Here is a 144,179-nt window from a genome sequence, read left to right on the forward strand (position 1 = left end):
TTTATCAAGGTCTGACTTTTACAGAGATTGAGACATGGGACCCTCTTTAATAAAGGGAACTGTACAAAAACATATCTTGCAGACATGAAAGAATTGTTTGGGTTTAAACATTGTCCTTAAAAGGATTCTCCCCATGTCTATGACTTTGTAACTTTGTAACCACAGTCCCCGCCAGCTGACATCAGTGCTGCAGAGCAGGATGTGTGTTGTGCAATAGTACTTTAAGGTGTGTTACTTCGGCTTATGTTGCATTTAACTCTGTGAGGCTGTGTTACTGTGCCTAAAACACCTGATGGTCCAATAAAGAACTGGCCCATAGCAAGGCAGGAGAAGGGATAGGCAGGGCTGGCAGGCAGAGAGAATATAGAGAGGGAGAAATGGGGGGGGGGGAGAGAGAAAGAGGTGGAGGAGTGAGGAGATCTAGGAGCCAGAGAAGGAGGAATACTCCAGGGGCCAGCCACCCAGCTACACAGCAAGCCATGAAATAAGAGTAAGATTTACAGAAATAAGAGAATGGGAAAAGCCCAGAGGCAAAAGGTAGTCAAGATAATTTAAGTTAAGGAAAGCTGGCATTTATAATTAAGAATAAGCCCTCATGTGTTGTATTTATTTGGGAGCTGGGTGGCGGGCCCCCAAAAAAGACCAAAGACCAACTAACAACAGATGTGTCTGGCTTGATAATTAGTTAAGGCTGCAAAAATGTATTACATGTCTAGAAGAAGGTTATGTAGGGGGTGGGAAGGTATATTTGGGGAAGCATAAGGGGAAACAGTGGAGGCTTTCATAATGATCATAATATATTCCTTAAATTATGATGTATTTCTTAAAGTCAACAATAGAAGCCAATAATAAAGCTGTTCATGTAACTTTGGTAAAGAAAAACTCTGTTTAAGTATAAATAAAGATGGCCTAAGCTCTTCAGGGCCATTTTGAGTGCAATCCACTTGGTTAGAATTTTTCCTTGCACCGATGCCCCTTGCCCGCCTTAGGACCTGAACCCGAGCCAAGGCTGCACCCCAGCACACATAGGAATTCATTGGAATAACCTACAGGCTGCAGTCCAACAATCACTAGTTATGAATGGAAAGTCCAAGATCTAGGAGCCACTCAGTCCCACGAGGCTGGGTGTCTCAGCTGGTCTGCTGGGATCTTGAAGGAGAGATGATGGGCTGACGGAGGTGAGGGCAAGCAGGCAAAGAACACCCTTCCTTCTTCCATCGTCCTTATATAATAGTCCAACAGAAGGTGTGGACCAGATTAAAGGTGTGCTTTCCAGCCTCGGTCTGGATTAAAGGCGTGTGTCACTCAGCCTCAAGATCCGGATCACAAGTGTGCCCTCCATTTCTTGGATTATAGTTCATTCCAGATATAGTCAAGTTGACAACCAGGAATAGACACCACACTCATCCTATCAGTTCATCTGTGGAACACACGTGGTGGACTTCCACACCACAGCTCTTTGTCAGAGGAAGTCAGGAACCTGGAGGCAGGAGCTGATGCAGAGGCCATGGAGGGGAATTGCTTACTGGCTTGCTCCTTATGGCTTGCTCAGCCTGTTATAGAACCCAGGACTACCAGCCCAAGGATGGCACCACCCACCAAGGGCTGGGCCCTCCCCCATCAATCACTAATTAAGAAAATGCCCTACAGGCTTGCTAGCAGCCTGATCTTAGGGAGACATCTCAATTGAGTTTCCCATCTCTCAAACGCCTCTAGTTTGTGTCAAGTTAACATAAAATTAGCCAGCCAGCACATACACACATTCTCTCTCTCTCTCTCTCTCTCCTCTCTCTCTCTCTCTCTCTCTCTCTCTCTTTTACATATGCACACACAATTTAAAAGAAGTAAAAATAAATGTTAAATTAATAATGAACAAAAAATTCTAGCAACTGAGGTCTAAAACTAGGATTTTAATTCAATCCCTTTCAAACAAAGAGAGATGAATAACAGCAGCTGGTGTTAGTAACTGAGTCAGACCCTATTATAGTTTCTAGTGTCTGTAAAGGAGGTACTATGTAAAAAATGAAACTACAATCTCCTCCCTTGCTCTGAGTGGGAAAAAGAAAAGAAGCACACTTTTTTTTTTTTTTAATGCCGAATGCTGTTTATTGAAGGGGGTAGGAGGTCTTAAATACAGGCTTACAGCACAATGGGAGAACCCCGGAGGGCAGAAGTTCGCTACTGATGTTTTACAATCTTGCATCTAAGCTGTTGACACCCATTATGCAGGATACACAGACAAGGAACTTCCCTTAAGCATTCAGGAGGGTGGAACCTGGCAGGGAATTAGCATAGGGAGAATATCAAGGTCAAGGTCAGCAAGCAAGGCAACAGTTACCCAAAACAGGGACCAGGGTCCTACAGGTCCCCCTTTTACTAAAAAGTGAGAAGAAGCACACTTCTTTACAATGTTCACTATGTGCAAGGACTTGGCAACTATACCTAATGCCAAATATGTGCAGCCAATTTGTGAAAGAAAAGTAGTTTTCTCAGAGTCTATTCCTGTCACTTTAGGGGACAAGTAATATACACATACACACCACTTCATATAAATAAATTTTCTAATACGTTTTTAATCTTTAATTATGTTCTTTTGTCTTTATTGTTCGCTTGCTTGTTGAAGTCAGGGTCTCACTATGCAGCTCAGGCTAGCCTCAAACTCACAATCCTCCTGTCTCAGCCCGGAAAGTGCTGAGACAGCAGGCATAGACCATCAATGCCAGCTCCAAATTGTTTAACTTTTCTTTGAACTGTTATCGGACTATTTCTTCACTGTTGCCTTGGAGACGGATGCATTTAGCCCATTTATTTAGATCCCAGAAGTACACTGTACTGTACTGAAATAGTGTTGATAAGGAGGACACTTATCTAATGGCCTCTGAATCCCAGTGTATAAATACTAAACAAAACGCTAATGAAAACCACTGAATGTAGGGCCAGCAAGATAGCTTCATGGGTAAAATTACTTGTGGCCAAGCCTGGTGATCTGAGTTCAATCCCCAGGATCCACGTGGTGGAAGGAGAGAAATGGCTTCTGCAAGCCACCATGGCACATGCATGCCCACACAGGCATAGATGGATACATGTAATAGTAATAAAGAAAACACTGGCCGGGTGGCGGCGGCGGCGGTGGCGGCGCACACCTTTAATCCCAGCACTCGGGAGGCAGAGCCAGGCGAATCTCTGTGAGTTCCAGGCCAGCCTGGATTACCAAGTGAGTTCTAGGAAAAAGGCACAAAGCTACACAGAGAAACCCTGTCTCGAAAAACCAACCAACCAACCAACCAAACAAACAAAAAAAAAAAAAAAAAAAAAAAAAAAAGAAAGAAAGAAAAGAAAACACTGAAGGTAACAACTTCAGGAGACATATTTTTCCTTATACTACATTGGTGGTCACTGGTGGTGACCATAAAATTAATATGAAAATTCTGCCTGACTCTGTTTCCTAAGCACTGGCATTAAAGGCATGGTAACGCACATTACATTGTTATATTTATATCCTTATATTGTGTGCAAAACACACACATACTCACCCCAGATAAGGATCCCTCAACAGCACGACGTACGGGTACCAGCAAAGCCCAGCTTGGTGAACCAGTGAGCTTTGTTGGAAGGCTTACTTACAGGAGAAGAAATGACTCAAAGTCAGCTGCATCGCAAAGCCCACCAAGCACAGGTGACAGCTCACAAGAGCTGGGAACCTGGAGCACACTGCACAGCCTGCAGGCAGCTCAGCAGGTCGGAGTGTGTCCTTTCCAGGTGCCTCAGTTGGTCTAAACCTCCTCCAGGCAGCTCGAGAGGTTTCTGCTTCTTTCAGGCAGCTGGGCCGGTCTCAGTCTTTGTAGTTTGGCTCTACTCAGTTTGAGAAAAACTCTTGGGTTTGTATTCTTTTCTCTGGCAGGGAGGGGCTAGAGAGTCTGCTTGGTTTCAGGCACTTCCTGGGGATACTTTGAGTTGTTACCTTCCTGCTTGATATTGCTCATAGATAAAATTTTCATGGGCTAAAAAATTCAGATAATTTGGGCATTAGATGTAGCTCAACTACCTTGTGAGCATGTGTTTACATCCACAGCCAAATGCCTCGGTCAGAGAAGCCTCTCTCTGTGGCGAACAGAGATGTTTGGCTGCTCAAGGTGCTGAGGATAACTGAGAGCTGCATGCTCACCAGGAGAGGTAGACCGTGCCCTCTAAGGCTCAGTGAACATTACAGGACAGAGGCAAAGGAACATAAGTAGACAACAGGAAGGGCTATAAAGTGCCATCTTCTGGGCACAACACAGCCGTTGCCACCATGAACTCACAGCAGCTATGGTCACCTTTACTGAGCCTGCCCAAGACTGGCCGTGTCCATAGTCAATCTTGAATGGGGGTGGGGTGCCTACCTGCTGAACCATTGGCTGCTGATGGATTCTGGGAGATCAGGAGTCATTGTCTTTAGTTATGTGCACACTGTGAAGCCCGCCAGCCTCTAACAGAGAGCTCCAAATCCATCGTCACACAGACAGCCTTGGTTAAATCCAGTGGTTCTCAAAGCAAAACATGGCATGAACGTGGGAAATGGATCTGTAGGGAGGAGGAGCCTTAGCAGGGGGAGGAGGGAGATGAGGGTGCAGTGAGACTAATCGGAAAGCATTAGAGACATTTATGAAATCCTCAAAGAACAAGTTTAATTTTTAAAAAAATTAAAAGGAAGAAAAAGGTGTCAATAAAAGGTTGAAGGATATTTGAAACACAGGCAAACTAACTCTCTAGTTTTATTACCTGTATCAATTTTACAAATCTTCATCTGCCGAGTCCTCTCTCCAGTCCCAGCCTTGAACTCTTGATCCTTCTGCCCCAGACTCCAGAGTGCTAGGATTGCAGATGTGCACGGCCACACTCAGTTTCATGTGGTGCTGGGGGTCAAGCCCAGGACTTGATGCATGCCAGCCAAGCTCAAGTTACAGCTCCTGCCCACATTTTCTGATTTTCAACTGTTAAAATGATTAAGTGTGGACAGTGGCTATGGCTCAGTGGTAGAGAGCTCTGCCTTGCACGCATGAGGCCTGGGGTTCAACCTCCAGGGCTACAAGCATTCTCCACAGGCAGAAAGCAAATGCTGCACCCGCCCTGACAACTCAGAACCAAATTCTTGGCCATCTCCCCCACCCTGCTTCACTACATCTCCTTGGTTTCCTCTTTCTAAAATGACCTCTGAGTTGTATGGGGTGGCTCACTCCTGTAAACCTTGCTAGCTCTTGTTGAGTCCAGATGAGCATCACCTCCAGACACAGACTGTCTCAAACAAAACAAAAAAATTATCTCAAGAATGAATCAGTAATTACAACCACTCAACTCAAAATTCTAGCAGCTCACCAACCAAGGTTTCGCTTTGGAGGTGTTACTGTACAGGCAAGTTCCACCAGCGCCTCTGCACTGTGATTATAAACTTTTCTGGATAAAATCTGCAGGAGTGTCTCTCCTTCTCCTTCCCCATCCCTCACACATTTCACATGGCATCTCTCACCTTCAAAATGGTTCACTGTTTTATGTCCTGTGTTGGGGTGTGTGGGTGCCACAGCTTCAGTGTGGGAGTCAGAAGACAACTGTCAGGAGCTGTCTCCTTCTACATAGGTTCTAGAGATCAGCTCAGCCCATAAGGCTTGGCACAAAGTGCTGTCACCTGCTGGATCTCACAGACCCTTCTAAAATCGTAATTTGTATAGTTTAATAAAGGTTTGGATACAACCTTAGAGTATTTTGAAAACAACACTGGAGCACATTTTATATATCAAGTTCCAGGCCAGCCTGAGCTACACACTGAGGTCTTACAGCAGAAAAAGTGTAAAGGGTTGAAATATTTATATTTATGAATTTATATTCTCATATTTTGAACTATTTAAAATATAAGATGCACTTTCCTATATTTCTCCATAAAGGGAAATCTCCCTCTCTCCTCCTCCTCCTCTCCTCTCTCTCTCTCTCTCTCTCTCTCTCTCTCTCTCTCTCTCTCTCTCTCTCACACACACACACACACACACACACACACACACACACACAATCTGTGAAGATAGATAGCCATACTGCATTATATATTACTGAGTAAAAATCATGTTTGCTTTGACTCCATGAGACAGGGGAGACCATTCCTGAAATAGAAGTAGTCCCATCAAGGCCATTTACTGAGTCCAATCATTTATACTAATTTTGTTTTATCCATCACAACTATTCCAATGACAGCTTCCTAAAAACAAGAGGGAGCTTGTTCAACCCCTTGCTTCCAAGACAGACTAATAATGGCCCGGGGGATGAGCTAATGTGGACGTCAGAGCCCTGATGATTTCAAGGCCACAGGTGCTAAGGAGGGGAAAGGTGAAGCACAAGAGTGTGTATCTCGCTTAGAAACATCCTAAGAAGACTGTTCTCAAACTGTTGAGCTGACCAGACTAAACACTTGCACTAGAAAGCCATAAGTATCCTTGGATATGTGTGTTTTTTTTAACATACCAAACTCATGCTTTCTTTTTGTAGAAAGGATGAACATCTTTAATAAGTAGCTTTCCTGGATTTGTTATACTGTAAAATGATTTTAGCTATACAAGGACCAGTAAATTAAACATTTCTTAAAGATTTTTAACAAAGTTGTGTGTGTTTTGCCTGCATGTATGTTGATGCACCACTTGAGTGCCTGGTTCCCAGAGACCAGAAGAGGGTGTCCCCAGAACTGGAGTTACAGATGACTGTGAGTCACCATGTGAATGCTGGGAACTGAGCAAGGTCCCCTTGCAAAGAGCATCAAGTGCTCTTAACCTCAGAGCCCTCTTTCTAGCCCCTAAAAGGAACATTTTTAAAATCAAAAGTACTCTCATAATTTAAATCAGAAAAATTTAACACTTTACTTACTATTACTATTAATTCAACATTTCACAAACAGAAATTGGGCACTTGTTGCACTCTGAAGCATTGTGTCTCCTCTAAATTTATATAGCTTTGTGATTTATTCTACCATTGATCACACCCCAGCCCCAATAGCTAGCTATGCACATTATTTTACTACTGGAATAATTGTCTACTAAAAAACATTTGCCTAAAAGATGGCTCATGTTTATAAACTGTTTGCCTTGGAGAAACGTTTACTCAGTAAGACTGTAATAACTGTTGGTTCAAGGCAGATGTGTGAGCAGTGCATGCCTGTCATCCCGGCACTCTGTGAGGCAGGAAGAAAGACTGCCATAAACTTTACACCAGCCTGAGCCTCACAGGAGCACCACTTCAGTCAGGGCTAAACAGCAAGAGTCTACCTCAAAACAGACAAAATAAACACAGTCAACCCAATGGTTACATGCCGTGGGTTTAAAATGTGAACTACAACACCATTACCCCAAGACATGAGCTCTTTACATTTGTAAGAATTTCCATGATGTTCATTCAAAGAGACACTGATTACCTCAACTCTCTGGCATTTTTTAATTTTCCATTTGCAACTAATGTATGTAGCTATTTTCAACAACTGCACTCTCAAGTATATACCCCAGAGAATGTAGTCAGTTCTGCCTACACAAAAATTTGCTCACAGATGTTCATAGAATCATTATTCATACAAGCCACCGAGTAGATATAACCCAAATGCCTAAAACACCAATGGAGAGGTAAACAAATGGTATTCCACCCAAGTACATGATCTGCCACAAAAGGGGACGCAGTGACTGATAGAGGCCAGAGTGGACCTTGAAAACAATGCTGTGCTAGGCCAATGAAGTCACATGAAAGAGCCATATGTTGATTGATTCTGCTTATACGGCATACTTAGGACAGAAAAATCCATCACGGAAAGCAGATTAGTGTTTCAGGACTGAGAGGGGAGAACCGGGAGGGTCACCAGCTTTTCATGGGAATCAGACAGTGGTGACGACTGCATGATTGTATGAATATACTAATCCATTCACCGTACACCAGAGGCAGGGCACAGTGCCATGGCAGAGGCACTTCGTGCAGGAGGCTCTGCATGTGGTCACCAGCACCAACAAAACTGGGAGGACGGTTAGCATGAATTTTATCTTATGAGAACTCCATTTCAATAACACCGCAAGGGGTCAAGGTATATACTTCTTATGCTTACACCAAATTTCTAAATCACTTTACATTCTACTAAAAAGATTACAGGGCCCAGTATGCCATATTTGTTTATGTATGAATATGTAACATTCTGAAAGTTGTTTTACAAAAAGAACCCCTATCTCATAACATCACTTTTGATAAACATAAAACAGAAGACAGAATAATTTTTAAATGTAAATATATTTAAAAAATTAAAACACCTAAGAAACACAATCTATATACATGAAAAAAGTAAGATATTTATATGCATAATAACTAGTAGCAACATGACCCATGAGGAGCAGCAGCGTCTATTCTGTCTATATTCTGTTTAATACCACAGTGGTAGCTCACTGTTCTTAGGGAAATTATGTAAGGTACATAGAGCAGAGACTGTAAATAGAAAATTAATGCCAAGTAACAGTGTTTTCTCTAAAAACAAATGTTATTAAACAAATCATCGTAATCTAATTAACAACAAAATGAGCTTACTGTATTCAGTTCAAGATATTTAGTCAAACTTGCATAAAAGTACAGGTGGCCATTTAAAAACGGTCTGTTGCTAAACTATCAGTAACTCAGGCTATTGGGATTTCCACAGGAGATGAACTGTCATTCATTTTCTTTTTATGAAAAGGGCTGCTTTAAGAACACTACAACCATGCTCTTAAGAAATGCAACGGCATACTTGGGAAGTTACAATGGCAAAGCATATGCATCGGTACATTCTTTCACTGGTACCAGCCCCAAAGAGCATTTCTGAAGGTGACCTAGATGGCATTTCCACGTACTTTGACTTTTATTCTCCTCCACATAGTACATGTCCAGGTAAGGATTGTAATTTCTACTAAGGGAGTCTATCACATTGGTCATAAAGACACACACAATAAAGTACTTGGATGATCTAGTACTTTACTAGAAGTATATCTACTGACCACAAAACCAGCTTTCACTTATAAATGAAATACTAAGTTTCTGATTTGAGAGAAATGAAATACAATACAGTGAGTGAGGTTTTTTTCTTCATCTCTGCTATAAAAATCCACTTTGCCTATTTGACCCGTCTCTATCCATGCAATTTAATGAATCCTCAGAAGAGTTTACACATCTTTATACAGAAGTCACATCTGTTCACTGCCATTCCTTTTATATTTTCAGTGTCTTATCAAAACACGGGTAGCAAGGTTCTTCCTATTCTATGAGGCAGGGAGATGCTTCCTAAGGATCTCTTTGGATGATGAAGATATGGAATCTGGGAAGGACACATCAAACTCTATTAGCAGGTCACCACGTTGTTCAGGGTTTTTTGGAAACGGCAGCCCATATCCAATAATTCTTCTCCTCATCCCAGGCTTCACAATATCACTGATTGACATAGGTATGTTTCTTCCATCCATTGTTGGCACATTAATTGAGCAGCCACACAATGCCTAAAGTGGACCAAATAAAACAAAGTTAATAAACTCCCAAACTGAACAATATAAGATCTTGCTAGGTGGTAAAGAATAATACCATGACAGTGATATTTTAACATCCAAAAGGATTACAATAGTTTTAAAATCTTTTTCCTGTTCCAGAAAATCTGTTCAAGAGAAGCATAATCAGATGTTACTAGAGACAGAAGAGAGAGGAAGGAAAAGAAAGAAAAGAGAAGCCAAGGATGTCTTTCAGAGTGCCTTAGGAAGTAAACAGTTTGAGGCTGTCAACACTCAAAGTGCAGGAATTTGAAGGGAGAAAAGGAAGAGCTCAGAACTGAACTGAACAAAAGGAGGAGCAAGACCTCCTTCTCTAGAAGACCTGGGAGTGTCTACTATATGCCACATAGTTCTTGGTGAACCACTGAGGGATCATGAACCAAGACTTCCCCTCCAGAAATGCACAAGGAACTCCGAAACGTACACATGAATTAGTGACTTCAACAGAGCAGAGCACGAACAGAAAGGTATGGCAGAGGTCTCTCTGACAGACAGGGCATACGGATCATCCCCTCATTGACTGGAATTACCAAGAACCTAAACTAAACTAAACAAGGTCTGCTCCAGTGAAGGCTGAGAGATCACAGAGGGTAGCTCTGACACACAGAACTATACAAAGTAATAACAGCAAATTCAGGAAAAGGAAAATATATTTGGGGGTGGGAGCCAGATTTCTACCTTTTAAGCCAGTTTGAAATATATGGTAGGGATATATTGAGCTATTTAAGATTTTTTTTTTCCCCCGAGACAGGGTTTCTCTGTGTAGCTTTGCATCTTTCCTGGAACTCACTTGGTAGCCCAGGTTGGCCTCTAACTCACAGAGATCCACCTGGCTCTGCCTCCCGAGTGCTGGGATTAAAGGCGTGCGCCACCACCGCCCGCTATTTAAGAATTTAAACAGGGACATGACCTCACATCATGGGTTACAACTGAATTTGCGAAGTAGTACAAATAAGGACTTGAGGGCTATAGTAAAGTGGTGGTATTATACATCATGTATACACTTGTTATATTTTTATACTTGTTATATAAATCTTACTCCAAACTAATCATATCAAAACTATATAAACAATTGGTTCTCAACCTGTGGGTCACAACCCCTTATGGGGGGGGCGGGCAGAAGGACCTTTCACAGGGATCTCCTGAGACCACTAAAAAAACACAGAGATTTACATTAAGATTCATAACAGTATCAAAGTTAGTTATAATGTAGCAACAAAAATAATTTTATGGTTGGGAATCACAACAACACGAGGAACTGTATTAAAAGGTTGCAGCAACCTATTACAAAGGTTGAAAACCACTGGTATAAACGGATTTAAGAGATGGGATTTCCAATGCAGATCTCACAGAGCACAACCGAAAACCAGAGCAGAGCTAATCCAACACGGGCCGTGGAGTGGCTAATCAAGCCTGCACTTCAAACTGACAGTTAAGTTTAGAAACTATGATGTCATCCAGAAGAGATGCAATAGTAGCACTTCCAGAGAACTGTTATGAGAAAGAGAACAGAGAGCAGAGCGCTGGAGAAAGGCGGGCTCCTGCTCAGACAGTTCCCTACCAGTAACCCACAGCACACATCTCTACTTACCTCCCGTAAACTGATTTTAGCGGTATAGACTATATTTGATCCATCTCTTTTAAATTTGGGATGCTCTTTGTCTTTAATAATAAAAACAATGTCTGCTGGGATACTATTTGGTGTTTCGTCACCTTCCCTCGGGAAAGTAATTTTGGTGCCTTCTTTCCACCCTTTTTTAATCTCAATGGTGAGAATTTTGTCCTCAGATCTGTAGCTCCTTCCATCAGGGTTTAATCTTTTCCGAGAAATCTTCATCCGTTTGGTGCAGCCACTATAGATTTCTTCAAGCGACACTCTAAGTTCATGAATAACAGGAGGGTCTTGTTTGAGACGGGAGGGTCCCACAGAATTCCTGTCTCTTGGATAACCATTCATGCTGAATCCAAAGGCACTGAAGGGATCTCCATCTATTTCCATTTCTTCAGAATCTCGACCTCCACCCATCCGTCTTCCAAAGAAAATTTCAAAGGGATTGGAACCCCCAAAAAAGGCTGCAAACGTGGCATGAGGGTCACCGTGGAAGGTGTACCTGAAGGTGCCTCCCTGTCCATCAGTGCCTCCTGCTCCTCCTTTCAACCCTGGTGAAGAGATAACATGATCAGAAAAAGGGCTATGACTCTAGACAGTTGACCATTTGCTAGCTGTACCACTAATAACCTTTGACTATGCCTCACGGTCAGAAACATTATAATTAAACAGCATGGTTACACAGCTTCTGAAGAGCTACCCTAAGTTAAAGGTTTAGCTTGCAAATCACTCCTGCAAATTCTTAGCTTTAATAATTTCTTCTTGAATCTGTTTCATAATAAATATGAAAAATAAAAGGAAACTGAGATTCTTTACCTCAAAAGCTACTATTCCAGAATACTGTATTTAAACTGAAGAGTTTTAAAGACACCTATTGAAAGTAATTGAATAGTTAAACAAAGAATCTAGATCCTTAGGTGCCATTATAACTAATTAATGTGATCAATAGTAAGTAATATATCCATACTAAGTAGCTTTATTTTTTCTTTTGCTGTCTTCTAAAGATTTTTATTACTTTTAACTCTGTGTAGGCATGTGTGTTTGCACACGAGTGTAGGTGCCCATGAAGGCCAGAGGCATCAAATCCCCTGCAGCTCGAGCTAGAGCTGGTTGTGAGCCTCCTGACATGGGTGCTGGGAGATGAGCTCAGGTCCTCGGACAGCACAGCAAGGCTCTTAACTGCTCGGCCATCTTTCTAGCCCCCACCAGGTCTTTCACTGTTCAAGAACTAAACAGAACTATTTCTTAGCAGCAAGGGAAAAAGCTCTAATAAAGAGAGCAGTATGGAAAATGTTTCTGTGGACACTAGATTATTATCATCTTCGATAGTGAGACTTCTTAGGTCTACCTTTTCACATCCTGATGCAAAGCATTAAAACCAGACCTGAAATCGAGAGCCTCGGGTCTTTTTAGCATGTAACCCGGACCAGTTGTTTCTGTCTGACGGCAGTACTGTGACCTTTTGCCCAAAGGTTCAACAGAGTAACATGTGGCTGACAAAGATTATATATATTTGACATAGCATGTTCTACCACATCCCAAAGGAAGATCCAACCAAAATCCACACAACAATATCATGATGTTTTAGGAGGCCAATCTTGGCAAAGATTTCTATCATTATAAGGAAGCTTCTGGAGGAGCCTTAGAGGAATTCCTGACCAAAAAGTAAGGTGGGAAATGAAGATTACAGAACTAGGAAAAACTAGTTTAAACTGGAAGATTCTTATATCCAAAATTGAGTAATTTGAGGGCAGGGAAAGTATGTTACTAATTTTTGCATTGCTCATGCATATGAGTTAAAAATGACAGGCACTCCAGTCTACTGAATGAAGAAAATCAACTAACTCTTAAAGTCCTCCTAAGCTGAAACTAAAGAAGGTGTTTTAAGGGTCAGCCTAAAAACAAAGCAAAAAAAACAAAACAAAACAAAACAAAAAAAAAAACCACAACAACAACATGAGACTTAATCCCTGTAAACTCCAAGGAGACTCCACTTCCATATCTTGCTATATAGTTGGTTCCTATTATTAAAGGACGGACACGGGGACACACACACACACACACGGTTAGGGGCAGAGGGGATGGATATGCACGGTGAATCCAAACAGTAGGTGGGTTTCCTTGCAGAAGGGGAGAGCGACAAAGCTGGGCAGGGTGAGCACGGTCAACAGGCAGCTCCTTCGGTTCTTCCTGACAACTTTCATTAGTGCAACTGTAACTCCAAACGTGAAATTGTTAATGACAGACTTTCTCAGATGACAGAGGAAGTCTAGAACTCAAAGTCATGACGAGGTAACTAAACGAGTACTTAAGTTACTTCAATAATTGTATCCTTCTTCCCACGGATTTCATAAAATAGAAGAATCTACCAGTTGGGTAAATGAGCTTGCCCACCCTTAGCTCTCGAAAAGGCAAAAATCTAAATGCTTTGGGCACAGAACAGAACAGAAAGAATAACATTTTCAGGATTACATCATAGGTTTGGCTTTTCCCTAAAACCTCTTCCTTTGCTCCCAAAAATGGTAATTCAGCCAGTATTATAGTCTGTGAGAAAATTTACACACAGCTCAAGTGACTTACTCATCAGAGCCGACAAAAATTCAGCCTTGAGATTTTCCTAGACATAGAACGGTCAGCTATGTAGGTCAGATAAAGAATGAAGCTACTTTAATAATGAGAAAATCCTACCAAAATGCCGCTGTAATATGACATGAACTTCTTCCTGTCTAACAAGCACATCATTTGCTAGATAGTCAGCCTTAATCCTGTACACTGCAACTCCCAATAAAAACAACCAACATCCAGCTGGATTCTCTCTGCTTTGAAATGTTTTCTAGACACCGTCTAGTCAGGGGATGGACTCTAATTCCACTTCTGCCTGAGCTTTAAATCAACTAGCCAATTTAACATGCAAAGCAAACACATTTTGGGGACACTATTCACAGCAATGACGTCTATTCATTATCTGACAAAAAAAATTATGAAAAGAAGAAACATAAGAGAAGAATTAGATTTGCAAGGAAAAATGATAAGACTTGCTAATTCTTACTTTAAGGAAATGGAGGGTGTAAATGTTTTGATTTGTAGCAAGAGTTCAGAGTTGTAGAAAAAGAACCTTCAACAGTTCAACTCACAAGAAGCTGAATATCATATGTTTTTAGAACACAGAAAACAAAGAGGTGTGGCTGACTAACTGCATTAAAGAGAACAGCAAACCACATGAATGTTAATATACCAAATACTTAAGTCTGAAGACATAAAACTGCTTTTAGCATCCAAAAAAAATTAGTGAGTAAGCAGTAATCAACAGGCAAAGTAAATAAAGGAGAAAAAAATGTTAGAAAACCAGAACCTTCTAAGGTGTGTTTTGAGGGAAATTTTTATTTATTTATTTTATATTTTAAAGTTGCATTTACTGGTGGTCAGTCGGTCTGTCTGATGCCATGGTAAGCATGTAGAGGTCAGAGGGCGACTTTCAAAAGTCAGTTCCCTCTTTCCACCACAGGGGTCCCAGGGACTGAACTCAGGTCACAAGCACCTTTACCCACTAAGTCATCTCTGTGGCCCAATAGAGAAAAAGAGTTGTTTAATACAAACTTCTCTTCACGTCCACTTAGCCAAGCCTAAAACTTCAGGGCAGAGAATATGTCAGAATCCAGTCTTAAATTTCTGTAGTTGCATGGTTATTTTCAAATGTTTCAGTTGTGGAGAAAACTGACCTATTATTTCACATGTGATTACATTACAAAGCTGACTTCTAGGCAGTTCAACTGGAATGACTTACAAAGGTTTACAGTTTGTCACCACCCTCGTCCATCTGTGGAACATGCCACCGATCTGAAGTCCTCTGCTCCTCACAATGTGCCTATCTCTCCCTCCAGCCCCAGGAAAGCTGGCTCCGCTATCTATCTCTCCAAAGCTGTCTTGTCCAGACATCTCACAGAAACTGCATTACATAATTCTGCCTTTAGATCTGGGTTTCCACCCAGCATATTTTCCAGGTTCATCCAGTTGTGATATAGTCCATTAAATGGGTACTTTTAACTGCTGGAAGGTGCCCACTGGGACATATACTTTCGTTTCCCCACTTACTAAAGCATGTCACTCTGGCCTGTCTTGACGCAGGGCCCTCACTGGTGCTGCCTCAACAGTCAGGCACATGTCTCTGCATGAGCAAATGTTTTGTTTTGTTTTTCCATTTATAGATTCCTAGGAATAGAACTACTAGATAACATAGTAACTTTAAAACATGGCTATTTAATTCATTAAAAAAAAAACCAAACCAAAAGCATTCTAAATTTCAAGTGTTAAAAGAATTTCACAGCATGAACAAACAAGATTAACAGGTCTCTTAATTCCTAAACACAGACATTCAGCATTGTCTCATAGTTCTTACTTCTGCTCCCCTAGCTCCAGGGGTAACAATGGGACAGGGAGGGCGCTCTATCTAGTGCCTTAGTAGTTCCACCATCTCAGAGTTCAGTGTTTTCTTACTACTGGAGAGGCCTGTGCACCCAGGACTGTAAGCACAGACAATGAGAAGAGTGAAAGAAAAAAGAGCCTTCCTCATATCCTCCCACAGTGTACCTACTGGAGATTTTTGGGGGAAGGTGCTGAGGATCGAGAGCAGGGCTCCCACACTTCACAAATGCTATGACTCTGAGCTACACTCCCGCCCCTAGAGGGTTTTAAAACAACTGTGTGCTGTTCTACCAAAAGGTAAATAAATGAACCACTTTTCTGTGAAGGAAGAATTCTAAAAGCTTAATAATGTTCCTTCTCCTGTATTTTCAAATAGCTTATAAATGCACAGTACCTCTGAATAATGGACTGCAATGCTGTAAGAAAAGAATCCTGCCTCACGCTCCTTCTCTTGCTCACAGCACTTATCTGGGCTAAGAACACCAAGAATAAAAAATAAAAAATAAAGATTCAGGGCATACAGACAATCATGATTTAGTTTTTGGAAAGTTTAAGTCATTGGTAATGATTATTAAAAAAACTATCAAAGTAATGTGACTGGGGGAATTAGTCAAGAAAACACTGTCAAAAAAACTTAAAGAATTAAGTGTACCATTTGGTGACTTGAAAACTCTATAAAGTCAAACACGTTTAATAAACCTGACTCCTATGGCTTAGTCACAACAGAGATGCACCTGGGCCGTCCATAAGATGGAAGGAACCAAATCACCTGCCTTTACTGAAGCAGCTTTTACGGCAATTTAGGGAACCTCCCACTTCTCAGGTGAGGCCAGAGTCTGGCGATGTCTGAAGATGCTGCTGGCTCCTGAGACAGCCCCATCATGGCATCAGTGCGACCACGGGGAGCAGAGAGGGGGCTGTCCACTACTTGCTGTTTTCAGTTACTCCATTTGTAAGAACCTGGCTGGCAATGCAGGTCCACCCCACCACTACCAAAGGCGGCAGCACAAACCTGAGTTCTTGGTGCTCTGTCCAAGAAAATAAAGAAAAGAGCCTCCCCACGACTGCACTGAACTGCCAGTTTAGTCTGCTGACTGCAAAGCGAGCGGGCACTTCGAATAGGAAATCTGATGTTTAAATGCGATAAACAAAGGGGAAACAAAACTGTTTCCATAGCCACAGTGACTCGGAAGACATTTGGGGAAAGTAATGAAAGAGTACGTTAGTCCCAATTTTAAGATTTGAAAACCCCAAACTCACATGAATTAAAACACTGCTGTCGCTGCTAATCAACAATGTAAAAGTCCTACTGTACGTCCACATTTCATGGAGATGCTGGACAAACCTGGGTTAAGGTCCATAACGATAAAGGAGACTCTCAAAGGTCTCCCATTTACTGAGCTCACTAAGTTCTGGTCTCAGGAGGCAAGGAAAAAAAGTATGGCTGAGGGAAAAGGGAGGCTGTCACCTCTTCACGTATATAGTAAAATTTCTGAAAGGAATAGTTAACTAAAAGAAAATCAGTCATTGTTCTAACTAGGTGGCCATTTTAGGTTAAAAAAAATTCCGAGATTTTTCTGCTGGCACACAATCGCTATTTACAATTAAGCTGAGAAACTTGCTCTGGTATTTCATGACATCAGGAAAACTCGCTCTTCTCTAGGCAGATTGCCAAAAACAACTAGAAGCTGAACGCCTATGCCTTCTGCGGCTAAGACACACGTCTAACTCCGTCTTGTTCAGTCTCAATTAGCGTTGCTCTAAAAAGGCAAAAAACTTCTTGTTTTTCTGAATAAAATATAAATGACCCAGAATTTGAACTGCCAGTCTTAAGATTTTAAATGATTGAAGATTCTATTAATTTTGGCCAAAAAAATCCATTAAAAAAAAAAACAGGTTGCATAAGACTTTTAAACAATTCATTCCTTGGCACAGGAATTTAATGTTTCTTTTAAAATATGAGATGCTAAAACTGTAAGTATAACAGTAGAATATGTATAATACAGTATTATTTTTTTAAAAACCCAAAAGACAAACATGAACATTTCATTCATAGCTCACTCAAATGATCAAGAATTAGCCCTTGTTTTTATCTGTTATTTTTCTTTTTATTTTAGGTTTGTCTGACAATCTAATGTAATGATAATCAGAAGACTGAGAGAGGAAAAAAAGGAAAGATTCAGAGCCAAAGGAACAGAAACGTGCAGCTTACCTTCTTCCCCAAACTGATCATATATCTCTCTCTTTTTAGGATCACTCAATACTTCATAAGCTTCTGCGACCTCTTTAAATTTTTCCTCTGCTTGAGGGGATTTGTTCTTGTCCGGATGAAATTTGAGGGCTTGTTTTCGGTAAGCCTTTTTAATATCTTCATCTGTAGCTCCTTTTTCAATTCCCAAAATGCAATAATAGTCTTTCCCCATTTCGAATGCCTTGAAATGAACTTAGCTTTCCCTTTGTAAAAGAAAAGAGTGTCCCCAGTCTTAGCAAGACAATGATTCTGGGAAAATAAAGCAAGCTGGCTATCTTAGAAGTTAAAGCAATCAGCGAGCCGGCTCAGCTGTCTGGAGGCAGCAGGCAGCGTCTCTATTTAATTCCTTCCCCAGCAGCTCACTTACGGATAAATAGACACCACAGAGCCGGCCTCCCTCTAGACCCTCCCATTTCACTACGTGTCTCCGTACTTTCTAGAACAGCAAATGCTACAGGACGTCACTTTCCCAGCGGCCTCTAGGCAAAGGACTGAGCTGCGTCCTTCCTCCTCCATGATTAACTCTTCCCTTTCCTCTGGCTCTACCATTTTATTTCCTGTGGATTTAGCAAAGCAGTATTTCAGTTTTGTCTTAACTACAAACGTATTTATCCATTAGAGGTAAAAAGGCAACAGAAATAATTATAGCCATTAGGTAACCCATCTTAAAGTAATTATACAGATAGAAAAGGCTTGAGCTTTCTGTAGGTATTCCAATTTTAATTTCAAGCTACCTAGTTGTAAAATATGCAGAACTAAAATATTAGGTGTTTAAATTTAAAGTCTTCAAATAATTTGGGTCATTTTCAAAATTCCAAGGTCTACAATTTGAAAGGTGAGGAGGTCACTATATGAAGTTTCACATGGTACAAAGGCTACAATAATACAATAAAATTGAAAAGCAATATTTTAACATAAATGACTTGAGAGTGATTTTTAACTAGTTTTTGGTAATATTTAAAAATTCATTATCTGTAAAAGCTCACTACCTGTGTTCATTACCAGGAGTGAACCAGAAGATCCCATTCGGAGGGTCTGTTTTCCTACTCTGGGAAGGTTGGGAAAGGATCAGATTTCAGCGTGCTCAGTTCAGAGCCAAACACCTGGATCAACTTAAAATCTGGATATGTATGTACAAGGGGCAGCAAGGTAACTACTACTTTAAAACACATTTTCCCTCATTTTAAATATGTACTTACTTACAAAGATTTTTGAAAACATGGGGGAAAAAAATCTCCCTCTTTTTGTATTCCCTGTTACTATTAGTATATTTTCTTTTAATTCTTTTAAAAAACATTTGTTGCTATTTGCTGTAATTTTTTTAATTAATAAAGTTTAAATCACCTTTACATTTATATGCCATGTGATGCTTTCTCCTACAATGTATCTTGAATAAATGTGAGAGTATTTTGAATGTATGTAACTCATCTTTTCTCTCTTATACGGATTTTCAATCTGTTCTCAGCTGTTCCTGTTTCCAGGTGAGTCCTGACACTCAAGGCCTTGGATACAGTTACGAGGCCAGCCCTCCACCACTGAGCTGTGCTCCAGCCGCCACTTCTGATAGGATATTGAAAAGATAGATTACTAAGACAATGTCCAAAGAAATGCACTCACTTCATACTGTATTTAAAACCCCTGGGTGTCTGGAAACTTGAGGGGTGTTCAGGTAGGAGGAGAAAATGGACACACACGCTAAGAACATACTGGGAACCTGATGGGACAGAACTGCCCCCCTCTGCCTGCCAACACTTGGGTGACTCGGCACTTGGGAAGGCTTCCTTTTGCTCATGGCCATGACTTCCTAGCTCTCAAGGTCCCTCCCACAGCACCTTGCTGCGGGAATCTCCCACACTTGGCTTCCTACAGACAGAGCTTAGTGAACTGGCTCATTTTTTTAGTCTATCAACAAACATCAATACCAAAAGACTTTTTTCAAATCCAAAGAATCTGGGAGAAGTCAGTATCAAAAGTCACTTGCTTCTAGAAGTGTGTAGCTATGTGAGAGAATACAAAAAGAAGAGAAACCACAATTGGAATTGACATACTTTTCCCCTTCAAATGAAAGGTTAACATATTTTTGTCCATGTATTAAATAAGGGCTTGCACTTAAGATTTTTATTTTACTATTAACTAGTAAGATGCCACGAAGCTATAATTCTCTTTTTATTAAAAGTAGTAAGGCCAGATGTCCCACACCAGTAATTTCCATACTCAGAGCATGAATTGATTTTCCAAGTCTATCAAAAAGCTTAAATGTGATTATTTTATCAAGGTTAACAGCAACCAAGTTTTTGTGCACAACAGCATGTTAAAGGGAAATGTCACTTTGTCTCTTATCAAGCTTCCTTGCTTGGGATATTATGTTTTAATAACTATAGAAAAAGTATTTGTACACAGAAGATAGCAAACCCCCAAAACATAGAAGTATAACCATCAGCCCACTGACCCCATCTTCTTCTAATGTGGTATTTCTACAAAACAGAAACAAGCCTCAGCTGTTGTGATGGTTCATGCCAAAATCCTAGCACTCGAGAGACGGAGGCAGCTGAAGGTCAGCCTAGGTACGTACACAATGAGCTGGAGGCCAGCCTGAGCTACAGAAGAAAACACTTTTTTTTTTTTTTCTAAGTCACAAATCAGTCTCAGTTTGTGGTAGATTACAGAGACTAGCAGGACTGGGCTGACTTCTAGGATTACTCAGAAGAAATTAATTTCAAATTAGGTCACTAAGAAGGCAGAAGGAGGAGGGTAGCAAGTTTGAGGCCAACCTGGGCTACAGAGAGAAACCCTGTCTCAATAAATTATTAAATTCAGATAATCTCAAATACTTTTGAACAAATTCTAGTATTTTACTGATGCACCTGTTAAAAACTTTTTCTCTCAGTATTTAATTTTTGACCAGGTCATGTTCAGTTCTGATGTTTCTCAATTCAGAATTTTTTTTTTGTTGTTTTTTTTTTTTTGTTTTTGTTTTTGTTTTTCGAGACAGGGTTTCTCTGTGTAGCTTTGCGCCTCTCCTGGAACTCACTTGGTAGCCCGGGCTGGCCTCGAACTCACAGAAATCTGCCTGGCTCTGCCTCCCAAGCGCTGGGATTAAAGGCATGTGCAACCACTGACCCTGATGTTTCTCATAATGAATTTGTATCAGAAAATCATGACCTCCAGTCCCCCACACTTCCTACTCAAGATTAAGCAATTTTGGGCTCTTTTATACTGTGTTCCTAGTGCTTCTGATAGCTGAATACCTAACCTCAAATCTAAGTGTGTCCAATAGTCATTGAATTTGCTGAGGTAGCCAGGTATGGCTGTGTACTGTAATTTCAGAACTTGGCAGGCTAAGGGCAGGACAATTACTATTGAGCTTTAGAATAGCCTGGGATATAGAATGAGTTGCAAGCCATCCTGGGCTACATGGCAAAACTAAACTTAAGGAAAAAAAAAAAAAAAAGGAAAGGAAAGAAGAATGGTGTAGTTCTCAGTGAGTGGTAAAATACTTGTCTCCCATTCATGAAAAAATCCTGGGGTTAAAACCCCAGGGGATGGAAGGAAGGAAGGAAGGAAGAAGGAAGGAAGGAAGGAAGGAAGGAAGGGAGAAAGGAAGGAGGAAGGAAATACAAGGTGGCACTAAGGACTATCTACAATGGTTTAAAATAGTTGTTTAAAGCACAGATTCTGGAGTCAAGACTTTCTGGATTCAAATTCTGATAATCCCACTTACCAGCTGTGTGGCCTGGGATCTAAACTCTGTGTCTCAGTTTCCTTATCTGTCAATTGGGGTTAATATCAATATTAACTTTGTAGAGCTACCATAAGGATTAAATATGATGTGCAGTGTATTTAAATATCGACACTGTGAAGATTAAAGGTGTTAGCTACTTTTATGATTTTATTATATGAAGACCAACAACTTTCTTTCAGAAAACAATCATGCCATGTGTAACACTCTTACTTATAAAATTACACACACATAAATGCAAACAAGGTTGTTTCGCTCTTTCCAAACATTCCTGTTAAAATATGCTTACACACCTTGAATTTGTTAAAAATAAAACCATGCTGGTGATGGTGATGGTGCACGCCTTTGATCCCAACACTCCAAGGAATGAGGCAGGCAGATTTCTAAGTTTGAGGTGAGCCTGATCTACATAGCTAGATTCTAAGCTAGTCAAGGCTACAGTAGTGAGACCCTGTCTAAAAAGTCAAAATCATTAAACACTTCACACAGGTAGTCTTCGTCATACTTCAAATCTGATTTATTGATTTATAAGGAGAGGTTGCATTGTGTTACCCAGTCTGGTCTCAGGGTCCTAGAGTCAGTCAGATGCAGTACACACCTGTACTCCCAGCACTTGGCAGAGGGAGGCAGGACAATCAGGAGTTCAAGGCCAGTTTTGGGTTACACAGCACGTTTGAAACCAGCGTAGGCTACATGAAACCCTGCCTCAAAACAACAAAAGCCCACAAATCAAACTCCTTTCTCCTCAACCTCCTGAGGAGGTGAGGTGATGGAAATACATATTCTCAAAATTCTGGAGACAGGATCTTCCCAGCCTTGATTTCTGTCTATACTCCACACATATCAGTCATGATGGATCCCTTCACAGCTGTCCTTTCTGGTTAGAAGACAAGCAGAAAGAAGCTCCAGATAAAGCTGGTGTGGTGGCGCAGACTTTAATCCCAGGCCCGGGAGGCAGAGGCAGAGGCAGAGGCAGAGGCAGAGGCAGAGGATCTCTGTGAGCTGGAGGCCAGCCTGGTCTACAGAGCAAGTTCCAGGGCATCCAGGGACCCCCCCCCCAAAAAAAAAACCCCCAAACTCCCCAAAATAAAAACACTCTTGAAAACACTGAAATTTATGACATATATATTAAAACTTTACACTATTTCAAGCTGTACAAACTACTCTACAACAGTAGAAGTCTGCCTTTACTCTGGACTGTAGTTTGCAAAAACATTAAGCTACCGAAACAAAGAACTGCCAGACTGACCCTCAAAGGAGTCAGACATTCCCCATGCTATCATGCAGCAAGCCAAGGATCCTTTTCAGACTTTTATATCTGAATTCCATTCTCTTACACAGAGGAGCTCTTCCGAGCCTTTCTGCTAACAGCAATTATATAATGGCAGTTTAGAACAAAAACGCTTTCGAATGCTCTCTGCTGTCTATGCTCTTTGTGTGCACACGTCTGGTACTTAAACAAGAGAGAAATTTTCATAAAGCTTTTCTATAACTATGGTCTAACAACAAGCTAAGATATTCTTTCAAAAGTTTTTGTTTTGTTTTTAAGACAGTTTCCCTCCGTAATGTAAGTGGGCTCTGAACTCAATGACCTGCTGCCTCAGCCTCCTGAAGGTTGGAATTTCAGGCAGGAGCCATGATGCCCAGCTGCTAATGATAACAATCCTTAAATAGACATTGCTTCAATATTAGCATAAAAAAGAACATTGGGCTGTGTCTTCTGCTATTTCACGCATTTTGGGGGGTATCTAAAGTCTTCTATAAAATCAAAACTACTAGCCATCTAATAATGACTATATCTTACGTGTACATTTTATACTTTCCTTAAAAGCCTATAAACACTAGAGAACTGTTAAGTTTGAAACTCAGACTCCAAATTTTCAACCTTATGGAAAGGCTTCAGACTTTCATAATGGCTAAAATATCAATAACTTCTGCCATGGTTATACTTACAGCTTTATTTTAAAGGAAAAAAAATTTTAAATTATTTGGTTTTTCAAGACAAGGTTGCTCTGTTTAACAGCCTCGGCTGTCCTGGAACTCCCTCTGTAGAGCAGGCTGACCTCAAACTCAGAGATTCACCTGCCTCTGCCTCTCAAGTGCTGGGATTAAAGGTGTGTGCTACCACTTCCCAGCTGGAAAAAATCAAATTTTAAAGATATTCACCAATACACGCTGCAGGTTAGGCAAGTGCTCTACTACTAAAGGCCGCATCTCCAGACCTTACCTCATTTAGGTCACAAGGCAGAAGACAAACTTAAAGCCAGCGCCATTAGGACACTAACCCCATTTACTTAAGATTAAACTCTTTCTAGCAGGTGGTGGAGGCCAACTTTGGCTACATAATAAGAGCACCCATCTAAAAAATGTAAACTGTTCTGGAAATCCTACCTTCTCCTTATCTACAAATGCCCTTCTTTAGGTTATTGAAGTAGTTTGGAGTCCTTGTTAGCAACATCTAATCAACATTTCTTTATAGAATTTGGCAGGTACTCCAATTTTCTTTAAACATGTGATTGCTGTTAGGTTCAATTCCCAGCACCAGCAGAAAGAAGTAATTGGCCAGGTGGTGGTGGTGGTGGTGCACGCCTTTAATCCCAGCACTTGGAAGGCAGAGGCAGGCAGATCTTTGTGAGTTTGAGGTCAGCCTGGTCTACAAAGTGAGTTCTAGGACAGCCAGGGCTATTACAAGAAAACTTTGCCTTGAAAAACAAAAACAAAAGAGAATAATTGTTAAAAGTCAACATTCCCCATAAGATATGAGCTGCTTAGCAGATACTTCAAATGCTCATTCTGTGTTCCACATTGTCCCAGTGCTGCAGAACATACACCACCTTGCTCTCGTTCAGTGCACACTCCCATGGGGAAGACAGACAGTACACAGAAAAGAAACGGGCCAGTGTCAGAGGAAACAATGTTACTGAGATACTAGGGAGAGGGTTACACTCCATCCAATAAAGGCTCTCCTTGGTTCTCTGGCCTAGCACACGACTGTACTAAGATGGGCTGGCATTTTTAACTGAAGATTGGGTATCCCACTTTTTGAGGGGCCCAGGCTCATTGTGACACTTTTGGAAAGAGAGACAGCCTGGTAAGCAGTGCTGACTCCTTCCTTGCATTCTGTTGTCTGTGTGTCATGCATCAAGGATGCTTCAGTCAACAGACTGAATCACACAGACCACAGCAACTGCATAAGATTCTATCACCTAGTAATATCACAGCCATTTTGTGTTGACACATTGACATTCACACAATGAAAAATCACCCATGTCAAGAAGAAATGTGTAATTCTGTTAAGAACTGTATTTAATTCTCATCTTTCCATCCTTTACTCTGCACAAATATAAACATATTTCAAGTCTATAGTTGACAATTAAGTTCAATAAAGTGTGGTACAGAACAAGTAAACAATTCAATTAATCACAGATAAATACTACTCAGTTGGGCTGGAGAAGTGGCTCAGTGGTTAGGAGTCTTTGCTCTTTCCAAGGACCCAAGTTTGGTTTCCAGAACCCACATGGTGATTCACAATCATCCACATCTCTAGTTCCAGGGTATCCAATGCCTTCCTCTTGACTTCCATGGGCACCAGACATGAATGTGGTGCATTTACATACATGCAGGCAAAATACTCATGAACATAAATTTTTAAAAAATACTGTTGTTATATGGGTTGAGACAACTGCAATATAAAAGAAAGAGCACACAATTTGAAATGAGGAGCTGGAGAGATGGCTCTGTGGTTAAGAGCACTTGTTGCTCTTGCAGAGGACCTAGGTTCAGTTTCCAGTGCCCACATGATGGCTTACAACCACTTGTAACTCCAGGTCCAGGGGACTCAACACCTTCCTCTGACCTTGGTGTGTGTTGCACACATGTGGTGCACATACATACATTTAGGCAAAGCACTCATATGCATAGAAATAACAATTAAGCTGGGCATGGTGGCACATGCCTTTAACCCTAACACTTAGGAGACAGAGGCAACCTTGAACTCTGTGAGTTCAAGGCCAGCCTGGTCTACAAATCAAGTTCCAGGACAGACAGGGCTGTTACACAGAGAAACCCTGTGTCAAAAAACAACAACAAAATAGAAATAAAGTAAAATAAAAATAAAAAAATCTTTAAAAAAAAAAACTTGGAAAGGAGTTGGTTCTATATACTTAGCTTTGCCACTTAGTTTCCAGTATGAGTTCTAGAAAAACCATGTATCGTTCTAGGTTCTGAATCCCTCATTTATACAGTGGCTAACATTTTCTGCCTCATAAGAATGACCTAAGAATTAGAAAATAGGGGCTGGAGAAATGGCTCCATAGTGAAGAGCATAAACTACTCTCTCGCAGAGGGCCTGAGGTCAATGATTCCTTGCACCAATGCTGGGTGACTTATAGCTGACCATAACACCAGGGAGATCTGATGTCTCTGGTATCTACAGGCAGGTGCACTCATGTGTCACATACCTACACACAGATTCACATATATGATTAAAAAAAAATAAATCTTAAATGGTTGTGAGCCACCATGTGGTTGTCAGATAATAAATAAATCTTTTTTAAAAAACCTTTAAAAGAATGAGAAAACCCACGGAAGTGAAGTGCTGCACAGATAGTAACTTATCCTCCCTTTGGGCTGACTGGTTAGTCTCAAAAAGGCTTCAGAATGCAAGGGCTGGGGATGCAGCTCCGTGGTAGAAGGCCCTGGGCTCAATCTTTTGGAAAAAAAAAATAGGAGTAGGAAGAGAATGTGAGCAATGACTTGAAATTCTGATAAATTCTGAAAGAGAGGGAAGGGAGAAGGTTTAAAACTTGTATCAGGAACAAAAATCCAGGCGAAAAGATCACAATGTTACTCCACAGAGAAAGGTTGGTCAGGTAAAAATATAGGGATGAAAAAGAATGGTCAGACTCTTCCAAGTTTCAATGTTATTTTGACAACTGGACACTCATGCTCTTCAAAAGGTACTACTTCAGGGGCTGGAGAGGTGGCTTTGTGGCTAAGAGGACTTCTGTCTTCTAGAAGACCTGAGTTCCTTTCCTACCACCTACATCAGTCAGCTTACAACCAGCTAGAACTACAGCATCAAGGGGTCTGACATCCTCTTCTGGCCTCTTCAGGAACCGGCGCATGCATGCACACACTCGCACACACCACAAATAAGTAATTAAATAAAAACATCAATCTTGTTTTAAAAATGCTACTTTAAGGCCAGCTAAATGGCTTTTTGGTAAAAGCACTTGCTGCTGAACCTGAAAACCTGTCTCAATCCCCAGGACCCACACTACAGAGAACTAACTCCTGCAAGCTGTTCTCTGACTTCCACAAGCACGTGGTGGCACACACCCACACGTGTACACAAACACAGATGTGCTTTTTAAGTGGTAGGTCAAGTAGCTTGCATAGCATAGAAGAGGCTCTAGCTTCTATCACAAGCTGAAAAAAGAAAAAGAAATCGAATTCTGTTCAATTGTTGGGTCATTCAAATATTAAATGACAATTTATTTTGAAGCCTGTGAAATTATTTTTTTGTTTTCTTAACATTGATTTTTATAAAAGTTTTATTAATATTTTTTAGCCACCCAAAAAGCACTTATAAAACAAACCCATAATGGTTAACAGGAGACAGAATTTTATCAGGAGCAGTTCTCCAGGGACTACTGTCTCTTTTGTCTAAAATTTCCAGTCATCTACCACCATAGCTATGTAACTCCCAAAATTTTTAATTTTTGATACTATGTTATTGCTCAATTTTATAATCTTTTCCTTATAAGAGTAGTTCTCAATCTTCCTAATGCTGAAACCCTTTAATACAGTTCCTCATCTTGTGGTGACTCCCAACCATGATTATTTTCATTGCTATTTCATTAACTGTAATTTTGATACTGCTAAGAATCATAATGTAAATCAAAATGTAAATCTGTGTTTTCCATTGGTCTTAGGTGACCCCTGTAAAAGGGTTGGTCAACTCTCAAAGGGGTCATGACCCACAGGTTGACAAATACTGCCCTATACAAAGAGTAATAGAATATATACATTTACAATGATTGAATTATCTTCAAAAAAGATACAAAGTAAAATTTAAAAAATTTTAAAGAACAAGCCTTTTAAAAATAAGGTAAAAATAAAATTGTTTTAAAAAGCTTACTAAATATTAGAGTACTCAGGAGTGGTGGCACACACCTTTAATCCCAGCACTCAGGGTGGGGAGGCAGGCGGATCTCTGTTTGAAATAGTTAAGTTCCAGGACAGCCAGGGCTATGTAGAGACACAAACAAAATCTACTAGTTATTAGGGAACAGTAATCAGAAGTATTTCCTGCTTCAAAAAGTTCTTTAATGGGAATAAATTTATTTTATTTTTATTATATGTGCATTGGTGTTTCACTTGCATGTATGTCTCTGTGTGAGGGTGTCAGAAGGCCTGGAACTGGAGTTACAGTTTTGAGCTGCCATGTGGATGCTGGGAATTGAACCAGGGTCCTCTGGAAGAGCAGTCAGTGCTCTCAACCACTGAGCCCTCTCTCCAGCCCCAAATTTATTTTTCTTTTGGGGAGTACAGACTGTATTCAAACTGTGACATTTAAATGTTTCCTAATACAATTTCCAAGTAACAATTAGCCCTTCTTTATTTCTCTCTTTTATAGGAAGTCCCCAAAAGTTTACTAGGAACTTCAAAACAAAAGGAGTTCTAGCATCTTGTGATCCAAATTACAAATCAAGTTCCTGGGGCCAGGGGGCGGGACTCAGTGGGTAAAGTGCTGTGCAGATAGATCCCCAGCACCCACATAAAAGCCAGTGGCATGTACCTGTAAGCTGGGGAGTGTGGGAGGGGTTGCAGAGAGCAGATTCTGGGTGCTTGCTTGCCAGTCAGCCTACCTAAAACAGCTAGCGCCTAGCTCCAGGTTCAGTGAGATTCTCTGTCTTACAATATAAGGGAGTGACAGAGGAAGACATGGGCATTCACCGCTGGTGCTGTCTTTAAGGTAGTGGCAATGGCCTATTTACACATGCTCGGGCTGAGGGTTTAGCTCAGTGGCAGAGTGCTTGTCTAGCAAGAACAAGGTCCTGGGTTCGGTCAGTTCAAGGCAAAGGGGAATGGGGGTAAGAGAGAAGACAAAACTACAAACAAAATCCAACGAAGAATCAAGCAAACTCCATATGCTTAACTAGACATACTTGCATAAGTTCAGAGTAAATTAACACTAGGAAACAAACTGGTGTGGTTTTTACTGTCTTCAGTTCTAGAATTTTTCCCCCTCTCAAACAGGTAGAGAAGGAATTAAGTGGTTGTGCACAAAGTAAGAACTGTAGCTTCACAGAGCAGTGGTGGCGCACGCCTTTAATCCCAGCGCTCAGGAGGCAGAGCCAGGGGGGTCTCTGAGTTCAAGGCCAGCCTGGGCTACAGAGCGAGATCCAGGACAGCCAGGGCTACACAAAGAAACCCTGTCCTGAAAAACCAAGAGAGAGACAACTGTAGCTTCTAAGACAGTAGTACAAGGACAGGAACGTCTAAGGCAGGAAGAGAGGCAGATGGAGATGGGTAGCGCATGGGAATATAGAGGTCTCAGCCAACACTGTGACCAAACGACTGACCCGAAGGATGGTTAGCTTGCTATGTATTTACTGTACATAAATACTTTAAAACTGTAAAATACTTTAATTTAAATCAGTACCAAATTTTACTACAAGTCACATTGCATCCATGCAGGCATAATCAAACTGATGCCACTAGGAGACTTCAAAGATTTATTGACAGCTACCAAAAATAAGCATTATGATATTCATAAAAATAAGCAAGCCTACGCTATGGTATTCACCAGCTACTATAAAACTGGATAACTAATTGCTTAATTCCAAATACAATGAGCTCAAACTTCTGGTTTTTGTCTAAAAGATGGCTCAGTAGGTAAAGGTGCTTGCTACCAAGGCTGACGTCCTGAGTTCAATCACTGACGGCCTGAGTTCAATCACCAGAACTCACACGATGAGAGAAGAAAGAAACAGCACTCCCCCAAAACCCTTCTCTGACCTCCGACATTCATGCCATGGGCCCCATGCATATAAACATACACCACATAAATTAATGTAATAAAAAATAAACTGTCTTTTCGGTCCCTGGACTAAGTCAGCATATCAAGACATACTTGGGAGACCCCACTGGATGAAACGGTTGTCTGTGGACGACAGTGTAGAGGGCACAGTCACTGGCCCACAAGAGGCTTCTACTGGAAATATGTAAGGTACTTACTATCCTCGCTTTCACCAAGTAGGTAGAGGTGAGCAGTTAACGCCAGGACAAGATGGCTGATAATGCCTAAAATATTTACTGGCTGGCCACTAACAGGAAAATGTTTGCTGTCTCTCACTATGTACAAGTTATTTCTCATGAAGGGACAGACAGGGCAGTCTTTTAAAAAGCACTAAACAAAACTAAAAACAAACAAAAACCCTTAATTCTGCAAAAATTTTTAAAAATATACTTTATATTATAAACTATCAGCCTGGGCATGTCTGCCAGAGGGGAGACATATATACTTATGTGTGTGAGTGTGTATGTATGTAGGTATTTGGGGTGTAAGCTGGGCTATTCTCAAAAGGTAGTGTATGTGTTATAAAAGGCTGAGAGGGACTGCTTCACAGGCAAACATGACTAGCCATTTCCCCCAAACCAAATCTGCTTTCTGTAACACTGCAGCAGATGCTGAGTTAGCCAATTCTGAGTCATTATCCCTAAAGGAAATACAGGTTCCTGCTAGCCTCTGGTCGTATTTTCATAACCACCCTAATACACAGCCTCTTTTTTATACATACTCCTACTTAAAGATCCCTATTTTATATTGTTGATTTACTGACACTCACTCATGGCCAACAGCAGTATAAGTCATGCTGGAATGAACTTACCTAACACATTTTCTCCATTAGGTATATCATAACCTCGTACTTAGAGATAAACCAAGAATGCACAGGACCTTGGGCTGGATAGCTGGCTCAAGTGCTGTGTAACATGAGGACCTGAGCTCGGATCCCCAGCACTCACAAGGCTGCAAGGCTGTGTGCATCTTTAATCTCTGTGCTAGCTGCCACAGCTGATGCTCACCAGCCAGCTAGTCTGGCTTCAACAGCAAGCTCCAGGTTCAGTAAGAGGTCCCAGCTCAAAAAAGAAAAAGAAAAAAAAGTACAGAGTAAGAGAGGGAAGGACCCCATTTTAACCTCTGGCACATGTGCACACATGCACTCACACAAATTAAGTAAATTTTTTTGTTTTGTTTTTCGAGACAGGGTTTCTATGTGTAGTTTTGGTGCCTGTCCTGGATCTCACTCTGTAGACCAGGCTAGCCTCGAACTCACGGAGATCTGCCTGGCTCTGCCTCCCCAGTGCTGGGATTAAAGGCGTGCGCCACCACGCCTGGCTAATTTTTTTTTAAAGAATGTAAAGCCCTACTTGTTCAACTTTAGCTGGTTCATTAGATTCACATTGCTACTCTGTATATGTGCATCTTCAAATGACCCAAAATCATCTTGAGTATTGATCTGGGGCTAAAAATAAATTTTGTGAAGAAGGCAGATTCATAAATACAGAATTGGCAAGAAATGAGGCTTAAATGTATAATGATGTGTCACTACCAATGACCCATGACCAGCTTTAAAAAGAAAAATTCTGAGCAACAGCAATATTACAAACCCTGCACCAAACGGTATGCTTTTGACACGGTATTTGTTATATATAAAGCAAGTGTGTTATCCTTTCCTCCAGAAACTCTCCACATAGCTTAATTTCTGCTTTGAGGGCAGCTTCTGAGGACTGTGCTGTTGTGGACACCAAATGAGGGTAGGCACCTAATCCACATTTGTCTCCAGAAATCAGCTATCACTTATTACTGTATAAATGAATGCCTTTCCCACTAGGCTGCAATCTCCCAGACGGATTTCCCTCCTCCCTCGACCTTCCTTTTTTCATCCATCCCACTTTCTATACCGGAACAAAACCATTGCATAACACACTGATGAACTTTTGCTGAATGAACAGAAATGGTTAACTATAGGACCTAAAGTAGGATGTTTATGATATCAAGAGACAAGTGGGAAATTTTAAATAGATTCTGAACAATTTTCCAAGCTAAACATGCAGATTAGAAAGGGTATCGGATGCTGGTTTCTGGGCTCAACAAAGGTGGGTACAACTGATACTCATCAAAGATAATAAAATGGGGCTGGAGAGATGGCTCAGCGGTTAAGAGCACTGACTGCTTTTCCAGAGGTCCTGAGTTCAATTCCCAGCAACCACATGGTGGCTCACAGCCATCTGTAATGAGATCTAGTGCCCTCTTCTGGCCTGCAGTCATACATGCTGTATACACAATAAATAAATAAATCTTTAAAAAAAAAAAAGATAATAAAATGTTTGAAGGGAAAGCCAAGTTCATTACATACATGCTATGGTTCTGTTAATAACCCCAACTAACTAAATCAAAAACAATGCCCAAAGAAGTTCAGACTGGAGACAAAAGGATCATAACTGAAGTACTAGAGCTTCAGCATGTAGAGTTTGGGACCAAAATGACCTGACAGGAAGTCCCCACTTGTGACTTGGACTGAGCTCTTTACTCAGGGTTAAAAACAGAGCCTAAGAATTGAGATGACAACAATGAGCAGTCACGAAGTTATTTTAAATACTGTAACTAGGAGATTAAGTGTTTGCTAGATGAATGACCTATCTGATCATTAGGCTTTTCCGATCCCAATCTTTCAATCCACTGTCTACTGAACTACAGACTCTTACTACTTAGACTGATGGAAATACCTGTATGAAAGGAAATGGAGAATCAACAAAATGACTCATGATTTCACTGACATTGTGGATTAAGAGTATCTTCATGAAGACGGCATTTTTACTGTTTACTCTGCATGCCCAGACTCCAGCACAATGCCCAGCTCTTTTATGAATAAATTAAAAGTATTACTGAGTACCTACTAGATGTCAATCTTATCAATCTCAAGTTCAAGGTCAGCCTGGACTACACAAGATCCTGTCCTGAAAAGGAAAAATGAAAACAAAGACTACCATTCTATTCTGAAGGAAAGTATTTATATCTAGTTGCTACAAGTAGGCAAAATGGCATAAGAAATGACTATGATAAAATCACAGGAAAACAGTAACTTAGATGCTTTGTGTAAAAAGTTTAATTCCATTTTCCTCTCAAGTATGTCTCTATACATTTTCAAAATGAAATGAGATTATCTATTAATATAAAACAATATAAAATCATAAGAGAATCAGAAGGCAAATTCCAGAATGATCATAGCTATAAATAGAAATGGAAATGTCATCAGAGAAATAAAACTAAAAACAAAACTGCTGTCCCAAGTGAGTTTTAAACTGCATACACACCCATCTTTTCTTAAGGGTTTCTCTGGTTAAGATCTTCAGTTTTCTAAATCTATTTCCAGGAGGAAATGTTATAAAGTAAAAATAGAGATCCTGATTACAAAACCAAGCCTTTGTGAACCCATAGTTACCTAAATATTAAGGCATGAACCTTTGGGAAAGTAATCCTTTTTTAAAATTAAAGTTTTATAATTATTTCAAAATCTTCTCTTAAATTGCCTAACTGTTCTTTCTAGGACTCAAATATTATGGCATTCAAAAAAATATTTTCGTATAAAGTTCAGATTAAAAAAAACGGATTTAATTACATGCTGCCTCCTTAAGCAGTACAGCTAGAACTCATCAAGAACCAAATGTTCAAATCCTAGATGTTGAATAAATATGTATAACTCTGAGCAATATGATCAAAATACATGTATGAAAATGTTAAAAAAGATATTTTTTTAACAGTTTGAACATAATGTATTAGGAATGTGACTTTATAACTGTACTTACTGTATTAAAATATTTCTGCAATAAAGAAAAACAACATTACTTTACCTTAAATTAGAAAGCTGGTAAGAGTTCTGATTGACTATAAACTTAGGCACATTATATGGATATAGCTCAGTGAGAAAAGTAGATATTTGCACAGGAGGCCCTGCTTTTGATCTTCAACATGGATAGAAGAAAAGCTCTCTGGCACTTTTTATTTAAGCAGATAGTGATTCATGAACTAGGCAGCTTTACCTCAAAAGTGGTTCAGAACTAAAGGGGCAAGGAACTCAATTGGCAGCTTTCATAGGATGAATTCCCAAGTTCAGGCTAGCCTGGTCTACATATTGAGTTCCTGACTAGCCAGAGCTACCTACGATAGTGAAACCGTGTCTCAAACAAACAAAAACAAATTACCCCAGAACAAAACTTCTCTGTATATAAAAGGTCTTATTGAATCTAGATTCATTATATTAGGACCAAGATCAGATTCTTTTCCACTACACTGGGCTACCTCCAGTTTCAGACACTGGTTATTAAAGTGCTTGCTCTTTTTCTGGCCTGTTGTATTTAACTTTTCTTAATTTAAAATTGTGCATGCATGCACATGTGTATATATGCACATGTGCAGAGGTCAGAAGAGGGCATCTGGTATTGTGCTCCTCTGCTCTCTGCCTTACTCTCTTGAGACAAGCAATCTAGAACTAGGCTGGGTAGCCAACAAGCCCTCGTGATCCTGTCTCTCCCACCCCCAGGATATGGTTTTAGGGGCCTGTGAGTGACTATGCCCAACTTTTTATGTGGGTTCTATGGATTTGAATTCATCTTCAGACCAATGCAGCAAGAGCTCTTATCTGATGAGCCAATCTATATGGATCCTGAATTTTACCAAGATTATTTGAACATAGCTATTTAAAGTGTACTATAATCCATGGAATTCCTTCTTGATCTTGAGAATACCAGATGAATTAACATATTTTATAGTACCAACTCCCATTTACATAGTACGATATGATTACTGAAGAGTTCAGAAATTCTTCTGAGGGTGATTACTAAGTAGATGAGAAATCTGAGACACAGATACCCCAAGATCAAAAAATGAACTAAAAATGTAGTTTTGGGTCAACATTTATTTACTCAACAAATAACCAGACTGTCAACATAGTGCTAGGAACTGATAATGATGGAGACAAAGTCACTGCTCTCCAGTTTACATTCTAATTTAAGAGAAGAAGTAAACAAAGAACACAGACAAATGCTGTAAGGCACAGTAATAAGTTAGTGGTTGCAGAACGGCATGACCAGCCATCAGTGGTCCAAGACAGGTGAGGCCTGAATGAGGCAGTCAAATTCTGCATGCCAAGGGCTACAGAACATCCAGCAGAGGAAAAAGCAAGACTAAGACTGAGGCAGGAAACGCTTGGATAGCAAAGTGGACAAAAAGCTAGAGGAAGACTAGCAGGAGGAAGAGGAAGAAATGTATAGAGAAACTAATTACATGGAGCTTTTCTAGGGAAAAGGGTTTAAAGTGTAATTGGAAAGATATAGGTGAGAACTGTTTTCAAGAAATCATGAAATGATGGACTACAATACAGTCAGGAAGAAGAGACACTTGAGCTATAAAAAGGCAGATATAGTATAGTTCTTGGATGGTATTCCTCTACACTCTGTACATTACTTTTGAATCCTTTTTTTATATTCTATACATCTGTACGAACGTTCCTAATTTTTTAAAAGATTATTTTTTTATACATGTTCAAGTGTTTTGTCTGTATGTGTATGTATCATGTGTGTGCCTGGTGCTCACTGAGGTTAGAAGAGGGTGTTGGTTCCCCTGGGTCTGGAATTACAGATGTTGTAATTACCATATGGGTGGGAGGAACTAAACCCTGGTCCTCCAGAAGAGCAGCCAGTGATCTTAACTGTTGATCCATGGCTCCAGCCCCACAAATTCCTTACTTTTTTAAAAAAGTGAATCACAGAAATAAACAGGAAGGACCAAAACTAAAGTGTCGCCCTTTTAGTCTGGAATACAGTGATGTTAACTTGGGCCAAGGCTGGAAGCAGCAGAGGTAAAAAAGTAACTGACCTTAGAACATACATTGGCAATATAGTCAATAAGGTCTTCCTGGTGGCCAGAGAAAAGGCAGGGACACAAATCAAAGAAACCAACGGCTCTCAGTGACTAAGTAACTTTGCTTTTCAAGATGTTAAGCTCAATGTCTGAAGATATTTTCAGTTATCACAATTGGTGGTGCATGGGAGGGATGTGATTAGCATTAAGGGCAAGTATAGGCCAACGATGCTGCTAAGTAGTATAGCATGCAAAGTATACAGCAAGGGATTAAAATCTCAATAGCAGAGGTTAAGAAATCTTAGTCTACACTGATTCCAACATATTTGATTCTTGAACACCCACATTTCCAGTATATGTTTTTAAAAATTAGAAATGGAGGCCCTTTCAATATTTAGAAAAAAACTAAACGATGGTATATATGGATTAAGTTGGAGAGTAAATAATACTCTTAATTATCTTAATCAGAACATCTAATTGATATAAACCTAATTAATGAAATAAAAAATAATTACTGGTGAATAAATGCTATTTGCCGGGCAAACTTTCTTAAAAATACGACTGAATTTTTTTTTTTTTTTTTAGCAACTCTTCAAGAGTTTTTACACCCTGGTATGATTAAATCTGTAGCCCAATACCTTTACTGTTTTTCCAAATCCACGAACATTCTGAGATAACTATGAACACACGTAAAAAGGATGAGCTAGCTATAAAATGGCTGAGACAGAGCTGGTTAAAAGAAAATCACTGGTTTTATCGGTAAGCACGTGACTTAACTGATCTATAACCGGTCTTGGAAGTAATGGGCACATTAGCTTCCGGCTATCAGGAAGGTGGAAGCATGTATTTCTCTCATTCTAAAACTGGTGATAAGAAAAATGCTTCTTAGACAGAGGGGAGGGGGAATGCCATACAAAATGTCATTCTTTCTTAGCTAAAGTGGGGACGGGGGTCATCGTGGGAAACCTGAGTATAAACAGAACAGGACTTAAGAACGCCCATCGACCCCAGTAATTGTTAGCCTTAGGCAGACTGTCTCAGGCATGCTCAGGAACGGTCTGGAGAAATGTGCAGTTATGGGCACAAAAAGCAAATATTAGGAACTGCTACCCCAAATCATAATCCAGAAAACTACATTTAGCTGAGTGCCCGCAGGGGGTGGGGAGAACCAAGTCAAGCCAATTTGGGTCAAGAACACGGCTCTGTTCACTCTAAGGGACACAGTAAGCTTGGCCCCGAACACACACCACGCGGCGTCCAACACCGAATCTCACAACACTCACGTTTTCAAAGGACAAAGGGCGGTCATAGTTTCACCATCCGCTCACCCTCATTATTTTACACAGACACCCGGTAGGTAGAAATCAGCTCGAGAACTAAGGGCCCGCGCGCGGCCTGAGCTCATGCCCACGTGTGACCCGACAGCCTGCAAGGTGCCAGGCGGCGGCAGCTCAGCACCCCGAGGGATGCCGGGCTCCCGCCGGGCCGCAGACGGTTCCGCAGCGTCGCCGCGGAGCCCCGCGCGCGCGGCCCGCCCTCGCCCTCGGGCTCTGCGGCGGGGCCGCGCGCGCGGACACTGTTGCGTGACGCCCACGCCCGGCGGCGTCAGGCCCCTCTCACTACGGACCCAGGAAGGGACGCCAGCCGCGAGGCCGTGGGCCAGCCACGCGTCTCGGTTACGGCGCGGCCCTCACGGCAGCCCCAACCCCGGGGTGGGGGGTGGGGAAAGCAGCGGGGACGGCCAGCGCCGGGAAACAATAACAGGCCAACGCGCGGGCCCGGGCGCCAAGGCGAGCCCCACCCTCGCAGGGCCGTAGTCAAGTCTCGCGAGACAGTCTCGACCCGGGGCCCCAGTCTCCGCACACGCCCCGCCTCCCCTCCCCCGCCGCCCCCGTGCGCCCCCCCCGCGGCGCGTCAGCTCCGAAACATCGCGGGACTTCCGCCTCCGAGTCCCCGCCCCTTTACGGCACGATGGTCGCACAAGAATGTGATCGCGCCTCGACGGCCGCCATTTTCTCCCTTTCTTAGCAGTTAGCGGAGAGGGGACCTCCGCGAGGGCACGGCCGCGGCTGCTGGAGCGCGGGCATGGCCGACTACTCGACAGTGCCTCCGCCCTCGTCGGGCGCAGCGGGCGGCGGCGGCGGCGGCGTGAACGACGCCTTCAAGGATGCCCTGCAGAGAGCCCGGCAGGTAGGCGTGCGGCGCGCGGCTGCCCGAGAGCCTCCGGTAGACTAGGCCCTGCTCGCCCCCCCGGGCGGCTGCCGTCGGCCCCGGGCTCGCCGCCACTCGAGCCGGCCTCACGGGCCGGCCTGAGCGTCCCTCCTCCCCGCTCCCTCCCCACGCGGCCTCCGCGAGGCGCGCGGGCTCCGTCCCCCTCGAGTCGCCCGCCGCGTGTTTCCGTTTCGCCAAGTGCGCGCCGCCGTGGTAGGCGGCAGCGTGGCGGGGTCGCCTTCCCGGCGGTGCTCGCCGCGGCCCGCGCGGCCGAGCTCTCCCGCACCGCCGGGTAGCGTTCACCGTCCCGTTGACCGGGGAGACCTCCCCGGCGTCCTTCCTCGGGGCGGGATCGGTGTCTCCTTCCACCAATCCTTTCTTCCTCCTCAAAATGGCCTCAGGCCCCTGCGACCTGAGCCTTCCGTTCGAATCTGCCTCTCCCGAGTCGAAGCCCACGACCTTTTTGTGTTACGCAGGAACGTGCTGTTGCCCCGAAGGCACCGCTTACCCAGATGGAAGGGGGTGAAAAACAAAAGTGCTTCTCTTCGGGAAAAATTCCTTTTCAAGTCTGAGTTTTTGTGTCTTCCGGGTAGCCCTGCCATTTCTTTGTAGCTTAAAAATGTCCCGTGTTGCCTTGCCGGGCATGGTAGTGGAGGTCGCTTTAGTCCCGCAGAGGCAGGCAGATCTCTTGAGTTTGAGGCCAGCCAAGACCACTAAAGGACTACTTGTCTCAAAAGTATGTTACGGAATTTGTATGTAAGATAAAACCTTTTTGTGGCACTCTATTGTAGTTGTTAGACATTTTATAATAGTGTTAAACAAATGGTTATTAAAGTCGGTTTTGAATATGTTAGGAGTTTATTTCCTAATTTTATCCCCTCAGGACTGAAAGATTACTGAGTCAAAGTTGATCAGCTCTACGGTGATGTAGATTGATTAGTCTCTCACTCATCTAGCATATTTAACTATGTAGTACATAGTTTATTTATTCATGGAAAGGCCTCAATGAGTGCCATGGTGTGTGTATAGAAGTCAGGATTAACTTGGGTAGGTCCCTTGAGTCAAATGAGAGTGAGCAGGCTTAGAGTCTCTTTACCTGGCCTCTGAGAAAAATGTTTTGATACAGGGTTTTTAAAGCACAGACTGGCCTGGGATTTAAGGCATCCTGCCTAAGCCTTGATAATAAGTGTTTATTATAGTGTCTATCTCACCTGGATTTGCAGTGTTCAGAGTATGCAGTAACTCCTTCGGGACCTTGCCTTGTATAAGGTACATGGTGTATTCAGCTGAATCAGTAAATATCCTTAGTGTATTATGATAGATAGTAAGAAGATTAAGGTCTCACTGCGTAGCTCTGGCTGTTCTGGAACTCACTGTGTAGACCAGGCCTGCCTCTGCCTTTGCAATTAAAGGTGTGTGCCACTCATGTCCAGCTAAGATTTTGTTTTGAAAATAATTTTCTTTTAGGGTGTATAGTCTGTGGCTATGGTGACTCCTAGAGATACAGAGGTATCCTTGCTATCCTGTTATCCTCCAAGACTTTTCTGAGTCTTTGGGCCTAAGCTTCCTGAATATGGAATTGGAGGCCTGCACTAGTATGACTGGCGGAAGCACATTTTTCATTAATTATAGTACAGCTGTGTCTTTGAGGATGGATAAAAACATTGTTAATTTTCCAAAACACTTCCAAAGCCACCCCAAGACAGAGTTTCTCTGTGTAGCCTTGTAGAGCAGGCTGGCCTCGAACTCAGAAGTTCACCTGCCTCTCTGCCTCCTGAGTGCTGGGACTAAAGGCATGGGTCACCCAATACACAATTTTGGAGTGTTGCTGTGGACCCTGCTTTAGAATTGAATTACATGTTGTGATGAATTAGTGAGAGTATGGTATATGTTAGGATCTGTGCTAAACACGTCATGAGTTGGTTCACATAATCTTCGTAGCCATCCTCTAAAGGAGGTGTGTAGAAGTTTCCCATTTGTGAAGTTGTGATGATCAAAGCTCAGAATGCTTGAGGAAATTTAACAGAGACACAACTCTAGAGCACTAGAAGTAGATTTGTGCCTCCAGCTTTAGACTACTAAGAGAAGTATGGATATTTTCAGGTCATTATCTTCTGAGAATCATTCCACTCCAAAATGTGTAAGGATGGATGGGTCAGGGAGGAAGGTGATAAGTGCTGGTTTGTTTGCAGTAAGAAAGTGCAAAAATGCCGAGCGGTGGTGGCGCACGCCTTTAATCCCAGCACTCGGGAGGCAGAGGCAGGCGGATCACTGTGAGTTCTAGGCCAGCCTGGGCTACCAAGTGAGCTCCAGGAAAGGCGCAAAGCTACGCAGAGAAACCCTGTCTCGAAAAACCCAAAAAAGAAAGAAAAGAAAAAGAAAAAAAAAAAAAGTGCAAAAATCTAAGTGGGAAGCTTGAATTATACCTGTGGATTAAAATCAAAGACATTACCCACACTTAATATATGCTTAATAAAAATTTATTGTTGGTAGAGGTCGTAATTCCAACATGGGAGAAGTTGGGACAATAAAGGCTAGCCTGGGCTACAGAGTAAGACCATATTATATTGGGGGTTGATATTCAGGGATTTTTTTTTTTTTTATCTTCGTGGTTACCAAGAAAATGAATTTCTAAAATTAATTTTGGAGAGTTATCTGCTTGGTGGTGTTCTGTTGTTTTTAAAGTTTTACTTGCTCTTTTTAATGAACCAAGTACCAACTTTGATTTTCTTTTGAATAGTTGTAGAACTGGTACATGGATGGAATATGCATAAGTGTACTTTCTTATGGATGTTTATGAAAGCTAACTGTAGAGAGTAGTCACAGTCTACACCATTTTCCTCTAAGTCAGTATCTTCTCTGGTACCTGATACTTCCTTTTTAACATCAGTATCTGTCAGTCCCAGACAGTGCACTTACATCCCTAAGGTACGGTTTATAAATGCTATATTTTGAGGTCAAAGGGTAGGAAAGATTGGTTTACAGGTATGCTTAGAAAAGAGATTAGGCTGGGCAGTGGTGGTGCACACCTTTAATCCTAGCTCTTGGGAGGCAGAGCCAGGTGGATCTCTGAGTTCAAGGCCAGCCTGGTCTACACATCGAGTCCCAAGACAGGTTCCAAACCTACACAGAGAAAGAAACCCTGTCTGGAAAAACAGAGGGGGCGGGATTGATTAGAGACCCACACATGAATTAGGCTTTTAATGGGGAAATGATGGGTAATTAGTAACGTTGATCAACACTGTACCACTGTAGACTTAGGAGAGCATTAGATTGTAGACAAGAGGAAAATCTAATAGCCTGGGAGGTATAGTTGACATGTAGGATATGATCCATACTGACTAAACAGAGACCCGTTTTTGATCTAAGGCCTGAGACCTTGAATATACCATTACCCTTCACCAGTTTCCTGGATATAATAAACTGATAATTGGGTTAGCTCCACATCAGTGTCTTAGAAATATACCAGTTTTCAGAAGTTTGTTTTTTATTTTTATTTATTTTTTTCCCTTTTTGTGGTTTTGTTTTGTTTTTTTTTGTTTTGAGACAGGGTTTCTCTGTGTAGTTTTGAAGCCTTTCCTGGAACTCACTCTGTATCCCAGGCTGGTCTTAAACTCACAGAGATCCGCCTGCCTCTGCCTCCCTAGTGCTGGGATTAAAGGTGTGCGCGCTGCAACCACCCAGCCTTTTTGTGATTTTTCAAGACCAGGTTTCTCTGGCAGCCCTGGCTGTCTTAGATCCTGCCTTGTAGTCCAGGCTGGCCTCAGACTCACAGAGATCAGCCTGCCTCTGCCTCTGGAATGTTGGGATTAAAGGTTTGCACCACCACTGCCCAGTTTCTTGCATATATTTTAAAGAACATTGCTCAGTAGTAATATAAGCTATATACTTTAACTCCAAATACTCAGTTATATTTTGGTATGTGTTGAATATAGTTTCTTTGAGATGCTTTCCATTCTTCTGTTTGTTCCACATTTCTTGTATCCAGTGCCTATTTTACAGAAGTTGTAAATTTGGAGTAGCCATGTTTCATTTAACCACATATAATTTGACTGCTAACCATCTTACTTAGCAGCATAGTGTTAGCATCTCAGAATTGTCACACTGACCATATGTATCCTTGAAGGAGGTAATGTGACATGGAAAAGATAGAATTAGGATCGAGATTTTCCTCAAAGCTTGTTTCTCTCCTAGAGATGCCCTGGTGATTACTTTGTTGATTTTTTTTTTTAAATTTTATATGGAGATGTATCATGAACTTATACCAGACCATTATTAATTGTTAGCTCCTTAAGGTACTAATGGTAGTTTGAATTAATCTTAACAAGTGAATATTCATAATGTATTTTTAAAAGAGCAGTGTGTTGTAGGAAATTTAGTGTTGAGTAGTACATAAACGTGTTTGTAACCTTTCTGATGATTTTTGTTTTTTTAAGATTGCAGCAAAAATTGGGGGTGATGCTGGTACATCATTGAATTCCAATGACTATGGTTATGGGGGACAAAAGAGACCCTTAGAAGATGGAGGTAAGTTATAGCTAGAAATAATTACAGTTGTCTCCCACAGTATTCAGTTGATGGGATTTTTCAATCTTATTTATTGAAATAATTTATCAGAATATTATTATATATTGGTCTCAGAAGGAAAGGGGGGAGGACAGACCTAGAAAAAAGGTAGGTTTAATTTGAGTCTAGCAGAAAGTATTATTGTAATAGAAAAAGAGTTCATCCCCATCCCCCCATCCCCCTGTTTTAGGATTATGGTTTGCCTGAGTTCCCACAGGTATCTTGTTAATGCTAAAAATAAAGTATAAATTGTTTAGGAAACACTTTCCTGAGTTTTCTCAATTATACATGAGTCTTTGATATGCTGTTTCATTCATTTACTTGAAAATTCACTTTAAAGGCTAAGGTTTGCTGCTGCAGGTTTCCTTTTTTTATATTATTTTAGTGCTTTGTTTTGTGTTTCAGATTTAACTTTAAACATGGACTAAAACGGTGGACTTATAGTGCTTTTTAAAAAATTGACACTTAGAAGTGTGTACTTTTTGTTTTAGATCTGGTGTGTGTGTGTGTAAATTTTGACACTTTTTGTCCTTTTTATAAAGGATTCTGATTGAGCATATAGAAATGTATTTGTAGCCCTGAGTGGAAATGCGTAGTTTCCTTTTAAGTGTGTTTATATTTGCAAGTGAGGTTATTAATATGCAAGAAAAAATGAGCTAATGATGCTTCAGATGTTGTGTGTACATGTGTTTATATTTGAAAGTGAGGTTTTTAATATGCAAGAAAAATGAGCTAATGATGCTTCAGATGTTGTGTGTAATGTATTCTTTTTATTTTATGTGTAGATGGCTCTTGGACAAATCCGAGCAGTACAACACACTGGGAGGGAATGCCCTCTCCTTTTAAAGGCAGGAATTTTTATTTATTACCTGTGTTTAGTATGTAAACGTGAAATGAACGAACCAGTGGATTCTTAAGTGGACACAACTATCTCTTGGTTTATGTGTCTGAATTTTTGCTACACAAAAGCCTTGAAGTGGGGAGAATAATAGTGCTTTGAGCTACAGGCTGTCTATTCTAATGTTGTGTGAGTTTTGTGTATTTGAGAAAGGCAATCATGTAGTTGCTTTGAGGTTTTGTTTTGTTTTGTTCTTTTTGCTAAAGTCACGTAGTGAAATGTTTCATTTGGGAATAATAGAGCAGTTTAGATTGAAACTGTCTTGTAATACGAGCTTTCCTTTTTGGTAAAGCTTTGTGATCAGATGCACTCATCTTTTGATTTATCAGATTTTTATAAAGTTACCCTGATTGTCTTTTCTTACAGTAGAAGAAGCATCATTAGCTTTTAGCATATGGTATTCACTAGCATGTAGCTAAACACTTTGTCTTGTATCATTCTAAAATATTTAAAGTGTCTGTGCATTGCTTAAGCAAGAAGAGAATGAAAGAATTTAGGTTTTGTGGGTTGTTGGTTTTTTTTGTTTGTTTTTTTGGTTTGTTTTGTTTTTAGAATTTTGGGTCAGGTTGAATTGTGGCAATTTTGGTTCAAGTGGTGAACCATTATACCAGGTATTATAATAAACATTGGCTTTCTTGCTCGGGGGGAGCTTTGTTTTTAATTGACAAAAAGTAAAAGACATTTAATTTTGCAGATCAACCAGATGCTAAGAAAGTTGCTCCCCAAAATGACTGTAAGTATTTTAAGCTGAGGTTTTGTTGCTACTTTTAAAATTATGTGTTTATTTATATTTATATATAAAATTATGTATGTATGTGCACATCTATGAGTTTATGTGCACCACTTGTGTAGGTACCCAGAGGCCAGAAGATAGTATAGGAATTCCTGAAAGTGGAGCTCCATGTAGTTGCAAGCCACCACATGAGTGCTGGGAATCCCAAGAGCATTATGTGCTCTTACCACTTGAGCCACTTTCCAGCCAGTTGTTCCTACTTTTGAGTGGATTGTGGGGTTTTGTTTTAGGGAATTATTGTTTTTGAGCCAGGTTCACTATGTAACCCTGACTGGCCTTGACTTCACAGAGATTCACCTGCTTCTGTTTCCCCTAGTGCTGGGATTAAAGGTGTGCCTTGCCACACCTAACAGGGTAGGTATTAATAATGTCTAGTCAGAATTCACCTTTTTCTTTTTAAAATAGTGATTCTCTTTTCATTGTGGCCTTGAATGTATAAACACTGATTGACGAATTATATACATAATTTAACTACTCCAATTCTTATGAATGTGCCACTGGAAAGAAAAGTGGTTGGTACACCATTGGTAGTGTAGTTGCCCCTTTCTTGGCTCTCTTGCCACCATCAGTGATGATTTGAATAGTCTGAAATTTTTTATTCTCTGCAATGTATGCATCAGGGAAAGAGTTTACAATATTTGATGTGCTTGTATTAAGTAAACTTGAACTTTGAATTTTTGTTTGAATTTGTTTTTTAGCTTTTGGAGCACAGTTACCTCAGATGCATCAGCAGCAAAGGTATAGTCGAAACTTTTTTTTAGTCTTAGTTGAATTGTGTATATAGCCAACCAAGTTTATATTGAAAATGTCTGCATACAATTTTGTGTGTATAGTTTCTCTTCTATTGGGAAGATGATATAGAATCATCTTTTCAAGTAAGAAATTGATAATTCAGGAAATAGGTTGAAATTGACACATTTTAGAAAAAAAAACAAGGTACAGTGAATGATAAAGTGGCATTCACTCTGAACTCTTTCACAGATAACCAGTTCACTGTCTTGCTCACTTACACAGGCTGCCCTGCATACCTTATCTTTCCTTGAAGAAAAGATTAGTTTCTTTTGTTTCTTAGCAGGTCTGTAATGACAGAAGAATACAAAGTTCCAGATGGAATGGTTGGATTTAGTAAGTAACATCATTTTTAAATTTTCAAAAAACATAAACCATACTTCCGAAATTTAGAGTAAATAGTAACTTTTCTCTTTTTCCCCCTTACCTAGTAATTGGCAGAGGAGGTGAACAGATCTCACGCATACAGCAGGAATCTGGATGCAAAATACAGATAGCTCCTGGTAACATTCTGCTCTTGTTTGTGTGTGTGTGTGTGTTTTGTTTTTTGTTGTTTTGTTTTGTTTTTGTCCCCAGACCCCTTTATCCAGCCCTTGAAGTTTTTTGAGTGGCAAGAAAACTTGAGTATTCTTTAAGTTTCTGAAGATGATGATGCTACTTTTTTAATCTATTCTTGACCTAAACTTTCCTTTTTAATTGTAGATAGTGGTGGCCTTCCAGAAAGGTCATGTATGCTGACCGGAACACCTGAATCTGTCCAGTAAGTTTAAAAATGTGAAGTCTACTTAAAGTAACGATGTGAAGACTAAACTTTGTTTTCATTACTTCTGCACCAGCTTCTGCTGGTGGTCTTGAAGTTTCACTTTGAAGTTTCTGTATCATGCCTTTCTTAAATAGGGTTCATCATCTAACCTCTAAGGCACAGAAAATTGTTCAGAACAGGGACTGAGGTGGTGACTTGGAAATCCAGGTGCTTTTGCTGTTCAAGTAGGAAGAACTGAGCCTGAGCCTAAGATCTAAACCAAAACGCTTGGCCTGGTAATAGGAGCTTGTACTCTCATGGCTCGGGTGTTGGGAACAGCAGGTTTGGGACTTGGTAGCCAGCCTACACTCTTGATGGGTTCAAAGCCATTGAGAAGATGTGTCTCAAAAGGTGCGTGTTACGAACGAATGGCGCTGCTGGTTGTCATTTGGCCTACACACATTACATGAGTTGTGTACACAGACAGACACAAAAGTGCGAAAACTGAATTGTCTTGCATACAAATAAGTTGAATGATGTCACCTAAGATGCTACCCAAATCTTCTTGAACACTCACCGTCTTTTTTGTTCTGGGGGTTTTGTTTGGTTTTTTAAGAAAAGGTTTCACTGTGTAGCCTGGCTATCCTGGAACACTCTCTGTAGGCCAGGCTGACTTCACAGAGATCCACCTGTGTGCCTCCCAAAGGTGTGTGCCACCACAGCCAAGCACCAGTGTCTTCATTACTTCTGTTGCTGTGGCAAAACACCATGACCAAGGAAAACAGCTTAGAAAGAAAGTGTTTTATTGGGCTCATGGATTCAAGCCACTACACCCACTTAAGCTTATTTGTTGAAAACTTAGAAACTGTGAGAAATGATGACCTCATCCCACACTGAAATGTAACAGTTTCCTTTGTATTCATTTGCCTAAGACCATTCCTTCCTATTTCAAGGCATCATCCCTATGACTGAATTACTGTCTTTATTTTTCTTAGGGTCACTTCATTACTGTCCCTTTCACATTGCTTTTGTCTTTGCTTTTTTTTTCCCCCCTGCCTTTCAACCTGGAAGTACATCCAAATTGAACTGCTGTATAACATACATGATTAGGAACAAACTGCTTGACTATTACATTGCAGTTTTAGGTATGGTTGGTTATGCTAAACATTTTCATTTGAATATTAATTTGTTAACAGATCAGCAAAAAGATTACTGGACCAGATTGTTGAAAAGGGAAGACCAGCCCCTGGCTTTCATCATGGTGATGGACCTGGAAATGCAGTTCAGGAAATCATGATTCCAGCCAGCAAGGCAGGACTTGTTATTGGAAAAGGGGGAGAGACTATTAAACAACTTCAGGTACTATTTATTATATTATAAAGGTTATTAATAAGTCTTTTAAAGCCACTTACTATTTTTTTGTTAACTTGTATTATTTTCATGGTTTTAATAGGAACGGGCAGGTGTTAAAATGGTTATGATTCAAGATGGGCCTCAAAATACTGGTGCTGATAAACCTCTTAGGATTACGGGTGACCCATACAAAGTTCAGGTAAGCCTCACTTTGTCGTTTATATATAAAACTGCTGAGGGGGTAGACAAAATAAGCATTAAAATGTTTTGAGAATTTTTCTAAATTGGACAACTTTCTATTTTAGCAAGCCAAGGAAATGGTATTAGAGTTAATTCGTGATCAAGGTGGTTTCAGAGAAGTGCGGAATGAGTATGGCTCAAGAATAGGAGGAAATGAAGGGATAGATGTAAGTAACATACTGAATCAGGAATGGTTGTGTCCTAATCCGTGCGTGCAATAGTGTTCTGTTCTGGGTTGGGTGGACTTCTCATAACATTATCTGTCCCTTTTCTAAATTTCTTCCTTGGGGTATTTTTTATCTTATTACTATTTGACATGATCATTTGCTGTATTTACTTTTATGATTTGATGAAGATGAATTTTTGAGAAATTTTTTTTAATATACTTCATCTTTTACTTGCTTAAGGTCCCAATTCCAAGATTTGCTGTTGGCATTGTAATAGGAAGAAATGGAGAAATGATCAAAAAAATACAAAATGATGCTGGTGTTCGAATTCAGTTTAAGCCAGGTAAGTAAGGTATATTTAATGTTCTCAGAATTAATAGCTGTTAATCTAGACTCATAATTGGTTTGTCATAATTCATTGATTTTTTTTTTTTTTTCTTTTGGGGGGTAGACGATGGAACAACACCTGATAGGATAGCACAGATAACAGGACCTCCAGACAGATGTCAGCATGCTGCAGAGATCATCACAGACCTTCTACGGAGCGTTCAGGTTTGAGAGGAAATTAACATTTTCAGCTCACGTGAAAAGTGCCCCTCCATGTTATGTCAGAATCTGTTGATTTAATAAAATGACAGAACATTTACATTGCTTTATGGTAAACATCTTAGGGTAGAAGAATTGCTGCACAAACCCTGCGGGAAAATGATGTCAACGCTGTGTCATCACAGCCACAGGCAAGACAGCACAGGGACAAGTGTTCATGCAGGGGGAGGCGCAGGCTCACAGCAGGGACAGCGGCAGATGAAGAGTGTTCCCAAAGATCACAGTTGGGATGGAGCCTCACGGGGTGTAATGACACATAGAGGGCCTTCTTAAATACAAGTCACAATTCTGTGAAGAGATAGCCCGTGCTACACACAGAAAAGCCCTGTCTCGGGGAAAATAAATAAACAAATAAAAACAAGCAAATAAGTAAATGAAAATTACTGCTTAATTGGATATTTTTGTCAGCTAATTTATCTCTTAACTTCGTTGCTGAGAAGTATGAAAGTTGGGAAACAAACCTAATAATTTTATCAAAGAGTTTCTTTGTTCATTTTATTTGCTTGTTTTTTGTTTTTCCTTCCTTAGGCTGGTAATCCTGGTGGACCTGGACCTGGTGGTCGAGGACGAGGTAGAGGTCAAGGCAACTGGAATATGGGACCACCTGGTGGACTACAGGAATTTAATTTCATTGTGCCAACTGGGAAAACTGGATTGATAATTGGAAAAGGTAATGTATTTTAAATTCACTGTTTAATATAACTGATTTTTCTTGACACTTTGTTATAAACAAATGGTGTTGCTTTATTTTTATTTTTGGAAGTGTTTTAATAGGAAAGGGATCTTACTTGGCAATAAAAACAAGAACAGTCTTTATGTTAAAAATGGAATTTCTGTTTCATTGGCTTCTAGGGAAAGGGAACCAGCACAGTTAATTATCAAAGAAATATAATAACTTGATCCTAATTAACATGGCTTTTTTTTCCCTTTTGTATTTAGGTTAATTTTTTTGTTACTTACACAAGCTGCTTATTGAAAAGTGTTCTAACCCACGTTAGGGTGTGTGTATATATTTAAATAGACTTTAATGTGTTTGGTATGAGTTGTAGATGGAAGAACAGAATAAGCAGAAAATCCTAACATGTATTGTCCAATGGAATGCTACCAAACTTTAATGGCCAAATTAAATAGGAGCTTTTTGAAAATGTATTTCTTAGATTCTTTAAACTGTGGAAAACTTAGTATCTTTTGATTTTAGGAGGTGAAACCATAAAAAGCATAAGCCAGCAGTCTGGTGCAAGAATAGAGCTTCAGAGAAATCCTCCACCTAATGCAGATCCTAATATGAAGTTATTTACAATTCGTGGCACTCCACAGCAAATAGACTATGCTCGGCAACTCATAGAAGAGAAGATTGGGGTGAGTATACTTGAAAGTTCTCATTTAACGTAGTTCCTGGTGCTTAATTCACCTGTACTGTGGGAAAATGTATAATTTCTAATCTGGTTATTGAGGTGTAGCACATGTGCATGTAACAACATAGGAAAGATGTCCAAAAAATGTGAGTAACTTGATTAAACATGCAATTACAAGTCTGTGAAGAGCTACCTCCCATTTGAGTGTGCTTAGTGAGTGTCCCTGGATCAGAGCTAGTGTTCGAGTTGACAGTAGTTGGAGAACCTAACTAGTTACAGGAATTCAGTATTTCCAAGGTCCAAACTACCCATCCCTGCTTAGTCAGTATAGTGAGTTAAGATGTTTATCTCCCATTCTACTGAAGTAATTTATAATTCTGGCTTTGGGGCTGACTACCTATCATCACAGATGAGAAATATAGGTTAGTTTGGTTCTTCTGGAGCTCCTAGGCCACCTAGCCCAGCAAAATTAATGAGCTTTGTGTTCATCGAGGCCAGTCAGTGAACAACACTGGGGTCAGTGATAATCCTGACTTCTGCAAGCACATGTGCCCTAACACCCACACTAACAAGTCACATGGAGACAACATACTCCGTAGACAGGTGCCTTAGACAGAAATGAAGTGAGGGTTGGATAGAGCCCGTTCTGCCTGCCTGTGGTGGCACACGCCTTTAATCCCAGAACTTGAAGAGACAGGTGGATCTCTGAGTTCAAGGCCAGCCAGGGCTACACAGAGAAACCCCGTCTCCAACAAAACAAAGAAGCAAAGATATTCCAAGTGATTTTGGTACATGATCAAATTTGGAAAGTTTTCTGGTGGTACAACAAATAGAGACTTGACCACTATGGCTTTATAATGAACAATGCAAATTTTTTAAATGTGAGGGCTTTTTAAGTTAATAATCCTGTGGATGCATATAGTGGCAGCACGATTGGGTTTGATGAGTTATTTAAATAGGACACAAGGGGGGGGCACCTAGAGGTAGGTTAGGCATACAGATTGAATAACAAAGTTAGGAAGTTATCAAGGAATAAAAGTATCTTAAAATTACTGATAATGATCAGATATTCTTAGGAAGGTTCTCCTTGGATGCTATGAGTGGGCACAAAGGAAGTTTGAAAAATGTCTTGAGTTTTATAATTGTGACTGTTCATAAACTGAAGATGTTTGTAAGTTAAGTAATGTCAAAAGTAGACACCAAAGTGTGTCAAGCACATTTTGGTTTTTCATTTTCTTATTTTGTTTTTTGCGACAGTGTAGACTAGGCTGACCTTGAATTCAGAGGTCTGCCTGTCATTTACTCAGTGGTGGAATTAGGCACACACCGCTATGCCCACCTGGTCATTTTCTTAGCCTAATATACCTAGATCAGGGTTTCTGTTGGATCATTGAGAAACAGTATATGTTAATCTAATAGTTTGGTTTGGTGCTTAACTAAGCAAGCATAAATGATTGAAATAAATGATGGGAAACATCAGTAGTGAGAAAATTGATCACCAAATATAGTTTAGATATTTTGTCAGGCTGCTGAGTTGACTTAATGTATAAAGAACTGATTTGCCACCAGAACTTAAGTGGTTCCTGGAATCCTCATGGTGGCAGGAGAGAACCAGATACCAAAAGTTGCCTACACATTCACAGTGTGGCACGTGCATGTTCATACACAAAAGAAATACTTACTGGAGAAGCATTTTGTGCAGATGTAGAGATGTCTGGCACGGCAAATAAAAGCACTTCTCCTCTAGAAGACCCAAACTGAGTTCCCAGAAAGCCTGTAAGATTTATTATGTATTACAGTGTTCTGCCTGCAGGTATGCCTACATGCCAAAAAGGGGCACCAGATCTCATTATAGATTGTTGTGAACCACCAGTTGGTTGCTGAGAATAGAACTCAAAACCTCTTGAAAGAGCAGCCAATGCTCTTTAATTGCTGAGCCATCTCTCCAGCCCTTAAAATAATTTTTAAAAATTGTAAGCATTTTGTTCACAGTGTTAACTTTAGTTGTTAACTTAAAAAAACAAATGTTTTAGGACATTTATATCTAATGGTTCTTGTAGGTTTCGCAGGGTGGCCTATCAGAAAAGAAATGAAGCAGGTACACTAACTAGCACGTTTTTAATCCTAGCACTTGGAAGGCAGAGGCACACCAATCTCTTGAGTATAAGCCTGGTCTACATAGTTCAAGGTTAGCAAAAGCTAGGTAGTAAGACCCCATCTCCAAATAAAGGAAAAAGTGGTAAAAAGTGTTGTGAAAATGTTATATAAAATAACCCTGCCGGGCAGCGGTGACACACACCTTTTAATCCCAGCACTTAGGAGGCAGAGCCAGGCCTCTGTGAGTTCGAGGCAGCCTGGTCTACAGAGTGAGTTCCAGAACAGGCACTAAATAGCCCTGATGTGTTTTATCAACTGTAAAGGAAAATTGCATGCCATTTAGAATGTTGTAGTGGGCGCAGCTGGGGACAGTAATGTAAATCACTGGTTTAAATGGGATTCCTATGACAGAAGAGTTTGCTCAGGAGACTTTAGGTTGAGAGTTACATATTGTGTTCTCTAGACAGCATACAGTTGGAGAAACGAATTGTCAGAAAGGTTGTCTGACACTAGAAAAGTAAAAGAACTAGGCAGTCTTATTAAAACAAAAATGAGAAATAGCATTGTTTGAGAACGAGTAAAAAGCTAAAGGGAATTTGCTAGTGCTCATTTTAATGAATGTTACATGTCAGAATCTGATTTTATTTTTTGCAACATAAAGGAGAAGGTAGATTTAAACTTGTTACTTAAGAGTCGAAATGAAAAAGAAGGTTGGCCTTTGAGTTTCTCAGTCATTATACTGAGTGTATTTTGTATGTTTTGAGTGTCTTTTTTGTTACTGTTTGTTTTTTTCTTTTTGCAGGGCCCAGTAAATCCTTTAGGGCCACCTGTACCCCATGGACCCCATGGGGTTCCAGGTCCTCATGGGCCTCCTGGGCCTCCAGGGCCTGGAACTCCAATGGGACCATACAATCCTGCACCTTACAATCCAGGACCACCTGGCCCAGCTCCGCAGTGAGTACTAAATTTGCTTAATTGTGTTCTTTCCCTAAAGACCCTAGGTTTGGGGGGCTGGAGAGATGGGATTTTTTTTTTTTTTTTTTTTATAAGATTCTGGCTTTTGGTAAGTGGTATTTGTGGTTTTTTTTTCCCCCAGTGGTCCTCCAGCCCCATATGCTCCCCAGGGATGGGGAAATGCATATCCGCATTGGCAGCAACCAGCTCCTCCTGACCCAGGTAGAAGATAACCTACTGTTAATACATTGTCTGTACTGGTCGTCTACTACTTACTGTTACAGTCTTGAATTATCTATTGATTCTGCATTTATATGTGTTATCTTTGCTGTATTTCAACAGTGTTAGGCACAGTGTAAGACTGATATATATATAGAAAAATGTTTCTGTCTCTGCATTTTTTGAGACAAGGTCTTAACCTGTAGCTCAAGGTGCCTCTCACCTTCTCTTAGAAGTATAGTCCAGGCCAGGCAGAGGTGGCCCACGTCTTTAATCCCAGCAATGAGGTCTAGGTTCAGGAAGAATCCTGTCTCAAAAAATGAGGAAGGGTGCCAGACCAAGTGGCTTAGCAGTTAAAAGCACTTGCAGCTCTTTCAGAATGAACGTTCAGTTTCCAACACTCAGGTCAGGCAGCTCACAACTACTTAGAACTCCTTTTCCAAGAGATTCAACACCTTCTAGATCTTCACTGACCTATACATTGTGTAGACACACACATAACACATAATTAAAAGTAAAATAATTCAATTATGTAAAAAAAGATGAACAATTTAGGAGAACATCCAAAGTCAATCTCTGGCCTCCATGCCCATGTGTGCACATGAGCAGACATGCTCCCACACCCACAAGGGTAAACTTTTGTGCATACCATATCATGGAAGACATTGACAGCAGAGGCCACACCTATTACAGCAGTAATTGTGGCTTTTGTGTAATATAGAATCTTTTGTTTCTTGAACAAATTAACCTGAGGAAGTATTGCTCTTTGCAGCTAAACTTACTTTGGGGGTGCTGGCGGGGTGCAAAGATACAGGATTGGACTGAGACATACATTGGATTTGAAGCCAGAAGATCATCCTGGTTCCACATTCACTAGTTTTGTAATCTGAGGCTCAAGTTTGTGAACTAAAAGCCAAGTGTTGAGAATGATAGTTTTAGAAAAAGTTGAAAGTTTCCATTTTGCTGTTGTTAATTTTTCAGTCTGTCAGGGATCCTCAGAAAAAGATTGATTTTAGAGTTTACGTATAAACCTTGAAATTTTTCTTTTTTTTAAATTCTAGCTAAGGCAGGAACAGATCCAAACTCGGCAGCTTGGGCTGCTTATTATGCTCACTATTACCAACAGCAGGCCCAGCCCCCACCTGCAGCTCCCACAGGTGCACCAGCTACAACCCAAACTAACGGACAAGGTAACTACGGTAATTAAACACTTTATTCTTCTATTTTAAAGCTTGTGTTTAGATTTGTGTATGAAATATATTAGTGTGTCATACCAAAACTTTCTTTCTTTTACTTTCAGTCCTGGGAATTGAACCCAGGGCCTTGTGCAGGCTATGCTAACACTATATCACTAAGTTAGATCCCTAGACCAAAGATTTTGGATTCACTTGTGACTGTGGGTAAGCATACTAAGTCACTTTGAAATAGTAACAAATTTTAATAAAAATCGGAGAAATGGTTAATAAAAATTAGAGAAATGGTGCCCAAAATACCAAAACCGTCACTGTTTTGTCCCCTGTTTATTCCATTACCCTGATAGGTCTGTTACTAATTATGAAAAAGAACTAATAAAAACTGCATTTGGAGACATGAAGTCACATTATCCTCACACATACTGTGTACTCATTCCAAAAACCATAACTAACCATCATGGTCTTTGAAGTCAGGTACTCAGTATTGACATAGCACTGCTGTACACAGCCCCTGCTTATAGTCACCAGTTGTCCCAGAGTTTTCATCAAGATCTACCTAGTAATAGACAACATATTTATTAGGTCTGTTAAGTCTCGTCAAGCTGGAGCAGTTTCTTGGTCTTTTATGTCTCTAATAAGAGTATAACTCAGTTGTTAGGTAGCTATTATCTTAGGTCCCTTGGACTTAATTTACCCTGAGCACTTGGTCATACTGCTACCTGCCATGTTTTTTGTTTGATTGTTTTGTTTTTGTGTGTGCGTGCGTACGCGCGTCTCCATGTGTCCATCCCCGTCTGTCCGTCCGTCCTATGATACCACCACTTATTGTATGAATTAACTAGTATTTTTGGTACATTTTACTGAATTATGTTACTAGCGTGTTCATCAGACTTCTCCCTCTGCCTTAGTCTGTATTAATAAGCCCTGCCTTAGTAAACTACTATTACTATAACTGTTTTGTTGGTTGCTATCATTGTATATTATTTGCTATTTTACTGCAAGGAATAGCTTTTCTTTTTTCTTTTTTTTTTTTAACTGCTTTTATTATATTGTCCTAGATTTGGGTGGTTGGGATTATCTTCAAGGTGGCTCTGGTGTCTTCTGACATTCATCAGGTGCTTCCTTAGTACCTAAAACAGTAAGATACTTTGTCTTCTGAGCACCAATCAATGATTCATTCTTTTTTTTTTTCAAGGATAGAATTTAGAAACCAGACTAAGTATACTGATTGCTATATGTAACTGTCACTGATCATAACCCTTTCCAAAATAGAACTAGAAAGTATGTTTTGGGGCTGGCCGTTAATAGTACTTGTTCCTGCAGAAGACCCAGGTTTGATTCCTAGCACCCATATGATGATTCACACTGTAACTAATTCCAGGGGATCTAGTGCCCCCTTCTGACCTTTGAGAGCACCAGATACCTCCAAATAAAATAAGCATGTGGGCAAAACTGTCATACAGAAAATAAAACAATCTAGAAAAGTTTTTATAAACATACAGGACCACACATATCTACTAAAAATCACGACTGCCTTTTTTTTTAAACATTGAAATTCTATTATAATGCTTCAAAACTATTCTTAGCTTTTTAACTCTTCATATATAACAATAGCCAGAAACCTCATGTCCTGTATTTCTTTCATGTGTGTTTACTTAATAGCCCATGTCACTAATTTCTCTGTGCACCCACCCCTTCTGTACTTACTGTTGTGTGTCCCCATACTAGTGCACTCTAGTATACAGCTCCGTAGTAGGCAGTGCTAATTCCCATGTTCGTGGTGCAGAACAAAAATTGCCTTCGAAAACTTAAATCTTGTTTTGTTTTTATTTTTTGTTTTGTTTTCTTAACAAGGAGATCAGCAGAATCCAGCTCCAGCTGGACAGGTTGATTATACAAAGGCTTGGGAAGAGTACTACAAGAAAATGGGTATGCTGTATATTTAATTTCATTAATTAAATTGAAGAATTTAGTAAATATACATTAGAAGGCTAGATTTTGGTTTAAAAGGCATTTCTTCTGTTTTTAATATTATTTTTTTATAATATTAAAGTTAAGAATATGAAACTAGAAAGGTGACATTCTAAAATCATTGGACTTATAGCATATTAAGGGCATTCTAGGAAATTCTTAAAGTAGTGCTTATATGGCAAGGAAATGCATTTGTCAGCAAGTTAGTAATTAAAACTAGAAATTTCCTTACTAGGAAATAATATCTGGCTTTAGTTATTACTATACTTTGGTGTAGTGTCTAAATGGAATAAGGTTACATTTTAGAAGCCCAAGCAAAGCAGTTGTATGTGGTATCACTGGTTTTACTCTACAATGAGCAGGAAATTAGCCCACAGTGACAAGAAGGGCATTGCTTTAATATTAAACATTTGTATGGGTGCATTGAAAAGGAAAAATGATGGCCTTTAAGAAGAAACTTGCATTTGACAACTATTGAATGTATACCCCACACAGCCGAAGTGACTGTGTCTAAGTGCTTCTAGTTGGAGATACAGCTTTCCACAAAGCTGCTTTCAGATTCAAGAGGTTTTCTACTTGAACAGCTGTTTAGAGAAGTGATGCGTCATCATACTCCTGAGACCAGCAGATGTGCTAGCTTAATTTTTTTTTAACCTCACTGATTTTAGGTTATGACAGTTAAACCTTTGCACTAGAAACTTTTGACCTTAAAAGAATGTTTTGTGTGATTGGCGTGATTAATTACATAATTTGTTATTTCAACTGGGATACTTGAGAGAATGAATTGAAATGTATTAATCATTCTGTGATAACTAGTGGTCAAGGCAGATAGCCATCCTAACTGCTGAAATAACTACTTTTTTTATTTAAATAAGGAATTTAGCATGATGAGGCCAAAGTACATTAATTCCAATTTGTATTTTCACCATATGTAATATGCCAGATGTATCTATGTATTGATTTGGTAAAACCCAGGCCTGCTAACTGACGTAGATAGTTGGAGTGGAATGAGTTTGGCGTCTGTGCTCAGTTATGTCCTGTTGTTTGTTTAACATGACATAAGTTTTGTTTAGGTATTTGTCATTGCTTAAAATGTTAATTGTAGCTTTTATTGAACATAGGCATTTTAACTCACTTTGGATTTAGTGTTTTACTTTGTAGTATTTCACACACAAAGTAACTTTTTTAGCAATGACTTTGGGGGCCTGTTTTCTTCATTTGTTCTGTTCTGTAATAATTCAGGAGGAACCTTAATGTTATGGACAAAACAGACAGCAATTTTCTGTCACATAATTCTTTAAAGACACTATCTTAGGTAATTTAGTTACGTACTAAATAATACTTTTAATTGTATGATAGTTAGGCAAACTAATTTTCCCTATAAAAGTTCTTTTTACAAATGTTTACTGTAATCTCTTTTGAATGTATTGTCTTCAATATCTTTTTAGGATAATCACAGATAAGAGACCTTAAAGCAAAAAGTTCAGTTTAGGGGCTGAGGAGTAGATGAGTAATAAGAGTGCTTAAGGACCTGGATTCAAATCCCCGCTACATCTTAAAACCAAACATGGCAAGTTGCATGTCCTGGTAGCCTCCGTTGGAAGTGTGTCCCCAAGGAGCTTGCTGACCAGCTTTAAGTTCAGTCTTTGTGTATTTGAAATAGAAGAAGGGAGAAGAAAATTGGGGAGAAAAGAATCTTGAAAGCTCATGGTCTAGTTTAGTTAGCGTGCTTGGCTAGCATACACGGGCTCTGGGTTCAGTCAGTAGTGTAGGTGTGTGAATTTTTATCTCCAAAGCCATTTTTCTTACTTTCCCAAGTAGCCTGACAAGATATCCTGGTTCCTTGAGTGTAGTTCTTGTTCCCAAGTCCCTTCTTCACAAACTAATAAGCAAGCAGAGCTGTTGGTTTGTTTTTTTTTTTTGTGATGAAAGCTCACGTAACTCAGGCTGTGGATGCGATTGAAGCTATTGTGTAGCAGAGAGGATTTTGGACTCTGATACTCCTTTCTCAGCCTGTGCCAATATGCCCAATTTATTTCCATAGATTTGGAACCCTCATTCTACCTTTTATTCTTCAAAGCAAAAAACACTTAATAAACTATAAATTTGTCATCATCTCAGTAGCAAACCTCTACTAAAACATCTGAATTTCCTGAGAATAACACTTCGAAAACTTCTATCACAACTCCTCTCCCCCCAGGGTTTCTCTGTGTAAGTCTGGGAACTTGCCTTGTACCTAGCAGACCAGGCTGGCCTTAAACTCACAGAGATCCGCCTGCCTCTGGCTCCCGAGTGCTGGGATTAAAGATGTGCACCACCACTGCCTGACAACTCCAAAGATTCTTATAGATGATATTCTAGGTTGAAGGAAAAGATGTTTTAAGTCACGAGGAAGAGCAGACTAGAGAGTGGTAGAGGTTGCAGGTAGAAGAACTTCTATATTCAGTAAAGAATTATACATCAGAGTTAAAGGTAAGATAATTCCTGTTTAGAGAAGAGTAAGTGAAGCCATTTTGGGTAATGTTTTTAAGAGCCCTTGTAGGACATCGAGATGGCTCAGTGGGTAAAACACTTGTGCAAAAGACTGACCTAATACTGAGGAAGGCATATACTTATAATTTCTGACATCTACACACACATGCATGGCTTGTGTGCCCGAACACACATAAAGCATATACAAAACCTTTTTTTAAAAAAAAAAAAAAAAAAAAAAAAAAAAAAACCTTACACTGTTAAGGACTGATGGTGGATTCTGAAGGCATCTAATAACTTGAAGCTGTAGAACAAATGCAGATCTGTCGAGAGATAATTGAGCATTGGTGATCTGTTTAATAAGGATGGCTCTTACGCTATTCTATTCTAGAAATAGTTGAACTTTCTATTGAGCTGCATGTAAATGATGGGTAGTGTCCTTTTAAGACATAGACCAGACAGGTAGAGAGACTAAAGGGTGGGACATGGGGGGATGGGCTGATGCAAAGGATATTGTATGCTTTTGAATTATATCTCCTTATGAGGTCTAAATGTTAAACTCTGAGAAGTTATTTATGAAAAGTGAAAAGAATTTTTGTAATACTAGAAATGTCTTTACATTGCCCAAACAAGCCCCAATGCCATTCTAAGTTTGAGTCATAGATCTCAGTTTTTGTTCACATAGCTAGGCTTTATTCTGTGAGCAGTTTTACAGTGTGAGGCTGCTTTCTGAAGCTATGAAATGCAAAAGGTATCCCTTTGTCTTCTCTCAGAGCTCTGTGTTCATGTAGCCACATACGTACAGCACGAGTTCTTTCTTTAGTTTTTGCTTTCTTTGGCCATTTCAGAAAATTGGGAAATTGTACACCAGTCACAGGTTTTTAGCCAGTGTGTAGCCAAATGTATTTCATTCATATTTTATGCCTGAGCCATTAAAAAGTAAGTTTGTTTTAAACATATTGAATAATACCCTCTGTACTTAACTGTTGTAATGTCCCTATCAAGAAACTGTCTTCTGCAGTTAGCTTGTTTATGTTTACAGAATCTGTCCAGCATTCCTATGATTTGATGATTATATTTGTCATTTGATAACTCAAAAAGGTCACTCTTCTCAGAAACAAAACTATGCTTGGAAGCTGAGTTTTACATGTTTCATTGATCTTGTTCTCTATGTCAGCTGTCATATTTTTAGCAAAACTGTACTTTGATCTGAACATAATAGATCTTTTGTGTTGTGGCATATGTGTATGTTCTATAAATATCTTTGTAAATATTAAATATTTATAAATATCAGTATTTCTCTATTGTAGTTTAGACCGGTAGTATAACTGATGACCAAAATGGATAAAAGCCAGGTATGGTGGTTCAAGCTCAGGAGGCAGAGGCAAGTACATCTCTGAAGATGAGGCCAGACAGGCTGGATAGTGAGACCCTGTCTCAGTTTCAAACAAACAAGAACAAAACCAAAAAAACAGAACAAAACCCCCATGTTGGTGTCACGTTCCTTTAGAGTCCCAGCACTGGAAAGGCAGAGGCAGACAGATCTCTCTGAGTTCAGGACAGCCAAGGCTTCACAGACCAATTGAACAGAAGAACAGTTTGTTCTCCTTCCTTGTCAAAAAGTATGTCTGAATCTTCACCTTTGTTTAAAGCTATGTGAATTTGGATTGTTTTGTCTTTGTGGATAGGGTGGTGAACTAAAAGGCTGAAATTTGTGATCTAGATGAAAAATAGCATTTTTTTTTTCTTTGTGTGCTGCACTTTTTTCTCATCTTCCCTCCCTCTCTCTTTAAGGCATACTTAAGATAAACAGTAACTGAAGGGGCAGTGATACACACATGTAATCCCGGCACTTGGGAAGTTGGCAAGAGGATTACAAGTTCTGAGCCAGCCTGTGCTGCATAGGTGAAACCCTGACTTAAGATAAACAAGAACCTCTATGCCTGTCGTTATAAGCTATACAGACAGTGGATGGAAATTGTATTAAAATTCAGGGGGTTTTTTTAGGTCAACATGGGCAGACACAAGGCTTGGGAGGAATATTACAAGAAGCAAGGTATTATCTTTACTAGACAAGAGATTCTATGAGATTTTGAATTATAGTTGAGCAATAAAGTTCCTCTGTTTTCCTGAAGGTCAAGCAGTTCCTGCTCCTACTGGGGCCCCACCAGGTGGTCAGCCAGATTATAGTGCTGCCTGGGCTGAATACTATAGACAACAAGCAGCATACTATGCCCAGACAAGTCCACAAGGAATGCCACAGCATCCTCCAGCACCTCAGGTATAATACACTTGCTAATTGGTTTTTGGTTGTTTGGTTGTTTTTTGTGTTTCGTTTTTTTTGGATTTTTTCACTCCAACCATGTTTTCTGCATGTTTGTCTGGGAATGTTTTACTTTTTATTTGGTAAAGTATAACTATGATATTGTGTGTTTGGGGATTTGGTTTTTTAATAATGCTTTCTGGCATCTGAGTGCTATTCTTATAATGCCTTTGATTTTAAAAATAAATTTTCTTCCCCCAGGGATTTGCAAATCATGCAAGAAGCCACCATCATTTATATTAACCAGTTTTTCTTTCTTAAAGGATTCACTCCTGAATTAGCTCCATTTAAAGGATTTTCTTTAACTTTTTGTGTATCTCTTATGTATCTCTTCTGCACAGGGCCAATAATAAGAAGTGGACAATACAGTATTTGCTTCATTGTGTGGGGGAAAAAAAACCTTTGTTAAATATATGGATGCAGACGACTTGATGAAGATCTTAATTTTGGTTTTGGTTTAAAGTAGTGTTTTCCCCTCCTTTTTTTTTTTTTATTTTGAAAATGTACAAAATATCTATCACTACTGATAGGAGGTTAATATTTCTGTGTAGAAATGAAAATTGGTTTGTTTTTAGTCTTTAGTGTAGATGTACACATTCCAGCAAATGTATTTGCAACTATTATGTGGTCAATGCTTTGTGATATAAATGTACTTTTTCAATGTATACTTTCACTTTTAAAATGCCTGTTTTGTGCTTTACAATAAATGATATGAAACCTCCTGTGTCGGTAAGTTGGATATGTGGGTAAAGGATTCATAATTTCTTAGCAGTGATAAATTAAGATACATATACACAAATATATAAGCTTTCCCCAGAATTACTGAGTTTTTAAACACTGGCATGTTTTTCCCCCTTGCAGTATAGTGGTAGATTGGAGGATCTTTTCTGTTGTATTTGGCTATTTCAGCACAAGTAATCCTGATATCTTCATTTTTTTCCCTTCTGTTTGATTAAAAACTGCATGTGTATACAATGATCTTTAGTATACTTCCATTGCATTAACAGTGAAATTTCCTTTTATATATGAGCACTGTTTCAGACCTGTACTGCTGCTACAACAGTTAACCTTTCTGTTCTTCACTTATTTCCAAGACTGTTTCAGCATAACTAATTTTGAACAGTTTTCAGACAGTGATTTGAGTAGTTTCTAAGCTTTTTGTTTTTCATGTAAAGCAACTCTTTCAATGTATATAATAGTGTGTTTCTTTCTAAATTTAGGATAGAAAAGTAAATAGTGTGCAAAAGTATAGCTACCTTGCATCTGCCATTGAAACATTTGGGGTATGAAAACGTTCAAGCTTTTTTCTTTTTGCAGTATAGATAAGCTTTGTCTTGTAATTGCACAAGTCCAGTCATTGAATCAAAATAATTTTTTATGTACTTGAATCATTTTATTACTCTAACATTCATGCTGAAGTTCTGATATTTTGTTGAAAACCATTGTTTTACTCTGCATATTTGTTGGCTCTTTGCATATTAATATATTAGACTACATGCAAATACAGTCTGTCTTGCCATTGTCTGTTGAAGTGCAGGTTTGATCCAGCCAGTATAGAACTAGCTCTGTAGGGGTGAGGAGGACTGTGCTGTGTATCATCCTTGATTGTGTTCCTTCAAGGAGCATTGCACTGTAAGTACATCAGAATGACAAATTGATGAACTGCAACAGTATCTTTTTGTCGATGTTCCACATAATGCAATTGCTATATTTTGTGTGAATATTATGTTGGAATACAGTGCTGATATCATGGGAAAACATAACTGCCTTTTAACAGAATAATACATAGTTCTGTATTTTTTTTTAAAGTGAGCTTAATGGGTAAGTATTTTTGCTACGCTTTAGCTAATAGCTAAAGAAAATTGATGATTAACAAAGTTGAATAGTATTATCTATCGGTGCTCCTAAAATGCCGATTTTCAGTGTGAAATATGCATCTTTTATAGTGATATGAAGAACTTGAAATGTGTAAGAAAGAAGTGTTTTTCAGATTGCAAATTATAAGCAATGTAGCACTTAACACCTTTTTATAAATATGTCAGTTCTGTCATCTGTGGGGAGCACCGTTTGTTTTGCATATACTTTAAAGGAAGAAGTATGAAGACAAAAACGTTGAGATAATAGGACAGAAAACAGTATAGCTCATTGTGGATGTTTTGAAATGTTTGATTGTTTTATGTAACATAGAGTGACATCCCTTGCCCTTATTTAGATATGGATACATAGTCTAGTCTGAAGTTTAATAGTTAAGGAGTTATCTATTATCTTAAGTGTAGGGTATTGACATGAACAATTTCAGTATTTTGCATGATGTTGTTGCATAGATGACCTAGGAAAGTGGTGCATTTAGTAATTAAACTGAAGGAAATAGTTGGATTCAGTATCATAATTCACAAATTGGAGGCTGTTGATTTTGATTCGTTTAAAGTTTAAAATCTTTATTAATTGCAAACAGTGCAATTATTTATACTTCACAGTGCCTTCCCAGACCTTCCACCTTAGGTTCTGCTGCAAAAAGCAACAGGTAAGCACAACCTAAGGACATATATATAAATATATCAGTACATTAATGTTGTCCCTGTGAGGTTTTTTGTGGTTGTGTACTCTCAAAAGCAATCTGCTACTGCTTCCCCAAATGTATTTTGTTATTTATGCTACCATTCTAGTGGAAAGTCTGTTAAGTTGTTCAAGCAGCTGTTTATAATTTTGGGTAATGGTTTTTATTTTAATTTTTTCATTAAAATAAAATGAGTAGATTGCTGCTATAACTGAAAAAATCCAAATCTTTTTGTGCCCCTCTCCCCCAAGTTATAGAAGTGTTGCAGTAAGAACAGTTAAATAGTTAAAAGACTTAGAAAATCATTTGGTCAGAAATTTCAACAGCCTTCACAGCCTGTTTGTGTAACTGACAGGACATTTTCTTTGTCATCCAAACCTATGGGGTTTTTGTTTTATTTTTCTCCTTTATTATTACTGCTTTAAAGTATAGTAATTCAGTAAGAAAATTGTGGTTAGTTTCCTAGACAGTTCTGTTTTTATGTCTTGTTTGCTGATAAGGAAGAATAAGGAATACTGGCAGTAAGTTTTGAAAAAAGGCATGTGCATCAGTGAAATGTTAACTGTGTAACAAATAACCTTTCATAGTCTGCATAACCAGTTTCTGATTTACTATATTTTAATATAACTGACGCTGCATTTACTTTTTGCCAGTTAAAATGTTGTGTTCTTAGGAATGATGTTTAACTAGTACATATTTTGACTTAAGATGACTGTCTTAAAGCAGCACTATATCAGTTTTGTTTTTATTCAGTTTCTAAAATGTGCTGATCCTATTAAAAACTCCTGCTTATCTTTACAACAAAGAAAAATATTCAAAAATACTGCCTTCATTTTCACACACAGTGCTGAAGATGCTGCAAGCACCAAATCATAGCTCATAAAATCAGGTCCTGAGATAGTTACCCATAAAGAGGAATCCTTTGAGTGTATGCCATTGGTGAGCCGATGAGCATGGACCATAGAAGGGCTCAATGTAGAAGGTAAAATTGGCAAATCATAATTGAGAAGTATGAAATGTATTCCCATACATAATATGGTATAGGGTGTAATGTACCTGCTCTTGATCACTTTTCATTTTAAAGTGCTATTCACTTAAATGTTCCATGAACTGTTAAGTTTAAATTTATATAGTTATTGCACACACACACCGTGTGTGTGGTGTGTTTGGTGTGTGGTGTGTGTGTGTGTGTGTGTGTGTGTGTGTGTGTGTGTGTGTGTGTGTGTGTGTGAGAGAGAGAGAGAGGGAGAGAGGGAGAGAGGGAAAGGGAGGTTGGGTCAGTATTTTCAAAGCAGATTTAGAGCCTGTGAAGTTTTGGTTAGTTGTAGTTTAGGTTTTGAAATCTGGATGAATGATTATAGATACTGGGGATTGTTTCTATCTTGTGAGAAATTTTAATTCATTACCATGAACCTTCACTGGTACTTGAACATTTTAAATAACACCAATCTTAACCTTGAAGTAACTGGAAAGCAGAACAGGTGAGCCAGTTGATTGAATCCAGCAGATTTTAAGGGTGGTAGAAAAATTGAATGGTTTAGATTGAAATTAAACTCATTTAATACTTAAACAAGTTTACAGGTTTTTTTTAATGACATACATGTTAGTGTAGTGGTAACTTAGAATTCTTTGCTTTCTTTGATGTTTGTTTCAGAAATGTGTGTACTTGTTTTTTAGTAATGAGAATCCTTTTAATATTAAACTAGTGATTTGATACTAGTTGTAAATTGTATTCTTAAACAAATAACCTGGTAGTTAATTCATTAAAGTGGGTTGAGATAGGCGTAGTGAGTGCTCTCAGAGGGAAGTTTTCATTCACTTGAATGCTTTGCCAATACAACCAGTTCTTCCTGAAAGTAGTTATATGTTGTCTAGAATATTGATGTAGAATTAACCGATTACTGGAGATGTCTCATTTTTATTTCTTCAAATTCTGCCTGGCTTAAAATGCATTCTCATAATACTTAGAGATAATTTGACCAAAATTAACCCTTTTTTTTTTTTTTATTAGTCAGTTGGCTTTAGTTGAGGAATTTTTAATTGGTACTTTAAAGAAGCAAAACCCAGGGCTTTTATTTTCTTCAGTGATACCCTAAAGAAACTCTTTAATGTATTTGCAAATATATATATATATATTTTCTTATGCATGCTCGATGCATTTTCGTCCTGAGAAAAGTGTTCTCTACAGAAACTACCCGTGTGTTAAAAGAAGATTGGCTTAAAATGGCTACTGTGATGGGAACAGTGTCTTAGGGAGATGCAGCTTGGACTTGAGGTAAATTGAATACTTTACAAAATGGTTTAGAGTTTTGCTTTAATGACATTGTATGTAAAAGGGCAGGTGATATTGTAATTTTGTATTCTTCATGGTTTCCTTAATTTAAAAAAAATAAATGTACAGTGATGACTACTCTGAGACTGCTTTTGTCTTTTTGTGTCTTAGATATGATTGCTGAGTTAAAAATTTTCTCCTTTATTCCTGTCATTAAAGATTTACTGTGAGAAAAGTACTGGTGGTTGGCTTGCCTTTAATTAAAAAGAATTAAGTAATGATAAGTTCTTTAAGCCTAAAAGAGTAGACAACTCTTGCACAGCTTTTCAAAGAAGGAAAAAGACCTTTTAATGCACAGGTAACTTTATTATAGTTTCACAATGTAAAATAAAATTGTTTTCCAGGAAATTGAATATAAATATAAAACAACCAAATAATAGAACGTTTATAGTTATAATTATTTACAGACTTTGTTGTTTTGAGACAGTTTCATTATGTAGTCCTGACTGTCCTGGAACTCACTATGCAGATCAGGCTGACCTTAAAAATATAGAGATCCACCTGCCTTTGTCTCCCAAGTTTTGGGATTAATGGCATGCCCTGTCACTCCAGACATTTACAGACTTATTTTTAAAGCAAGAATTTTAAAATGAATCTTTTTTTTTTCTGAATCTAATCCTCCTAGGTCTTGAAACCTTCAGTGATGTTAAAAACATTTGTTCTTGCATGGAATACTAATATTTTCTCATTAAAGTATAATTTGTTCAGGCGGGTAACAGCATAAACTTAAGTGTGGTCATTACACATTTGAAACGCATATGTTAAATAACTGCCATCTTGGAACACTGTAAGCTTTGGTTTCTATCAAATTTAGTTTAGTTTCTAAAAAATATCCCACTTGGTTTTTTTGTTTTTGTTTTTTTTTTTCAATGTTTTTTTTTCAATGTTCCACCTTTCTCGTGAAAAGAATGCTACTCCTTTTGTAAGTATATCTGCTTCATAAAAACTTGGAATCCACAGCAATTACATGCTACAGAGGAAGACTGATCAGTTCCAATTTCATTGTCCTTTCTGGCTAATTTTAGATGTAAAAACTCTTAAATTCTTTCATGCATACAATGTATACTTTAAGCATAATTGCTATAAATATGGAAAATACAAAGCTTTTGTTTTAGGTTCTCACATAATAAGTACATTTCCCTTCCCTGTCAACTACATTTTGACTGGGCACAACGTGGTAACCTGATGTGCATTAGAAAAGGCAGCCTTTGGATGAGCTCCTATTTTGAAGATTTGGGGAAGGGTATTAAGTCAACAGAGTGGCACCTCTGGTCTCCTCATGGCCCCTCCACAGAGATGTAGCAAGAGAGTTGAGAGAGTGAGTTCCAAGAAGAGAAGGAAGCCTAGTAGTCATCCACTAAAAAAAAGAGAAGAAGAATGATATTTTTCTTTGCTATTTATTTCCTTAATGAAAGAAAGGGTCAAAAGCCAATTAATTCTTACTTTCAATGGTAAGAATGCAGGTACTTGCTGCAGAGCCTTTATTGTTGACTGCTTTACACATATATTCTCCTCCATCTTCCGGGAAAGTTTCTGGTAAATAGAGGCAGTAAGTTTCGCCTCTTTCAATGTACTGGTAGTCTTCTCCGTCCTGCAGCATTTCTCCTTCAAACCACCATGTGATTTCTGGTTTGGGTTCTCCTGTTACTTTAACAGTGAATCTGACTGGTTCACTGTCTACAACTGAGGTATTTCTTAGAGGCTTTTTGAACCATGGAGCTCCTGATCTTGTTTGCTCTTCATCTTCAGTAGTGGAGCCATTAATGATGCTACCTTCTTCTTCTTCCTCATCTTCTCTTTTCTATATTAAAATAAGTACATTTATCAAGTTGTCGTTATTTTTAGTAATAGAAGTTTGACGATAAAGATTAGGATACTGCTCATTGCTAGAGCATTTAGCTAGCATGCATGGTGCCCTGGGTTTCATTGATTATACTACTTTCTAAACTTGGCTTGAAAACTAAGAAGACAATTTAATTGCTTGCAAATGGGTTTAGAACTCCCTCTCTGTTAATGTAGATGCATACCTTCTGTAGTGCTGCATCAATTTCTTTCTGTTCAAACTGCATTCGTAGTAACTTCTGTTCTTCTATTCTCCGTTGTTCTTCTTCTTTTCTTGCCTTAGCCATTTGTTCAAATCTGGCTTTCATGTTCACTTTATGAGTAAAGGGGGATTCACTTTTTTTTGCAGGCTTTACATCAACATCATCTTCCTTAAAAATAAAAAATAAAAGTTGCTTGCTGAGAACTTAATGCGTTAATGTTTAGAGACAAAATATTAATGTTTAATTTGCTTTGATACTGTAGCCGTTTAGGCATTTAGGGAAAGTGGGTTAGTAGTTGTAAAACAATTTATAATACTTTAGTTCCACTTCAAAGGTCAGCATCTTACTGGACTCCTGGCCTGTTGTGCCCAGCTCACTCAGTACTTCATTTAATAGTGCTAATAGTAAAAGTGTTATTTTGCATTTTTATGTACACACACCTCTTCAGAGTATCATATACAATGGCAACTTTAAAATACAAGTTCTTAAGTATTTCTTCACCCTACTCCATAAGAACTAAAATACTCCCGTTGCTTCTGGGGATCTTAGAAGTGAATTTATGTAAACTATGTGTCAAGGAAATGGAGAAGCATCTGGCATATGTTGGAAGTGTGACTAAGGTGAGTCATCTATTTAGAGGTGAACTTTGGAAGCCAGGAAAAGAAAAGGGCAGGGCTACCTATCAAAAGTTGTGGGTGTAGTGTAATCTTTGATAAGATGGTATCAAACAGACTGGTTCCAAAGGTTACCTTTAAGGCTTTTCTTTTTGGTTTTGTTAACTTTTTAAACAGTTTGTATGTAGGAGTGTTTGCCTGCAGCACTGTATGTGTATGCAGTGCCCGTGGAGGCCAGAAAAGGGTGTCATTCTCTGGAACTGGAGTTACAGTTACAGATGATAGTGAGCTGTTCTGTGGGTACCCTGAAAACAGACTCAGTTCTATGAAAAGAGGAGTACGTGGGTTCATTTAACCTCCAAGCCGTTTCAGCATGTGAGACCTCCGGTTTATGTTATGCTAAGGGCTGAAGCCAGGGCTTCCTGAATACTACACACATACTGCCATCTGAGCTACATCCACAGCCATAAATTAAAGCCTTCATTGGTCTCTGAAGAAATTCACTGTTACCATAGTACTGTGGGGAATTGTGGTAGGAGGTGGTGGTTGTAAAATATCCAACTAAAGGGAAATTGAGAAATGAGCTATAGATTAATTACTTCTATAAGGAAATCTTGGCTCATGGGCATGTACAAGCTTTCATTGGTTTGGAAGTTTCTTGGTTTCGAAGGTCATACTTTAATTATATTTAGGGAAATCCCAGGACATAAGATAACCTGATAACCTACAGGTGCATTATTTTTGTGCTGTTTGTTTGCCCTCAGATGTTGACAAGTTACCAGTGATAACTGATTGTGTCCTGGGGCTGGTAACACACCTACCTAATATGCACAGGGCCCATAGCATGATCCTAGCACCACCGAAGTGGGAGTGAGAATAGTCAAGGCCAGCCTGAGCTGCATAAGATCTAGTGCTTTGATAGTGGTTTGCTTTCAGTATCACAGATCTTGCCAAATATGTGAAAATACTTAAGCCAGTATATTAACTACTGTTTTAACTGAATAACTAATATATAATAGGATATATAATTTCCTTTCTACAACTTAGCACAAAACTTTGTGCAAGTTCATTACTTCCCATTGCTTCCTCAAAACTGCATTTAGAAAATGCGGTTTGACTAGACAGAAGAATTGTTCTTGACTTAACAGAATGTCAAACAGTTAAACATCAGTTTATCTTTTCTAGAACCTTTGGGAAAGTAGGCTAGTGTTCTGGTAAAGGAACCTACTAAGAAAGTCATGTTTTGAATGAGTGTCACAGAGCACTGATAACCAGGATGTTAAAGCAACTGTTCCCTTGATACAGTAAGACTTTAGAAGACCAAGTAAGAGGCTGAGAGTGTAGCTCCACTTGCAGAATGAGTGTCTAGCATGCATGAATCCTCAAATGTGGTCCTTTTCTTTATGCCTGCATGTGGTGGCCTAAGGCTTCATGAAAGTAGAGATGAGAAAGTGGTATCTTTTGATGCCATCTTGGGATACAGAAGACAAATACTATAAGGCATTTAATTGGTTAGCCAAATAGGTGATGTAAAGTGCTATAAGAGTAGACGTTTAATTCCCCCTATCCCCACAGGGTTTCTCTGTAGCCTTGGCTGTTCTGGAACTCCCTCTATAGACAGGTTGGCCTAGAACTCGAGATCCACTTGCCTAGGGCTGGGATTAAAGGCGTGCACCACCACCCATCCACCTTGACATTGGATTCTTTAATCAAAGGTTACAATGGGTGAATTCAACCTCGAAAAGAAGTCTGGAATACTAGTTTTGAAGACAATTAGTAACCCCCACCCCAAGACAAGTTCTCACTGGCTAGCCTGGAACTCCAACATTAAGAGCATAAATCTGCCTTTGGATGAAAGGAGTGCACTACCACTCCCCTACGAACATTGATAGTTCTCAACAGGAGAACAAGATGTGGGGGTGGGGGAGTATTGGAGGGCAAGTCCATCACTGGAAGTTAACACTTTAGTTAAAGTTCTTAAAAGCCCTTAATGGCCTTTAATCCAAGGTGGATAGCATAGACTTACACATCCTTCAGTAGAAACAATTGAGAACACCCTATTCTGACATCTAAGACCCAGAAGTGGTAAAGCATCAAACATACCGGTTTTATTCTTACTGATTTTATAATGACTAACAAAAGAGCAACTGCTTGGTAGACTGGGATTTTGTTTAAGACATGGTCTCTTACTTTGTTTTGTACTACATGGCCAGTGAATATTAGTGTTCTCCAATCATAACCATTCTCACGGTTACCCATAGTTTTACAACATACACATGCTTGCATCTTACTAAGCTCAGAACCAGTGTCACACTTCTTTTACCTTGATGAACACAATTTTAATACCTCACCGGACCTGATAAATCAGCTGTTTCCCTGGTGATGGTGGCACAACAGTGAGGTCCTCAACAACCATCTAGAAGAAAACTTCCAAGCATAGTGGTGCATTCCTGTAATCCCAGTGCTCAGGAGATGGAAGCAGGAGAATCAAGACTTGAGGGTTTACCTGTTACCTAGCTCTTGGTCCTGCCTTTATGACTTTTCCACTTCCTCCATCATGATCCTAGAATTCTTTAGTAGCAGTATTTAAGATTTCTATTATCACGTCATTTTTGCTGATTACAGTTCCTGTAAGGTGAAGTGCTTTCAGCAAGCCACAAAATACTTTGACAACTTCATAATCTACTTAGTTGAGTTATGCCATTATTGAGTCCTTGGGATCTTTTTTCTAGTCCCTCAAATAAGTTAGTACAGTCTTTGTTAACTTCCATTGTCTCTCATTCTGGAATTTTACTGCAACATTTCTTAATTCAAGAATACTTTACAAACGAGAAGATAACCTTTGACCCTAAAGGCTGAATATTATTTCCACAGGATAATAGGTAAAACATTCCCTGCAGAAAGCATTTCAGAAACAAAAGCAGGTATTGAGGATACAGCCTGCCTAGTTAAAGCATGGAGTCTGGAATGGTGTAGAAAGGCAGGACACATGGGGTAAGGAGCAAAGCATCAGCCATCTAGAATGCTAAGGTTGAGCCATCTATGGCTTGGATCACACGGCATTGTGGAAGGATTTTCTACATAAACCCCAAAGGTGGCCAGGTAGCATCAGAGGAGGCTAGGACAGTGCTGTAACTTCCATTAGGCTGAAATGCCTCAGACCCCTACAAAACTTGAGTATACTATATCCATGGAATTACACAGCAATAGATGGATGGCATACCGCATAATAGGTTGTTTTTAGTCAGACCCTTGTGTGTCAACCAAAACAACTCACCTAACTGTCACCCTGCTTTGATTATTTCTAAATTTTATTTGATACCATTCCACCTTTTTCTCCCTTTTTCACCCTTTCCATTCCTCCCTCCTCATCCTTTTGGACTCTTAAGTGCAATTTGAGCTAACTGGTCTTTTGCTATTTACTTTCCATATTATTACATATATACCAATAAGGAACTGTAAATACTAAGACTTGCTCACGATCAAGGTTATAACAAATACAACAATAATGTACCTCATGGAAGTTTTCTGCTTCTCGCTCTTTAATTTCAAGGTCAATTGCTCTCCTCTTTGCTCGTTCTTCTTCTACCTTTTTCTGTATTTCTTTTTCAGACAACTGTCCAATTTTTTCAAACTTGCTTTTTAGACTTTTAGCTTGAATAGAACCACTTCTTTTTAATTTGATTAATTCTTCGTATTCTCTACTCAATCCAAAACTTTCATTTTCTTCTTCTTCCTTTAAAAGATTAAGATTTCTGTATGTTGAATATCAGCAAATTACAATAGATTGCCCTCTCAGCTGTGTGTGTGGGGGGGAAGTATGTTCCAAGACAACCAAACAGATGCCTGGAAGCCACAGGTCAAACGGAATCCTCTACATACTATGTTTTAAGAGTTTTCTGGGTTTGGAGAGAGGGCTTAGTGGTAAAGAACACTGGCTAGTCTTCTAGAGGATCTGGGTTCAGTACCTAATACTCACATTGGAGGCTTACAACCTTTAGCTCCAGGAGATCTGACACCCTCTTCTGGCCTGCTGGCACTGCTTGCATGTGGTGCCACACACACATGCAGTCAAAACACCAATACGCATAAAATAAGTTTCAAATAAGAAAAAACTTAAGAACTTCCAACCTTTCACATAAAGGAAGCCCTGTACAACTCTGGCAGCCAGATAGGCTCCAAAGGTGGATTTCTGAGTTTGAGGTCAGCTTGGTCTACAGGGCAAGTTCCAGGAGAGCCAAAGCTACACAAATCCTGTCTCAAAAAGCAAAACAACACAAAAAAACTTTTCTTTGGCATACTTAATTGCTAGTATCAATACTATTGTGCTTTGGGCCCACAATTAAATAGAATATTGATTACAATTTTTTTAGATCTTATTTTTTTACATGCATAAATGCTTTGCCTGTATGATGTGTGTGTGCCACATACATGCCCTGTGTAGGTCAGAATAGGGCATCAGATCCCCTAGAACTGGAGTTAACTGATGATTATGGGCCACTGACGTGGGTGTTGGGGATTGAATCTCAGTCTTGGAAGAACAGCTTTACTATCTTTTTGACATTGTATCAGGACACTATTACCTACAAGGTTCACACAGGAGAAACAGACAATTTAGTTACAATAAATCAATAACTAAAATCTCAATATTTTAAGTGAGTTTTCAATTTTGTTTCAGGCAACATTCTCAGCTACATTCTACCAGGTTGGACACACACACACACACCTATGTGTGTGTGTGTGTGTGTGTGTGTGTGTGTGTGTGTGTGTGTATCATAAGAGTATGTCAGATATCCTTATGCAGTTAATAATACATAAAGATTACAATAGAACAATATAAGGGAAACAATTAGATCTCTAAGTGAATATTCTTCCACCTCACCTCTCCCATTTCTTGTCTCAGTTGCTCAAATCCCTGTTTCTCCATTTCTAGTTTATGCCTCCGTTCCTCCTCCGTTCGTCGTCTTTCTTCTTCCATTTTTTGTTTTAATAATTCTTCAAAATTAATCTCCAGTTTTCCAGGCATCAAAGATTCTTGAGAAACTGTTTTATATATCTCTGGAGAATCATCATCTAATACCTATTTAAAATAAATACTTTTTTTTCAGAATTGTGCATACTAAAAAGAGTATTTCTTGTAGAAACAGATTTCTTGAAGTGTTTCATGTTGATCTAAAAATTCAGAAATCATAAGTTATTTTATAACTCAAACCAATAAACAAGGGAGTATTATCAAAAATGTAAGACTAGGGTATCTGGTGTGGAGGATGGTGACCATCTACATCTATTCTCCATTCAAGTGAATAAACTATTTATACAATGATGCTTTTTAATGACATTGAGAACATTTTAATTGGATTGAAGTGAATCTCCAAATCTGGTCACTGAAATAGGACATTTTAGTTAAGTCATAGTCTTGTTTTAATGAGTTGGTTACCTCTGGATCATCATGAGCTTTTACCAGAAAAACAAACAAAAAGCCTTAAGCCATAATTTTATTGTGCAGAAGTTTTGCTGCCAAGATGTTTTAAAGAAATAATAGTTAATATATTCTTAGAACTGCCATGTCCACTTATAGATACATATATTTAGCTAACCCTTGTAACCATAGAAAATAGCTCAGAATATATATCCTTGCTTTACATGTGAGGAACCTGAGGAACTGACTGAAAAGTAACTTGTCCAAAGTCAACAGGAATACCAGCTAGCAAAACCAGAAGCCAGGCTTCAGAATATTTCCAAGAAGATTATAAATGATGTCATACCTGTAGAAAAGTGTCGTGGTGAAGCCTATTGTTCTGTATGCTATAAGAAATTCACTAGAAATGTGAACAATTAACAGACCAGTTTTTTTCATAATTTTGTAAATTTCTATGGGTAATTAATTTGATTGTGACCTTGGGCAAGCCACTTATCTCTCTAAGCCACCCTGTGACAACTTTACAGTTCTTATAGCATTAAATGAAGCTTAAAAATAGAGTGGGCATGCAGGTATCAGAAAAATATTTTCAGGAGTCAGTTCTCTCTTCCTAGCATGCAACTGTTCATCAGGCATGAACTAGCATGAACTCAGGTCATCAGGCTTAGTAATATCTTTATCCAGCTGAGCCATCTTCTATCCTCCTGGTCCCCAATAACAGTTTTATTATACTATCACATCCTGAATAGCAACAGTGATATGGATTACAGCAGTGAAGATGGGAGAGTAAATCAGGGGGTTGAGTAAATGGGAGTTTATAGTCACTTACGCATGAATGAAAAGGTGAAGGCACATGTTTCAGGCTCCCGAGTTTCTGTTTTGAGTGAATGGGCCAATTGGTTGATCAGACAGTCATTTTACAAACATTAACATGGCATGGGAAGTTTACCTTTGTGACAAATTAAGTATTAGTATATAAGAGAACGATGGGTATTTTAAAGAGTTAGATATTTAGGATTAAATGGCTTTGGTCATCTAAAATAAATGGAGTGGTATAAAACTGGCAAGAATAAAAGAGGGGCAGCAGAGAAGGGAATGGAAGGAGAGAAGGAACAGGAAGGAGGGAACTACATGGGAAAATTCCCTGCTTTTTCTTTTCTTGACGCTCAGATCTAGTCTAGAATACATATCTTTCTAAAGAGGGATGATAGTTCCCAACCTTTTATGCCAGACATGGAATTGGTAATCAGAACCCTTTCAACACAATTGAAGGAAATGCTGACTGGTGCCTGGTGCTTAAAACCTATTTGGCATTGAAATGCTTGCTACGGATTTCCAAGATGATAGGGTTTTCCTCAGAGTCTAAATCATTTCATTTACACCCTCTAAAAGCTGAATCCCTAGGCTGGGTGGGCTTGATAGCTCAGTCAGTAAAGTCCTTGTCTTACAAGCTTGAGGATCTGAGTTCAATCCCTGTAACACATGTAAACGAGGTGCACACCTCTAATTCCAGCACTGAGATGGCGGAGACAGGATTCCTCAGACTGCTAGCCACTTCAGTCTTAAAAGAGGACAGCATTTCTGAGGATGACAACCAAGGTGGTTGTCTGGCTGTTCATAGCTTGCACAAGTGCACACCAGATGCACACACATGCTGAGTCCCCAAATCCTGTTCAGTTAGATGCTGCTTACCATGCTTCTCCTTGCTTCAGCAAATGCTGCCTTCTCTTCCTCAATTCTCCTTCGGGCCTCCTCCTCTGCTTTTCTTTTTTCATCTTCTCTCCTTTGCCTTTCTATTTCTTCAAAACTCAGTTTGAGTTTTCCAGGGCGATATTCTTTAAAAACTTTTTCTGCATCTTGGTTTTCATCCTCCTCATTTACCTAATAAAGAAACTATGCATTACTAAAAGTTGAGATTCACTGGGACAGAAATGGACTGCCAGTGAAAGGCATGTGGTTAGCAACTTGACAGAGTATTTCTATGCTCCCAGAATACTTACTCCAAAGCCTCTTCCTCTTTATTTTGTATCTTTATTTTTTATTTTTTGAGACAGGGTCTGTCTAAATAGCCCTGGCTATCCTGGAACTCATTATGTAAACCTGGCTGGCCTTGAAGTCAGAGAGATCTACCTGCCACTTCCAAGTGCTGGGATTAAAAGCCACCATGCCTAGCCAAATTTTCAATGTCCTATATGATAAAATAATAAAATGTGGAGAAGTTACAAATAAAAATGTATTCAATTAAATAAAATTTCTCAAGCTTTTGAATAAAAGAGACTGCATAACAAATTTTAAAGGGCTCACCTGACTTAATTGTCTTAAATAAATGGTTTGTATTTAGAGCTCAGGTACGGGGGGGGGAGGGGGGGGGGGGGGGGGGGGGGGGGAGAGGGAGGGAGGGAGGGAGGGAGGAAGGAGAGTGTCTGGAGAGGCTGAGACACTTTAATCCCAGCTTTCACAGAGGCAGGTGGATCTCTATGAGTTCAAGGCCAGCCAGCCAGGTTTACATAGTGAGTTCCAGGGCAGCAAGAGCTACAGCAAAACCCTGACTCAAAAAAATTTCAAAAGAAAGAAAAATAAAATTTCCTCACTTTGAACTATGGTGATTTTCCTTACTAATCAGATAAAAGACTGCCATCTAGTATTATTTTATATAAAATTCATTTCACAATTATTTGCTCATCTAAATATTAACTGAAACCTATTATTTATTAACTATTTTATTTAGCTGATTACCAGATATATTAAAATGTGTAGATATTATCTAAAAACGAGTAACATTTTATTTGATTTTTTTTTTCCCGAGCTGAGGACCTAATCCAGGGCCTTGCACTTGCTAGGCAAGCCCTCTACCACTGAGCTAAATCCCCAACCCCTATTTATTTGATTTTGAGACAGTCTTACTTTACAGACCAGGCTGGCCTGGAACTCAGAGACCTGCCTGCCTCTGCCTCTCAAATGCTGGGATTAAATGCATATACCACCACACCTGGCCAAAAGTAATAACCTTTTAAATAAATGTCTAGAAAATTTGAAATGGTGAGCTGTAATCCTCATTTTATTAATGAAAGCTGATAAAGAAAGTCATGGTAACTTTGAAATGATAGCTATTCATTTTCAAATTCTCAAAATAAGACTGGAATCCACACTTCCTTTTTTTAATCGTAGAGAATTAGTGGGGATTAAATCTCTGGCCTGTGCATGCTAGACAAGTACACTATCACTGAGTATATTCACTAAGTTACCCATGTTGGCCTTTAACTCTGACTGTGTGGTCCTGGCTAGTCTTGAATGTGTGCTCTTCCTCACCCTCCCAAGCAGCTGGAATTAGACCTGTGCTCCTCAAATGAAATTCATTATTTGACTCATTTGATTTGAAAATGTCCTACAACCATACCCTTAAATATACTGCTTAACTTACACATGAAGAGAAACCAGATGCATTGAGTAATATCTGTATATTAATATAGTATATAGTATTAAATATTTGAAGCATGTTGGACAAAATTCCCCAAAGTTAAAGCTCAAAGAAAATACAGATGAATTATAGGTGTGTATATTGTATATAAATATATCTATGGTTTCAAAGCCAGGCCTGGGATTTGAATAGTGTCAGTGGTAGAGCACCTGTTTACCATGCATAAGGCCCTGGATCCAAGCCATATACTTGGAAAAATAAGACAATGAAATGAGTTTTCCCCATGTAGAGAGAGCTGCAGTCAGCCTCATGTGAAGCTTCACGGTGAAGGGCAAAGCTAGTGCATATACACTTGCCATGTGCCTCCTGGCTTCCTCAAAGGCACGCCTCTCTTCCTCTAAGCGCCTTCTCGCTTCTTCTTCAGCTTGCTTCTTGCGATTTTCTTGTCTTTGTCGCTCCAGTTCTTCAAAAGTTAATTTCAATTTTCCAGGAAAATGCGATTCTTTTTTGGCCTCAGTTTCATCATCCTATGAAAACAATCTTGTTACCCAAAGGACAATCGCTATTAACTAAACTTTGGATTTGTTCTTTTAAAAAAAAATTACCATGACTAATGAAAGACACTTTGCTTCCTTGAGAGATCGGCACTCTTCTTCATATCTTCTTCTTTTATCTTCTTCATAATTAAGCCTCTCATTCCCTTGTTCTTTCTCCAGGTTCTCAGGATTCTTTATTTTTCCAGATTTGTTGTATGATTTTGCAGGCACCACTGTTATAAGCAGTGAGTCATCACCTTCCTATATATAAGATAAACAGTTAGCATCCATTTTCTTAATAAAAATGTAGGTGGTAGGGTACTTCACCTCCATAAGTGGTGACTTACATTGTTGTCAAGGCTATGAAGGATAAAAAAAAACCTTATTTTTAAACTAGTTACTCTTAAATACATCTTTCTCTGAACTCACTGTGCATTAATGAAGTTTACTGAGATCCGTTGATGGCAATTTCAAGAAACATTCTGTGTTTTGGAAGACTGTAGTAACATGGCCTGATTTTAGACAATCTGTACATTAATTGCACAAAAGGTAATGTGCATGTGAGCATACTTCAAACCAATTTGATGGTGGATAGTTTGGGCTTAAACATACAGCCAAGATTTCTCCACAATCTGCTTCTCTATCCAAGTGTCTCAGTACTTAATATAAAGTAGTATTCAATGAGAAAATCCATTGAATATTCACCCAAGTGATGTACTAAAATAGTATAGATAAAGCTGTAAAGGCTAAATTTATCCTATTAAAGTTTAAAACAAATTCTGCTTGTTTGTTTGTTTGTTTGGAGACAAGTTTCTCTTTGTAGCCCTGGCTGTCCTGGAACTTGCTATGTAGACCAGGCTGGCCTCTAACTCAGAGATTCACTTGCCTCTGCCTCCTGAGTGCCGGGAATGAGCTATGCACCACTACACCTAGCTAAAATGAATGCATTATCTTAAAATTGATTTTAATTGTTTTTACTACAAATTTATCATTACCTCAAACTTTTTTCAAAAATAAAAATTATAAACTGTAACACATGCTCCTAAAGTAAAATTTTTTCCAATTTTTGTAGTATAATTTTAGGCACACCATCAAATTGGTTGGTGGGATTTTAACCTTGCTACTTAATTGATCTATGTTTTTGTGGTTATTGGACATTCCTTCATGTGATACACACTACCCTCTCCACTGGTGTGTGAAAATAAGAACTGGAACTCTTAGGGACTCTGAGGGAAGAAGACAAATGATGAAATGGAAACTGCCTTTTAAAAGTTTCAGCTTTCAACAGCCTCAGATGTTAGTTCAGGAAACAGCCTCACGGGCCCTATCCTCATGACCCAACTGTGCAGGCAGAAGCATACTTTTCTTTAAACACATTACAGTGTTTGAAAGTGCCAAAGTATGCTCTTGCCTTTACAGAACATTCTTGACTTTTGTTATTGTGAGATTTATAATCAATAGTGAAATAAAAGCCCCTACATGTCCTTGGATTACAAGATAATTTGTGAATCATGTAATTTTCAGTGAATGTTTCATTAAAGGAAACGTCTGTTACCTCTGATGCAGATTCGGTTCCCGTATTGTTTATGTCCTCAATCTATTGAATGAGAATTTCATATCGTTACATTACATTGAATTTTCTGCTTGGTGCTTTTAAACATACAACTGAAAAGTAATTTAGCCATGTCTTCTGGTAAAATTTCAACTTTTGACTGTGAGCTTACAAGGAACAATTTTTAATTTAGTAGCAATTTAAACTGAGATACACAAAAATGCCCCTCCATCCTCTGCCCCTGCAATAGCAGAAGAAAAAATCTATCATAAGCAATCAAATGGTTGTGACCTTATGTCTTATCAAAAAATATCTGGCAAAAATGTAACTGATACAATAATAAAGTGTGGTAGAAATATCAGCTAGATTGGAAGAGAGGGTAATTCTGGTACATATATTGGCCACATCGATGGGGAAAAGGCCATCATCTAAAGTTAGAGCACATTTCTCTGAAGAAACATCATTAGGTTAGCGTGGTAGGCAGGCTGATACCTTAGCCAACTGCTGAAAGAAAGAAAACAGGCGATTTTAAGGATGCAGTGCTTGAAATTTCAGGAAAAGGACACAGACAACAGACAAGAAGGATCACAACGGGCAGGGGGGGGGGGGTCTACAGAGTAAGTTTGAGGACAGTCAGGACCACACAGACAAACCCAGCTTGAAGAACAAACAAACAAAGCAAAAAAGTGAACATTTAGCCAGGATGATCTCTGTGAGTTTGAAATCAGCCTCATCTATGTATCAAGTTCCAGGCCAGCCAGGGCCATATAGTGATACCATGTCTCAAATAAAAAATAAAATTTAAAGTAACTTATATTTTAATAATGAATAGTTTTATCAGAATAATTTTATACTACAAAATTTAATTTTTGAGAATAATTTGTTTTATTACAGAATTACTCATTAAACTGACTTGCCGTATAAATGGAATAGATTTTTTCAATGATGTATCATACCAAGTAAAATTTAATGGCTCTCTAATAAGATAAATACAGAATAGGTTGTTTTCCAATGAATAATCAAAGTAATTCCTCAATAAAAAGTTCCATGAAATGTGAGAAGCCAGACCTTGAGAATGCAGGAAAGAAAAACAATTTATTAACCCAGGCTTCTATTCCTAGACCTCTCCCAGGGCCTCTTGTTTTGGCTAAAGTGGACAGAACACTCACAGGGCTTTCACATTTTGTCTGCTTAGATTTCTGTTGTCATTGTTTTATCTTTGTTCACTTTAAACCACTATAAAGCAACAAAAGTTAGAATCATGTATTTTTTTCAACCAACATGGACAATGATGAATTTCTTTCAGGGGGCTATGCTACTAGTACGGTCCAGGGGAACAGATGTTCAGAATTCAGTTAGTGTTGGCTTTCACAAGTTAACAGTAAAATACTGTTTCTAAACTTTTTTCTTTTTTGCTTTATAGAAAGCAAATTTGTTTCATCCCCAGATTTCTTTCCTTGCCTCTTTTGAAGATCCTATTTCCCACCAATATCTGTCCCTAAATGGATGGACTTTAATTTTGCCCATCAGGGTATCTTCAGTTAACCAGATAATGCATCCTCAGGATTTTCCCACACATTTTTTTTTTATTCTGGTATCTAATACACAAGGTATATTCCTTTTTAATTCTTTGTAAGATCCTACAATCTTAAAGTGGTAATATCTTGGTGATCACTTCAACCATTCTCGTCTCAGGAACCCTCTTGCAATAGTGATTTGTACAAGTAAACTGTCAACAAACATTACACTACACTGCATTAAGTCATATTAAATTTGAGTGGAAAATGTACTTATGTTTTAAACGTTACACGTTTATAAGTTACTATTATTACATTGCTGTTGTATCCTCGATTTATAGGGCTAACACACCATTAGCCAGGGTTCTGTGGCTCCTTCCACATAGCAAGTGTTGGGTGGAAAGACACGGACTTTTTTCATGATCATGTTTATTTATCTTTTGAGCATCCAGTCTTTACTCTAGTCAAGCTCACTCACAGGTCTTTTTGAGAAACCACTGCCTGCCATTCCATTCTTGGGTTTCAAATAGGTCAGTAAGCACAGGAAATACCAGTGCTTTGGAAGTACAGAAGAGTGAAAGAAGACTAATTCTACATATATACACAGTCTATTGTACAAGATGCCATTTTTATATTCTTTAGTCTTACTCATTTACTTTAAAATTTTAACATAACTATATTCCTAAATCATATATCTACAAACATATAATTGTAGTAATTATGTATGGCAATAATTAAAAACTCAATAGTTCTCATTTTATAATTCTATTTCTTTATAAAGTTTCAGTACAAAATGAAAGCTCATCTTTAATGACCAGAAGAGGCAACACTGAAGTACACAGCATCCTTTCTTCAGATAAGGGTACCATAAAGTATAGGAAAGGTCTCATTCTAACATTTAATCTGGCATATATCATCATTTGCTACCAAGTAAGTAGTTGTTTGTGTCACAGAAGAAGTTATTTGCAAAACTGAAGTTAATGGATTTCTTGGGCATGTAAGTATAGGGTATGCTCTCTTTTCATTAGCACTTTCCTCTCCAGAAAGGTGGTGGACACTCAAAGGAGCACAGCGTCCCCCTTTAAGGAACTTAGAATACTGCTGTAAGAGGCTGGGGAGGCAGCTCAGTGGTTAAGGACACCTCTGCTCTTGCAGACAACCTGGGTTTCGTTCCTAGCACATACATGATGATGGCTCAGAACTGTCTTTATCTTCAGGTCCAAGGGATCCAGTGCCCTCTTCTGGCCTCTGTGGGCACTGCATGCACATGGTGCTCAGACACACATGCAAGGGAAACTCTTACACACAAAATGAACATAATCTTGTACCAAAATCTGTTTTATAAGGGGTAGCAATGATAAATATTGCCATTAGAAAGCCATAATTGTGCTTTGTGATTATGAATAGTTTATGTGTGGAAATGTCTTATATCATTGTAAAATTCTCAAAGATACCAAGAAAAGGTAGGAATATAGTCAGTTTAAGGAATGTAGAAACAATTTTTTTTTTTTTTGGTTTTTCGAGACAGGGTTTCTCTGTGTAGCTTTGCGCCTCTCCTGGAACTCACTTGGTAGCCCAGGCTGGCCTCGAACTCACAGAGATCCATCTGGCTCTGCCTCCCAAGTGCTGGGATTAAAGGCGTGCGCCACCACCGCCCGGCGGTAAGATCATTTATAACAAAAGCCATCATCATCCTCCTAAGGCAGGCAAATTCTGCCTATACTACTGGGCATCAGATACTGAATATTTTCCCTTATAATGTTTTTAGGCTAGCCACTATTAGTAAGCTGATATTGTGTTAAATATCTTAATCAGACAACATCCTGATTAGTTCTCATTTGTTCTGTTAGGTGCAGAAACAAACACCTAGTTCTCATTTGTTCTGTTAGGTCCAGAAACAAACACCAATGTAACATTTAGCATCTACCTGCTCGGCTCTTTTTGCTAATTCACGCTGTATTTTCCTCTTTTCCAACAGGTCCTGCTCAAGTCTGCGTTTTCTTTCCTCTTCTGTTCTCTTCCTTTGTTCTTCCTGTCTGTGTTTCTCCATTTCATCAAATTTACCTTTAACTGTCCCTAAGAATACACAAAACATATTGTCTATTTTGCTATGTTTCTTTCTCTTGCACTCCCTCCCTCTTACGTTTATCCCTCTAGGTTCTTACCTGTTAGCTTTGGGACATAAGCCTTTTCTATTTTAGCAGAAATCTCTTCCTCATCATCAGAAGCAAGCATTTCTTTAATCTAGGTGGTTAAATAAATTAATTTTAATAAATATTTTGTAATAATAAATAACTATTTTAATAAATAATTGTAATAGTTAAATAATAAATAAATTAATATGAACACATGTCCCAACATCAGACTAGATTATATTAGAATAGCTGCTCAGCTGCAGGAGAACCCACTAGGATATCTAATGGATTCCTGAAACACGGATAAGTCTGAGCCCTGTGCATGCTGTTTTTTCTTGTATTAAATCATAATATATTCAAATAAGAAAAATAATTTTTCATAGGTCTTATAGTTTAGGTAAACTTTAACTTATACATTAGGTACAGTAAGAAAATAAGAACAAGTAATTATAAAAGAGAATAATTATGAAAACGTATTGTAATGAAATTTATTTAAAGCTCTTGTTTTCTTCTGGAAACTTCAATTTACTATTTTAGATGATGGTTGACTGCAGGCAATGAAAGCAGTGGGGAGGCTGCAGAGGAGGGGCTGATGCACACAGTGGGAGACACTGCAGAGGAGGGGCTGATGCACACAGTGGGAGACTGAGAGGAGGGCTGATGCACAGTAGATGAGAGGAGGCTGATGCACACAGTGGGGAGACTGCAGAGGAGGGGCTGATGCACACAGTGGGGAGACTGCAGAGGAGGGGCTGATGCACACAGTGGGGAGACTGCAGAGGAGGGGCTGATGCACACAGTGGGGAGGGGGGGGGAGCACAGTGGGAGACTGCAGAGGAGGGGCTGATGCACACAGTGGGGAGACACTGCAGAGGAGGGGCTGATGCACACAGTGGGGAGACTGCAGAGGAGGGGCTGATGCACACAGTGGGGGGTGGAGGGGGGCTGAGCACAGGGGGAGACTGCAGAGGAGGGGCTGATGCACACAGTGGGGAGACTGCAGAGGAGGGTGATGCACAGTGGGGAGACTGCAGAGGAGGGGCTGATGCACACAGTGGGGAGACTGCAGAGGAGGGGCTGATGCACACAGTGGGAGGCTGCAGAGGAGGGGCTGATGCACACAGTGGGGAGACTGCAGAGGAGGGGCTGATGCACAGGGGGGGCTGCAGAGGAGGGGCTGATGCACACAGTGGGGAGAGACTGGCAGATGAGAGGAGGGGCTGATGCACACAGTGGGGAGACTGCAGAGGAGGGGCTGATGCACACAGTGGGAGAGAGGACTGAGCACAGAGTGCAGGGGGGCTGATGCACACAGTGGGGAGACTGCAGAGGAGGGGCTGATGCACACAGTGGGGAGACTGCAGAGGAGGGGCTGATGCACACAGTGGGGAGACTGCAGAGGAGGCTGATGCACGTGGACTGCAGAGGAGGGGCTGATGCACACACAGTTTAAATTAGGTTAAAAATATAGACAAGCATTTTTATTATAGTTTATATGAAATGTTAGTGTTGATAATGCATTAAAATGAAGAAAATGTTTTCACAAGAACAAAATAAAATAAAATGACCTCCTGCTTTCTCCTGTTCCATTCTCTCTCTCTAATATATTGTTCTTTTCTTCTTTGCTTTTCGTCTCTAGACCGCCTCTGATTTCTCTCTTCCCTGGCCTTCTGCATGGCTTCAAACTTATCCTTTACATCACCCTTGCCCAGCTTTGGCACATAGGATTTGGGGACAGGTTTAGATGAAGAAAGCAGAATCTTCGTTAGATGAATATAAAGAGAAGGAAGTTTAAAAAGAAGAAGAAATTAGGCAGAGATAAGAGTAAGACACATTTAAATAATTATCAAAACAAACAGAAACAAGTTCAAACCTTTATTTGGATCACCACAGCCTGATTAGATGTTCTCTAAAACTTCAGTTAATCTGAAGTTACAGTAAACATAAGAACAGAAGTTTGTTACATCAAAACTTTGGAAACAAAACCCCAGTTGAGGTAGCATTCTACTGAGCCTGACGGCCAGTAAAATATAAAAATTAAATACTCAACTCTAAAAACGACTTGTATTTTATTTTCCCACCCTATTATTAAAGATTCGGATTGAGGATTCACATCACTCCCTCACAAATTAACAAGGTCAACATCAGTAAAGTATATGAATTCGAAACAAAATATATGATTGGGCTTTCAAGGTAAAGCCCACATTACAAATAGCATTATTGCTATTTTATTAGATAAGATAGTCAAAGCCGAAGGCCAGTTTAACCCTGCAAGAGATGAGTCACGTTTCATGCTATGCTGCCCATGTGTAACTTCCTAGAACCTCACTAGAGTGTGCAGGGTGGCCACACCAACAGAGTAGAATAGGCTCTAAAAGGAAAACCCTAAAGAAAGGAAGTCTGAGACTAGAACAATGGCTTCTCCTCATCTAAAACTAGGAATGTAGATTCTTCTCATCTCTTCAGAAGTTAGTTTCTAAGTGTCAGAATGCCAAACTCTCCTAACGACAAGGACAAGCGGCTTGCTGATCGGTGACAGATCTGGTTCACGCTTATCTACTATGTGTCACTGGCCCATTCAGGTTTCTTAGCTTGTCACTTCTGAGTGTCAGCATCGGGGGTCTCTCAATTCTCAGTCACTATAGCAAAGAAGCTGAAAAGGGGTGAAGTTAAGAGGACTTTTACTGCAGCTGCTTGAAGATGCTAAGAGTCCTCCTTTTCAGAGTGAATTATCACCTCCAAAGGTCCCAGCCTCAGTAAAACCACATTGAAGGCGTCCTTTCTAAGACCAATGTATTTAAAATTCTATGTAATATGCTAGCCCTTATCACTCGCTTTACTGCCTTCCAGAAGTTCAATATGCATGCTTTTCAGAATCCAGACTAAAGTACTGACCCAAAACAGTGTGTGAACTTAACTTTCTCTCATTGTACATCCTGATGTTACCAATTACAAACACCTAAAGATGACCCTTCCCACAACCCTCCAGTCAGTCAACTATACATTGTTCATCTCTTCCTCCCTTCCCTTCCAAGTCTTTTCCTGCCTCCCCCTCCTACGTGTACACAAGCACACACACACACACACACACACACACACACACGCACACGCACACGCGCACACACGCACACACGCACACACACACAGAGCTTTTGAGATTTACTTACCTCTGCCTTTTGTGAAACGTCATTCATGTTTGCTCTATGTGGTTTGGGGCTGAAGCTTTGTATATATTTGTACCTGTAAAATAACAACAACATTACTGGGTGTGGGTAGCACACACACCTTTTTCTTTTTAATTTATTGATCTTTAGTTTATGTGCTTTGATGTTTTGCCTGCACGTGTGTCTGTGTGAGGGTGTCAGATCTTGGAGGTACAGACAGTTGTGAGCTGCCATATGGGTAGTGGGAATTGAATCCAGATCCTCTGGAAGTGCTCTTAACCATTGAGCATCTCTCCAGCCCCAGCATAAACACCTTTAATCCCAGTTCTTGGGAGGCAGAGACAGGCAGATCTCTTGGAGTTAAGGCCAACCGGGTCTACATAAAGAGCCCCAGGTCAGCCAAGGCTACAAAGTGAGATCTTGTCTCAAACAAACAAACAAAAAAAACAAGTTAATATTGTAGAAGAATTTCAATAACCTTCCCTTTGATATATTGCATATTTTGTCAATATAAATTTATAAACGTAGAATTTATATACTTATGTAGAAATATATAATTTTTAAATTATAAATTTCCCTTCAGAAATTCAAATAATTAGTTGTAATAATCTTCAGCTCTTTTAAGATTTGTGGTACAGAAAGGGCCTTTAGAAGGCCCAAGAAAGTGTATAGCCCAGAGGAGCTTGGTAAGCCTGCAAAAGCACTTGAAAAGTGTGTACTATGTATTTACTCAGTAGATGAGGGTATTAGCACCAGAGAGATGGAGGTTGGTTGGCCACATTTCCTTTAAATCCATCCTTTTATTTCCTATAATTTGACTCTTAAAATATGACCACACTTTGATTGTAATATAGCCTCTAAAATTGTCCCTTTCAAGCTACTGGTGGCATACACCTTTAATCCCACTGAATAATAATAGCCTGTTATATAATTGTCCATTTACCTAATGAAAAATATTTTGGCTATGTCTGTTTTGGTAACTGTAAATAAAACTGATATTAAACATCCACGTGCAGGCTTTTACATGGACAAACTTTTAAAATCCCTCAGAGTAAATACCAAGTCATGATTGCTGGATGGCATGGTAAGAGTGTGTTTATCATAGTCAAATGGCAAACTGACTTTCAAAGGGTGCAAGGTGCTGCATTCTCACGAGCAGTGTAGGAGAATCTGGTGGTTCTCCCTTTGCCCCTTGATGCCAGTGTCTGGGCTGTGGTTATTGTAATACTGAAGGCTATCTCATCTTAATTTGCATTCTCTGATAACACGATACATTTTCCACATGCTCACTTTCCATGGGCATATCTTCTTTACTGAGATGTCCGTAGTCTTTGCTGATTTGCAGGAGGGTTTTTTGTTTGTTTTGTGTTTGAGACAAGGTCTCACTACGTGGCTAAGGCTGACCTGGAACTTTCAATTCCCTCTAGTCTGCCTCCTGAATGCTGGAATTATAGGCATGGCCACTATACCCATAACATAATAATCACCATTCAATGATAGCATAGAAATTGGGGTTCCATTTATTACTACACTAGTACCCTATGCTGGGCTTCCTCTAGGAGATGCTGAGGAATGGAGCCTTGAGGAGACAGACACTGTCCCCATCTTCTGTTAACAACTGCCTTGAACCAGGTTGTAGTAGTATACTTTTATCTGAACAGTTTCAAAGGCTCCAACCCAGCTCTGCTAGGACGAGAAGGCAGTAGAGTTAGACACCTAGTGACCTGCATTCTGCATTTATGTTCTGCATTGCTCTTCCTTCCGTTCCTGGCACACTCTGTGCTCCCTGCCCAGGTTATAAGGAATCAGGTGCTTTCTGGAGTCACTTTCCCATCGTGGAAATCTTCACAACACTCATGCAAAAACTGACAAGTCTGAAGGATCGGTAGGAGTTGGGAGCACATTTAAGTGTGAGTGCTTGTGTGTGCACGTGCCTGTGTATGCACATGCATGCATGCCTGTGTTTAGAGGTAGAAAGTCTCTCATTGAACTGCCTGTTATTGAATTCTGGCCAGCCAGTGAACTCCAGGGACCCACCAGCTCCCTGCTAGGGCTGCAGGTGTTGTACGCACTGCACTCATCTTTTTATGTGAGAACTAGGGATCCAAACTCAGATGTCCAGGTTTGTGCAGCAGATGCTTTGCTGGCTGAGCTGTCTCTATAGCCCTCAGCTTCCATTCTCATTATAAACTATCTGTACAGTAATTTTAAAGCAGTCTTTTAGGGCCCTCTTCTCAAATTACGAGCATCACACATTAACCACATACAACCTTGGTACAACATTCACATGTCAATAGTGAGGTAGCTGTGACAATCTGACTCATTTGCTATCTTCTTCTCCGCTTCTGTACATTACAGCCAACATCGTGAGGAAGAACTTGCTTTCTTTTGCAGAGGAGCTGCTTCTTAATCCAACATAACCATGCTTATCAGAATTATTCATATACATCCTATAAATTGATAGTACTCATTTAGCACTTTATTTTCCTCCAGAATCTCTGCCACTATTCTCATACTATCAATTCCTTTGCAATTGGTGCCAAGATGCCATGAAAATATAGTCACCTCACTGCTATAGGGCTCCTGTTCTAATATAGCTTCTGTAAAATGGTTAACTAATAGGAAGTCCAGTATAACAATTACAAGTATACATTCTTGGTAATAGAGTGTAGAAGTTCCACAGTAATGCTTAGCAATGGTTCTTCTGATCTGTCTCTAGAGTCAGATTCTGTGTCCAGGTTCTCATGCAGCCCTTTCTCTGTGTTCCTTATCTCTGGTCTGTCCCTGAAGGTAATGGCAGCATAGTGCCCTCTGGGCCAGAATGAAGAGTCCTCAGCTGGCTAAGCCTCTTGCAGGTTACCGCAGACTCCAGGATTTCCTTCCTTCATCCTGAAAAATACATTCAGTAACCGATACCTACCTCCAAGACCTTTGGAAAGTCATTTCTTTACAAATGACGTGCTTTCCAAAATTAAATAATAAAATTGATATTCTGTATGTTACCCTCAAACATGGTTTCTCCTCCTTTAGTATAAGATTTTTAAATCTGCTTAGGTTTCTAGGTATATCTGACAAGTTTTAAATATATATTGTTAAACATACCTATAAGCCTATATTTTTTACCTTTATATTTGAAATTTTTTCTGCATATAAAATTAGAAACCTCTGATATGAATCCTCATAGATCCATACCCAGGTTCCAACAGGGGTCAACTTGTCTTAAACCAAACAGTCTGTTTCATGTATCTTGTATAACGTGTATTTCAGCGTAGCATATTCTTCAGATGCCTCTACTTTATACACGCTTTCATCTTATCCAGTTACCACAGCACATGCTCACATGATGTGTGCAGGACACCCTCCTATCCAATCATGTCCCTGCCAGGGAAAAGACTAAGTTAACCACTCAAAACAGGTGGTAAGGTTCATTGGATGATGTTATAAAATAAGCAATGAAAAGGTCCTTTTTAAAAAAAGGACAAAAATACAAGGTCTCGCTACATTGCCCTGGCTCTGCTGGAACTCATCATGTAGGCTAGGCAGTCTTGAACTCATGGAGATCTACCTGCCTCTGCCTCCTGAATGCTAGGATTCAAGAATGTGCCACCACACCCAGCACAAATATAAGTGTGTGTGTGTGTGTGTGTGTGTGTGTGTGTGTGTGTGTTTCGAGATAGGGTTTCTCTGTGTAGTTTTGGAGCCTGTCCTGGATCTCGCTCTGTAGACCAGGCTGGCCTTGAACTCAGAGATCTACCTGGCTCTGCCTCCTGAACGCTGGGATTAAAGGCGTGCGCCGCCGCCGCCACCGCCGCCGCCGCCGCCGCCGCCACTACTACCAACACCACCACTACCCTGACTTAGATATAAGAATTTAAAACAAACACAAACAAGCATGTTAGGAAAGACAGAGCTTCTGTGCTAAGTTAAGAAGAAGGATGGAAACAATGTGTGTGCTGTGTGCTAAGTGATGGAAACAAACCACGTGACGTGTGTGCTGTGTACCAAGAGGCTCCCATTTTATAGTTTTAAAGCTGATGAATGTGACAGAACCAAGAAATGAGAAAATTGGCTAAGGTGGAGGCTTGTGAGAGGACTCAGGGGTAACGGCCACCTGAGTTCCAGTCCTGGAACCCACATAAGGTGGGAAGAGCATTGATACCAGGAAGTTGTCCTCTGACCTGTACCCATACACTGTAGCATGCCCCACTCCCACTGACAATGACTGTTTAGTTTTTCAAGATAGAGTGATTTTTAAAAGATAAAATAGATAAACATGGGTGCTGGAGAGATGGCCCAGCAGTTAATAGCACTGTCTGCTCCTGCAGAGGACCTGGATTCAGTTCCCATCATGTATATTCTTGCCTTGAACTATCTGTTAACTCTAGTTTCAGAGAATCCAACACCCTCTTCTGGTTTCTGCAGACACCAGGCATGTACATGGTGCACAGACATACATGTAGGCAAAACACTCATACACATAAAATAAAATAAATAAATCTTTTAAAAAATTAATAAACATGTCAATTCAGAAATGTTTGCTGAGCATCTTTCTACAATCTGTTAGGATCAGTCCATGGTCCTGTTATACAATGACAAACAGGATAAGCTATCTGTTCTCATAGAATTCAAAGTCTACACAGGATACCACAGAACTATAAAAAATATAAGGCTCTCACAGAAATTATTTATTCACTTATTTGTGTATGACTGTGGGCATGCCTGTGCACAGGACACATCTGGAGGTCAAAGGACAACCCTCAGCTCTCTCCTATCATGTGGATCTCAGGCATGGAAAAAAGTCAGGTCCCCAGGCATGGCAGTGAGCACCTTTATCTGCTGAGCCATCTCTCCAGCCAAAGTTTCTGTTCTAAGATCAGAAAATACATTAATAATATAAAGATGTCATAGTGAAGCCCCACATGAAGGAGGAGTTTGAACATCTGTGGCTAGGGTTCAAGTACAGGCCTGTTTTTGAAGATGCTGGATAAATTTCATTTATATAAATTTATCTACAAATATGATGATAAAATATATACTTATTAGTTCACTGAAATAAAATTATAAACATTATTATCACCATAAAACACCATGAAAGTAACTATTTTCCAAAATAAAGATAGCATGGGAAGCAGTATTGTTTTATAGTTTTAAAAACAAGAGAGAAACATTCCTTTATCTGCTTCTACATTGAATTACTAGGATATGTTGTCTTAATTGAAATCTATAAAGAAAAGAGTTGGGAAGCGGTGGTGTCATTGACCCTGTGGCACAGGGTTCTGAGAACACCTTTCAAGAGGCACCGAACTACAGCAAAGAGCATCCTATCAAATCAAGTCAATTCTTATTGTAAAAAGGAAAATCTGAGACTGAGAGCTACTCACTATATTTAGAATGCTAAGTGAAAATTGGTTTAGATTCCTTTCTATGCTCAGTAACTAAATACCAAAGGACTTTATATCTAGGAGCACACGAGTTTTTCTGATGCTAGTGTTAAAGTGACTTTTGTGTTTGAACAGACAGGTGCAATATCGTTGTCTGCCACACAGGGGCAGCAGCAGCACGACAGTGTCACCCTATGTAGTTCTAAATGTAAACCCCCGCAAGCCCTGGGGCAGCCTTCACTTTCTACTTTGTTTGAGATGGCTTTCTTATTGGCTACTGCATGTGCCACACTACCTGGCCCTTGGGCTCCAAGGATTGGCTTGTTTCTGTTGCTTCCCACCTCCCTGCAGGAATGCTGGGAGTACTGATGTGAGCTACCATAGCTTTCCATGGCCTCTGTGGATTTGAACCCAGGTCCTCCCTCATGCTTGCGCAGCCGGTGCTTCACTGACTGAGCCCTCTACCCGGCTGCAGGTCATTGTTCCTCAGCTGTGCGAGCTCAGGGCTTCACATACATGCACTCCACCACTGAACTTCACTCTCACCCACCTCTAACAACTCCTGTTCCAGACTCGCTGGACCTACGGTTAACCTCTCGGTTTCCTCTGTTTCATTTCCGTTCACGGTTTAGATATGCAACCAAAGCATTTCAAGAACAGCAAATAATGCACACAAAGAATTTGAAATCATAGCTGTCCGTTATGTACTGTGATTGTATTGCTAATTGTTCTTAGGAGAACAAAACTGTACAGACAATGGCAGCCACAGACATCCCTTGTCTCAGGGCCCCACCTCCCTTGGATGCAGGGATGCAGGGGTTTGCTATGTCAGCCAGGCTGGCCTGTGACTTCTTTCCTTTTTTATTTATTTATTTTGGAGGCATGGTCTCACTTTGTAGCACTGGCTGGCCTGAACTCATTTTGTAGATTAGGCCTGGTCTTTCAATACCCCTTCATCCTCCCAGTGTTGAGATCAAAGTATCTACTGTCATGCATGGGTTTGTCTCAACTTTTCAAGGAAGTTTTAAATGAAAAACTTAACTATATACAAATAAATGTTAAAACCTAACTCTTTGAAAAACACAACAAAATTGTTTTGAATGTCACAAAATTTAAGACTAAATGTGTGATCATTTTTCACTTGTACAAAAAACCATACATTTAGATAGCCATAGGTAGTGCAGGTCTATAACTGCAGCACCTGGGAAGCCAGGGCAGATGACTCTGTTACCTCCAGGTTAGCCTTGGCTACACAACAAGACCCTGGCTCAAATGTAAAGAGAAAAAACCTTAAATATAGCCATTTCATATTTAATTAGTAAAAATTACAAACAGGTAGGACAGTGCATGCCTTGTTCAGCACTCAGAAGCCTGAGGCAGACACCATAAGTTCAAGGCTGGTTAAGGACTTTATAGCTAAGACCCTCTCTTGGTAAAAGAACAATTATAAAGTAAAATAAAACCTGCAATGTACTTCATCACAGCTCAAAAGGAGGAAATCAGGTCTTACCATTCTGGTGTCCTGTTGTTTCAATAAAACACTGACCAAAAGCAATGCAGGCAGGAAAAGATTTTACTTAGCTTATACTTCCGGGTCACTGTCACCAAAGAAAATTAGAGCAGGAACTCAAGCTGGGCAGGAGGTAGAAACAGCGAACACTGCTGCCGTCTTGTCTGGGCTCTCTCAATCACAGCTAGCTTTATACTGCCCAGGACACTTGGGTCCTCCTACGTCAGTTAAGACAATCCTCGAACAGACATGTCCACAGACTGACGTGAGGAAAACTCAACTGAAACTCTTTCCAGGTGACTCCAGGCCATCAAATTGACAGCTAATGTGAATTAGGACATATTGTAAAATAGTGAGATGTCCAAACCCCCCATAAAACCAATTGCAGCTTGTTTTAAAATTCTTGTGTAATAACTGTAACATTGGCCTTTACGTGGCTGTGATACTTTTCAACATGTTTTTACCACTCTGGAGCCCTGATAAGTAAACCTCATGTGCTGTTAGTGTTTCCACACCACTCAGGACACAGGACAAGCTCATGTCAGACGAGCAAGTAGACAGATGGTAGAGGTAAGGGAAAACGATAGGATCCACGATCAGCCGAAACAAGACGTGAATAACTGTGCCAAAGGAACCCCAAGACAACTCCTCCCTATGATGATAGAAAATAAAATGGGCTGGCTTTTACTTAACACAACATCACAATCAGAAACCGGGACAGGAAATTGCCTTCAGGAAATTCGGGAGTTGTGGTAACTGCTGGAGAGGTTTGGGCTTCCTTACCCTATCTAAAATGGAAGACAGTCTTCACCCAGGACCACAGTTTGGATGGAAAGACCTGGAATTCTGACTAACAAGTCGGGGCTAGCGGGGTAGAATAATAAGTACTTCCTTTCATGGCCATTTTAAGTTTCATTTTGTTTTGTTTTGTTTTTAAGATTTATTTATTTATTATGTATACAGCATATATGACTGTAGGCCAGAAGAAGGCACCAGATCTCATTACAGATGGTTGTGAGCCACCATGTGGTTGCTGGGAATTGAACTCAGGGCCTCTGGAAGAACAGTCAGTGCTCTTAACCTCTGAGCCACCTCTCCAGCCCTTAAGTTTCATTTTGTTACTGTGATAAAACACTCTGACTGAAAACAACTTGGGAATGAAAGGGTGAATTTGGCTTACCTGTCCAGGTCACAAACCCTCGCTGAGGGAAGTCAGGGCAGGAACCACTGAGGACATAGGCTTTGCTAGCATTCTTACTCAGCCCAGGAGCACCTGCCTACCGTGCATGGACCCTCCTGCTTCAGTAGTCAGGATAATGACCCAAGGCTTCCCCACAGGCCAACCTAATCCAGGCTCTCCTCAGATGACTGACTCCAGCTGTGTGGCATTAACAGAGGTGAGACAATGAGCAAGCTCTAGAGGACACACACACACACACACACACACACACACACACACACACACGGAATCAAAACACTCATAAAATAATAATAAAAACACTACCATGAGATAAGCCACACTACACTGTGGATATTTAAAAAGCAATTTCAAATGTATGCACTATGTAACTAATAAAACCAGAAGAAAGACTATGAAAGAAAATACACAGGTGATGTCAACCAGAGTGGTCCAACAAGAGCAGCCACCTGCGGTTGTTGGTCAGAAGCAAGTCTTCCCCTCTGAATTATAAAGGGAACCAAGATGCTTTGTGTATAGCTACATAACGACAGGACACTGAGAGACTTCTATAAACACACAGGCATGCATGCCACGTGGTCCGCTGTTTTACAGTCACCCTGTCTTCACTCTATAACTGATACGGTTTTTAAATATTTTATATTCTTTTAGGAGTTTCAAAGATAACAGAGCTCTCTCCCCACAAATAGAGACTGTCATTTCAGAAACTTCAGTCTAAGCGAGCTAAATCTGCGGTTAATCTCTCCCAAATGTACACACACAGTTTCCATGCTGCTCACAAATGCAGCTCTAACCTAAAAGCTTCAAGTGAAACCCAGATAACGCATTCCTCGGCTGATGCTAAATATAGTCTTCTCAAGATGACATACATTTTGACAGTGATCAGCCTTACATGTCAAATTTTCTAAAATAGCACAGATTCCATTTTAAGGTAAGCAGGAAAAATTGCTCCTCACTCAGCGTCACTGGAAATCTATTAAATCTATTAAAACCGGATTGCATCAAAAGCTGCTAGAAGGAAAACAAGATTTAAAATAATTTTGTTGCAGTTTTTGCATTCTGCTCTCTAAGTCAACTGTTGCAGGTAAAATTCAAAATTGCACACATTTCTCTTTAAATGATTCCTCAGAAGCATCAGGCAAGAGACAGAATGCTGAGCTGGGTCTGAGGGTACAGGCCTGTAATTCCAACTACTCTGAAGGCTGAGACAGGGGGATCACAGTCCTGCCTATACTACAGAGTGTGTCCCAGGTTAGCCTGGACAACCTAATAAGATCCTGTATCAAAAACAAAAAGAGGCATATGAAACAACTCAGTGGCAGGAGGGCTTGCCTAGCAGGAACCAACTACATCAGTCTATGTACTACAGCCCCCTCCCCAAGAAAAGACAAGACTTCCCTTAATCAATATGTGCTTTTCCCATACAAACACCCCAAAACGGAAAAAAATCAGAGATGCAGTTTGTATTGTCTTATAGCAGCAGTTTAACCTATAAAACAATACTGGGAAACTTGTAGGTAGTTGGTTCAATTTCGTGTGACCAAGCCAATCTAAAAATGTGAGTTCATTTCATCGAGACATACTTCTGCTGTGACTCGCGCAATAGGCCCTTGTTGTATAAACTCATTAACAAAATCTGGTTGAGGAATGACCGTCCGTCACTTTGGTCAGAGGGCTGGTCAGTGACTTCTTTTCTCTGCCTGCCTGTCTTTTTCCAAGGGCAGTCACTTGTGAGGGCGTACCATATGCTATTTTTACCACATTATCTACGCTCAACTCCTTGACCACATTGTGGCCTTAAAAATAAAATGCGTATCACCTAATCTCTCAGCTTGATCATTTTTCACTCACTCTTTCACACACACAAACATACGCATGTGTATGTATATATATTATGCATACATTGCACTTGAACATCTCACAATTTATTCACACGGTGTCTTCACTCTGACTCCTAGAGCTAGCAGCTCAACCTCCAAGCATATCCCAGTCTTGGCGATGGGGAGCAATTTGGAGACCGGGGATGGCAGGCTATAAATCCCTCGTTCCCCACTTTCCACGGGGACCCATCAGCAATTTCTTTAAAACCACAGCCAGTGCTGGCGGAGACCGCGGTGGGCACGTGTTGGGTGCCACAGTGAACTCACCCGCTCGGACCCTGAGGGTCCCCGGCGGAGGAGTGGACACACACTCGCCTCCCTGGGGACGCTCTCGCCCAGACTCAGCCGTCCAGATGCAGGTGGAGCAGAAGCTGGTCAGGGACACACACACCTCCCGGGCCCCCCCCGCAGGCGAGGCCGGCCCGGCCGAGCGCACTGCTCTCCGCCGGCCCGGAGCCCCGCCGTGTCCGCCCCACCCAGCCCTCCTACCCGCCTGCCGCCGGGGCGCCGCACCGCTGCTCCTGCTGCTCCCGCTGCTCCTGCGCGTCCGGCTCTGCGCGCTGCCCACGCCGCTCCAGCCACCCTGAGCCCTCTGGCCGCGGCGCGCCAGCAGCAAGTTTCCATAAAAGTCCTGGTGCGCAGCCTGCTCCCGCATTCCAGACGGGCCCAGCGCCCGCTGCAGCTGTTCCGGGACGCCAGGCCAGTCCCCAACCCCCACCGCCGCCGCAGCTCTCCGAGACGGGTGGAGAGTCACCCAGAAAGAAGAGGGGCGGTGGCTGCCACTCCAGGCTGCCTCCTGGCAACCGGCCGCCGCTGCCCTGGGGTTCTCTACCTGCCCTAGTAGCCCATAAAAACTCGGTGCCTTTGACCAGCTTCTCCCTTTCGACTGCTGGAATGGGGCGGCACTGTGGCAACAGTGGATGTGGTGCTCCTCCTTAACTCGGAAGAGATCGGTGAAAAAAGACGCTTAGGTAGTGGGATAGGAGTCTACACAACCGCTCACCTTTCCCCAGGTGAAGGCAAACCATGAGTCTACGCAGCTGCTCACCTTTCTTTAGTTGAAGGCAAACCAACTCAGCTCTTTCCCAGCATCCAAAAGCACGTGAGTGTTAGCGCGGGCCTGCAGGGAAACCACATTTGACTGTGAAAGGCTAGCCCAGCCGAGGCCTGTTTGAGTAAGTAGAGGCCCTCAGTTCCTCACTGAGTTAAAAACAACAAACCAAACTGGAGGGGTGTGTGTGTGTGTGTGTGTCCGTCCGTCCGTCCGTGCGCGCGCACGCTTTTGTGTCACACAAATAAGGCCCCAGGTTCAACCCCCCAGTACTACACAAAACAAAAACAGCATTAACGAAACAAGTTAGCCAGGTGTGGTGCCCCATCCCAGCTCTTAGGTGAAGGCAAGACCAGGGGTTCAAAGTTAGCCTTCACTACACCGAGAGTTCGAGGACAGCCTGGGCTCCCATAGGCCATCTCTTGGAAATCCATAAGGTAAAGAAAAGTCAGAGGTAGGTAACCACTTCTGGTTTCGCCTCGGGCGGGCGATCCAAGGCAGGTGACGTTGCCTTCTGTTTGCTCTCCCATCCCTCACCACTCAGCAGGAGGGAAAACCCGATAGACGCCTGGAGGAGCGGGTTTGCCTCTTTCCCCTTCAGTGGCCTCACCTCTTCAGTTCATGGGACTCTCCACAGCCTCACATAAGCTGCTATGGAACATTGCCTCCTCCTCCTCCAGGAAGCCTGGCCTCCCACTGCTCTCCATGTCCATTGTAGACACTGCTGGCGTTTTACCTCGCTGTGCACTTAAACTGTAATTGTGTCTTCCTTCTGAGATTTAAAGGATGAGGTTTTGTATTTCTGCCCAATAGCCTCATCACGACTAAGTTTTTCATTCTCTCCATAAAACACTGAGAGAATCCTGCTGTGCCTCTGGGAGTTTTATTGTCAGCAGAATACTCTAGAATAGTGGTTCTCAACATGTGGATCTGGACTCCTGGGAGGGTCAAAGGACCCTTTCACAGGGGTTGCCTAAGACCATCAGAAAACACAGATATTTACATACGATTCATAACAGCAGCACAATTAGTTATGAAGTAGCAACAAAAATGTTATGGCGGGGGTCAGCACAGCATGAGGAACTGTAGCCAAGGGTCACAGCATTAGGACGGTTGAGAACCACTGCTCTAGAATCACCTGGGAAGAGTTAATGAGGGATTGTAGATACAGTCGGCCTGTGGGCCCAGCGCCTGTGGGAGTTTAACTGGGTTACTTTAGGTGTGTGTGTGGGGGGGGGCATTATGTCCGGGGTTTGAGTAAGCATACATACCTTCACTCTCTCTGACTTAAAAAAATGGTCTTTATGTGCATTGGTGTTTTGTCTGCGTGTATGTCTGTGTGAGGATGTCAGCTCTTAGAGTTATAGACAGTTGTGAATTGCCATGTGGGTGCTGGGAATTGAACCTGGGTTCTCTGGGAGAGCAGCCAGTCAGAGCTCTTAACCACAGAGTCATTTCTTTTATTTCTCTAGCCCTTTTTGTCTTTTTTAAAAGACAGGGTCTCACTGTGGGACCTTAGCTGGCCTGGAACTGGATATGTAGCCCAGGTTGGCCTCTGCTAGGATTAAAGGTGTGTCACCACAGCTGCCATGCCCCAACTTTCTCTGCACTCAGCTGTGGATATGACTATGACTACCCCAAAACGATGGACTGGAACCTGGAACCGTGAGCCAAATAAAGCCTTTCTCCCTTGGACTGCTTTGGTCAGGGGAGGAAAGGAGCCCGTGGCACAGCAGCAAAGGCTGCCACGTCATTCTCCCAGTGTTTTGTCATTCATTCAACAATCAGTTGCAGACATCAATTGACAAAACTCCTGTTCTCAAGGGGCAGATTCCCATGCAAGGAGGAGATAAGCACACTAGTGAACTACAGTAGCACTTAGCCTGCTCCACAGGGAAGAAGGAACTGGCTGGGTGCATGTCATAACTCTATGGGCTACACAATGTCTCCTGAGAGAAGTTTCAAGGAAAGCGAGGCACTTATGTGTGTATTCTGTCACTGTAACAAAATATCCGAGGATGCTGGGGTCAGCTTGAGTCTGATGTGGACATTATTTCAGATGGCACACTGGCACAGAATTTGTAGGAGAGATCACTCATGGAGACAGGAAAGCATAGTGTAGGAGAGCCAGTAACGACCTCTCTAGACCCCAACTTATTTTTTTAAAATTTTTTTTTATTTAATTTTTTTTTTGTATGTGTGTGGTGTTCATGCATGTATATGTTGGTATATGTGTGCACAAGGAGGTCAGAGAACCACCTCAGGTGTTTTATCTTAGGAAAACCATCCACTTCTTTTTTGAGACAGGGTCTCACTGGCCTGGAACTCACCAATTACGTTAGACTGGCTGAGCATCCAGCTCCAGGACCGTCGTTTCCCCTTCCCCAAGTGAGCACTGCCATGCCTGACATTCTTATGTATAGGTACTAAGGATTGGTCATGGAACATTTTTCTGACTGCGCTCACTCCTCAGCCCTAGCAACTCCTCCCCGAAGGCCTTAAAGGTCCTACTACCTCCTTTCACCACACAGTTCATATGAATGAAGAGAGCCACATCGCCACAGGAGGCAGTGAGCCATGCAAAGAATTTCAGATGTGAATATCTGCGGAAGAGTTAGTCCACAGAGGGGTCCTACCTAGGAAGTGCTAGGACAAACAAGGAGCTTGCATGGGTGAAGCTTAGGACCCAGAGGGTGAAATAGCCAGAGAGGAGGTGGGCGGCACCAGAGTACACACAGCTGCTTTTGTAGGGCATGGGATGAGTTTGATTTCACTCTAAGGTAGGTGGCCACCAGTGCGTCTTAAACCAAGTGGTGGCAGGCTAGGACCTGCTTGCAGCATATATGTTTTGGCTCAAGTGTTGCAAGTAGACAGATGGGGTGAGAGAGGAAGTGGGAGACAGATCAAGAGGGGTCCACAGAATCAAGACGAAAGGTAATTGGCGTTTGGTGGCTGGAAAGGGAGTGAGAAATTCGAGGCACGTTTCAGATAGAACTGGTGGGCTTTTGTGACCAGACGGTCTGCCAGATATGAAGAGAAGCTTCGAGTCTTCAAGGTGGGGAATGCTTGTGGAAGACAACCGTGGGTAGAGATCAGGTGGGTTAAGTTTCGACATCTAAGTTCAACATTACTAGAAACCCAGTGTCTTAGTCAGGGATTCTATTGCTGTGAAGAGACACCATGACCACGGCAACTCTGATAAAGGAAAACATTTAACTGGGTGGCTTACAGTTTCAGAGGAAGTGGTCTGAGACACTGGGCATGGCTTGAGCATATATGAGCTCACAGCCCACCTCCACAGAGACACACTTCCTCCAACAAGGTCATGCCTACTCCAACAAAGCCACATCTCCTAATAGTGCCACTCCCTATGAGCTGATGGGGTTCAATTATATTCAAACCACCACACCCAAGACTTGCAATATGTATATGAATACCTGTTGTATTTACTGCAAATCAACTGGTCTGTTCTCAACCTGTATTAGTTATAGGTTATGGTATTGGAGTTCAAACTGGCACCTTAAATGTACCGAGTGCTCTAACACTGAGCTGTCCCTTTAGTCTCCTTTCAAGTTAGACAAACATCACAACAGTAAATACAGAAACAAACTTAAAGCTTTGAAATGAAGTGGTAAAGGCAAATAGCTTGTAAAACTTACCCCTCAAGCCTGGAGAATACAATGTAAAAACCTGGGTATAAACATAAAGCTAGTGAGAGCCTCCAGCCATTGCCCTTCATGTTTCTAAAGGATTTCTCACTTTGAACAGTAAGGGATGCCATTGGCTGTGCAGTGCCAAGCAGTTAAGCCTGAAAACACACATACAAGTAACATCATATGACCGAACAGGTTTTATTTAGGAACGTATATATGAATATACAAATACATATATAACAATGTATTTATGAACAATGAAGAAAAGAGACCATGAATTTGAAGGAACGGGAAGGTGCATACAGGACGGCTTGCAGGGGAATAGGGGAGGGAGAGATGTTATAATTAAAATATAGTTTCAAAAGTAAGTGATGTCAACAAACAAGATACGCTGGGTATGGGGGCACGTGAAGTGGGGAGACAGAGGCCATCAGACACCTAAAGCTTGGTCTTCATAGTGTGTTCCAGGCTAGCCTGGGCTACATAGTGACACCCTGTCAAAAAAGAAAAAGTTAGAGACTGTAGGGTGCAGGATGCACATTGGTAGAGCACATGCTTAGCATATGTGAGACCCTGAGATATGCATATATATACATATACATACATATACATATATATATACATATTTAGAAACTCCAAGTGATGGCTGAAAGGGAGTGTAGCTTATGCAACAAATTCACCTTGGAACAGTGTGGACCAATGCTCCAATAGTCTTGAAGCTATAACAAAAGACCTGCCAAAGAATGTACACTTACTCATTTAAAATTAAAGTAGCAAGCATGTGGTGTGTACCATGTTAATCCCAACACCCAGGAGGGAGGCAGAGGCAAGTGGATCTCTGTAAGTTGGAGACTAGCCAAGTTTATATAGTGAGTTCCAGGCCAGCCAGGCTACACATTGAGACCCTGTTTTGATAAAACTAAACTAAAATTAAGCTAAAGTTGCTACGTTATTTTTGTATGATTTATTTTGAAAGATTATCTGTGTGTGTGTGTGTGTGTGTGTGTGTGTGTGTGTGTGTGTGTGTACGTGGAGGTCAGTGGACAACTTTCAGTAGTCTCTCATTCCCCAAAGGGTCTGGGGATCAAATTCAGTTGGTCAGACTTGAATGGCAGGTGCTTTTACCAGACAAGCCATCTCCCAGGCTGAGTTTATGCTTCTGTACTGTGGTTTTCAGCCAGCAAGAACCTTCTGAATGATCTTGCCTCCTGGCAATTAGACTGTGCAGTGCTCTCCCACACTGTCAGGGTTGGCGTCCGGCAGGCAGAGTATGGCAGAAGCAACAGCATCGCAAGTCTAGGCATTGCCAAGGCCGGGAGATGTCAGTGGGCAGAGGCTTGCAGTGCTGGTCTGACCACCTGAGCTCCGGGATCGCCGGAACTCACAAAGGCGTGGGTCTGCTATCCCTGTGCGCTCCTCTGCTAAGATAACAGAGAGCCGCTGGAAGTTACAAGCCCCCTAGCCTGTGAATAAGGAGCCCCTGTCTCACAGTGGAAGGTGAGGACTGGTACCTGATGCGTCCTCCCACTTCCACACATGCACCGTGGGCTCCATGGTCCGGTCACACAAATAGTGCCTTTCACCTTCCTTTCCTTGTACCACACTAGAGAAGTTGCCACTTCCATGTTCTAACACACCCAGGAAACTGTGTGGAGAGCTCAGTCAAAAAGGAATTATGGTCTCCGGCCAACAGCAAGCAATGGGCAGAGGCCTACTGAGAGCAGGCCTGAGTCAGCAAATCTCCTTCTTACTATTTTGTGTTGCTACCGCAGACACTTGAGGTGGGGTAACATTTTTAAAAAGATTTATTTGGCTTATAGTTCTGGGAACTTGGATGACACTGGAATACGGGTAAGGACCGCCTGCTGTGTGTGCTCCTTTAGAGCACCCTGCTCTCAGGGAGTAACTCCTGCAGACCATGCCTGCTGGATGCACTGACCACCCCCAGAGGGCGGAGCCTGACTGCGCAGGGGGTGGAGCCTGACCGCCCCAGTGGCCACACAACTTTGCTTTCAGTGAGGCCCCACCATCTGAAGGTTCAATCAATCACCTCAGCAGTGCCACAAGAGAGAAGCTTCCAGCATGTGAACCTTTGGGGAGCTCGGCAAATCCAAACCAGTTATCCCCAGTCCAGCTTTTAGTTTCCTGCACCCTTAGGAGAGAGACCCTGAGTCAGAAGCAGCATCGGCCCTCAAAGCAAGGGAGACTGAGCATCCCCTGGACCCAGGAGTGTGTGACAAGCCTTGGTCAACACCTAAGACCCTGTCTCAAAAAGCAGTAAGAGGCAGAGGGAAGGCAATGCTCTGTCGCCTGCCTCCTGCCGTGTTAAGTGTAAGCACGGCTCCTTTTTTACTGTTCTTTTTCCCATTGTCTTGAGGAGGTTGAGCAGCATCCGCCAGGCTGGAGGACCGCTCGGTCCCAGGGTGCTCAGGCACTGTGGTGTTATCTCACAGCCAGTTACCAAGCTCTGAAACTCCCTATATAAAAATGTGCCTGTGGCAGCTTCTGGTGGTATACGGACAGTTAAAAGCAGGATGCTGAGGTGGTATTTGACGTGGCAGTTGCTCTGCTGTGCCTTTTAAGCAAAGGACAAAAAGCGCCATCAGGAAGGTGTGCTCTTTTCCTTTGCTGTATTAGAATCCAGCCCTTCCTTGCCGGAATGATGGTTACTGCAGGGTTCTGACCGTTGTGATGTACAAAAGTCAAAGAACCTGAAAAGACCCAAAATCTGTACAGCCCGATCAAAGACGGCAGAGCAGAGCAAGGGAGAGCATAGGGTGAAATAGTACAGAAGGCAGGAACTGCACCAACCCTGCGGGAAAATGATGTCAATGCTGTGTCACAGCCACAGGCAAGACAGCACAGGGACAAGTGTTCATGCAGGGGGAGGCGCAGGCTCACAGCAGGGAACAGCAGGGGCAGCGGCAGATGAAGAGTGTTCCCAAAGATCACAGTTGGGATGGAGCCCCACGGGGTGTACTGACTGACCCGGCGGCGACATGTGCACACCTTTAATCCCAGCACTCGGGAGGCAGAGGCAGATGGATCTCTGAATTTCAGGCCAGCCTGGTCTATAGCGTTCCAGGACAGCCAGGGCTAAACAGGGAGACTCTGTCTCAAAACAAAAAAAAAACAACAAACAAAACAAAAAAGAATTCTGTGAAATTTTTAAGGTGCCAAAACCTTAAGCTTAGCTAGGAGAACCAAAGAGGGCAAAAGAGATGACAAAGAATAAGCCAGACAAGGACATGAGGGACAAAAAGGGTGACTTCAACACTGGAAACTCAGCTCATGCCTGTGTGACCTGATTATTAAGTAACAGACTTCAGTTCATATATTTAACAAGTTTAAAAATAAAACGGGAAAGGTAGTGCATGCCTGTAATCCTGGCCTTCGGGAGGTAGAGCCAAAGCCAGCTTGGGCTACATCAGACCCTTTTAAAACAAACCAAAGGAACTTTAAAAATAGGACCTGGGAGAGCAGCTCAGTGGTAGAGCACTGCCTAGCATGCATTAAACCCTGGGTTTACTGTCCAGCATTGGAAAATAAAAGGCACCAGTGAAGAGGGACAGGTGCAGCACAGCGACTCCGTGAGCTATGCTGCCGGATGGCTTTGTTCACCGAAGTATCTTAACTGAAACACGAATACCGGAACATTATCCATCACAACGCTGTCTTTATTTCCATGTTACCACATACAGATATTTGATAATATTTTACACTTGATTTCAGACCTCCCAGAGTCCTCTGCTTCTCTCTGCCTCCATATGTGGTCTATGTCAAAGCACGAGCCTACTGAGGCAACTGTGGCCTCACAATCATATAGAATGTGACTTACAGTAGCCAGCACATCACCAAGACACCACCACTTTTTTATTTGACTGGAACAGAGACATGCTGGTCCTAGTGCCCGCAAGGGGCCAGTGTGGCAGGCTGCTTCCGCGGTGCTAGACTCTTACACAGACTAGTGAGTTCAGACCTTACACCGAAGAAACAGATTTGCTGAAGCCAGCCAGGGAATGGTAACACAGCATGATCAGTAGGAACAAAGTGTTTTTCATGTCCATTTATCACAGGGTACATAAATTCTTACATCTCACACACGTCTTTGTTAGTTAAAAAATTTATAGATTTTAATTTGGCCTAATCCTTATAGTCAGTTTGAAATTATAGCCCAGTTAATTTCTGAATCCACGTTCATAGTAAAAGTAAAAACAAGAGTTACAAACACGACTTGGAGCAGTTCACCACTGCTCTGTCACTTTGGTATTCCTCATTTCCAGGCTAACTGCTGGGAATTAAGTAGAAACACTACATCTTAAAGCAAGGAAACATTTGTAAATACTTTTCTATAGTCAGGTAACTCAGCAAATCAACAGAACCATGGTGAACAGGTGCAAATGATGGGCATTACTGCAGGAGACAGACGCAGGTCTTCGGAGCTGACTTTAACAGAGTAGAAAACTTGGCTTCTTGTCAAAAAGACAGCTCCGTTTTGTCATTTCACGAACATATTGTTAATCTTTGGGAAGAAATTCTACCTTTTTAGTTGAACAAGAACAGAGAAACAAAGGAAAATAAATCAACTGCATGCTTTTCCTTCTTTTTGGAAGATTTTTCTCGGCATTAACTCTGCCCTCTTACACCCCACAAGACGAGGCTACGGCAGGCGATCTCAGTAGACACCGTGAGTCCCGAGCTGCCCTTTCCCCAACAGGCTCAAGCCTAACTTAATCTTTTGTTTTGTTTTATTTTGTAAAGCATCGCTTCTCTGTTTAGTTTTATATATTTTTAATATATATGTTAAGTATTTTCAACAGTCAAGTCAGAAATGTTCTTTTTAAAGAGGCATTTTCTTTTAAAAAGTTAAGTTCACATCCCCTTACACGCCCCCCAAAGACTTTTCTCCTGTATTTATTGCCCCCAAGTCTTATTAGGTCGTTCTTAACTGTTTTTGCCAAAGGCCACAAAGAAGGTATCTGGTAAGTGTGCTAGATAATTCGCTCACCAGAAACTGATCGATTTAAGCACTTCAGTTTGAAAGACCAACCCTTTCTTTCTTTTTGGTTTTTTTGAGACAGGGATTCTCTATGTAGCCTAGGCTGTCCTGGATCTCGCTCTGTACACCAGGCTGGTCTCGAACTCACAGAGATCCACCTGCCTCTGCCTCCTGAGTGCTGGGATTGAAGGTGTGCGCCACCATCGCCCAGCCAAACCAACCCTTTCTTGAAGATGGGCGATTTACTTCTTTTAACTGAAACTGAAAAGCAGGGAGAAATGCAACACTTTCGGAAAGGTCACCCACCGAGGCTTTCTCATTGTAGCAGCAGCATCACCACATACAGTGCAAGTCTTGAAAACTACTCCAAACAGCACTTTCCCCAAGAGGAAGTTCACTTATAAAACCCCGGCATAAAATTATTTAGCTCTCCAATGAATAAACTGATGCAATCCATAACTGTCTTGCGTATGGGGTAACCAGAATGTGTAGGCACGTACTCTTGTCTGTCACTCACATCCAGTGACGTCGGAAGGTAGACACGCTAATGTAAGTAAAAGGGAAGCAGGGTAGAATGCATTTTGGTACTTGTCATCGGGAAGAATCACAGGCAGGTAATTAGGAAATTAAAAAGTGATGTAGGAAAAGGCATTGTAAATCAAAACAGGTGTAAGGCCCTAATAGCCTATACACGCTAATGGCACAAGTCTAAATTTTACATCTTGTAATTAACTTACATAACTATGATGTATATATAAAAATTTAAAATCTTAAAAAAATTAAACTTACTTTTACTTTTTATTTGCTCATCATTAACCTTAATCTAGGCACTTTAATCTAAAAATGCATTTTCTAGAAACGCATTTCAGATCTTTCTGTATAACACACTCTTAAAACTAATGCAGCCCACGTTAGGACCACAATCAAGAAATCCAACCCCCTGATGAACAAGTGGGTCATGACCTTAACACAAAATTGATGAGGTTTTGAAAATATATAACATACTTTGCCACTGTTCATATGTTTATCATGAGGACATAAAATATATTCCCATATCATTTAAAATATTTATTCTATTTCTGAAAGGAAAATTCTTTTAAAACCCAAGCTCAAAGTATGAGTATTTTTAAAATTTGGGCATAACATAGCAAACTTCCAGTGTGTTGAGCTCTCTGTGGGGGAATTGTTTGTTTTGTGGACAAAGGAGAAGTTATTTGATTCTATCAGGTTTAGTTACATTTAAAAGAGGATAATTTTTTAAAATTATTTTTCTTGGTAAATAAATTATATTTTCAAATTTAGTATTCATCTGAGGGAAGCTGTTCCAATTTATAAAAAGATAAAAAATACTTCAGCATATTATAAACAGGACACCAGTAACATACTCTGTAGACTACAAGCGATTCTCCACAAGGCGCACACCAGAAACTGCTCAGTTTCACACATTCTGGTTCTGCCCTCCAGTCCTCGGGGATTACAGTTTCTTTGATTCAAATACAAAAGCAAGTATACAAGCAATAAGGCAAACAGTACAGCTGAACACCACTACTGCCTACATTTGATTAAACGAAGCAGTAACCTAAAGGTTAAGAATACATTTCAGGCAAAGTTAAGTATGTTGACACTAGAAGTTATAAACTCTTACACACGTGAACCACAATCGTCTTGGGTTAGTGTCTTTTCAAGATGCAAAGCATTGAGACATATTTCGAGTAAGATACTGGACATTCCAGATAGTGTGAAGACAATTAATAAACTCCTATGTGTTGGCTTCAATTCACGAAACAGCCACAAAATATGCAACATTTCACAACTTCAATTATTACCTAAAGATTATTAAGAAGTCACTCTGGACACATCACACATGGATTCAATGACAGCATTTCTGCATAAATACATATGACCATCCACCTTTGAGTCTTCCTTTCTCCCTCCCTGAGTCCACATCATCAATTCTGTGGATTCTGAGGCACACCTCACAGTAGTTATGTGAAGGTATTTGAGAGCACTCACTCTCAGTCCTCTTCTGGTACCTACTGTACTTTGGCTTCTAACAGTGCAGTGGGCACGGTGTGGCAGTGTCCACTAGTACAAGCAGAGGCGTGCCTCAGGGCATCCGCGCCAAGACAGGCGACGAGCAGCTCTGTGCGGCGGATGAGTAAATGCATGAGGTCCTCTGCCAACGTGTCTATGCTTGAATAGCGCACCTTCTCAAAGTCAAAGATGTCTTTGAGAAAGAAAAGAACTTGATTCTGGAAAATGAACAGATGAGAAACTGGTATTTATTAAACCACAATTTGTTAAATCTATGAATTGCAAATATGGAACAGACACTGAACCAGGAGTCAGACACCTTAGTTCTGGGCTGGTTTCACATCTCATGGGCAAACTTTGAGCAAGTTATTTAATCTTCTGGGTTGTTGTTTTCTACGTCTGTAGAATTTGGACAAATACTACTTGTCCTGTTTTTTGTTTGTTTGTCTTTTTTTCTTTTTTCTTTTCTTCTTCTTGTCATTTTTTGAGACAGGGTTTCTCTGAGTAACAGCCCTGGCTTTCCTGTATCTCTCTTTATAGACCAGGCTGGCCTTGAATCTGCCTGCCTCTGCCTCCTGAGTGCTAAGGTTAAAGACGTGCACCATCACATCCTGTTTAGTACACAGAGCTAGCAGAATGATCAAAAGAGGTCATCTATGAGAAGCCCCCAGGTACTGTGTAACTGTGAGGGGCTGTTTCCCAGTCTTTCCTGTCAGGTAGCCCCTGAGCACTGGGCCAGATAGGCATAGGAAAAAGAAGCACTCTCAATAATCACAATACTTTTAAATGTATATATTTCTGTTTTAAAAAGACATAAATGAAAAATAATAGTTTCATCTCTAGAGTCAGTGGCAGGTCTTGAAGAGTTTCATTTCAGTGAATTAATACAAAGCACATTTTAAGTAAGTCGTGGACTATTAAATACTAAACCTCAACTACTACAAAATGATGGGAAAGAGTGAATTGTGAAGAGAAAACCCAGTAACATCAAACTTTAATCCTCTAGCAAACGCATGTTAAGAATTACTAGGAAGGCTTTCACAGAGTCACTGCAGGGTCATAGGCCAGTGACCTGCTAGTGCCCCAGTCCACAGAGAGGAAAGAGGGCGGGAGTCAGAGAACTCGAGGCCTTTTAACCACCAGCTCTACTTTTCCCACTGAAACACACTTCACAGCTGGAGGGTTAAGTAGACTAGAAACAAAGTAATGAGTTTTAAACAACAGTAAAATAAATACTTCCTAAATCATTTATACAAACACTGTATTACTAAAGCAAAGAAAATTTTTTAGGAATTCACAGTTCAGTGAGGCATCCAAGCATTCAAATTCGTTCTCGTCTGACTGCCCCTTGAGATTTACCCACCTCGATACGGAGGTCTTCCTTGGCATTTCGCCAGCCAGAACAGTGTGCAGTGGCCTCTAACAAATGTTTTGGCAAACACACACTTCTGACATGAGGACACAACTTTAAATTCCCATGTAATTTCTTATAACTTGATTTCAACATTCGTATCATCTTGTTCAGAACTTGGTTCTACACCACACCACCACACAGGTGCCACGGTAACACAGTAACACTGTTCAGGACCCTAACAGGAAAAGTGGACGCAGTCCGTGGAGCTGTGGCATCTACTCTACAGTACGGCGTCAGCTCTCTGGGGCACTGGTCCAGTATATTAACGTTGGTGTTAAAACATACCACCAATTTAACATTGGCATTTAGATACAGAATTTAGGTGATTTTTACAACTTTATATGTTATACAAAAGTAAACAGCTTTGTTTTATTTTTTATGGCAGTGATTCAATGACTGAACCTACCTTAAAGAAGCAACATAAGTCATAGAGAGGACTTCTCGGACCCAGGAAGCCCCAGGCTAAGACAGGGCTTATGTGCTCACAAATGGCATAAAAATGGGCGAAGAATCCATCTGAGATCTGTTGGGAAGCAAAAGGGAATCAGGTTATTTTTATCTTCTTTTGTTTGTTGGTTGGTTGGTTTGGTTTGGTTTTTTGAGACAGGGTTTCTGTGTAGCTTTGCGCCTTTCCTGGAATTCACTCTGTAGCCCAGGCTGGCCTTGAACTCATAGAGATCCACCTGCCTCTGCCTCCCAAGTGCTTGGATTAAAGGCGTGCAGAACCCCTGCGCCCCACCCCATATTTTTATCTTCTTAAATTTACTTTCTCTATTAATGAAACAAACTGCTAGGCATTGTGTGGACAGCAGTCTTTGGGAACAGACTAAGGTTCCATACGGAGACAGCCTACTGGGAACATTAATAAACATAACAGTAACTAAGAGTCAGCGGGTTTATATAGGTTTCATACTCTAGCCAGCAGTTCCAGATGAGAAACAACTTTCTAAAAGGCAGATTCACCTCATAAAAATACATTTTGAACCTTCCTTATCCAGGGCCTCCAGCTAGGAAAATTTCAGATTTTTTTTTTTTAATTCTGGAACATTTCTTCCAACAAGGCCACACCTCCTAATCCTTCCCAAGCTGGGAACTGAGCATGCAAAATATGAGTCTATAGGGCCATTCTCAGTCAAACCACCACAGAGCATCTTGGTTTTGCATTTAGCTTCTACTTCCTAAGAGCAATCACCACACTGCAGCCAAGTTCTAACAGTGCCACAGAATTCTTCCATGTAATTTTTAGGGGTATTCTGCCCACTGTTATTTTTAGGATTTGAAAGTCTTACTCAACTGTAGTGACCCAAAACCTCCCTCTAAAATGGGTTTTTTGAGACAGGGTTTCTCTGTGTAGTTTTGGTTCCTGTCCCAGAACTCACTCTGTAGGTCAAGCTATCCTCGAACTCTCAGAGATCTGCCTCGCTCTGTCTCCTGAGTGCTGGATTTAAAGGCGTGCGCCACCACCGCCCGGCTCTAAATGGGCTTTAAGTGACTAATCACTAAATGATTAAGCATTAGGGCTTGGGATGTAGCTCAGTTGGAGGAGTGCTTGCCTAGCATGTACAAAACTGTGTGTTTGACACATAAGCCCAGATGTGGGGGAACACAACTATAATCGTAGCACTTGGGAAGGAGAAGCAAGAGGATCAAGGACTCCAGTCACTGCTGGCAGCACAGGTCCCAGCCGATAACAGGTGAACACACATAGCTCTAACCTGTGCTTACTACAACTCCGACCTTAGTTAGGAAAGTCAATGTGAGTAAACTTAGTCATGTGACTGACCCGCGCAATCCTGCCATATGTATTTGCATTTGAGGACAATCTCTAAGCTTGCCGATAACAAGACTTCCTAGTTTAGTGGTGTATGGATTTTAAAGCTATGTCCTTAGGAGTCGGAGTAGCCGTGTCTGCTGTAGGGTAACTTTCCCATCTCCAAGTTTATTAATTTGGCTCTTACCTCTCTTTTAGTTAATTTGGCAATGGTTTGCCAAATTAAGATGGACAATGCTGTCCATCTTAAAAAAACCAAAAACATAAACAACAACTCTGTTTCATTGACTCTTTTGAACTGCTCTTGTTTCCATTTCATTTTGATTATCTCGGCCCATCTACTGATATTGGGCATTGTTTGCTCCTGTTTTCCCAACCTTCAGACGCATCATTAAGTCATTACTAAGATTCTCTCTCTCTCTCTGGCATAAGAACTTAGCACTATAAACCATAGGTTTCTGATATATTTTCATTTTCATTCTATTCTAGGAATTTAAGATTTTCCTTTTTAGGCTGGAGAGATGACTCAGAAGTTAAGAGCACTGGTTGCTCTTGCAGAGGACCTGGGTTTGATCCTCAGCACCCACATGGCAGATCACTGTGCACATACATACACATGCTCACAGAGGCCAGAAGATTTCAGATCCCCTAGGACTGGTGGTTGTGAGGTTCCTGACTTGAGTACCGGGAACTGAACTTGGGTTCTCTGCAAGAACAGCATATGCTGAGTCATCTCTTTAGCCCCAGTCTGCTTAGAAATGTAAAGCCCTTCTTCTCTTCAGACCAAAGTATTCTTTCCAGTGTCCTCCATAGAGCTGGCTTGGTGGTCATAAATTCCTTTAATCTGTTTTTGTCATAGAAAGTTTTTCTTTTTCCTTCTTTATGACTGATAGCTTTTTATTTTTTGGCTTAGTACAATAGTCTAAGACGTCATCTGTGGTCTTTCAGGACTTGTAGAACATCCATTTGAGCCACAGTGGCTCTTTAAATCTCCTCTAAAAAGCAGATGTAGCTGTTATTCTGGCCTGCCTTTATATGGGACTTGGTCTTTTCTCTCTTGTAGTTTTCAATATCGTTTGTTTGTTTGGACATTTCATGTTTTGACTATTATATGACATGGAAAATTCTTTTTCTGGCCCCATTTCATGTTCTATATGCCTCTTGCATCTTGATAGTAACTTGGGAAATTTTCTTCTATGACATCATTGAGCATATTTTCTGTAATTCTGACCTTCGTTTATTTTCCTCTGTGTTTCTAAAGTTTGGTCTTTTTATAGTGTCTTAAAATTCATGCAAGTTCTGTTCATGGGTGTGCTGGTCGGCTGGTTGGTTTTTGTCAACTTGACACGAACTAGAGCCATTTGGGAGGAGGGAACCTTAATTAAGGGGCTGCCTCCATCAGCAGGCAAGTCTGAGGGACATTTTCTTGATTCATGACTGTTACGGGAGAGTGCTGGTCACAGCAGGTGGGGCCATCTCTAGACAGGTAGTCCTGGATGATATAAGAAAGCAAACGAGTACACCGCGAAGAACAACATTCTTCCATAGCGTCTTCTCCAGTCCCGCCTCCAGGTTCCTACCTTCAATTTCCTTGACGGTGCCCTGTAACATGGAAGTGTAAGCCCAAGAAACCCTTTCCTCCTCCAAGTTCATTTTGGTCTTTTATTTTGGTCCAGTTCCTTTCTCTTATCTTGATATTATTCCACTTGATCTTTTAATTGGTGAAGCTTTCCACTGAGTTTTTGTTTTGTTTTTGGCTCAGTGGGTAAAGAGCTTGTCACACAAGACTGACAACCTAAATTCAGACCTTTAGAACCTACATAAAAGGCAGACACAAGGCACAAGTATCTGTAATGCTGATGTGTCCCTCGGGGGTGATGGGAGGAAGGGATAGGAGAATTTTCATTGAGTCTGGCTTACACAGCAGCAAAAAGACCCTGTCTCTGAGAAGGTGGAAAGGTGTAGACTGATACCCAAATGCTGACTTTTAACTTCCACAGGCATACTGTGGCATCTCCCTGAAGAACCATGCATACTCACACAGTCATCCACCCACTCATCTCATACATCCACACAAACTCGTACCACTGCCCGAGAGAGACAGGCAAACATAGTATGGTTTCTGGGATAACTTTAGACTAGAATTATTTCTGACAGCACACACTGAAGATGCTGGGAGGAACATGTTGAGACACGCTGTGGTTGGCCTTCAGGGTCACCAATGCAGAGACACTGCTGTGGTTGGCCTTCAGGGTCAGTGTTAGACTGGAAAACATGGCCTTGGTAAAACAGGCCACTGGGAAAATAACAGAATAACAGCTGGAACTGAACTGAAGGCCACTGAGCTAGATTTGAGCACTTAGCACTTTACACTCGACCTTTTAAGAACTGTATAAAGTAAACAGTGGTGTTATCCTCTTTCTCAGAGACGAAGACATTGAGGTGTCAAGATGAAGCAGCTGGCCAAGGTCACATTGTTAGTGACATTTCAACCCAGGCCATCGCACTTCAGAGTCAACACACTTTACCACCAGCAGGGCGCAGTGAGAGCAGTGCTTTGTGGGTAAGATGGACTGGAAGAGACATGGGAAGACATGTTCATCACAGATGTAGGGCCCCCATGGTTTATCAGTGCCTTTCTGACTGAGTAAGCCATCACCTGGCCAGGCTGAACAAGTTCCTGTGAGGGTGCGCTGCTGGAGGGCAAGGCTGTCCCTGATTTCCCTCTTTCCACACAGGCCTGCTTGTTCTGCGGGTGTTGGCGCAGCACAAAGCCTCTTGGACTCCGTGGCCTTCACTGCGGTCTGGATCTGTCTCCCTCCTTACACATTCTCCAGTCTCGGTGTTCAGAGCAACAGAACATGCACTAAGGCAGGGGTCCAGGGCGTGCTGTGCTTACCGTCATCTGCTGCCTCTTCTGCTTCAGCACTGACCAGCAACTCGAAGCCACAGCCTAAACACGGAGCAAAGCAAGGTTGACATTCACAGCTAGCATCAATGTTTCCATTTAAAAGCAGTGGTCTTTTATTGGAATTCAACATTTCTTGGTCTAAAAATATTCCAAAGATAACAGTAAGTGACACCCCAGGTTCCTTGTATTGTTTACAAACACCAGGGGAGACACTTCACTTTTATGAAATTAAAAATTAAATACAAAACCAATAAGAGAAAAAGGCTGAACTCTGGAACCAAGGACCTTAGCAATTACAATGATGAACTCAATTGCTTTCTTCGAGACAGGGTTTCTTTCTCTATGTAGTTCTGACTGGTCTGGAACTCACAGAGATCCACCTACTTCTGCTTCCTGAGTGTGGGATTAAAGGTGTGTGCCACCACTCCTGACCTCTATGTGACTTTTTAATCATTGTCTGTCTCTGACCACTTTCCACCAAACTTGAGTGGCTAAGAACGTCAGCACCACTTACCGTTTCTTTGAAGGAGGAGTTGAGCCAGCGATTGTTCACCACGTTTTGTATGGATGTCGGCGGGTTCTCTAAATCTTCAAAGGAATCCATTAAAATAAAGTCCAGAACCACATCATAAAAATTTACATTTTTCACCTGTATTAATTGCAAGATAGAAGTGGGTGTTACAGAGAGCCGAGGAAAGTCTGAGCTTTGCAATGCCAGGTTTTTTAGTTGTTCAGATTCTTTTTCTCCGCAAAGAGAAGGTAAGCACAGAACTGCATTTCCAGGGCATCGGCTCCTCCCTGGCCCGCAAGGTCAGATCAGTCTCTCCTTACAATTCTTTTCCTCCTGCTTGTGTCAGAGCAGGGGCAGCACTCATGGGGCGTTGCTGCTCACTCACCCCAGATCTGCCTGTCTTACCCACGAGGCCATCCATCTTGCTTCATCCCTCACTCACATGCACTAGCTGCAGCTAGGGTTTAGATAGCTACAGTACACAGACTGGAAACCTGGGGTCTATTGAGGAAACCCCAAGAAGAAAATCCCACAGGCATCCAATCACAACCCCCAGAAAGCACAATAAAGTGTCAAGAGCTTGCAGGAGAGGCTGATTTTGAGCTGGACATTAGAGACAGTCTCCCTGGGGGAGTGGGCCTTCCCAGGAACAGGGAATTCCTATCAGACTTTAAGGCCAGGGGAACACAATGGTGTGGAATAGAAAAAATCCCTGAAAGGGTCCATGGTCAAGCCGGTGGCCAGAACCAGGACCAGATCCTGTAAGGATTTACACCATGTGAAGGACTTCCAGTTGATTCTCACAGGAGAACGGAGTTGGTGGTGATGGGAGATAGTCACATCATATGTTTTAAAGATGATTTTGGCAAGCTAGGCCTAGTGGCATGTGACTGGAATCTCAGCACCTGAGAGGTAGAGGCAGGAGAATCAGGAACTCAAGTTTATCACTAGCTACACAGAGTTCAATGCTGGGTCACAATGAGAACAACAAGAAGGTAATTTTAGCAGAAGTGTAGGTGGAAACGAATAGGAGAAGAGAAATGTAAGGGAGGAATGCAGTGGGTAGGGAGTCACGGAATACGAAGATATGAAGTCGGCTAGGAAAAGGCAATAGAGATTTAGGCCGGGATAATGGGAACCGAGAAAAACTTAGGGGTTCAGATTTACCCAGCGTAGAGATGACTGTGGAAAAGTGGGTAAAAAACAGGAAGGCTGAAGGCTGAGGCTCAGGCTTCTACTGATTCAGTCCACGGAGGGAGAGCGCAGCAGAGAAGGAGCAATGCTCTCGGGGTCTGTGCATCCTGTTCCCTGGCTACATGCCTCTCGGCTCCCTGTAAACTCACCTACAAGCTTCGACCACAGCAAGCTGTTCCAGGCTCAGCATGGACTCTCCCTGCCCAGTGCTGGAGTGGCCACTTTCTCCTCAATGATTCCTATCTGCTTCCGTGGCTGCTGGTTAGAAGCCAAGAACTGTGAGCTGGGAATAATATTTCTGCACTGTTGCTGCTCCTAGTCCCCAACATAACCAGAGCTGGGAAGTACTTGTATACCCAGACCTTTCTGTCTGTATCAAATCCTACTACCATGTGTGTGTTACAGTCTATGAATCACATGTAGAGCTGCAGTTTAAGTTCTCGGCTTTTATACCGTCCCTGACAACAAGAACCTGCCTCTGATTCTTCTCGGTACGTTTCCTCGTCCGCCTGTCAGAGCCTCCTTCCCTGGCTCTCCTGAGGTGCCCTGTGTACTGCTCACCTTAGACTGCTCTCACACAGGACCATTACTGCCTTGCTGGATGAAGCACTTGATTTTCAGATGGAAGATGTGAATGAAGAAAAAGGCCTTTAAAAATCATTTCTTTACAACCAACCAGTGTATAGAGAATGTAGTTCCCACTGTTTATGAATGTCAGAAAGAGGACAGTGACTGCCACCACACAGCTGGATACAATGATGCCCTACCACCACACAGAAATTCTGTCTCAACAAACAAACAAACAATGCCTCAATCAGGTAAATACATGTAGATAACAGGAATAAGGATTATATAAAATTTGAATTTACCCCTCTGGCAGCAAGTTCCATCTCAGTACTATCCCAGTGATCAGTCTGCTCTAAAAAATAGATCATTTCATCAAAAACATCTTCAAATTTCTTTGGATTCTGAAAAAAAAAAAAACACATATTGCAGTCTAAATTTAACTTTATAACAAGACTTAAGTCTACTAAATAAATAAATTACTTTTCAATTAAGTTAGTTGGGTCTTAATTATTCTAGAAAACACTTTCAAAGCATGACAATTTACCTTTTTTTAATGTCTGAAGTATCCCAGGCTAGCCTCAAATGAACTATATAGTGGAGGATGGCCTCAAAGTTCTGACCCTCTCTACCTTCCTTCCCAGGGCTGGGGTCACAGCTGTGCCCTATACCTGGTTTGTACGGTGCTGGGATTACAGCTGTGCCCTATACCTGGTTTATATGGTGCTGGGATCACAGATGTGCCTCTATACCTGGTTTGTTCGGTACTGGGATTACAGATGTGCCTCTGTACCTGGTTTATATGGTGCTGGGATTACAGATGTGCCTCTATACCTGGTTTATACGGTGATGGGATCACAGATGTGCCCTATACCTGGTTTATATGGTGATGGGATTACAGATGTGCCCTATACCTGGTTTATATGGTGCTGGGATCACAGATGTGCCTCTATACCTGGTTTGTATGGTGCTGGGATTACAGATGTGCCTATACCTGGTTATACACTGTGTTTATATGGTGCTGGGATTACAGATGTGCCCTATACCTGGTTTATATGGTGCTGGGATCACAGATGTGCCTCTACACCTGGTTTGTACGGTGCTGGGATTACAGATGTGCCCTATACCTGGTTTATATGGTGCTGGGATCACAGATGTGCCTCTATACCTGGTTTGTACGGTGCTGGGATTACAGATGTGCCTCTATACCTGGTTTATACGGTGATGGGATCACAGATGTGCCCTATACCTGGTTTATATGGTGCTGGGATCACAGATGTGCCTCTATACCTGGTTTGTACGGTGCTGGGATTACAGATGTGCCCTATACCTGGTTTATATGGTGCTGGGATTACAGATGTGCTTCTATATTTGGTTATATGGTGCTAGGACTGAACTGAGGCCTTTTACATGTCAGGTTAGGCGAGTAATCTACACTCTCGCCCTTCATTTACCACCTGTCACTCTAGTTCACAGAAGCCAAGAATGAGAATGTTAGTAAAGGCTCATAGCGAACTGCTGCTCCGACTTTAGGATGAAAACAGGGCTCCAGCAGGAGGCTGAGGTCCTTCCAGGCACCTGTGCTCCTCCTGGAGGCACTCTGGTTCAAACCCCTGGGCTTGTCTACAGCAGGAAGGCCAACCAACTTTGATGCAGAGAGAGGAGCTTGGTCTTCAAGTTGATGTGCCATGCTGTGTTGAATCCCATGGGAGGCCTGCCCCTTTCTGAATGGAGACTGAGGAGGAGTGGATGGGGGAGGGGTAGAAGAGAGGGGGAAGGGAATGGAAAATTGGTCGGAATGTAAAATAAATGAAAAAAATTTAAAAAAAAAAAAGGAAGTCCAAGAAAGCAGCCCACGATTTATACGGTGAGCTGCAAGGACACAGTGTCACCTGTGAGTCTCTCAGTACTGTGCATTTCAAGTTACTGTCCCACAGATCACTAATTCAATCACAATAGTCTTCCGAAGTAGAGTAAAATGAATGCAGTTCTGCTACACAGAAGACTGAATTGAGGGTGGATGGGACTGGAGCGGAATACCAGGTAGGCAAAGGGCTAAAGGCAGGCCTGTTTGTGTTTGGTTTTGGTTTTTGTTTTTTTTTTTAATCTGGACAAGCCTGCATAAAGTAAAGTGGTTCCTTCCAGTCTGAATGAAGTTCTTCTAATGTCTCTGCTTCACTCAGTCCAGTGACGATGAACACCAGGCAGCTCAGTCTGTCCATGCTCCTCAGTGTTCCTCCTGACCAGGCTGGGAGGAGGTTACACCTGGTTACTGTTCCTCCTGACCAGGCTGGGAGGAAGTTACACCTGGTTACTGTTCTCCTGACCAGGCTGGAGGAGTTACACCTGGTTACTGTTCCTCCTGACCAGGCTGGGAGGAGGTTACACCTGGTTACTGTTCCTCCTGACCAGGCTGGGAGGAGGTTACACCTGGTTACTGTTCCTCCTGACCAGGCTGGGAGGAGGTTACACCTGGTTACTGTTCCTCCTGACCAGGCTGGGAGGAGGTTACACCTGGTTACTGTTCCTCCTGACCAGGCTGGGAGGAGGTTACACCTGGTTACTGTTCCTCCTGACCAGGCTGGGAGGAGGTTACACCTGGTTACTGTTCCTCCTGACCAGGCTGGGAGGAGGTTACACCTGGTTACCGGCACAGATCTACCGACTGCTCTCTCCAGAGACCTCCAGATGCCATAGACAATGGTAAGTTATTAGAAACATCATGGGCTTTACACACTCTTTGAGGAGACGGGGTAGTCACATCTATAATTCCAGCACCCAGGATGTAGAGACAGGAGAATCAGCACACATTTGAGCCTAGCTTCATCTACAAAGTGAGTTCCAGGCCAACTAGAGAGCACACAGGCTCTGTTTCAAAAAAAGAGAAATCAGCACTGTTTGGTGGACCTTTCCAAATACTTACAAAGACCTCCACTATTAAAATTTTAATATATTTTAATCTTAAAACCTTAAAGATACATGTTTCTTCATTTGGCGGACAGGTGGCACATGCCGCCACCTGTGTGAGAGAGCAGCTGCTGGAGTGGGTTCTGGGGCTCAAACTCAGGTGTCTGCTTGGTGACAAGGACGTTGCCCTGCTGAGCTCTCTCCCCAGCCCCTTGTCTGACGAGTTAGTCTCAGCCAGAGAAACGAGCACAAATGAGAGCGCTGAGAGAACAAACACACCTTCCGTGCTTTCACGATTAAAGCCGACAAAATCTTCCGTCCACTCTCAGCAAGGAATATCCTGTTGGCTGCTTCCGAGAGAACAACCTGAAAAATACCAACCCGAGCGACCCCAGTGACATGGGAAGGCCCGAGACAGTTCGCATACTCACTGGAAATGGAGGAAGTCCAAATTCACAGAGACAAAAAGAACTCAAACCAGAGATCAAAACAGATTAAGGGCAGATATATTCGAATCTAAATTCTGTTCTAGACAATTAGATATCTAGGGTGAGGAGCTGGAAGGATGGCTTAGTGGTTAAGAGCACGCACTGTTCTGGCAGGGGATGAAAGTGTGGTTCCCAGCACCCATGCTGGGCATCTTACAACCACCTGCAATTCCAGCTCCATGGTATCTGATATCCTCTTCTGACCTCCCTGGACACCCGCACTCATGGGTACCTACCTAAACACACACATACACACGTGTACACATAAAAACAATAAAAATAAATCTTGAAAAAATTGTTTTGGTTTGTTTTTTGTTTTTTCAGACAGGATTTCTCTGTGTAGCCTTGGCTGTCCTGGAACTTACTCAGTAGACCAGGCTGGCCTTGAACTCACATAGATCCACCTGTCTCTTCCACCACCACTGCCCAGCAAACCTTGAAATTAAAAAAAAAAAAAATCTAAGGTAGGTTGGGCGGTGGTGGCACACACTTTTAATCCCCGTACTCAGGAAGTAGAGCCAGGTGGATCTCAGTGAGTTCGAGGCCAGCCTGGTCTACAAAGCGAGATCTAGGACAGGCACCAAAACTACAGAGACCCTGTCTCGAAAAACAAAACAACCAACCAACAAACAAAAAACTCAAAAACTAAGGTAAATTTCGTTTTTCATTTTTGAGACAGGGTCTCACTATGTAACTCTGGCTGGCCTGAAACTCCCTAGGTAGACCAGGCTGGCCTTGAACTCACAAAGAATGTTGCAATTAAAGGTGTATGCCAACAATTCTGGCTTTATTATTAACAACCTCATTCCTTTTTAGGAAATCAGTACTTTTAGGATTTAGGACATCACTGTTTCAAATTTTAAAAACCTAAATATACACTGCCTGATAACAACCAAGAGTCATTTTAAGCAGCCATTTCCACACACTCACACGGTACAGTCTCCCATTAGATACAGTGTGGCAGCCATTTCCACACACTTACATGGGTACAGTCTCCCATTAGATACAGTGTGGCGGCCATTTCCACACACTCACCCCACGGGCCCCCCCACTTACATACAGTCCCCCCCCCCCCCCCCCCCCCCCCCCCCCCCCTCCCCCATTAGATAGATACAGTGTGGCGGCCATTTCCACACACTCACATCGGTACAGTCTCCCATTAGATAGATACAGTGTGGCGGCCATTTCCACACACTCACACGGTACAGTCTCCCATTAGATAGATACAGTGTGCGCCATTCCACACACTCACACAGCCCCCCCCCCCCCCCCCCCCCCCCCCTACAGTCTCCCATTAGATAGATACAGTGTGGCGGCCATTTCCACACACTCACACGGTACAGTCTCCCATTAGATAGATACAGTGTGGCAGGCCTGGGAAGGTGTGGAGAAGGACAATGGAAATGGAGACAGAGCAGGATGGAGGGAGAATAAACTTAGCTGACTGCCTATCTGCCATGAGTAGCCAGAATAATGGAAAGGACTATCCTGTGCACAGGTAGGGATGCTACACCCTGAAGGTACACAACTCCTGACAGCTGGGCGGGGCATCACTTAATGCTATGAGAAATACCTGAAAAGCCTGCCGAATACAGTGAAGTTTGGCAAGAAAATCACTGTCTCCCAGGCACTCCAGCATTTCAGTTCTATATAACAAAGAGCAGAGAGGGACTGTTAGGTTTCATTCCAGATCAAGCCTTCTACAAATCTGGACTTGAACAGGGCTTCACCACAGGACCTTAATAGAAAACACATGTCCTCTGCATACTGACAGGCTGCGTAAAACATTTCCTTGGACCAAAAATGTATTTTTCCCATATTCATAAGCACAATTTAATAACTGTCACACAAAAAGAGCAACAGCACCTTAATACATTATTTTAAAATAACATAGTAGGCTCTAAAGTAAGCTATTAGCCATTAGCTAAACTGGAATACTACCTCAGTACTCTGGAGTAAATTTTTCCCTCTTCAACTAGATGCATAGCTTCTTCGTAAAAAGGGCAGCGGCAGAAGGAGTCCAGGCTGTAGCTGTGCCGTACCTCTCTGTGTTCCGTGAGCTAAGAATACAATGAGTTACACTGAAGTAAGAACTACGAAGAAAACCCTAGAATCTACATATTATCAAAATATGCTAAATGTGACTAAACCCACAAAAATCACTAACATTTTATGTAACTAAAACCTAAATTCATTTTACTTCAAATTTCAGTTGTTAAAGTTCAAGGTGAGCCTGGACTAATATAGGCAAGCCCCTGTCTCAGCAACGAAAGGCAAACAACAAAAGCTCAGGCGTTGGGCTGGAGAGCTGGTTGCAGGGTAACCACTGTGTGCTCAGTTCCCATCACCCACCAAGGGAGGCTCAGAACTCCTTAATTCCTGCTCCAGGGGTGTCGAAATCGGTAGTTCTGGCTTCCGTGGACACTTGCACTCACATGCCCGTATCTACTCACAGATGCGCACACACACACACACACAATTAACAATAGAATCCTTTGCAAAAATTCAGTTGTTAGCCGGGCGGTGGTGGCGCACGCCTTTAATTCCAGCACTCGGAAGGCAGAGCCAGGCGGATCTCTGTGAGTTCGAGGCCAGCCTGGACTACCAAGTGAGTTCCAGGAAAAGGCGTAAAGCTACACAGAGAAACCCTGTCTCGAAAAACCAAAAAAAAAAAAAATTCAGTTGTTAAAAAAGAGTAGAATTGCTGGGTGGAGGTGGCGCATGCCTTTAGTCCCAGCACTTGGGAGGCAGATGTAGGCAGATCTCTGTGAGTTCGAAGCCAGCCTGGGCTACAGGATAAGTTCCAGGACACCTACCTAGGACTGTTACACAGAGAAACCTTGTCTCAGAAAATTAAATAAATAAATAAATGAACAAAAGAGTAGAATTAGTTGGGCATAGTGGCACACACCTTTTATGCCGGCACTCAGGAGGCCGACCTTGCTACATAGCGAACTCCAGGCCAGCCAGAGTTACATGGTGAGACCTTGTCTCAACCCAAATGAGTAGAACTTAGCAAGCTTAGTTCATTTCGAATCTAACTACTTAAATCCACAAGGTGTGCAACAAAGCAGAGTGACTGACAAGGAAGAGGGTTTTTATCGTCTAAAGAACACTTCCAACTGCGTGGCAAAGCCTATGAGAACACAGAAACAGATTAACTTGCTGTCATAGGAATTCTGTCTTATATGCGGCTTTGGTTAGCTTTCATGTAACTCAAAGACAGTTAATGCTCATTAGACTCTACGAATAGAATCTAACAACTCTAGAAATAAAATTCCAGTCTGACAGTTCAGTAAAAAACAACTGCAAATACTATTAGGTGGCCAGCTACACAGAAACCTTCTGAGTAATTTTATTTTCAATACTAAGTAATCCACTTACTGGGACACTGTCTTTTTTTTTAATGGTGCTATGGGGAGAGAACCTAGGGTCTGTGCACAGTAAGCAAGCACCCTACCTCCTCAGTTATATCTCTAGCTCTAAGCTTTTAAAAATAGTATTACTGAAATTTATTTCCTATACCAAAATCAACCCCATTAAAGTGCACAACTTGCTGGGTTCTGGAACACTCAGAGTTATGCAACCAGCAGTACTTTCAAGAACATATTTGTCACTCTACCAAGAGGCCTCTTTTCCATCAGCAGTCTCCCCACTCTCCTCTCCTTGTGTCTGGAAATCATTACTTGGAAACCACAGTTTCCTACTGAGAAAATGACATATGAATGGAATTAGCCAGTATGTGGCCTTTGTGTTTGGCTGCTTTCATTTAGCGTGCTTTCAATGTTCTACCGTGAGTTCACTCTTTTTTTATGGATCAATAAAACTCAAATGCATGGGAGCTGGAGAGATGGCCCCATGGTCAACAGCACTCACTGTTCTAATAGAGGACCTGGGTTCGGTTCTCAGTTCATACACCAGGCGGCTCATAACCACCTGTGACTCTAGGTCCACTGTTCTCTTCTGGCCTCCATGGGCACCAAGCAGCATGTGGTACACATACATACATACATGCAGGTTACTCATGCACACACATAAAATAAAATATGTAGATAAAGCTTTACAAACACAAAACTCTGGTGAATGGACATACCACATTTTGTTTATATTTCCTCAGTGACGGACACTGGGTTTTCCCGCTTTTGGGGGATCATTAACAGGCTGCTATGAATATTTGTGTACAAGTTCAAAAACACATATGTTTTCAACTTTCCCGGTATATAAGAATAGAAGGGTCAGAGGGTAAGTCTGTGCTTTACTGTTTGAAGAAACTCAGACTGTTCTGCAAAGTGGTCATCCACGCTCTCAGCCACCATCCACGCCCCCAGCCACCATCCACGCTCCCAGCCACCATCCACACTCCCAGCTACCAACTGTGTTCCCAGTCACCATCCACACTCCCAGCCACCAACCGTGTTCCCAGCCACCATCCGTGTTCCCAGCCACCATCCGTGTTCACTCATCTTCCATAACTGCTTTCCTACCTTTATTGTAACAACTAGAGCAGATGAGAACTGATTTGCATTCCAATATGACTGATAATATTAAGCAATTTTTCATCTTATTGGCCATTTGTATATTCTCTTTGGGGACATGTCTATTCAATTTCTATTTAATTTGCCCATTTTTATATTAGGCTACTTACCTATTTAGTATTTAATTGTAAGAGTTCTTTATACAGTAGACATACAATACTTTTTTATCAGATACATAATCTGTAAACATTTTTTTCTTGTTTTACTATCTTTATATGATTTTGGTGTCTTTGTGGATAGCAGATCTCTGTGAATTCGAGGCCAGCCTGGTCTGCTTAGGGAGTTCCAGGACAGCCAGGGCTATATAGTGAATCTTGCCTCAAAAACCAAAACCAAACCAAAAAAAAAAAAAAAGACAAATGCAGAGAACCCAGCTGTTGGAAGCTGCCACACAGGTCAAACTGTGACTGTTCTTTCCTGTGGTGGCTGAGCGGTGGTGCAGAGACTACATGGAAAGACTTGGCTCTTCAGCTCCTGAGAGCCAGAGCTGAACAAAGGGGAGCGCCACAGCTCACTGCTCCTCAGAAGAGCCTGCTGTTATCTGAATAAACGCTGTCTGGACTGGCAAAGTCTTCTCAGAGGTCTGGAATTTTTGTCTTCGACAATTTATACCAAAATATTCTCACTGTTTCTCTGGAGGAGCTTTTCTGTCTTCTTCCTCGTGCTTAGGATCAAATCTTGGGCCTTGTACATGGGAGAAGCATCGTACTCAGGAGCTGCAGACATAGCCTCTGGACATCTGCACTAGAAACTCCAGAAGCACCTGCAGGCTGTAGCATCGCATTTCACACACAGCTGGTGCAGTGTTAAATGCTTTAAAGTAAATGATCTCACTCATTCCTTCCATCAGATCGAAAGTTGGGTAAGACTACTATTGGCAACATACAGGCAAAGGAGCAGAGATGTACATGAACAGGAAATATGCTTTAAATCCTATAAGCAAATCACTGAATTTAAACCCAGACATAATATTCTAGAACTAGGCTCTTTTTGCTGTGTGTGCATGTGGAGGCTGAAGATTAATGTCTGGTATATACCTGGATCATTTCCCCCTATTTTTAAGACAAGGTCTTTCACTAAACCTGGAATTGCTGCTTTAGCAAGACTGGCTGGCCAGCAAGTCCCAGGATCCCCCTGTTTCTAGCACCAAAACTCTGGGCTTAGAGGTGTGTGGTGGTATTCTAATTGTACTGAAATGTGATTTGATTGTATGTTAATAAATAAAGTTGCCCGGGGGTCAGAGCTATTAGAGCCATAGACAGAGTGTGGCGGTGGTGGCACACGCCTTTAACCCCATAGATCGCTGTGTGTTCAGGGATACAGCTAGCATTGGAGACATATGCCTTTAAGACGGGGGGGGGGGGGGGGGCTGTACATACAGACAGTGATGAGGCAGTCACGTGTTTGGGTTTACAACCAATGAGAAGGCAGAATGACTATGAAATGACTTACACAAAGGGAAATAGCTCTCTTTCGGGAAGCTAAGACCACCGCAGTAGGAAGGGTGAGATTTTAGCTCTGATCTCTGATCTCTTGGCTTTCTCTTTTACATTGGTTCTATGTTTCTTATTTAATAAGATGGTTGGTTACATTTACAGAGGTGCTCACACCTGCACCTGGCCTCTGACACAGGTGCTCACACCTGCACCTGGTCTCTGACACAGGTGCTCACACCTGCACCTGGCTTCTGACACAGGTGCTCACACCTGCACCTGGCTTCTGACACAGGTGCTCACACCTGCACCTGGCTTCTGACACAGGTGCTCACACCTGCATTCTGACACAGGTGCTCACACCTGCACCTGGCCTCTGACACAGGTGCTCACACCTGCACCTGGCCTCTGACACAGGTGCTCACACCTGCACCTGGCCTCTGACACAGGTGCTCACACCTGCACCTGGCCTCTGACACAGGTGCTCACACCTGCACCTGGCCTCTGACACAGGTGCTCACACCTGCACCTGGTCTCTGACACAGGTGCTCACACCTGCACCTGGCCTCTGACACAGGTGCTCACACCTGCACCTGGCCTCTGACACAGGTGCTCACACCTGCACCTGGCTTCTGACACAGGTGCTCACACCTGCATTCTGACACAGGAGCTCACACCTGCATTTCTGACACAGGAGCTAGGCTGGAACTCACATGGTCGTTCTTGTGCCGCAGGTACTTAACTGAGCCATGTCTCCAGCCTCAGACCTTCTGCTCCCAATCACCTTGATGCCTTATCTAAATGTCACAGAAGCTGTCAAAGCACCAGCAACATCTAGGCTAATATAAACATGTGGCTTAGGGCCAGAGATGGCAAGTGGGTAAATGTACTTGCATCAGGCCTGATAACCTGAGGTGGAGCCCAGGACCCCTTAGAAGGAGAGAACCAACTTCCTCAAGCCATCCCCTGACACCCTCAGGCTTGCATGTAGTTCAAAGTGAGGTGATGGGAAAGGTGGAATTTAAATCTCTTGGCAGTTTATGGTAGAACAGCCACAAAGGAGCATACGGCTCCCTTCCTACAGAGCTTTAGCTCTCCTCTCACTTCCCAAACACGGCTGCACTCTCCTGGAAACTGGCCAAGATGATTAAAGCAAGAGACAAGGAGCAAAAGAAGAAACAAAATGTCAAATATTACAAAATGCAAATGATTGAAAGAAGGTGGAAGGATGATGGTTCTCTGCAACCAGAGGAAAACCCTTTGGACACTGCAGCTTTACAAAGACTAAGGCTTCTTTAACTTTTACTGTAACATTATTTAGGACATTCAGTCTGACCACAGAGAAAAACCAGGTCAGTTCTGATCTCAATACTATAGCACTTACTGGCTAGGAAATAGATGTGGTGTTGGAGCTGAGAGGGCTAATCTTGCAGGCACAGGACGTTGACTGACAGTCACACTGAGGGAAGCCTGAGCAAGAGACCTCAGAGCCCCCCCCCACAGTGACACTTCCTTCAACAAGGCCACACCTCCTCACAGTGCCCCTCCCTGTGGGGGCCATTGGCTTTCCAACCCCACAGCTGTCTCTGGGTACAACAGTTATTATCATCTTAATCAGAGAAGGTGCAATTTAATTGCCCACAACAGACGATCAACAGGATCAGACCTGTTGATGTTCCCTCAAAGGGAGGACTGAATGAAGAGTCATTAGGCCCTCCTGGGATATTCCAGCCGCTCCTCCCTGTACTCCATTCCCATGTCATTCTGCACCAGCTCCATGTGGTTTCAGAGGTGCTAGGGCATTCAAGAAAGAGAGTCATCTGAAGAGGGGCTCTCTCTAGAGCTCTATCATACATAGGGGCAGCTATGGGGAAGTCATCATCCATGCTGAGGTGACATGTCTCAGTGACACAGCTGTATTTTGGGAGATGGGTCTCTCACAATCCTCACATGTATTTTCTGGAAGCAGGCCCAATAAGCTCTTTGGTTCAATACCTAACAATGGGGGGAAAGTTCTGGAAGCTATAGGAATGGCACATGCCTAGAGTCCCATAATATTAGCACACAGAGACTGAGATGGGATGGCTTTCAGTTTGAGGCCAGCCTAGACTACATAATGGAACCTTGCCTCAATTTTTTAAAAAATATTGGAATTATAAAATAATGTTAGTCCAATTATGAATATACTAAAAAATACCAAACTGTATATGTTCAAGAGTTTATATTATGGTATCCCCATAAAGCCATTGGTTATGATAAGACAGAATTTCATTATCCCAGGCTGACCCCAAACTTTACAAGGATGGCTTTGAACTCCTGGCCCTCCTGCCTCTTCCTTCCAGGTATGCTGTTTTTCCGCCGTCAGAGCAGCTGCACCAGAATCTACTGCTGTTTCAGCCGAATGCGGCGCTGCAGTAATTGGCCACAGTGACTTTTCCATCTCCCCGGATCCGCCTCCCTACTACTTCCTATGTGTCTCTCTATCCATCTTCCAGACTCCCTCTGACTCTCTATGATTACTTTCTGTCAACTAGCTGCTGGCTCTGCTCCTAACCCAATGTTGATTTTATTTAATTAATGCAACTTCAAACTCAGGGTTCACAGTGTGATTGAATTTCCCCAAAACAGGTATGATCACATTTCTCAAAAAGAATCTTCAGCTGAGAGGCAGGCAGAGCGGCGGCCTAGACTCGGTTGTAATAAAGACCAGAAACTAAACTATTACCTGCTGGGGAGTTAGTGAAAACAAGGAGATTAAGAACTTGGAACAGGGATGCCTTTAATCCCAGCACCCAGGGAAGGCGCCATCTCCGTGGGACGGAACCAGAACAGACCCGAACACTCTGTCTGAGGCCAACCCAGGGCCCAGCTGCCAATCCCGCGAAACCCAACAAGTTGGAGGTGTTGGTGAGATTGCCCTACTGAACAACCTGCTCAGCTGAGATCCATTTGGGAGAGGATTCAGAATCCTACAGTCTGCAGTCTGAGGAAACAAGATCAGCTGAGGAATTGATGAATGAGCAAAATGTGACCTGAGAACACAAAAGAAGGTACCGCCTTGCCACTGAACCAGATCACCAGAATCATAAGCCTACACTACAGCAACTGGAACAGGTAAGCCCCCACCTCCAGACTAGCAGATCAGGTCTCTAGCCCCTAGGCCCTACCCATCGGAGTCCCAGGGACCAGATAGCTACCTTTCCCTGCTCCCCCCCACACACACAAAAACAAAAACAAAAACAAAAACAAAAACAAAAAAACCCTACAAACCTAACAACCACTGAAACCATAAGCACACCCTGCACCAACTGGGAACAACTGCTCCCTGAGACAGAACCCACTAACACTGATTGGACTAAGCTGCTCCTGAAGAAACAGAGCCTAACAGCACCAATTTAACCAAGAACTCCTAGTGGACCAAGACTAACAATTAGAACAAGAGAGGAACCTTCAGACACAGAAACAAGCATAACCAACCGATTGCAAGAGATGGAACAGAGAATCTCTGACACTGAAGACACAATAGAGAAAATAGATTCGTCAGTCAAAGAAAACACTAAAGACAAAAAAGTCGTAACACAAAACATCCAAGAAATTTGGGACACCATGAAAAGACCAAATCTAAGAATAATAATGATAGAAGAAGGAGAATACCAACTCAAAGGCACAGGAAATATATTCAACAAAATCATAGAAGAAAACTTTCCTAACCTAAAGAAAGAAATACCTATGAAGATACAAGAAGCTTACAGAACACCGAATAGGCTGGATCCAAAAAAAAAGTCCCCTCGCCACATAATAATCAAAACACTAACCATATAGAACAAAGAAAAAAAATATTAAGAGCTGCAAAGGAAAAAGACCAAGTAACATATAAAGGCAGACCCATCAGAATAACACCAGACTTCTCAATAGAGACTTTGAAAGTCAGAAGGTCCTGGACAGATGTTATGCAGACACTAAGAGACCATGGATGCCAACCCAGACTACTATACCCAGGAAAACTCTCAATCACCATAGACGGAGTAAACAAAATATTCCATAATAAAACCAAATTTAAACAATACCTATCCACAAATCCGGTCCCACAGAAAGCACTAGAAGGAAAAATCCAACCTAGAGAGGCTAAACACATCCATGAAAACTCAGGCAATAGATAATCCCAAACCAACAAATACCAGAGAAGGAAAATGCAACACTACCACAAAAAATAACAGGAATTAACAATCACTGGTCATTAATATCCATCAATATCAATGGTCTCAACTCACCTATAAAAAGACACAAACTAACAAAATGGATAAGAAAACAGGATCCATCCTTCTGCTGCATACAAGAAATACACCTTAACTTCAAAGACAGACACTACCTCAGAGTAAAGGGCTGGGAAAAGGTTTTCCAAGCAAATGGACCTAAGAAGCAAGCTGGTGTAGCTATCCTAATATCTAATAAAATAGACTTCAAACTAAAATCAATTGAAAGAGATCAGGATGGATATTTCATATTTATCACAGGAAAAATCCAACAAGATGAAGTCTCGATTCTGAACATTTATGACCCAAATACAAAGGTAACCACATTCATAAAAGAAATATTACTAAAGCTTAAATCGCACATCAAACCCCACACATTAGTAGTGGGAGATTTCAAGACACCACTCTCACCAAAAGACAGATCTACCAGACTGAAACTTAACAAAGAAATAAAGGACCTAACAAATGTTATGACTCAAATGGACTTAATAGATATCTACAGAACATTCCATCCTAACACAAAAGAATATACCTTCTTCTCGGCACCCCATGGAAACTTCTCAAAAATTGACCACATGCTTGGTCACAAAGCAAATCTCAACAGATACAAAAACATTGGAATCACCTCCTGTATTTTATCAGACCACCATACCTTAGAGTTAGAATTCAACAACAACAAAATTATAGAAAGTCTACAATCTCATGGAAACTGAATAATGCCCACCTGAAACACCAACAGCTCAAGGAAGAAATAAGGAAAGAAATTAAAGATTTCCTAGAATTCAATGAAAATGAAAGTACAACACACCCAAACTTATGGGACACTATGAAAGCAGTGCTAAGAGGAAAATTCATAGCTCTAAATGCACACATAAAGAAGATGGAGAAATCTCATACCAATGACTTAATAGCACAACTGAAAACTCTAGAACAAAAAGAAACAAATTCACCAGGAGGAATAAATGCCAGGAAATAATGAAATTGAGGGCTGAAATCAATGAAATAGAAACCAAGAGAACAATACAAAAAAATCAATGAAACAAAGAGTTGGTTTTTTTGAAAAAAAATCAACAAGATAGACAAGCCCCTAGCCAAATTAACCAAAAGGCAAAGAGAGAGCACCCAAATTAACAAAATCAGAAATGAATAGGGAGAAATAACACAGACAATGAGGAAATCCAGAGAATCATCAGGTCATACTTCAAAAACCTGTACTCCACAAAAATGGAAAATCTGGAAGAAATGGACAATTTTCTGGATAGATACCACATATTAAAGTTAAATCAAGACCAGATAAACTATTTAAAAAGACCAATAACCCCTAAAGAAATAGAAACAGTCATCAAAAGTCTCCCAACCAAAAAAAGTGCAGGACCAGATGGTTTCAGAGCAGAATTCTACCTGACTTTCAAAAAAGAACTAATTCCAATACTCTTCAAATTGTTCCACACAATAGAAACAGAAGGAACATTAACAAACTCTTCTTATGAGGCTACAATTACCCTGATACCCAAACCACAAAAAGATGCAACAAAGAAAGAGAATTACAGACCAATCTCGCTCATGAACATTGATACAAAAATACTCAACAAAATATTGGCAAACCGAATCCAAAAACACATCAAAAAAATTATCCACCATGACCAAATAGGTTTCATCCCAGGGATGCAAGGATAGTTCAACATATGAAAATCTGTCAATGTAATACACCATATAAACAAACTGAAAGAAAAAAACACATGATCATCTCATTAGATGCTGAAAAAGCCTTTGACAAAATCCAACACCCCTTCATGATAAAGGTCTTAGAGAGATCAGAAATACAAGGAACATTCCTAAACATAATAAAGGCAATTTACAGCAAACCAACAGCCACCATCAAATGAAATGGAGAGAAACTCAAAGTGATTCCACTAAAGTCAGGAACAAGACAAGGCTGTCCACTCTCCCCATATTTATTCAACATTGTAGCAGGAATCTTAGAAGGTCTTATTAATAAAATCAAACCTGAGGCCAGTTATTGGGGTCAATGGTGGTAGATCAGAGAGACAGAACAAGCCACAGCTACCTCACCTCGCCAGATCCTCAGCTAGTCTTGTCTCCTCAGACTGGAGGCCTCTGAGTCCTCATCCAGAATAGGTCTCAGCTGAACGGCTGCTCAAAAGCCTGAATGCTTAACCAGGCCAAATGCTTAGCCAACCAAATGCTTCTAGTTTCTGGTCCTCACGCTTTATATATCTTTCTGCTTTCTACCACCACTCCCTGGGATTAAAGGCTTTCTGGGATTAAAGGCGTGATGAGTCACCATGCCTGTCTGTATCCTTTGAACACATGGATTTCTGCCTCTGGAATGCTAGGATTAAAGGCGTGTGCTACCACTGCCTATCCCTTATGTTTAATATTGTAGCTGCTCTGTCTCTGATCCCAGATAAGTTTATTAGCATGCACAATATTTGGGGGAATACAATACCACACAATATAGTACTTGAAGTTCTAGCTAGAGCAATAAGACAACAAAAGGAGATCAAAGGTATACAAATTGGAATGGAAGAAGTCAAACTTTCAGTATTTGCAGATGATATGATAGTATACATAACTGACCCCAAAAACTCTACCAGGGAACTCCTACTGCTGATAAACTCATTCAGTAAAGTGGCAGGATACAAGATCAACTCAAAAAAAATCAGTAGCCCTCCTATATACAAATGATAAAAGGGCTGAGAAAGAAGTCAGAGAAACATCATCCTTTACAATAGCCACAACTAATATAAAATACCTTGGGATAACACTAACTAAACAAGTGAAGGACCTTTTTGATAAGAACTTTAAATCTCTAAAGAAAGAAATTGAAGAAGATATCAGAAAATGGAAGGATCTCCCATGCTCATGGATAGGTAGGATTAACATAGTAAAAATGGCAATCTTACCAAAAGTAATCTACAGATTCAATGTAATTCCCATCAAAATCCCAACACAATTCTTCACAGACTTGGAAAGAAAAATACTCAACTTCATATGGAAAAACAAAAGACCCAGGATAGCTAAAAGAATCCTTTATAATAAAGCAACCTCTGGAGGCATTACCATCCCTGACTTCAAGTTCTACTATAGAGCTATAGTAATAAAAAAAAACAGCTTGGTACTGGTATAAAAACTGACATACAGACCAATGGAATTGAATTGAAGACCCTGACATTAACCCACACATATATGAACACCTGATTTTTGACAAAGAAGCCAAAACTATACAATGGAAAAAAGAAAGTATCTTCAACAAATGGTGCTGGCATAACTGGATCTCAATATGTAAAAGATTACAAATAGATCCATATCTGTCAACATGCACAAAACTCAAATCCAAGTGGATCAAAGACCTCAACATAAATCCAGTTATACTAAACTTAATAAAAGAGAAAGTAGGAAGTACTCTTGAACGCATTGGCACAGGAGACCCATTTCCTAAATAAAACACCGACAGCATAGACCCTGAGCACAACAATTAATAAATGGGACCTCTTGAAACTGAGAAGCTTTTGTAGGGCAAAAGACACAGTCAATAAGACAAAAAGACAGCCTACAGAATGGGAAAAGACCTTCACCAACCCCACATCTGACAGAGGGCTGATCTCCAAAGTATATACAAAAACTCAAGAAACTAGACATCAAAGTACTGAACAACCCAATTAAAAAAATGGCTGAAGAGCTAAACAGAAAATTCTCAAAAGAAAATCACAAATGGCTGAAAGACATTTAAAGAAATGCTCAACATCCTTAATCATCAGAGAAATGCAAATCAAAACGACTCTGAGATACCATCTTACACCTGTCAGAATGGCTATGATCAAAAACACTAATGACAGTCTATGTTGGAAAGAATGTGGAGCAAGGGGAACACTCCTCCACTGTTGGTGGGAATGCCAACTTGTACAACCACTGTGGAAATCAGTATGGCGGTTTCTCAGAAAATTGGGAATCGACCTACCTCAAGACCAAGCCATACCACTCTTGGGCATATACCCAAGGAATGCTCAATCATACCACAGGGACACATGCTCAACTATGTTCACAGCAGCACTATTTGTAATAGCCAGAACCTGGAAACAACCTAGATGCCCGTCAACTGAAGAATGGATAAATAAAATGTGGTACATATACACAATGGAGTACTGCTCCGCAGAGAAAAACAATGACTGCATGAAATCTGCAGGAAAATGGATGGAACTAGAAAATATCATCCTGAGTGAGGTAACCCAAACCCAGAAGGACAAACATGATATGTACTCACTCATAAATGGATTCTAGATATAAAGCAAAGAACAATCAGACTGCAACCCACAGAACCAGGGAGGCTATATAGCAAGAGGGACCCTAGCATGACTGTGGCTTATAACAAGTTTTGAGTTTACTCAATTACGGGGCAAGCCTCAATGAAACCTTTCACAATTAGGATAATAATTTATACTATATCAAGCTGATAATAGAAAAATAAATAAAAAAATGAAAAACAAACAAACAAACAAAGCAAATAGGCACCATCAGCCAGAGCAGCAGCAAAGACTCAGGTTCAAGTCAGTGATGTTGCGTTAGGGAAGCAGACAAGCAAAAGCCACTTTCCCATAGTTCCCAGGAAAGGATGGCCTGCGCAGGCTGCCACCTCGGCCCAGAGTGAACCGGAAAGGATGCTGCCTGGGTTGCTGTCTTGTGCATGCCTGACCACAGGTTCCTCTGTCCCTTCAGAAGAGCACACCCACAGGCATGGTGTTTGTATCGACTTCTGAGGAACTGCAAATATAGGTAGGTGTTTTCCCATGAGAGAATTCAATTTTTGTTAATTATGTAAAGTACAAATATGTGACGGGTTCAATAAAACCTTAAACACTTAAAAAAAAAAGAAAGAAAATCTTCAGCTGTCCTTGGAAACGAGCTAAATCAATGTGCAGCAAAGCTTACATACAGGAGATTTTTGTCAATCACTTGTCAAATGATTGGCCTAGTTTATAGAGAAGCTTAGTGCAGTAATTGTTTTATTCTAAACAGGCCAAAAAATCGATTAATTCTGAATAAACCTATCAAGTTATCACACGCTGTTTAACTCCTCAGGATTCTGATACACCCTTCTTTCTTTCTCTCTTCCTTTCTTTCCTTTTTTCTTCTCCTGAAGCAGGATCTCACTATGTATCTCTGGCCTGGAACTCCATCTGTAGACCAGGCTGACATCAAACTACGAAATTCACCTGCCTCTCAGAGTACTGGGGTTAAAGGTGTGTACCATCATGCCCAGCTACATTTCTTACAAAAGAATTTATCTTGTAGCATACTCTGAGTTCATACATTTATACCTTAGAAGCAATGCTAAAATAGTTCTTGATTATTGAATCCTTCTTATATATATTCATGCATTCTTTCCTATGAGAAGTTAAAATGTATTAAACCTTTGTAATCTAAACAGTAAATTCAAGTGCATCTGATGAACACCTGAAGAGATGTTCTCTGTGTGTAAGCTCTGGCCCAGCACCTGGTGTGTGGTGTGAAGGCATTATAACACCAACAAGTTTCCAAACTAAAAAGTATTTTCAAGTTATATATTAGAAAGGAGTTTAAAGAAAATATTCTGAAATTGTATTGTGTTTGGGAATTCTGTCTACATGTGCATCATGTGCATGCCTGGTACCCACAGAGATCAGAAGAAGGTGTTGAATTCCCTGGGACTAGAGTATATTTTATGGTATCTCCATAAAGATATATATTTGGTTGGTTGTTATGAGACAGAATTTTACTATCTCAGGCCGACCTCAAACTTTCTAAGGGTGTGGGCCCATGTGAATGCTGGAAATAGAATCTGAGTGTTCGGAGCAAGCAGCCAGTGCTCTTAACTGCTGAGTGACTCGAGAAAGAAAATGTTGTTAGGTTACATACCTAATTCCAGTCTCAGGAGGGTAAGGAAGGAGAATTGTGGGTTTGAGGTCAGAATGGGCTATAAAGCAAAAACTCTGTCTCAAGCAAAAGTGAAAAATAAGATGACATCAGGCAGGGTGAGAGAGATGGCCTGGTGGTTGTGAGCACTGGCTGCTCTTGCAGTGGTTCTGGGTTCAACTCCCAGCATCCATATAGTAGTTAAAAACCATCTGTGACTTCAGTTCCAGGGCATCTGATGCCCTCACCTGGCCTCTGTGGGCACCAGGCACATATGTGATGCAGAGACATACTTGTAGGCAACACACACACACACACACACACACACACACACACACACACACACACACACACGGCAACTGAGCTGAATTGTAGTGTAATGGTAAAACTACCTCCCCATGAACATTGACCATATCTTACCTCTGCTACTGAAGCAAAGAGATCTGCTGATTCAGTGTTCAAGGTGTCTTGCAGACCAAATTCATCCATATTCTCCTTCCCGCTCACATCTGTATCTTTATCTTCAAAGTGAAAAGGTGGAAAGTACAACATTGTTACTCTTTGTCTCTGCCACATTTGCTTTGAGTTTAAAAAATAACTATAGTTAAATTATTTACCATACTTGGTAAAGTATGTAAACACCAAAACTAGTTTAAAACAATTTATTTGCAAGTGGTCTTGCCTAAATTTGAAATATTGTAAGGTTCATTCAAATCAACTGGAAAAATTTTTTTGAGACAGGGCCTCACTATGTAGCCTGGGCTGTCCTGGAACTCAGTGTGGAGACCAGGCTGGATTTCTACTCACAGAGATCCCCCTGCCTCTGCCTCTTGAGCTAGGAGTAAAGGCGTGCACCATGCAGATTGTGGTGGCCCACACCAGTAAGAGAAGCTGAAGAAGCAGAGGTGTGAGAAGCATGAGTTCAAAGCCAGGCAGCTATGGAGTGAGACCAAAAAGGCATGCGCCACACACTTGTATTAACTAAATTATTAACACAGTAGTTCTGGCTAATCACCGACAGGAAGCTGCTCCTTATTTGCGTCGTCTTCAAAGGCTGACTTTAGCAAACAGAACAGTCAACAAAGATCAGACAGACATCAGTTTCTTATGTTTATTCTTTTAACTAACCACCTCAGTGGCTTTTGTTTTGTTTTTCCAGGCAGCCCTGGCTTTCCTGGAACTCACTCTGTAGATCAGGCTGGCCTAGAACTCACAGAGATCCGCCTGCCTCTGCCTCCCGAGTGCTGGGATTAAAGGTGTGGGGACCAGCACTTCAGTGGCTTTTTAAACCATGATAAAGCCAACCTTCCTGGAAATAATTTATCTGGCCATACTAGAGCAGGCAGGCCATCTGTTGGCAACACACAACCCCCTGAATGTGGGTCTGAAGAGCCTCCATACCATCAATAAGAATCCATTCCATGACAGTACATTTTCAAGTTAAAACTACTTATCTATGTGATTCAGCAAATAAGTAATGTACTTGCAAATGCATCATGGGTACAAAAAGCAAAGAATAAAAAAGATTCTCAATCTGTTAAACTTGTCAAATGCTTTATCTCCTTTAATAAGAAGTCAGGAATTTCCTTGGTTTCATTTATTCAAATTTCCATTCTACTAAGCCTTCCTTAAATAAATGTCATTAACTTTGCCAGAAATCTTTCAAATTTTCTTGAGAACCCCTACATATCAGAAAAACCTTTTGTGATTTTTATTGGGAAACAAAAATCCAAACTCCATTAATTCAGTTTAAATTCAAAAGTTGTGCAACCGATTATATTTTAAGTCCTATGCAGAACAAAAGGGATGATGTGCAGTGTGGAGGCCTCGAGTGGGTTGTGGGGAACACCCATGGGTGCTGAACATGGTCCCCGTTTCATGTTTGCTGGGACCAGCTTTTACATTTTAACTATTTACCTTCTAAGATTTAAGTTATAAAGTTTCATATTAGACTTGTATTAACCCGTTGAAAGCACCTAACCTCATCTTAAAATTCTACCCAGCCAAGTATGGTGGCACGTTGGTATAATCCTAGTGATTCAGCCAGACCCCATCTCAAAAAACAAAGAAAGATAGAACCCTTCTGCTAAATGACCATTATAAACTAAGGTTAAATTATTCTATTTAAAAATAATAGCCTGGGCATGTAGCTCAGGGGTAAAATGCTTGTAGCATTCACAGGGACTAGAGCCCTGGGTTCTCTACCTAGCATAGCCAACAAACAAACAAACAAACAAACAAACAAACAAACAAACCACCCCAAATCAAACCAAAAGGAAATAATGAAACCTCAGAAATTTATTGTATTCCACTAAACCAGAAAATAAAACAAGTGTCTTGGTACTTAAATTTTTGTTATTACTTATTTGCCTTTATGTGTGCCTGAATAAACTTACATGAACCATCTACATGGAGATGCCCACAGAGGTTAGAAGATGGTATCGATTTCCTGGAACTGGAGCTACTGGTTGGTGGTTGTGAGCCATGAAGTGTGTGCTAGGAACCACGCCCAAGTCCTCTGTGGGAGCATTTTTAACTGCTGAGTCATCTCCCCAGTCCAGTTGTTTTACACTTTTATAAATAGCTTCATAACTGGCAAATGGTACCTTTGGACACTCAATTATGGGGGAAATTCCCATAATTTTCATTTCAATACATATAAGACACTTAAAAAATGCACACACACCAATGCACACACAGCCATGCACACACATGTACAGAGACACACATATATGCAAGCACACAGACATACACACACTTGCACACACACAAATGCACACATACACAGCATGCATGCAAACACACACATATGCAGGCACACAGACATAGACACACTTGCACTCCACGTCTGCACTTGAGCTGTTTAAGAGTCTGAGCTCTGAAGCTTTTTTCTTCTTCTTTTTTTTTTTTTTTGGTTTTTTGAGACAGGGTTTCTCTGTGTAGCTTTGCGCCTTTCCTGGAGCTCACTTGGTAGCCCAGGCTGGCCTCGAACTCACAGAGATCCGCCTGCCTCTGCCTCCCGAGTGCTGGGATTAAAGGCTTGTGCCACCACCGCCCGGCGCTTTTTTTCTTCTTATCTTCCATTGTTAGTGCTGCTGGTGTAAGAAAGTACAGCCCCACTATGCCCCAGCAGCTCTAAAGCAGGATTAACTTTACAGTCTGTTAACTGGGTTCCATGTGCCTGTTGTCATTGTCTCAGAACACCACAGTTATCCAGAACTAGTTTACTTGCACATCTTACACAGGGACTGTTAAGCCTGTTTAGCTTCATTTGACAGTAACTAGCCATCCAATGTCATCTAGATCAACTACGGTTGTACTTTATTTAAACAAAGAAAAGAAAATCTAACAAAGCTGATTCAGTTCCAGAGGGGTTGGATTACTACTCACTGAGTCTAACCCTGCTGTGGTGAGGCAACATCATGAAAACATCGTCTGCACTCTAACAGACTGGAATGTCTGCTGGACCTCAGACAGGGTTAATAATGCACCTGAAGGCCACTCCAGACTGCCGTCCTACTGTGTGCCCGCCTGTTTGTGTAGCCTGCTCCTAAGAGCTATGTTACAATCAACCTTATCGCCTTGGATTTCCCATGTAATCAACGCTTACAACCTAAGCTAATGCACAGCTGTGATCTCGGTTATGAACCATTCCATGCCCTGACTCAGAGCCATGTATGTGTGTCATGACAATCATTTGCTGGAAACAGCAGACAGCCTTTTAAATGGATGTCTATGATATATGGGGTCAGCTGTAGTCAGTGACTTCATCCCTTGTGAACTTCTGTAAAGTATCCCTCATGTGGTGTTTTCTGTGCTGTTCAACAAATGCAGAGCAAAGTCCTTATTAGGGACAGACACATTCAGACAGACATACACAGTGACTGATTCACATGTCGCCTTCAGGCAGGAACAGACAGACAATAGAAGGCCTAGGGAAAGTGGAGCAGAGAATTCACATCTGGGCCCGCTCGTGGTTAGACGGTACCAAGGGGAAGCGCTGTGATCTCCCTGCAGTGCCGACAAATTACTGGTGACTCTGAGTTCCTCAGTTATGTGCTCTATCTCCGTGCCGAAAACCACCGACTGTGCCTCTCACTTCAGTGATCGTTAGGATTCCTGAATGGCAGCTTAACGACGAGGAAGAGAAATAACACATCTGCTTCTTGGATGAACCAATAAAACGTATAGAGAAGAAAGCCAAACTCACTGTTTTCACACACCCAGTTAAAATGTACAACATTCTTTCTAAAGAGTCTCAACTCTTGACTGTGCCACCCAAACACAAGGACAGCTTAACAATTTAAAAACGAAAGCTTTCGTCTGAGCAGTTTCAGAAACTGCTCGCTAAGTTTTCCCTATTGGTTGTCTTAGTTAGGGTTTTTACTTTACTTCATTTATTTTGGTTTACCAAGACAGGGTTTCTCTGTCTGGTCCTGGTTGTCCTGGAACTGGCTCTGTAGACCAGGCCGGCCTCAAACTCATGGAGCTCTGCCTGTCTCTGCCTCCCAAGTACTGGGATTGAAGGTGTGCGCCACCACTAAAGCAAGCTGGTGAGGAAGGGTTTATTTGGCTTACATTTCCACATCTTAGTCCATCACTGAAGGAAGTCAGGACAGGAACTCAAGCAGGGCAGGAACCTGGAGGCAAGAAATGTTGCAGAGGCCATGGAGGGGTGGCTGCTTACTTACAGGCTTCCTCACTTCTCGTGGCTTGCTCAGCCTGCTTTCTTACAGAACCCAGGACCGCTACCACCCACAATGACATGGGCCCTCCCCATCCATCACTAATTAAGAAAATGCCTACAGGCCTGTTTACAGCCCATTTGTTCTGTTCTCTCTCTCTCTCTCTCTCTCTCTCTCTCTCTCTCTCTCTCTCCTTCTTTCTTACTACCCCCCCCTCAACCTGCCCCGGGCAAAGTGGCTTCATGAGAGTGCCAGGATCACAACAGGACTTAGGAGTTAGCACTGGGCCCTTCTTGCCAAAAGCGGGCATGGCATTGACGGTGATGGTTGTACTGATGGACTGGTGGTGACAGAGATGGTTCGCCACTCGGCCCAGCCTGTTGCCATTTTTTTCATCGTGTCCCCCATCTTCTCTTCCTCCTCTTCCTCCCCATCCCCTCCTGTTTGGACACCTTGGATTGTGACCTCTCACTTCTCCAGCATAAGCCAGGGAACCAGGAACTCCATCTCCCAGCATTCAGCCAGCTACTTCCAGAGTGGTCAGGGCTTCTGTGCCACACTGGCCAAGGGTGGCCTCATCCTCCAGCGGTGTGCTTGCCGGAAGCACAGCATGACCTTCCAGTGAGGACACATGAGCTTTCATCTGGGTGACTGTCTCCTGCCTAGTCACCTCCAGGTTGTATTGTTCCTGGGCCCAGACAAAAAACGCCCAACCCATGGATGCTGCTGCTGCTGCCACCACCAAGATTGAGTCATGAAAGAGCTACAGCCTGTTCTTATGGAGACATTTGCTCACTGAAGCTCCCTCCCTTCTCATGGTCCTAGCTTGTGTCAAGTTGACATAAAACTAGCCAGGACAGTGGAGAAATGCCACAAGTACAATGAGCTATCATTACACACCTACCAGAATGTCTAAATTGGGAAAAAGAAGTGGTCCTTTCTTCCTTTCACAGGAAAGGAAAGCCTAATGCACCAATCGGGAATTGCAATTGGTACTAAGTACAGAGTGTAAGGGTATGGGGCTGGAGAGATGCTGGCTGCTCCTGCAGAGGAGGTTCAGTTCCCACCACCCACAGCAGCTCACAACCTTCTGTAACTCCAGTTCCAGGGCATCCGTCTTAGTCGGGGTTCTGACTGCTGCGATGAAACACCGTGGCCAGAGCAGCTTGGGCAGGAAAGGGTTTGTTTGGCTCACACTTCCACATCACTGCTCATCACTGAAGGAAGTCAGGAGCTGACGCAGAGGCCGTGGAGGGTGCTGCTCACTGGCTTGCTCATCATGGCTTGCTCAGCCTGCTTTCTTATAGAACCCAGGACCACCAGCCCAGAGATGGCACCACCCACAATGGGCTGGGCCCTCCCCCATCAATCACTAATTAAGAAAATGCCCAAGAGGCTTGCTTACAACCCAATCGTATGGAGGCATTTTCTTAATTGAGGTTCTCTCCTCTCAGATGGCTCTGGCTTGTGTCAAGTTGACATAAAACTATCCAGCACAGGATCCAAAGCCCTCTTCTAGCCTCTGAGCACACTGCACATATGTGGTGCACATACATGCAGGCAAAACACTTATAAACATAATATAAAAATAAATCTTAAGAAAGTTAAAAAAATGCATCCCTTGTGACCTAGCAATTTTATACCAGATATATTTTATATAAATGCATGATTATAGGCATAAACATCCTTCCAAATCGTCTCATACACAAGGTAGTGTTGAAAGGGTTAAAACCGTGAGTTCAAAGGCAGACAGCCTGCACGAAAGTCAGGACCCTATTGCTTATTAGCTGCGTAACCTTAAGAGAGTTCACCTTCTCTGTTTCTCAATGAGCTCATGTAAACACACGAGCAAAATCTACCTCTAAAGTATCAAAAGAATTAAATGTTAGGTCTATAAACATCCAAAGTTAGCAATTCATAAATGTGTACCATTTAATAAACTGTTTTCCGGCAACCATTGCCTAAACATATAACACAGAAGAATAAACCAATCTGTGGTCCAGAAGAAGCCGCTTTAGCAGAGAATGTTTTTCTTCTTTCGCTTCCCAATAATTTATACAGTTCTTGAGAGCATCAAGGACATTAAAAGCACTTAAATGTTGGTTCACGTAAACTAACGTTTCTTATTTGTTGTTATAAAGACATGATAACCACAGTTAACATTAATTTCATTTGGGTCATTCTGTCTATAATAAGACTTTAACATGTTTTTAGAGCCGTGTTAAATTTCTGATGTTTCTAATATGGAGACCTAAATTAACTATGAGAAATTAATTTATAAGCCTGAAATATATAGCTTATGCCTTGTAATGAATGAAAACAACCTTCGAAGTCCTTAAAGTGTCCCACAAACGATGATCACATGTTAATGACGTTCTACAAATTACCAGTGGCTACATTGGGGCTCAGTGGAGTAGCTTTTTTGTTGGGTTAGTTGATTGGTAATCTCTAAAAAAATAATAATAATAAAAATAAGCTAATGTAAACATTTCTTAAGATGTTTTCTGCCTGTCTCTGTCACCAGGAACTTTAAAAAGATTCATGCGGAGACACTGACGCGTCCTCTGGGGGAGCAGCGACACCAGGATGTTTAATTTTAGCCCAGCTATCCTGCTGTGGGCCAAAGATCTGACTGGACACGGCCTTCCTCCTTCTTTCACAGCCTCATAATTCATACATGACTTAAGGTTTTTCCAAAGAAGGGTTTTCTTTTAAAGTCTTGGCTTTTTTTCTTTGTTTGTTTTAAAGGACGGAGAGGGAAAGAGAACTAGAAGCGATTTCAGCCTTGACCCTGGCCCTCAGGCCTTGCTTTATTTCCTACGATGAAGCCAAGTGGGTTTTCTGTGTCTCAGTTCTGCTGTCCTGGGCACATTCTATTCCCGTCGCTGAGCCGGCCCCGGTCTATTTTAACCTCTGCAGACGCTGGTGGAGATTCCAGGGATGCCTCTCCTCTTTTCCAACTCTGCAGAGAAGAGGGAGCCTGCCTGGGGTCTCACTGTCACCTGACTGCTGCTGGCTAGTCTCCAGAGGAGACTTCACTACAGCTTGGAACCTTGTCCTTTCTGAAAATGGACAAGTTCCTGCTGCCAACAAGTATTTTGTAGTTTTAAGCTGTTCACATTATCAGCCATCTAGAAAACTACTGTGGCTCTCGTGTGTGTTTGAGGGTTTGTTGTTCGTTTTGGGATGAGGTCCCACTATGCAGCCCTGGCTGGCATAGAACTCGCTACGCAGAGTAGGACAGCCTCCGCCTGGGACTGAAAGCACGTGCCCCATACCTTCGTATGACAGTCTGCTACCCATATTGTAAGCCACCCCCCACCCTGGTTTTAAGATGCTAGAATATAGAGTTTGGAAGAAAGAACAAAGCTGAATTTACAGGTCAAGCATGATTTCAGAAAGGGAAAGACTGAGTCTGAAATGTTTTCTTGATTGACCCTTGAGTGGGCCTCTCTGCATTACTAAGAGTAGCACTGAGATCCACCCGCCCAAGACTGACGCGTTCTGACTCCTACAGCCCCACCTCCACGAGAAGACGAACACGTGGACAGAGACAGCTTGCCACCATGGCACAGTGCAAGAACAGACTGCCCTCACAGTTGAGTCTGGCTCCCTATTTATCAAGACAGTCCCACACCAGGACGGCACCACAGAACAACTGTGACTCCTAACTCGGAATACAGCTGCCGACACACACCGAGGGACGCAGGGAAAAGAAACGGGGGGGGGGGACCCACATTTTAGGTGGTAGCATTCTCTCTTCCTTAAAAAAATGACTGAAATAGGATATAATTAAGGCTAGGCAGAGGGGCACACACCTTTAATCCCAGCACTCGGGAGGCAGAGGCAGGCGGATCTCTGTGAGTTCGAGGCCAGCCTGGTCTACAGAAGGAGTTCCAGGACAGCTAGGGCAACACAGAGAAACCCTGTTTTGAAAAACCAAAAACCAAAACCAAAACCCAAACAAAACAAAACAAAAGAATGAGTTGGCAGTTAAAGAGTTATAGACCTTAATAGGGCCAGTAGATACAATTGGTCTGTAAACTGCACGAAGGCCCCCGCCAAAGGGACAAGTGAGGACAGAGAACTAGCCAAATACTAGGCCAACTTCCTCCTGGGGGAAGGTGACTCTCAGCCTTATGCGGGCCTTTTCC

At 41.2% G+C, this 144,179-nt stretch overlaps 4 protein-coding genes across 31 annotated transcripts in view; 1 reads left to right on the forward strand and 3 right to left on the reverse strand.

Moving 5' to 3' along the window:
• Nucleotides 1–8,390: 8,390 nt before the first annotated feature.
• Nucleotides 8,391–37,026, reverse strand: Dnajb4 (DnaJ heat shock protein family (Hsp40) member B4). 4 transcript variants are annotated; one of them, XM_037207221.1, is made up of 5 exons: nucleotides 36,786–37,026; nucleotides 18,267–18,390; nucleotides 17,795–18,036; nucleotides 11,143–11,711; nucleotides 8,391–9,506 (listed from the first exon to the last, which is right to left on the reverse strand). In XM_037207221.1, the coding sequence occupies exons 3-5, from the start codon at nucleotides 18,003–18,005 to the stop codon at nucleotides 9,273–9,275; spliced, it is 1,014 nt and encodes a 337-aa protein (XP_037063116.1). In that variant the 5' UTR covers nucleotides 18,006–18,036; nucleotides 18,267–18,390; nucleotides 36,786–37,026; the 3' UTR covers nucleotides 8,391–9,272. The 4 variants fall into 4 exon arrangements, with proteins under 4 accessions (XP_037063116.1, XP_028734964.1, XP_028734966.1 ...); XM_028879131.2 differs by lacking the exon at nucleotides 18,267–18,390; XM_028879133.2 differs by lacking the exons at nucleotides 17,795–18,036; nucleotides 18,267–18,390 and having other exon boundaries at nucleotides 36,786–37,022.
• A 435-nt stretch (nucleotides 37,027–37,461) lies between these two features.
• Fubp1 (far upstream element binding protein 1) lies at nucleotides 37,462–65,426 on the forward strand. 15 transcript variants are annotated; one of them, XR_005091866.1, is made up of 23 exons: nucleotides 37,462–37,692; nucleotides 42,150–42,240; nucleotides 43,065–43,127; nucleotides 43,872–43,910; nucleotides 44,669–44,708; nucleotides 45,043–45,095; nucleotides 45,191–45,262; nucleotides 45,462–45,519; nucleotides 46,698–46,860; nucleotides 46,955–47,053; nucleotides 47,160–47,261; nucleotides 47,502–47,604; nucleotides 47,713–47,813; nucleotides 48,396–48,537; nucleotides 49,066–49,226; nucleotides 52,122–52,273; nucleotides 52,416–52,495; nucleotides 53,554–53,691; nucleotides 55,540–55,614; nucleotides 60,264–60,409; nucleotides 62,929–62,975; nucleotides 63,854–63,990; nucleotides 65,197–65,424. XR_005091866.1 is itself a non-coding variant. In XM_037207222.1 (22 exons), the coding sequence occupies exons 1-22, from the start codon at nucleotides 37,588–37,590 to the stop codon at nucleotides 63,882–63,884; spliced, it is 2,061 nt and encodes a 686-aa protein (XP_037063117.1). In that variant the 5' UTR covers nucleotides 37,462–37,587; the 3' UTR covers nucleotides 63,885–65,426. The 15 variants fall into 15 exon arrangements, 13 of the variants coding, with proteins under 13 accessions (XP_037063117.1, XP_037063119.1, XP_037063118.1 ...); XR_003735593.2 differs by having other exon boundaries at nucleotides 60,653–62,975; nucleotides 63,854–65,424; XM_037207222.1 differs by having other exon boundaries at nucleotides 63,854–65,426.
• A 510-nt stretch (nucleotides 65,427–65,936) lies between these two features.
• Nucleotides 65,937–96,378, reverse strand: Nexn (nexilin F-actin binding protein). 8 transcript variants are annotated; one of them, XM_028879148.2, is made up of 14 exons: nucleotides 96,199–96,378; nucleotides 85,744–85,816; nucleotides 84,145–84,288; nucleotides 82,607–82,685; nucleotides 82,369–82,517; nucleotides 78,928–78,969; nucleotides 77,442–77,633; nucleotides 77,193–77,363; nucleotides 75,111–75,299; nucleotides 72,882–73,079; nucleotides 71,514–71,735; nucleotides 67,368–67,553; nucleotides 66,784–67,141; nucleotides 65,937–66,697 (listed from the first exon to the last, which is right to left on the reverse strand). In XM_028879148.2, exons 2-14 carry the CDS (start codon nucleotides 85,768–85,770, stop codon nucleotides 66,684–66,686), a joined length of 1,971 nt encoding a protein of 656 aa, XP_028734981.1. In that variant the 5' UTR covers nucleotides 85,771–85,816; nucleotides 96,199–96,378; the 3' UTR covers nucleotides 65,937–66,683. The 8 variants fall into 8 exon arrangements, with proteins under 8 accessions (XP_028734981.1, XP_028734978.1, XP_028734982.1 ...); XM_028879145.2 differs by having other exon boundaries at nucleotides 84,145–84,336; nucleotides 96,199–96,316; XM_028879149.2 differs by lacking the exon at nucleotides 96,199–96,378 and adding an exon at nucleotides 95,977–96,081.
• A 9,840-nt stretch (nucleotides 96,379–106,218) lies between these two features.
• Nucleotides 106,219–144,179, reverse strand: part of Miga1 (mitoguardin 1) — a 68,169-nt gene continuing 30,208 nt past the window's right edge. For all 4 annotated transcript variants that reach the window (XM_028879156.2, XM_028879155.2, XM_037207234.1 and 1 more), the window contains 9 exons: nucleotides 135,761–135,861; nucleotides 121,148–121,266; nucleotides 120,780–120,852; nucleotides 118,998–119,084; nucleotides 116,117–116,215; nucleotides 114,057–114,191; nucleotides 113,531–113,584; nucleotides 109,267–109,383; nucleotides 106,219–107,664 (listed from right to left, as the gene is read on the reverse strand). In XM_028879156.2, the coding sequence (XP_028734989.1) occupies nucleotides 107,446–107,664; nucleotides 109,267–109,383; nucleotides 113,531–113,584; nucleotides 114,057–114,191; nucleotides 116,117–116,215; nucleotides 118,998–119,084; nucleotides 120,780–120,852; nucleotides 121,148–121,266; nucleotides 135,761–135,861 (1,004 nt within the window). In that variant the 3' untranslated portion in view covers nucleotides 106,219–107,445. The remainder of the gene's footprint in view (nucleotides 107,665–109,266; nucleotides 109,384–113,530; nucleotides 113,585–114,056; nucleotides 114,192–116,116; nucleotides 116,216–118,997; nucleotides 119,085–120,779; nucleotides 120,853–121,147; nucleotides 121,267–135,760; nucleotides 135,862–144,179) is intronic.

The sequence above is a fragment of the Peromyscus leucopus genome, chromosome 6 (genome assembly GCF_004664715.2).
Source record: "Peromyscus leucopus breed LL Stock chromosome 6, UCI_PerLeu_2.1, whole genome shotgun sequence".
NCBI classification, from domain to species: Eukaryota; Metazoa; Chordata; class Mammalia; order Rodentia; family Cricetidae; genus Peromyscus; species Peromyscus leucopus.

What these genes read in the sequence shown, in the direction of transcription:
- Dnajb4 (XM_028879131.2), bottom strand. Translation starts at nt 18,005, where the DNA reads ATGGGGAAAGACTATTATTGCATTTTGGGAATTGAAAAAGGAGCTACA. An exon ending in TGATCAGTTTGGGGAAGAAG is followed by an intron (nt 11,712 to 17,794) that starts GTAAGCTGCACG and finishes TCTCTTCACCAG; the next exon opens with GGTTGAAAGGAGGAGCAGGA. An exon ending in CTAAAATCAGTTTACGGGAG is followed by an intron (nt 9,507 to 11,142) that starts GTAAGTAGAGAT and finishes GGTCCACTTTAG; the next exon opens with GCATTGTGTGGCTGCTCAAT.
- Fubp1 (XM_037207222.1), top strand. Translation starts at nt 37,588, where the DNA reads ATGGCCGACTACTCGACAGTGCCTCCGCCCTCGTCGGGCGCAGCGGGC. An exon ending in CAAAATACAGATAGCTCCTG is followed by an intron (nt 45,263 to 45,461) that starts GTAACATTCTGC and finishes TTTTAATTGTAG; the next exon opens with ATAGTGGTGGCCTTCCAGAA. An exon ending in TCGAATTCAGTTTAAGCCAG is followed by an intron (nt 47,605 to 47,712) that starts GTAAGTAAGGTA and finishes TTTGGGGGGTAG; the next exon opens with ACGATGGAACAACACCTGAT.
- Nexn (XM_028879145.2), bottom strand. Translation starts at nt 85,770, where the DNA reads ATGAATGACGTTTCACAAAAGGCAGAG. An exon ending in TGAGACAAGAAATGGGAGAG is followed by an intron (nt 71,736 to 72,881) that starts GTGAGGTGGAAG and finishes AATCTTTTAAAG; the next exon opens with GAAGAAGAAGAAAATGAAAG. An exon ending in AAGCAGAAAACTTCCATGAG is followed by an intron (nt 67,554 to 71,513) that starts GTACATTATTGT and finishes TTTATTTTTAAG; the next exon opens with GAAGATGATGTTGATGTAAA.